At 44.1% G+C, this 144,179-nt stretch overlaps 3 protein-coding genes across 3 annotated transcripts in view; 1 reads left to right on the top strand and 2 right to left on the bottom strand.

Annotated features, from left to right (window-relative positions):
* Positions 1-6,483, top strand: part of LOC106606294 (polycomb group RING finger protein 6) — a 9,695-nt gene extending 3,212 nt beyond the window's left edge. The window contains exons 9-10 of the mRNA XM_014202475.3: positions 3,843-3,929; positions 4,054-6,483. Of these exons, the coding sequence (XP_014057950.2) occupies positions 3,843-3,929; positions 4,054-4,104 (138 nt within the window). The 3' untranslated portion in view covers positions 4,105-6,483. The remainder of the gene's footprint in view (positions 1-3,842; positions 3,930-4,053) is intronic.
* Positions 6,484-46,412: 39,929 nt separating this feature from the next.
* Positions 46,413-85,884, bottom strand: LOC106606289 (F-box/WD repeat-containing protein 4). Its single transcript, XM_014202440.3, has 7 exons — positions 85,516-85,884; positions 84,282-84,377; positions 83,349-83,481; positions 83,000-83,085; positions 53,087-53,227; positions 51,028-51,169; positions 46,413-50,960 (listed from the first exon to the last, which is right to left on the bottom strand). Exons 2-6 carry the CDS (start codon positions 84,299-84,301, stop codon positions 51,046-51,048), a joined length of 504 nt encoding a protein of 167 aa, XP_014057915.1. The 5' UTR covers positions 84,302-84,377; positions 85,516-85,884; the 3' UTR covers positions 46,413-50,960; positions 51,028-51,045.
* A 4,593-nt stretch (positions 85,885-90,477) lies between these two features.
* On the bottom strand, positions 90,478-97,196 carry LOC106606274 (fibroblast growth factor 8). The gene is made up of 5 exons (XM_014202422.3): positions 96,344-97,196; positions 96,209-96,245; positions 94,982-95,162; positions 92,946-93,052; positions 90,478-91,627 (listed from the first exon to the last, which is right to left on the bottom strand). The coding sequence occupies exons 1-5, from the start codon at positions 96,373-96,375 to the stop codon at positions 91,343-91,345; spliced, it is 642 nt and encodes a 213-aa protein (XP_014057897.1). The 5' UTR covers positions 96,376-97,196; the 3' UTR covers positions 90,478-91,342.
* Between the last annotated feature and the right edge of the window lie 46,983 nt (positions 97,197-144,179).

The following is a 144,179-nucleotide window of genomic DNA, read 5'->3' as shown; positions in this document are numbered from 1 at the left end:
TAGGGTGTTTAGCAGTAACAGGGATTAGAGGTTTAGGTTGATTTCTTATCGCACCTATTACCCACACCGGTGAGTGCCATCTCGCTTTATTAGCTGGGTGCTCTGCCATTTACAGTGCATTCGGAAAGTATTCAGACCCCTTGACTTTTTCCATGCTTTGTTGCATTACAACCTTATTCTGAAATGGATTACATCGTCCCCCCCAATCTACACACAATACTCCACGACAAAGCAAAAACTGTTTTTTAGAAAACGGGTATCACATTTACATAATTATTCAGACCCTTTAATCAGTACTTTGTTATAGCCTCGAGTCTTCTCGGGTATGACGCTACAAGCTCGGCACACCTGTATTTGGGGAGTTTCTCCCATTCTTCTCTGTAGATCCTCACTGCACAGCTATTTTCAGGTCTCTCCAGAGATGTTAGATCAGGTTCAAGTCCAGGCTCTGGCTGGGCCACAATGACATTCAGAGACTTGCCCCGAAGCCACTCCTGCGTTGTCATGGCTGTATGTTTAGGGTCGTTGTCCTGTTAGACTGGGGCGAAGGTTCACCTTCCGAGGTCCTGAGCACTCTGGAGCAGGTTTTCATCAAGGATCTCTCAGTACTTTGCTCCATTCATCTTTCCCTCGATCCTGACTAGTCTCCCAGTCCCTGCTGCTTAAAAACATCCCCACAATACCCCATGATTGACTGCATAGAACATTTTAGGGAGGTTGCCACCTCCTGATGGATAGAAGTGCTTGAATATTTTGATCCAGGAAGTTGATACTGTTGGTCACTTAACAGTGAACAGAAAGAAAGTCGTTGTGGTGTTCAGATAACGGACAAAGTCATCAGGATTTTGTTTAGATGAACCCCAAAATATAATTGTCCTCAATGTAGCGCTTCCTAAACTTAATATGGGGGTAGAAAAGGGTTGTCTTTATTTTGAGCATCAACTGCCTCCCACTCTCCAACGACAAGGTTTGTGTAAATTGTGGCTACTGCTGTGCATTTGGTTTGTTTTGAAGGTAGAATTTGCAAGTACCAATTTCAAGAGCTCCAACAAAGTCATTAGGGGGATTTACCAATTTGTTTTTGTGACTTTAGGAATTTGGCAATCGATTGTAGGCCTTCAGCATGGGGAATGCAGATGTACAGACTGGCCACATCCAGTGTAACGAGTAGTACATCTTAATCCATTCGACAGTCATTTAATCAGTTGAGTAGATGTTTTGTGTCTTTTAAAAGGATGGCAACCTAAATATGATTTTCGAAAGGGGCTCTGTGACTGTCTTATGCCACTAATAATAGGTCTGGGTGGAGGCTGAGTAGAGTTCATATGCACTTTCGGAAGGGGATAGATAACTGGGGTGACTCTTAGGAACTCGTGATTCAATTTTGGTCAGACACGTTGTAACAAGCTATCAATTTCAGATTTTATAGAGGCAAGGGTCGATAGGAACAAGACAATTTCATGTGTTTTTCAGAATTCATGCCCATAACTATTGCCACACCTTTTTTCTGTGGGTTTTATGACTATGTCCGTATTCTCCTGGAGTTCTTTTAGTACTCGTCTTTCAGCTGGAGGAAGATTATGATATTGGGGTCCCTTGTCATTTTTTTTATTTCGTTTCCAATTCTTTTTCAACCAGTCTGCCAAATGTGGTGACAACTGGACTTTTATGAGTAGGGGTGACAAATTAGGGTTTAGAGAAAGGGCGAGGGGGCAGGGAGGGACTGCGGTGTTATGGTTTCTCGTTCTTTGTAGGGTCTGTCGATATGAAGCTTGTACTGGATCTGCTCAGTATGAAAATGTGGATACCGCCCAACCCTAGTATATATATATATATAAAAAATTTATTTATTTTTTTTGCTCAAAAAAATAAAGGGAACACTTAAACAACACAATGTAACTCCAAGTCAATCACACTTCTGTGAAATCAAATTGCCCACTTAGGAAGCAACACTAATTGACAATAAATTTCACATGCTGTTGTGGAAATGGAATAGACAACAGGTGGAAATTATAGGCAATTAGCAAGACACCCCCAATAAAGGAGTGGTTCTGCAGGTGGTAACCACAGACCACTTCTCAGTTCCTATGCTTCCTGGCTGATGTTTTGGTCACTTTTGAATGCTGGCGGTGCTTTCACTCTAGTGGTAGCATGAGATGGAGTCTACAACCCACACCAGTGGCTAAGGTAGTGCAGCTCATCCAGGATGGCACATCAATGCGAGCTGTGGCAAGAAGGTTTGCTGTGTCTGTCAGCGTAGTGTCCAGAGCATGGAGGCGCTACCAGGAGACAGGACAGTACATCAGGAGACGTGGAGGAGGCCGTAGGAGGGCAACAACCCAGCAGCAGGACCGCTACCTCCGCCTTTGTGCAAGGAGGAGCACTGCCAGGGCCCTGCAAAATGACCTCCAGCAGGCCACAAATGTGCATGTGTCTGCTCAAATGGTCAGAAAAAGATTCCATGAGGGTGGTATGAGGGCCCGACATCCACAGGTGGGGGTTGTGCTTACAGCCCAACACCGTGCAGGACGTTTGGCATTTGCCAGAGAACACCAAGATTGGCAAATTCGCCACTGGCGCCCTGTGCTCTTCACAGATGAAAGCAGGTTCACACTGAGCACATGTGACAGACGTGACAGTCTGGAGACGCCGTGGAGAACGTTCTGCTGCCTGCAACATCCTCCAGCATGACCGGTTTGGCGGTGGGTCAGTCATGGTGTGGGGTGGCATTTCTTTGGGGGGCCGCACAGCCCTCCATGTGCTCGCCAGAGGTAGCCTGACTGCCATTAGGTACCGAGATGAGATCCTCAGACCCCTTGTGAGACCATATGCTGGTGCGGTTGGCCCTGCGTTCCTCCTAATGCAAGACAATGCTAGACCTCATGTGGCTGGAGTGTGTCAGCAGTTCCTGCAAGAGGAAGGCATTGATGCTATGGACTGGCCCGCCCGTTCCCCAGACCTGAATCCAATTGAGCACATCTGGGACATCATGTCTCACTCCATCCACCAACGCCACGTTGCACCACAGACTGTCCAGGAGTTGGCGGATGCTTTAGTCCAGGTCTGGGAGGAGATCCCTCAGGAGACCATCTGCCACCTCATCAGGAGCATGCCCAGGCGTTGTAGGGAGGTCATACAGGCACGTGGAGGCCACACACACCACTGAGCCTCATTTTGACTTGTTTTATGGACATTACATCAAAGTTGGATCAGCCTGTAGTGTGGTTTTCCACTTACATTTTTAGTGTGACTCCAAATCCAGACCTCCATGGGTTGATAAATTGGATTTCCATTGATTATTTTTGTGTGATTTTGTTGTCAGCACATTCAACTATGTAAAGAAAAAAGTATTTAATGAGATTATTTCATTCATTCAGATCTAGGATGTGTATTTTATTTTTTTGAGCAGTGTATATTTGATTAATTGTTGGTTGACGGTTTTGAATACCACTTTGCACCGCCCTGTGGGCAATTTTAATTATCACCTAGGCACAAACAATGGCTTTGCCATATCTCTTGATGCTCTGATGAACGCATAACTGGCCAAATGGATTGTCCTGCCCAGCCAAAAATAAAAGGTGAAATGAGGTGACGTCTTCATTTTTTTTTATTGAACTTGGGATTTAATTTCTAATCAGGAATACTATTTCTGTATCTTATTGAAATGGATCAGTAGCCTTTTATTTTGGTTTTCATTTTCACATCCCAAACTGCACCTACCAGTTTTCGCTCTCAGATATTCCCTCCCTCAGGTGCCTCCATGTATGTTGTAATTCAGTGTGTCACTCTCAATTGATTTCATGCAGTCTGTCGCAGTGGTATGATGTCACGTTGTGGTGCAGGTGGATGTTGTGTGTGGGGACCACCTCCTGGACTGTTACCAGTCGCTACGAGAGGTTCAGAGCTCCATGGGAGATAACGCTCTACAGGTGAGTCCAATCAAAGGCCCTATGTATTTGTAGTTACTCTCGAGTCTGGAAATAGCCCTGATATCGTTAGCTTCCATTTATACGTTTTGTGTGTGCTTATTTTCTTGTTTGTTTTTGTTCCCAGGATGGTCTTTTGATTCTCCACTTTGGACTGGTGCTGGCTGCTCACATGTGAGAAGGGGGAAGAAAGGAGGATGGATGTGATCCTGATATTAACCCTGACCCTCGGGGAACCACTGTCTTCATTCTGTTACTAATGCCTAACAGAATCAAGTCTTCTACTCTCTGCCACTTATACCTGACAGTGAATTGCTGAATCCAGGGCCCAGAAACCTTCTGGTTTGGATTAGGTTATAGTTTAGGTTATAGTTTCAGCCGTCTGAAATCACAGTCTCCAAGACTGTGATTTCAGAGGGCTGAAAGACTAAAAGGCCCTGTCATGCTACTGATAGCAAAAGCTTATGTTTTTGCTACACTTTGAGTTGAATGTACACCGTGTTGTTGTTTTTTGTGACCAACTTTTGTAGCAGTCCCCCTTCCATCCATCCCCCGAGTCTCTATTTAGACCAAAGTATAAATGCATATACAGTGCCTTCGGAGAGTATTCAGGCCCCTTGACTTTTTCCACATTTTGTTACGTTATAGCCTTATTCTAAAATGGATTAAATAAATACAAATCCTCAGCAGTCTACACACAATACCCCATAATGACAAAGCGAAGAATTCTTTTGCAAATGTATAAAACAATATATATCTTATTTACATTGGTATTCAGACCCTTTGCCATGAGACTTGAAATTGAGCTCCGGTGCATCCTTTTTCCATTGATCATCCTTGATGCTTCTACAATTTGATTGGAGTCTACCTGTGGGTAAATTGAATTGATTGGACATGATTTGGAAAGGCACACATCTGTCTATATAAGGTCCCACTGTTGACAATGCATGTCAGAGCAAAAACCAAGCCATGAGGTCGAAGGAAGTGTCCGTAGAGCTCCGATACAGCATTGTGTTAAGGCACAGATCTGGGAAGGGTACCAAAACATTTCTGCAGCATTGAAGGTCCCCAAGAACACAGTGGCCTCCATTCTTAAATGGAAGAGGTTTGGAACCACAAGACTCTTCCTAGAGCTGGCCGCATGGCCAAACTGAGCAATCGGGGGAGAAGGGCCTTGGTAAGGGAGGTGACCAAGAACCCTATGGTCACTCTGACAGAGCTCTGGCGTTCCTCTGTGGAGATAGGCAAACCTTCCAGAAGCACAACAATCTCTGCAGCACCAATCGAGCCTTCTCTGTGATCCACCAATCAGGCCTTTATGGTAGTGGCCAGACGGAAGCCACATGACAGCCCACTTCGAATTTGCCAAAAGGCACCAAAAGACTCTCAGACCATGAGAAACAAGATTCTCTGGTCTGATAATCGATTGAAGTCTTTGGCCTGAATGCCAAGCGTCACATCTGGAGGAAACCTGGCACCATCCCTATGGTGGTGGCAACATCAAAAGGACACCGACAGGACAATGACCCTAAGCACACAGCAAAGACAACGTGGCTTCGGGACAAGCCCCTGAATGTCCTTGAGTGGCCCAGCCAGAGCCTGGACTTGAACTCGATCAAACATCTCTGGAGAAACCTGAAAAATAGCTGTGCAGTAACGCTCCCCATCCAACCTGACAGAGTTTGAGAGGCTCTGCAGAGAGGAATGGGAGAAACTCCCTAAATACAGGTGTGCCAAGCTTGTAGTGTCATACCCAAGACTTGAGGCTATAATCGCCATCAAAGGTACTTCAACAAAGTACCGGGTAAAGGGTCTGAATACTTTAACCAGTTTTTGCTTTGTCATTATGGGGTATTGTGTGTAGATTGAGATTACCGTAATTTCCGGACTATTAAGCGCACCTGAATATAAGCCGCACCCACTGAATTTAAAAAATATTATTATTTTGAACATAAATAAGCCGCACATGTCTATAAGCCGCAGGTGCCTACCGGTACATTTGAAACAAATTAACTTTACACAGGCTTTAACAAAACACGGCTTGTAACAAAAATAAATAGGCTTTAATGAAACACGGCTTGTAACAAAAATAAATTGGCTTTAACGAAACACGGCTTGTAACAAAAAATAAATTTGCAGTAAACAGTAGCCTACCAAGAAAGTCATTGGTCACTATCTTCCTCCTCCTGTGCACTGAAACCACTGAAGTCATCTCCTTCGGTGTCGGAGTTGAATAGCCTCAGAATTGCTTCATCCGATATTGGATCGTTTTCATTGTCGCTCTCGTCACTTTCATCCGGAGGCAAATCCCCCGCTGAGCCCTCTTCAACACGCAGCAGTCCAGCCTTCGAAACCCGTTGATGATAGTGGATTTTTTTGACAATGCTCCACGCTGTCAGGACCCACAAATTTGAAAGCGGGAAAAATCCATATATTAGCCGCGTCATTATTTAAGCCGCGAAGTTCAAAGCCTGGGAAAAAAGTTGCGGTTTATAGTCCGGAATTTACGGTATGTATTTTTTTAATCAATTTTAGAATAAGGCTGTAACCTAACAAAATGTGGAAAAAGTATTTTGCGGTCTGAATACTTTCCGAGTGCACTGTATATAATTTGTTTTGTATGTGTGGGGCCTTTGTTCTTTACAGAGTCAAATATTTGAATTAATTCAGGTCTCAATTGTTGCTTGACTTTCACCATTCAATCTCGCTGTCGATTAATTTTAATGTTATAACATTTTAATAACTGTGAGAGAGGTGGTTGCCGTCTTTGTCCAAAAAAATGTGCAGCTGTGCTGCCTGCCAGCAGTAATCTTCTCTGAGAGCAGTGGTAGTCGATGCCTTTTTAAGATGCGGAAGGACGATTATTTTCTTTAAGCATGGTCTTATTTCTATTACAGCGTATTGGATGACTGTCATTCATATTCCATTTACCCAGCTCAATGTGACATCGACAGGTTTAGGCTACTACATGATACTCAAATTTTCCCTATACCCATCATGAGGTGGCTACAACCTAGCCTATAAATGAAAGTTTACAAAGTATGCTAGGTGCACAGGTCGAGAGAAATCAAGGTGACATTGACACGTTCAATACTGCCTTGCATACTCTTGCCTGCATCTAGCTGATCTAGGGTGTAATCATTTGTCCAACAGTTGCAAACAAGTTTCTATTGGACAAATTCAATTATGTTTATATCCATTCCTTTTGCTTCCATTTTAAGAAACGTTTTTCAACTGAATTGGTGGAATGAATACACCCCTGATCACACGCAAACACAGTTCACTTTCATAGCAGCCACATCCATACAATACAGCATGATCCCTTTGATTATTGTTTAATTTCGTCTCGCATCTATACACTCTCCTCTCACCTTTTCCTTTCGCTTGTGGACTTCAGTGCACAACACATCAGCTGTCTGTGACCAGGCAAAAAAACCTTTCCAAACCAAACCTTTATATATTAACCACTACACACAGCCTACATCGTTGTCACAATATTATAACATCATAGTCAACATAGCTACTAGAACTAACACGTTAGTAAACCCGCTACAATCGCGCAGTATAGTCAGCAAGGAGTTTAGCAGTTACACCAGCAGGCCCCAGTGGCAATAAATTAATAAAACCAAAAGCTTACCTTTACTTGGAAGAATTAGTGTTGAATAGCCAGCTAGCTAACATAGCATCTCCCTCAGTTTAAGCCAAGTGTTTGAGTAGGCTAAACTAGCTAGCTGCATTCGCTCAGTTAGTGAAAGTGGAAAAACAATACTAAAATATAGCTAGCTCTCTCTCGCTTCATCATTTTTGAAGAAATGTATTTGTTAAACTGTTCAACTATGATCTTTATTTCTCTTTGAGTGCACTACTCACATTTTATACACTGCAGTGCTAGCTAGCTGTAGCTTATATTTTCAGCACTAGATTCATTCTCTGATCCTTTGGGTGGACAGCATGTCAGTTCATGCTGCAAGTGCTCTGATTTATTTGGATGACGTCCTCTGGAAGTTGTCATATTTACTGTGTAAATCCATGGAAGGGGGTGAGAACCATGAGCCTCATAGGTTTTGTATTGAAGTCAATGTACCTAGAGGAGGATGGAAACTAGCTGTCCTCTGGCTCCACCATGGCGCTACCCTACAAAGTGCTGTTGAGGCAAACAGTGTGTTTTTAATTATTTGGTGACATGAATCGATTTAGTATAGTTTTATCTAAACAGGATAACTTAAAAAAAAAAAATGTTTCACTATTTAATTTTTTCTGAAATTCACTGAGGAGGATGGTCCTCCCCTGAGGAGCCTCCATTGAGAGAGTCAAGGGGCTATCGTGGTTAAGTAACATAATAGATGCAAAGCGTGTGTATGTATTTATTTAATCTTTTTTTTTTTTTACTTTGCTCCATAAGCATTTAACTGCAGGGTATAACCACATCATATGAAGGAATGTGCCGACGAGATTTAGGGGACAGTCGGGAGTTGGGACAATTCAATCGTAAAATATTTCCTTGGTGTTAAATAGTTTGAACAAACTTAAAGATGCACTATGTAGCAATTGCTCCGATATTTACTGGTTGCAGAAGTTTTAATAGTTCGCCTAATTTCAGTTTGAAAAAACAAGCAAGTATAGTGTTGAATCATTGTACCATCTAATCCGCTGTGGAATATGTTTTCCATAACCAAAAATATTGAAGCTGGTGTCCAAAAGTAAGACTCAAAAACGAAACTTAAGAACAGGAAGCATAGAAAAAGTGCACATAAAACAGATCTACCGCTTCTTAGACTTAGACCATAAATGAGTAACAGATTTATAACACACGTTTCTATGTGAATTTGGGTGGGTTGTCCAAAGTTAAATATTGCAGCTTTAAAATTGTATAAGTTGAAGACAAGAAGGACCCATCATGCTACTGATACCAAAAGCTACAATGAGTTAAGTCTATATCTGTGTTCAGTACTGTTTCAATGTTTTACATCATACATCATTTAAGAGCTTTGAACTTTTGTACAGACTGTGTAAACGCTTATTGTCACCTCATGTCATTGTCTTGAATATTGATGAACCGTTTGTTTTTCCTGACCAGTTTTTAGAGACACAGCTGATACTTGAAGATGATTCAAATGGGCCTTTTTGATACAACCAATACAACAAGTTGGGATTTGATACAACAAACATTTCTTACATGCAGTTTCTCAATATTAACACAAATAAAATACTTTGCACCAATTTTGTGTTTGATTGGGATACATTTTGCATTAGCAGGTTTGGATATGTTAATGATGAGAATTTGATTTCTGGTCACGTTTGGATATGCTAAGGAGGTTTAGGTTATGTTTTGACCTGCTATGAGGCTCTAAAGCAGGAACGTGACTCCTCAGGGTTAATCTCTCCAGTGCAATGTCATCCTCTTTGTCACTGAGCTAGGACTGACCCTGAGCTCAAGCAGTAGCCAGTGCCTTTCAGAGTGGGACCAAGAGGTAATGGGAAGTCTTGTCACTCTGCAGTAACTATACTGAAAAAAAACTATGTAAACACATTTTTATTTTTGTCTTAAACAGGTTGTCAGCGTTGAAAGAACGATTTTCAAGTTGATCAAAAACTTGCCAGTCATTTAGTGATGTGTTCACAAGGTTCAATAAATAGGGTCAAAATGGTTACAGTACATTTTCAATTGCTTCATCAACGTAGCCCCATATACTACTGTACATGCATGGCATGACAAGGAACCACAGTGGAGCTGGCTAAAGTGCAAACAAATCTGTCGACCAGGCTAAAAAATATACATTTCTTAATATTGTCTTTGTTTTATTGTCATTAAAAATATTGGTCAAAAATAAATGTTATAAAAGTATCACTCCTTTCAACTACCTACCTACTATCTATATATAATATTAACAAACAAAGACATATCGAATCCCACTTCAAAGTGAAACTGGACAGTCTGTAGCAGTGCTCAGCTGCACATGTAATAATTTAAGATATACACTGAGTGTACAAAACATTATGAACATCCGCACTTTCCAGACTGACCAGGTGAATCCATCTGAAAACTATGATCCCTTATTGATGTCACTTGTTAAATCCACTTCAATCAGTGTAGATGAAGGGGATGATTTTTAAGCCTTGAGACAATTGAGACATGGATTGTGTCTGTATGCCATTCAGAGGGTAAATGGGCTAGACAAAATATTTAAGTGCCTTTTGTGTCAAGAACTGCAACACTGCTGGGTTTTTCAAGCTCAACAGTTACCTGTGTGTATCAAGAAGGTCCACCACCCAAAGGACATCCAGCCAACTTGACAACAGTGGGAAGCATTGGAGTCAACATGGGCCAAGCAGCCCTGTAGAATGCTTTCGAGAGTCCATGCCCCGACGAATTGAGGCTGTTCTGAGGGTAAAGGGAGGGGGGGAAACTCAATATTAGGAATGACTTCTTTATGTTTTGTACACTCAGAGTACTGACATTTGCTCTGTGCCTGTACTTAACTGGCTTGCAATCTCTGAATATATGTTGAGTGTCTTTAGTTGATTGAATTGGCATCTGCTTCATCGCTCTTCTCCACTTTTTTCTCAGGGAGCTCCTGGAAGCCACCTTTCTGAGCAGCATCTTTCTCCTTCTTGGTACTCCATGCAGAGCCTGAGGCACGTGGCTGATATCCAGAATGACTGGTGCTATGGGCTGAAGTGAGTTTCCTCTCCTTCCAACAGTTTTCTGAGGGACAAACACAGGCCAAAAAGTATTTCTCAATACATTTATAGCTGAAAGTGATTAGTATAACATATACTGCTCCAAAAAATAAAGGGAACACTTAAACAACACATCCTAGATCTGAATGAAAGAAATCATCTTATTAAATACTTTTTTCTTTACATAGTTGAATGTGCTGACAACAAAATCACACAAAAATAATCAATGGATATCCAATTTATCAACCCATGGAGGTCTGGATTTGGAGTCACACTCAAAATTAAAGTGGAAAACCACACTACAGGCTGATCCAACTTTGATGTAATGTCCTTAAAACAAGTCAAAATGAGGCTCAGTAGTGTGTGTGGCCTCCACGTACCTGTATGACCTCCCTACAACGCCTGGGCATGCTCCTGATGAGGTGGCAGATGGTCTCCTGAGGGATCTCCTCCCAGACCTGGACTAAAGCATCCGCCAACTCCTGGACAGTCTGTGGTGCAACGTGGCGTTGGGGGATGGAGCGAGACATGATGTCCCAGATGTGCTCAATTGGATTCAGGTCTGGGGAACGGGCGGGCCAGTCCATAGCATCAATACCTTCCTCTTGCAGGAACTGCTGACACACTCCAGCCACATGAGGTCTAGCATTGTCTTGCATTAGGAGGAACCCAGGGCCAACCGCACCAGCATATGGTCTCACAAGGGGTCTGAGGATCTCATCTCGGTACCTAATGGCAGTCAGGCTACCTCTGGCGAGCACATGGAAATGCCACACCATGACTTACCCACCGCCAAACCGGTCATGCTGGAGGATGTTGCAGGCAGCAGAACGTTCTCCACGGCGTCTCCAGACTCTGTCACGTCTGTCACGTGCTCAGTGTGAACCTGCTTTCATCTGTGAAGAGCACAGGGCGCCAGTGGCGAATTTGCCAATCTTGGTGTTCTCTGGCAAATGCCAAACGTCCTGCACGGTGTTGGGCTGTAAGCACAACCCCCACCTGTGGACGTCGGGCCCTCATACCACCCTCATGGAGTCTGTTTCTGACCATTTGAGCAGACACATGCACATTTGTGGCCTGCTGGAGGTCATTTTGCAGGGCTCTGGCAGTGCTCCTCCTGTTCCTCCTTGCACAAAGGCGGAGGTAGCGGTCCTGCTGCTGGGTTGTTGCCCTCCTACGGCCTCCTCCACGTCTCCTGACGTACTGGCCTGTCTCCTGGTAGCGCCTCCATGCTCTAGACACTACGCTGACAGACACAGCAAACCTTCTTGCCACAGCTCGCATTGATGTGCCATCCTGGATGAGCTGCACTACCTGAGCCACTTGTGTGGGTTGTAGACTCCGTCTCATGCTACCACTAGAGTGAAAGCACCGCCAGCATTCAAAAGTGACCAAAACATCAGCCAGGAAGCATAGGAACTGAGAAGTGGTTTGTGGTCCCCACCTGCAGAACCACTCCTTTATTGGGGGTGTTTTGCTGATTGCCTATAATTTCCACCTGTTTTATATTCCATTTGCACAACAGCATGTGGAATTTATTGTCAATCAGTGTTGCTTCCTAAGTGGACAGTTTGATTTCACAGAAGTGTGATTGACTTGGAGTTACATTGTGTTGTTTAAGTGTTCCCTTTATTTTTTTGAGCAGTGTATTTTAACATATTGTAAGAGGATGGAGGGCTAGGGCATATTCCCATTCTGAGAGTCACTGTAAGCCTTTTTGCTAACAACCAGGTCACAGGTCCTGGTATAGAGAGAAGTATATTACCTGTAGGCAGCTATTTCAACATCGAGCCATTTTGACATTGAGCAGATCCTGGTAGTCTCGGAGATGCTGAGCAATGTCACTCTTGATGTTCTGCAGCTCATTGTCCAGATGGCCAATGGTATCCTATTTAAGTGAAAGGTAGAAACAAGTTTGACCTTAAAATGTTATTTGCAGAAAGTGTCTCAGTACTGAATGTTATTATATGGACCAAGGAAAAAAAACGTTTATGTCCAGGTAGGTCAATGCAACCACCCCTTTTGGGGATACTTAATCTAGGCCTATTATTATAACGTCTGTATATGGGCTGGTAATTTTATGTATTACATTTCTATCTGCCTATTCTGCACCAGACTTCAAGGCTTTGTACATGCTTTGTGAATCATTAGCACCCCACTCAATTTTGCGACGAGTTAGCTTGCCTTGTCCTCGATACTAGCATAAATAGTAGCATAATAATAAACATACACCATATTTAAACATATCATGGTTATTCTGTCCTAATGTTTAGCAAAATACAGTCTTTAGTGTGGACTAAGAGTCGTCTGCACTAAGCAGCAGCTGACCGGCTTGCTTTTAGCTTAGCTAGCTAGTTGTGATTGGGGGACAGAAAGTAATGTTCCGCTAGCTGTCAACATAGCTCTACCTAGCAAACGTTAGCTGACTTGCTATTGTTGCCTGTTAGCTAGCTAGCTCTAGAATGATTCACTGTGGGAATCTCCAGTTCTCATGTGACAAGGAGTTGTCATGACAGCACAAACAGATCTAGCACCAAGCTACATTGGTAGCTAACTCGCCTGTTAGCTTGCCCTAGAAAGCTTGTATGCAGATCCTCCATAGCCAGCTATTAAAATGTGATTTCTTTTGACAAGTGCTGTGTTCGAATACTCATACTGCATACTACATACTTAATGAGTATATACTACATGCTATATAGTATTAGTTCATTCGAGTATACTGTAAACGAACAGTAACCTTTCAGTTGTGTACTAGCGCTTTGCTTTTCTACCAGAAGTTGATGCTGTTGCTATGCAACTTCTTGCTAGCTTGTTAGCATAACAAATTACTAGCTAGACATCTTAAGACGTCATTAAAAATGTCCATTGAGAACACACAACGACTATAACACTTAGCTAAGCTAAGAATAGCGTGAATAATCAAGTCAATAAATGTTTTCCTCCATCTGTATTTGATTCATTATTTGTGTCCATTCCTATGTTAAACTATATACCACACACAACTTAACGTTACCTCTGGCGGCAACTCACCACAACTTGTAGTCAGCACTGTAGCCATGTATTTTGTTTCCATGCCAGCTGTATTTGTTGTGCTGGTGTTAATGATCAGCTACCATCAGTTGGCTGTTCAGAGGACCGATGCTGGAAGGAGGAGGAGAAGACAGGCTGCTGGTCAAAGGAGGTCGCTGTATTCTCCTCGACCAAAAGGAAAATGTAAGCAGGCCACATTAAGTCAATTATTACTGGTCTGTATGTAGCAAATTTCATTCACAATTTGATACATCCACTTGGACTATATTAGAACATGTATGCTTGTCATAGCAAGTGTCATTTAGTGTAGCCTAATGCCTGCATTGAATAATGTACATACGTCAGAATAGGCCTGCATATCAAATAATGTGAAAGCAATTTATTTTGTTTCAATTTGGTAAAGTTTCCTTTTCTCATCAGACTGGTGGCAGAGGACCCTACTGTGTGCTAAGTCCCAATGTGCCCATCCTGAGGGTGTATTTGGACGACCTGGACCTTGAGCCCCACTTCCGAATGACCTAACCAACTTTTGACAGCCTGGTAGAGGTCTTGCAGCAAGAAGACCAAGATCATGGCTGGGGCAAGACCTTGGAAAGCCTCATGTTTGTCTATTGGATGGCCAGTGCCACTTCGTATAGTGTCCGAGGCATTTGATGTCATCCCCAGGGTCAGTGGCGTGATCATGAAGAGGGTCATCCATTTTCCATCACAAGAGGAAATGCAGGAGGTTGGCGAGGGATTCGCCCAAAAAGCACAGTTCCCTGCATTTTAAAAGGTTGCTGGCGCTGTTGCTGGATGCCACATCAGGATTAAGCCTCTTGCAGTGGACCAGCAGGATAACCTGACCAGAAAATAGTTTTATTCATCAACTACAGGCCATCTGTGACCACAGGTGCGGGTTCATCGACATCTACATTGCCTTCCTCGGGTTTGCACGACAGCAGGGTCATGAAACACAGCCCTGTGTATGTTCAGAGCCTGTACCCACCACAACGTTGGTGTCTCTTAGGGGATGGAGGGTATCCCTGCCTGGCGGAGCCCATCTGTCTGACACCCTACAGGCAACCAGTGAGGGGTGCGGTGGAGGCCACCTACAATGCAAAGCATTCCAAGGTGAGGAATGTGGTGGAGCGGTCCTTCGGGATAATGAAGGTGGCACTCCATTTTCATGAAGGCCCTGGAGGTGAAGCCTAGCTTTATGCCTGAGGTGGTTGCACGCTGTGCTGCACAACGTCTGCCTCAGCAACGAGGACATTGTGGAGCCTGAGGCCACGGAGGACAATGAGGATGGAGACCTCGACCAACTGCCGCAGCAGAATGAGGATCAACTGCGGGACCAGCTCACAGCATCAGGAGTGGGCAATGTTGCAGCACCCGCTAACTTCATCCCAGGTGACCACAACTACTGGAACCTCCCCAGTAGAAAACCCTTACACGCACACGCCCTGTTTAAAACGTAATTGTTGATTCCTAAATCAATCTATCGCCCATGTTCACATATTACATTTTTGTAATATTACGTGTGATCAATATTCAAAATCTTAAATACTATTCTGCTGTTTGTGTGTACTGGAGCTCTTTTAAGAGCTTTGTGGCATAAAACATGATGCTTTTGTTAATACAATTCTCTTTAATATCAAGCTGTGTGTGGACCTTCCATTTCTATATAAAAAAAACATCCACTTAATGCCACTTTTTAACCGGAGGGGTTGGGAGACACTGTGGCCCCATCCTACGATACCACCAGACAGGGCCAAACAGGCAGGATATAACCCCACCCACTTTGCCAAAGCACAGCCCCCAACACCATTAACAGTCTATCCTCCCTGTCTATTCTCGTCTTCTCCAGGTCTATTCTCCTCATCAATTATTCTCCTGTAATCATCTCTTTCTTTTCTCCTTGTCTCTTCTCTTTTTATTGCCTCTTCCTCTCTCTTCTCATCAAGAGTGCTGGTCTGCCTTTCTCTCTCTTCATCTCTGTCCTGCATCTCTCTGAGTAGTGTGACCCACTCTGGCTCTCTCCTCCTTTTGGGAGTTTTCTCCTCTTTCACCCTCTCCCTCTTCTCCTGCACTTTTCCGGAAAACACCACTACCTCCTGGCTGGATGAGGCAACTACAACAGGTGGTGTAATTGTGGGCTTGCTGCCAATTGCTTCATCTATGGCATGGACCATTTCCAGGAGGCAGTGGTGCTCTCCACTCCCTCCGTATTCACCCCAGTTTGGGGGCACTTCAAATCCTTAAAGAAACAAGTTTGGGCACAAACAGCTAAGAAATATTGCACTCACCATACAACCTGGACATTATGTAGATATTGAGACATTTAGATGCCTTTGATGTTGTCCCATTTTTTTTCTTTATCCAGGCTGCAGCCACCTTCCCCTCCAGACAGTACTCCTGCACAGAACCAGTTCATAAAAGCTGCAGTAATTTAACTGTCTTGACATAACCATCAGTCTGTTTGCATGTGACTCTTAATGTTAGGTAACGTTCCCAGAAATTGAGCTACTTACGCAAGCCCCTTCACAGCCGCATGCCTCTTTCCTGTGAACCGGAATTCGTTATTTGAAAAGTCATACATTTTTTATTACATTGCTCAACATTTTCTTAACATTTGTTATAATTAGATTTTGTACTTACATTTGTATCTGCTCTCGTTGGACTTATTTTCTGCCATTTTCTTCAAATCTGAAAATGTTGTGAAGTCACGCCCATTTTCGGAAGAATTGCATTATGGGCCCTAGTAGCACGGAAATAGTGTCCACTGCGTGTATATTTCGTATTTTGGATAATTTAATATGACATCCGGGAACTTTGGCATAATAAATATATCCATACTGTCATGACTCTCCTGTGAGGATCCAAAGATCAGGTTACAATGGATCAGCGTCTACAGAGCCCTTTCACCCGCAGAGGGGAGGGGGGATAGGTGTGGGGGTTTTATGACACCTCACGTCAATCGTAAATTGTAGCAGCAGACGCCTCCTTTTGGTCTCTAGTATTGGTGAATGGAATCACTTTGTTACAGAACAGTGAACACTGGGACAATATATTTCAACATCCAAATGTGGGGAATGATGAGAGATGGAATATGGGAAATGAATTTTGCGATGTCATTAAAAATTGTATAAAGTGATATAATGAAAATATTGTAACTTGAAGACATTTCACACTGTGTATATCAGGTTTACATTCTTTACGCTGTGTAGGAAATATCAAGGATGAAGAGAATATTTTTGTTAAAATAGGAATGTGATTTTAGATTTCTAACGAGATCATCGTTTTTGATGATGTTTTGCCCCGTAACTAGCCACGACTGAGGGACCTCAGAGAGCATGTTAGTATGATGGAAACGTCCCTTTTTTACCTAAGTGTATAAAATACTTTTTTAAGTATTAACATACCAGACTAGAAGGACTACAAGCTGCAGCTACGTCTCCATTGGTCACGATCCTGAAAAACAACGAGTTGAAGACGACAAAGTAGCATCTAACAATCAATGTTACGGTTGAGTAGCTGTTCTAAGTACTGTATCTAAGAAAGTGAATTTAACTAGGACCATCCGGTTATTATGTTCAAATCATCATCGGCGACTACACTGCTCTCATCACAACTCTGGGGATCATCGACACGGCTGATAAGCTGTCCTCAGAAGACCACTCTTCCAGAACGATTGAAAGTAATGACAGACAACTAAGGAGAAGGGCATTGTCCACAAGAGGTCACAATCAGAGCCTTACGAACTATAGAATAGGCCCAATCAAACCCTTTTCACAAAGCGGAACCCTTTTTACGAAAACCTGGGTCCAACAGAGATACGCGACGAAGACCTTCAACATGTAAATACATGCATTACTTCTTACCCAAACAGGCGGCAGTTCGGGGCAAGGTATTAGGATTACTGTAAGCGTAGTTCCTAAATGTATCCAAGTGTTGTCTCTCTTTCTCTCTCTCTTTAACTCTCCATCTTTTGTAACAAGTGTCATATTGTGTTAGTCTGCTAGGGAGCTGTTTTTATCGTATTAGGTTTCTAATCAATAACCTATACCGTGTGTGTATCCTGTGTTATTTAATTAGTTGTACTTTTTCTTCCAATATTATCAATTGAGTGCAATTTTAGAACAATAGAGCACATGCAATTGATTTGCTGTACAGCACATCACAAATATATACATATACATGTGATGTAGCCTATTTTACGTGTGTAAGACCCATGTTAAGGGTTACCCCAGTAGTTGGTTGAGCGAAAATGTCCCTTCTGCTCCTTGACTGAATTCCTTCTAAATGTGTAGTCTGTTGTTGCCCTTCTTGTGAGGAAATCCAGGTGTGCATTGGTCAGTCTGTTACTCTGTTTTTGTTTCACAATGTTCACTGTTGAAAATGTTGCTTCCCATGAAAAAGTGCTGACAAAAAATGTCATCATTTGCACACACTGCTTCAGAAGTGGATACTCTGTGTCTGACAAGGCTCCAGAAATGGGTAACACCCAGTGGCAACCCGTCATTCAGGGTGTTACCCATTTTTTTGGGGGGGGGGGGGGGGTTTGCCTGTTATTTTGGCATTAATACATGTCACATATCAGTTTGCAAACAATGTAAAAAAACAAACAAACATATAATTGAGTTAATAAAGCCACCTACGAACATGGTCTCTATTTTGCTTTCTTGAGTAAGGCAGCTCCAAAATGCAGGCGTTTCAGCCTAGCTCAGTGCTTTCTGTGGTGGTGGGGCTAACCAGCAGAAAATACAGAGCGTTGCGCCTGATTGGCTCAATTTTCTGTCACTCATGGGACAGTATGTCATCCCCAATTCTAAGATTAGAGTGCGAAAATGTTTGCCCCTTGGGTTCTGCCATAGATATATATTAGATGTGCCCATCCAAAAAGGCTCAAGGTCACTGGCCACAGATAGAATGACATCACGTTATATCTACAGTAGTTTTGATTGGACTGATCGTGTCATCATACTTTCAAAATCTTAGCTAGCAGACAGGCTGTGGTGTTGATTGTAACCGCTGACCCTCACTGACTCTGAATGTCCCACATTTAGCCCACTAGATTGTGTATTTGTGTCATGGTTATTTTTTAGACATGTTTTACTTACTCATGCTAGTTGGTGACTTATGTATGATCACAGGTTTGTAGTATATATGTATATTACTTAATATTTCAATATGATATGAATGATGTAGTGCTCATTACTTTAGACACAAATTCATACACTTTAAAAGACACATTAGTATTTAGAATAGTTCAAATACTTACATATATTTCACACTTTTTATACAACAATTTACATACTGATGTTACAAAAAACATTTTCTCAGCTCTGGCATCCAACCAAAATGCAGCAGTTTTATATATTATGTTTATAAAATACAATCAAGTATCTGGCAATATCTGTTAGATTACAGATTGCAGCTGTTAACCTTCAACCAAATGAAGAAGCGGCATACGCACATATTTGTTTTTAAATGGCAAGACCACATACTTTAGAAGGCTTTCATCTACCTTGACACATTTCGGATTCAAAGGCATATCTGACAGAAGGATGACTCCCAACTGTGATGATTTAACTGGGTCGTCAAAAAAGTCTGTGACAGAAGTGAACTCATTATATACAACACATGGATAATCAAAATTATATTTCTAACTAAACCTATACTGTCTTTGCTTTTGATGCAATTGTCACCACTGACAACCTTGATGCAGAATTTGGCTAGATATATTTTCTTGTATTCACTGACTGGACAGGTAACATGTTGTGGAATAGGACCATCATTGTGACATTTTTTCACTTTAGGGTTAGAAATGTCACTACAACCATCAGAGGTCATATATTCCAACTCTAATATCGTTTTATAACTTGTGCCACAGGAAAGTGTGGACTTCTAACCATTTTTTCAATTTGACCTAAGTTTTCAAAAGGAAAACCCGTGATAGTATTAAGGTGACCATGCTGTTTCACATCATCAATTCTTATCCCCATAGAGCTGGCCAAAGTGCTCTACAAAAGACACCAGCAAAGTTTAAGTCACACATCCGAACACATAGGGAAGGATTACCAAGAATTGATATTGCAATTGAAAGGAGCATGCAATTATTGTACACCGGTGCACTCAAAACATTGTACAGCACAACTGGCCCAGTGTATAACAAAAATTCTGAATTCAGTAGCCTTCCACCTGTGTCTTTCAGCAACAGCCCTAGGCTTTCTTGCAAACTCAGAGGGAGTATAACTTTTGAGAACGTAGATTGAGACAACTGAGTAACCCTCTGAGATGATAAGCGGCATTGAAGTGACCTAGTGCTGACACTCCATAGCTCTAACAGTTTTCTTGTCACTCCAAGACATAAAAGGTGCATGTCGTAATGGGAAATGCTGTTACCATACCAAAACGAAGTTTTCTAAGTGGGGAGGTCTCCTTGTGATGTACCTCATCTGACTGCATTAAAGCTCCTATCAGTTCTTAGGACATATTTAGTCTCAGGAAAGGTAATCCTACCTTGAAAATGCAAACCATATGCTGTACATTTATCACACCCAGCATATCCCGTGTGTGACTTGATGCCTTTGATGAAAGCCCGTGCAGGGGCATCCACATTACTGAACTAATTGTAATGAAGAGTTGTTTCCCTTTAAACATGAAGCCAGAGTGTAATTGTTTTGCTTCTTCAACTAAACCTTTTAGATACGCTGCCAATGAATTTGGTTTCGATGTTCCACCAAAAAGTGAAATCAGAAAGGGTTTCTTAATGTTAAATCCTTGCATCAGTCCCAATATGGGCCATAGCTCCAACAAATACCTATTTGGGAGTTTTCTGCCAAAGTTTGTCAAGCGTGCCAGATAGAGAACTTAGAATATTAAAGTAAAAGAAAGTGCCACCAGCAACCCTGTCAACTCTGTAGTCTCAGTTGGTAATAAGGAGGGTCCTTGAATCTTTCGGCAAGGTTGGATGTTGATAACCTCAGAATCGAAAGCAGGACTGTTAACGCAACTTTGAAACGGTCCGTTGGACTTTCAGCCTCATCGTCAACCATCTCCTCGACATCATCACCCTCATCATCAACGTTCTCCTCAGCATCATCAACCTCACCCTGACCTCCACCTTCTCCTACACCTGCGGTGTCCATCAAAGCATCCACAAACAGTTCATCCTCAAAGTCCTGACCACTGAACAATATTTCCTCAGCGACCTCATTGGACATATATAATGTCTGAGGAACAGCAGCATTTTCTACATTAAGTGTAGACTGCTCTTGTTTGATGTCAGAAATCTTGACACATTTGCAGTACACCTTCGCCGGAAGTTTGAAGTCGCACTCTGAATACTTCTCAGTGATTTCTGGCTGACGTTGAGGGACGGAGCTCTAAAACACACATTGATGAACTGAATTACTAAAGGGCAGGGACTTAACAATAATTAGCTGGCTAGCTATTTTGTTTCCATCTTAGCAAAAGGGGTGTCTACCTACCATCTTGTTGGTTGAGCTCTAGTGACAGCAAGCCCCTCATTAACTCGTGCGCTGGTAGACAGGTTGAAGTAGATCTGCTCGAGCACAGGTGGTGGTCCACTGTGGATGTTTAATTAAACTCAACGAATAGCCATACTGAATACGGCCGCGCATATGGCTTTCAAAGCTGAAATCTAAATTTACTTTGTCTTCCGTATCAATTCTATTCGAACTACCATTTTATGGAAAAATACTGAAATGTTAATTATATAAAGCTGCCACCACCATGCTTCACTGTAGGGATGGTGCCAGGTTCCCTCCAGAAGTGACGCTTGGCATTCAGGCCAAGGAGTTTAATCTTGGTTTCATCAGACCAGATAATCTTGTTTCTCATGGTCTGAGAGTCTTTAGGTGCCTTTTGGCCAACTCAAAGTGGGCTGTCATGTGCCTTTTACTGAGGAGTGGCTTCTGTCTGGCTACTCTACCATGAAGGCCTGATTGGTGGAGTGCTGCAGAGATGGTTGTCCTTCTGGAAGGTTCTCCCATCTACACAGAGGAACTCTAGAGCTCTGTCAGAGTGACCATCGGGTTCTCGATCACCTCCCTGACCACGGCTCTTCTCCCCCGATTGCCAGCTCTGACATTGTACGCTGATGATTCATGTTTTCTTTTAAATCCACAATTTGGATCCCTTCACAGCCTCATAGATGATCAAGATACTTTTTCTAACCTCTCTGGATTACAATCAAATAATAATGAATAACCAAAGTGTACTATATTACGTATTGGATCACAAAAAAATACAACTTTTACATTACCGTGTAGTTTACCAATAAAATGGTCTGACGGTGAAGTGGACATACTCTGTATTCATATCCCAAAAGAAAGAAATGATCTCACTACAATACATTTTAATAGAAAGTTGTCAAAAATAGATAAGCTCTTGCTAACGTGGAAAAGAAAATACCTGTCTATTTGTGGAAAAATCACCCTTATTTACTCTTTCGTCATATCCCAGTTTACCTATTTGCTTATGGCCTTGCCTACACCTGGCGACTTAAAAAAAAAATGTATATGAACAAAAAATATTCAATTTTATTTGGAACGGCAAGCCAGACAAAATTCAACAGGCCTATTTATATAATGAATATGAATTCAGAGGGCAGAAATGATTAAATATTAAAGCATTACACGGAACCCAAACCGTCATCGTGCGCTATCGTGCATAAATGTATTTTGTCCCCCTACACCAAACGCGATCACGACACGCAGGTTAAAATATCAAAACAAACTCTGAACCAATGACATTAATTTGGGGAAAGGTCGAAAAGCATTTAGCTAGTTAGCTTGCACTTGCTAGATCATTTGTCCTATATAGCTAGCTTGCTGTTGCTAGCTAATTTGTCCTGGGATATAAACATTAAGTTGTTGTTTTATCTGAAATGCACAAGGTCCTCTACTCCTACAATTAATCCACACATAAAACGATAAACCGAATCGTTTCTAGTCATCTCTCCTCCTTCCAGGCTTTTTCATCTTTGAATTTATATGGTGATTGGCATCTTCACTTTCATAGTATTACCACGACAACCGGCAAAACAGTTCGTCTTTCAATCACCCACATGGGTATAACCAATGAGGAGATGGGAGAGGCAGCACTTGCAGCGCGATCTGCATCAGAAATAGGAATGACTTCTATTTTAGCCCTTGGCAACGCAGACGCTCGTTGGTGCGCGCGAGCATTGTGGGTGCAATAATTGAATAACATATATTTCAAAATGTATTTTGCAACGCTCGTGCACGCGACGCCAGTGGTGTAGTCAGGGTATGAGACCTCTCACTAAAGGCTTCAGTCATACAAAAGTTATACTTAAATTCGAACCGGTTCTCTAGCAGATTCATAAGAATGTCTCACCCCATGTTCAAGAATGGCCTTTTTCCATTTATTAAGATTACAATCTCTACCTTCCGGTTATTTGAAAATTAAATAATCTCCAAAATATCGCTATTTTTAAACAAGCCATAGAAAGTTGTTTGCAATTTCAGTTTTAATCCACCAGAAAAGATAACAAATATTACAACAAATATTGTGCAATCGTTGTAAATTATATCATACATAGGACTGGTGGAGTTATGTCACACATGCAGCTAACAAAAATATATGGACATGTCTACTCTACCCAAAATTACAACCAACAAATTGCAGCATTACCGCAAAAATGGAAGAGACAATTGGAATGGGGAGAAAGTAAGGAACTTGTCTCTCAGCCCTGCATTAAAGACCAAAATTGGTTAAAGAAAATTTTCATAAATAAAAAAGTATACGAATTTCATTTAAGGACCAAAGAATTGACAGCTGTGCCATGCAAAATAGTTGGGAAGAGATTTTCGATGACCGATTCCATGGCACATGATTTCTGAACTGAAACACAAAACAACAATGGATTCAAAACATAGTTTTTAAATTATTATAAAAAATTGTAACAGTCAGTATCTGGTGTGGCTACCAGCTGCATTAAGTACTGCAGTGCATCTCCTCCTCATGGACTGCACCAGATTTGCCAGTTCTTGCTGTGAGATGTTACCCCACTCTTCCACCAAGGCACCTGCAAGTTCCCGGACATTTCTGGGGGGAATGAACCCTAGCCCTCACCCTCCGATCCAACAGGTCCCAGACGTGCTCAATGGGATTGAGATCCGGGCTCTTCGCTGGCCATGGCAGAACACTGACATTCCTGTAATGCAGGAAATCACGCACAGAATGAGCAGTATGGCTGGTGGCATTGTCATGCTGGAGGGTCATGTCAGGATGAGCCTGCAGGAAGGGTACCACATGAGGGAGGAGGATGTCTTCCCTGTAACGCACAGTGTTGAGATTGCCTGCAATGACAACAAGCTCAGTCCGATGATGCTGTGACACACCGCCCCAGACCATGACGGACTCTACACCTCCAAATCGATCCCGCTCGAGTACAGGCCTCGGTGTAACACTCATTCCTTCGACGATAACCCGAATCCGACCATCACCCCGGGAGCAAAAGGTGTGATGTTCGGATGTACCGCTCCTATGCAGGTGTTGTTACACGTGGTCTGACACTGCGAGGATGATCAGCTGTCCGTCCTGTCTCCCTGTAGCGCTGTCTTAGGCGTCTCACAGTACGGACATTGCAATTTAATGGCCACATTTGCAGTCCTCGTGTCTCCTTGCAGCATGCCTAAGGCATGTTCACGCAGATGAGCAGGGACCCTGGGCATCTTTCTTTTGGTGTTTTTCAGAGTCAGTAGAAAGGCCTCTTTAGTGTCCTAAGTTTTCATAACTGTGACCTTAATTACCTACCGTCTGTAAGCTGTTAGTGTCTTAACTTGTTATGGATAGGGGGCAGTATTTTCACGGCCGGATAAAAAACGTACCCGATTTAATCTGGTTATTACTCCTGCCCAGAAACTAGAATATGCATATAATTAGTAGCTTTGGATAGAAAACACTCCAAAGTTTCTAAAACTGTTTGAATGGTGTCTGTGAGCATAACAGAACTCAAATGGCAGGCCAAAACCTGAGAAGATTCTGTACAGGAAGTACCCTGTCTGACCATTTCTTGGCCTTCATTGTCATCTCTATCCAAAACAAAGGATCTCTGCTGTAACGTGACATTTTCTAAGGCTCCCATAGGCTCTCAGAAGGCGCCAGAACGTTGAATGATGACTTTGCAGTCTGGCTGAAAAACAGTAGCGCATTTGGTAAGTGGTCGATCTGAGAACAATGAGACGGGCGCGCGCGTGCACGAGACGACTCCATTTTCAACTTTGAGTCTTTGAACGAAAACAGGGTTTCCCAGTCGGAATATTATCGCTTTTTTACAAGAAAAATCGCATAAAAATTGATTTTAAACAGTGTTTGACATGCTTCGAAGTACGGTAATGGAATATTTAGACATTTTTTGTCACGATACGCGTCCGCGCGTCACCCTTCGTTACCCTTCGGATAGTGTCTTGAACGCACAAACAAAACGTCGCTATTTGGATATAACTATGGATTATTTGGAACCAAACCAACATGGAGAGACATGACTAGAGCCAGGAACTAAAGGATTTTTGACATGCCAACCGCTACAGGTCATCTGCTTCCATGGCAACTATTGACAGTGCAGTCAAAGCACTTTCCAGGCCTGCTCTTAGTGTGTTTGTGTGTCGTGTGTGTACTTGCATGGGTATGTTATTCACTTAACATATCCATACCAGTTTAATTTCAACTGTCCACAGAGGACACGTATAAATCCTTCCCTATGTTCCAGTGTGTAGGCCCTATAACTTGATTTGTCACTCTCACCACATAAATCTGTCTCCCTCTCTATGAACACTGAGAGACTGCACTGTAGCTCTGTCCCAGTGAGTATATTACTCTGTACTACAGTAACTGAATCTCTAGCCCTGCTTACTGCAGTGCATAAATCACCTGAGTATGAGTTGCTGGGGTTTGACCTGACCGTGGAATGTCTTGTCCACGTCGGTTACCCACAGGAGATGCTCAACTTTGTCTATGACCCTGCCTTCCCCACCAGGTCTGCCTGGCTGACATCACACGTTTACATCAGTTAGTAATTAAGTTTATGTTGTTCCAACTGGCTCATTAATCCCCACCTCCTCTCCCTTGTAACAGTTCCCCAGGTTGTTGTTGTAAAATAAAATGTGTTCTCAGTCAACTTATCTGGTACCGTGAGGGAAAAAAGTGTTTGATCCCCTGCTGATTTTGTATGTTTGCCCACTGACAAAGAAATGATCAGTCTATAACTTTAATGGTAGGTTTATTTCAACAGTGAGAGACAGAATAACAACAAAATATCTAGAAAAACACATGTCAGAAATGTTAGAAATTGATTTGCATTTTAATGAGGGAAATAAGTATTTGACCCCCTCTCAATCAGAAAGATTTCTGGCTCCCAGGTGTCTTTTATACAGGTAATGAGCTGAGATTAGGAGCACACTCTTAAAGGGAGTGCTCCTAATCTCAGTTTACATTTTACATTTTAGTCATTTAGCAAAAACTCTTATCCAGAGCGACTTACAGTAGTGAATGCATACATGTCATACAATTTCATACATTTTTTTTCCTGTGCTGGCCCCCCGTGGGAATCGAACCCACAACCCTGGCATTGCAAACACCATGCTCTACCAACTGAGCTACAGAATAAAAAATCTTTAAAAACATGCATCCTGTTTGCAATAAGGCACAAAAGTAAAACTGAAAAAAAATGTGGCAAATAAATGAACTTCATGTCTTGAATACAAAGTGTAATGTTTCGGGCAAATCCAACACAACACATCACAGAGTCACACCATTTTCAAGCATGGTGGTGGCTGCATCATGTTATGGGCATGCTTGTCATCGGCTAGGACTAGGCCGTTTTTTGGGGATAAAAAGAAAAGGACTAGAGCTAAGCACAGGCAAAATCCTAGAGGAAACCCTGGTTCAGTCTGCTTTCCAACAGACACTGGGAGACAAATTCACTTTTCAGCAGGACAATAGCCTAAAACACAAGGCCAAATATACACTGGAGATTTTAGGATAAAATAAAAGGAATAGAGCTAAGCACAAAGTCCTAGAGGAAAACCTAGTTCAGACACTGAGACAAATCCACTTTTCAGCAGGACAATAACCTAAACGCAAGACCAAATATACACTTAAGTTACTTACCGAGCAGACATTGAATGTTCCTGAATGGCCTAGTTACAGTGTTGACTTAAATCGGCAGGAAAATCTATGGCAAGACTTGAAAATGTCTGTCTAGCAATGATCAACAACCAACTTGACAGAGCTTGAAGAATTGTAAAAATAATAATATTGTACAATCCAGGTTTGCAAAGCTTTTATAAACTTTGCAAACCTGGATTTACAGTTATAATCGCTGTCAAAGGTGATTCTAACATGTATTGACTCAGGGGGGTTGAATACTTATCTAAATCAAAATATATTAGTGTTTTAAATCACATTTGTCTTCCACTTTGACATCAAAGTATTTTGTGTAGATCGTTGTTAAAAGATGAAAATGAAATCTATTTTAATCCCACTTTGTTACACAAACAATGTGGAAAAAGTCAAGGGATTGGAAGAAATTCTGAAGGCACTATATGCCGATATCATAGCGAGTAAATAGCTGCATGTAATTCAGCAGCTAAGAAGAACATGAAATTGCTAGACTGCCTGTTTGTGTCATGCTTATGTTTGCAATACTGACAACAAAGTTTGTATGAACATGTTGATAATGTATTTTGTGTAAAACATGTAAATAGCTGCATGTAGCCTACTCCCCTCCTTTTTTTATGAAAAATAACATGAAATTGTGCTTATGCTTACTGAAGCATGGAATGCAATAGAACAGTTTTGTGTACAGCATGAAGTTTGTAGGACATTGTGCTTATGATTAATAGCCTATTGAGGGAATGCAATAGTTTATTAAACAGTTTTGTGTACAACATGAAGTTTGTAGGCTACACCAGTGACCAGACAAAGGCGATAAAGGAAGGGGGAGCGGCAGTGGACCACTCAGCACAGCAGCTACATAGGCAGCGGAGTCGACACTCAGCTAATTAAAAAGTAAAATCCTGCACATGCACAGAAATATCCATATTTTTTGCCTGAGCAAATTGATATACAAACACGCTGTATCTGAGGCCGCCATGTTTGTTACGCCAGCTTGTTACCTGTATTAAAGACACCTGTACACAGAAGCAATCAATCAATCAGATTCCAAACTCTCCACCATGGCCAAGACCAAAGAGCTCTCCAAGGATGTCAGGGACAAGATTGTAGACCTACACAAGGCTGGAATGGGCTACAAGACCATCGCCAAGCAGCTTGGTGAGAAGGTGACAACAGTTGGTGCGATTATTCGCAAATGGAAGAAACACAAAAGAACTGTCAATCTCCCTCGGCTTGGGGCTCCATGCAAGATCTCACCTCGTGGAGTTGCAATGATCATGAGAATGGTGAGGAATCAGCCCAGAACTACACGGGAAGATCTTGTCAATGATCTCAAGGCAGCTGGGACCATAGTCACCAAGAAAACAATTGGTAACACACTACGCCGTGAAGGACTGAAATCCTGCAGCGCCCGCAAGGTCCCCCTGCTCAAGAAAGCACATATACATGCCTGTCTTAAGTTTGCCAATGAACATCTGAATGATTCAGAGGACAACTGGGTGAAAGTGTTGTGGTCAGATGAGACCAAAATGGAGCTCTTTGGCATCAACTCAACTCGCCGTGTTTGGAGGAGGAGGAATGCTGCCTATGACCCCAAGAACACCATCCCCACCGTCAAACATGGAGGTGGAAACATTATGCTTTGGGGATGTTTTTCTGCTAAGGGGACAGGACAACTTCACCGCATTAAAGGGACGATGGACGGGGCCATGTACCGTCAAATCTTGGGTGAGAACTTCCTTCCCTCAGCCAGGGCATTGAAAATGGGTCGTGGATGGGTATTCCAGCATGTCAATGACCCAAAACACACGGCCAAGGCAACAAAGGAGTGGCTCAAGAAGAAGCACATTAAGGTCCTGGAGTGGCCTAGCCAGACTCCAGACCTTAATCCCATAGAAAATCTGTGGAGGGAGCTGAAGGTTCGAGTTGCCAAACGTCAGCCTCGAAACCTTAATGACTTGGAGAAGATCTGCAAAGAGGAGTGGGACAAAATCCCTCCTGAGATGTGTGCAAACCTGGTGGCCAACTACAAGAAACGTCTGACCTCTGTGATTGCCAACAAGGGTTTTGCCACCAAGTACTAAGTCATGTTTTGCAGAGGGGTCAAATACTTATTTCCCTCATTAAAATGCAAATCATTTTATAACATTTTTGACATGCGTTTTTCTGGATTTCTTTGTTGTTATTCTGTCTCTCACTGTTGAAATAAACCTACCATTACAATTATAGACTGATCATTTCTTTGTCAGTGGGCAAACGTACAAAATCAGCAGGGGATCAAATACTTTTTTCCCTCACTGTAAAATAAAATTCTCATTAATACCTTTATATATTTGTATGACTCTATTAAACTCTATTTCTTTATGTTATCGAACAGTATTTGGTTTGAGCTGAATTCATTTCACAGATATTATTTCAAAATAATAACTTAGGGTTTGAGAAAATACTCCCCCCGGTCTGGCCCAGGTTAAAAATTAAACATCTCAGTTAGTATGTCCTTTTAGAGATGATGGCTGTCCCTTCTATCTCACACACATATACACTGTTCTGTTAAGTTGTCCTGCCACCCTCTGGTTCCAGGGGCCTGGTGTTTGACACGATGCACAGGGATCTGCTCAAGGTTGACACATATGACAACATCCTGGTTCTGTGCTCACGGCTTCAACTTCATGAGGTGGTAAGTTCTGAAGCTCGTAATTATATCACACTCATATGCACCGTTTACCATGTACTCATACTAAATACCCTCATATTGCACGTACAGTACACTTACACAGTATAGTCGTATCATACTCATTCACTCACTCTCTGTTGTTCCTTTAGGCCTGAGATCATGGAGATGTACCCCAACAAGTTTATCCAGCATGGAAACACTGACCGCTTCTACATTCCTATCACACTGTTCAACCTCCATAGTGAGAGATCAGACTTCACTGTAGCCCTTAAAGGTTGACATTCACTGAACTGTGGTAACAGTCTCTCTGATACTGTCCACATTGTAGTACTTCTTAAATACTCCACTGTTTGTTAGTTTGTTTGTTTTCTTCAGAATGTACAGTACCAGTCAAAAGTTTGGACACACCCACCCACCCATTCAAGGATTTTTCTTAATTTTTTACTATTTTCGACATTGTAGAATAATAGTGAAGACATCAACACTATGAAATAACACATATGGAATCATGTAGTAACCCCAAAACATTTTTACAAATGAAAATATATATTAGATTCTTCAAAGTAGCCACCCTTTGCCTTGATGACAGCTTTGCACACTCTTGGCATTCTCTCTTGTTATTAAGGCACACGAAAGTTCACATTTTCAAGAAGGCATTTCTACAAAAATGCCTTCGTTCAAATGCCTCCTGTGAAGCGGTGACGAGCGACATACGGTCAGCTTTCTGTAACGGGTCACAAATGTGCTCTCTTATCTACCACAGTATGTTGAGACAAGTACAGATTAATATAGCTTGACTCAACCAAAGCCCAATCCAATAGAACTCTAAATGTCCACAGACATCTTGACAGCAGCAGCAACGAGAAACCTGATATCAATTCCCTCCAGTACAGAATCAAGGTACACACACCAGGGTTTCCGTTAGCTGGTAATAGCCTGCTTTTGGCCAACGCAAAAAATGTAAAGCAAATAAATAAAAATAGTGCTGGCCAATTGTCCGGGAGAAGAAAAAAAGATCAGTTTCTGCCTATTCATTGTTTGAAATACCAGTCGATAGCGCGAGAGCTGCTGCGATACTGTTCTAAATAACAGAGGTTCTAAATAACAGGGTAAAAACAGACGGACAACTATAAAACCTCAAACCAAGTTTATTCACCCAATGGGTCAGACAGCTGAACAGACAAAGACATGTTCCCACCAGCAGAAGTTTATATATACCCCAATTTGGGTGAAGTCTCCTCCTTCCCTCTAAACATTACATATTCATTGCTAGGCCCGAAGTTAAGTGATGCAGGTAATAAACTGTTCCTTCTCTCTTAATGTGACCTGACCTGACCTCGGCCCCCATTCCTCACTAATCCACAGCTCTCTACCCTTATTAGTGACCGCAACCATATACATTCCTCCTACAGATAACCTTAAACTTCTGGTGTAGAAACCAGACTGTGACCCTTCTCCTTTCCATAGGCTACCTGATGATTAACAATATTTCAAGTTTAGAAGTCAGAACCCATCACCACCAAGACTCTTCTTAGAGGTGGCTGCTCGGCCAAACTGAGCAATCAGGGGAGAAGGGCCTTAGTCAGGGCGGTGACCAAGAACCCGATGGTCACTCTGACAGAGCTCCAGAGTTCCTCTATGGAGATGGGAGAACCTTCCAGAAGGACAACAATCTCTGCAGCACCCTACCAATCAGGCCTTTATGGTAGAGTGGCCAGAGGGAAGCCCCTCCTCAGTAAAAGGCACATGACAGCCCTACGGTGAAGCTGTGGGGATGTTTTTCAGCGGCAGGAACTGGGAGACTAATCAGGATCAAGGGAAAGATGAACGGAGCAAAGTACAGAGAGATCCTTGTTGGAAACTTGCTCCAGAGTGCTCAGGACCTCAGACTGGGGCAAATGTTCACCTTCCAACAGGTACACAGCCAAGACAACGCAGGAGTGGCTTTGGGATAAGTCTCTGAATGTCCTTGAGTGGCCCAGCCAGAGCCCGGACTTGAACCTGATCGAACATCTCTGGAGAGACCTGGAAATATCTGTGCAGCGACGCTCACCATCCAACCTGACAGATCTTGAGAGGATCTGTAGAGAAGAATAGGAGAAACTCCCCAAATAAAGGTGTCTAGCCGCTCGAGAGCACCCTTACCTGCCGACCTATAAATGATGTCTCCGTAATATAGAAACCAAGTCTAGATTTAACTTTAGCCTGCAGATTTGATATGTGCTTAGAGAAGGACAGTGCACTGTCTAGCCATACTCCGAAGTACTTGTATTAGGTGACTACCTCAAGCTCTCAACCCTTAGAGGTAGTAATAACACCTGTAGGAAGAGGGGCATTCTTCTTACCAAACCACATTACCTTTGTTTTGGAGGTGTTCAGAACGAGGTTAAGGGTAGAGAAAGCTTGTTGGACATTTATTACAAAATCCGGGGAGGGGCCAGCTGAGTATAAGACTATCATCTGCATATAAATGGATGAGAGAGTTTCCTACTGCCTGAGCTATGTTGTTGATGTAAATTGAGAAGACCTTGGGGCCTAGGATTGAGCCTTGGGGTACTCCCTTGGTGACAGGCAGTGGCTGAGACAGCAGATTTTCTGACTTTACACACTGCGCTCTTTGAGAGAGGTAGTTAGCAAACCAGGCTAAAAGACCCCTGGAATGGTCTACCATATCAAAAGCTTTGGCCAAGTCAATAAAAATAGCAGCACAATATTGCTTAGAATCAACGGCAATGGTGACATCATTGAGGACCTTTAAGGTTGCAGTGACACATCCATAACCTGAATGGAAACCAGATTGCATACCCGAGAGGATACCATCAAGAAAGCCAGTCAGTTGATAATTGATAAGTTTTTCCAACACTTTTGATAAACAAGGCAAAATAGAAATAGGCCTATAACAGTTAGGATCAGCTTGATCTCCCCCTTTAAATAAAGGACAAACTGTGGCTGCCTTCCAAGCAATGGGAACCTCCCCAGAAAGGAGAGAGAGGTTAAAAAGGTTGTAGATAGGCTTGGCGATGATAGGGGCAGCAACATTAAAGAAGAAAGGGTCTAAACCATCTGACCCAGATGGGGTCAAGTTTAAGGAGCTCCTTTAGCACCATGGACTCTGTGACTGCCTGCAGGGAGAAACTTTGTAGCGGGGCAGGGGAAAAAGAGGGAGAAGCAACGGTGATAGTCGCATTTGAAGGGGTGGGAGATGAGGAAATGTTGGACGGGCAAGGAGGCATGGCTGAGTCAAATAGGAATCCTGACTTAATTAAGTGCTGATTAAAGAGCTCAGCCATGTGCTTTTTGTTTTTATTCTCCAGGTCTTTAACCGTTTTCCAGAACTTCTTGGGGTTAGACCCACAGAGAGAGAACAGCTCCTTAAAGTAACTAAGTTTGGCCTTCCGGATTGCCTGAGTGCACTTATTTCTCATTTGCCTGAACGATAGCCAGTCATCTTGAGTATGCGTGTGCCGATCCTTTCGCCAAATGCAATTCTTGAGGTGGAGTAACTCTGCAAGATCACGGTCGAACCAGGGGCTGAACCTGTTTTTAATTCTCATTTTCTTTATGGGGGCGTGTTTGTTAACAATACCCGAGGGTATCAAGCTGATTCTATACCATTTTACAGAGGCCACTTCATGAAGGAAGGCTTGCTCATTAAAGTTTTTTAGCAAGCATCTATGACAAATCAGGACAGGTCGTTTCACTGAGCAGCCATTACGAACACAGGCTGTAAAACAGTGATTACTAAAGTCATTACAGAAAACACCAGACTGATACCTATCAGGATTATTTGTGAGGATAACATCGAGGAGAGTAGCCTTTTCTGGGTGTTTGAGGCATGCCTTGTGGGATTAGTGATAATCTAAGAAAGATTTAGGGAGTCCCATTGCTTTAGGACTTGGTCAGGTGGTTTAAGCATGTCCCAGTTTAGGTCACATAGCAGGACATATTCGGACTTAGTGTAAGGGGCCAGGAGAGAGCTTAGGGCAGGTAGGGTACAGGCCGGTGCTGATGGAGGATGATGGCACCCAGCAACAGTCAACAAAGAGCTATTTGCTTAAAACCAGCAAATCAAATTGTTTGGGGACAGACTTGGTGGATACAACCGAGCACTGACGGTGATCCTTGGTAAAGATTGCCACTCCCCCACCTTTGGAAGATCTGTCTTGCCCAAAAAGGTTATAACCAGAAAGGTTAACATCAGCATTCAAAACACTCTTTCTTAACCACGTTTCAGTAATGAGCAACACATCTGGATTGGAGCTGTGAACCCACACTTTCAACTGATCCATTTTAGGTAATAAGCTTCTAGTATTAACGTGCAGAGAACCCAGGCTTTTACAAGAGTAGAAATCAGTGAAGCAGATATCAGAGCACAAGTCAGAATTAGGGCTAGCAACAGTAGATGGGCCAGGGTGTACATGCACAATTCCAGACATCATCAACAGTAATACAATCCAGGCACGGCACAGGACAGGGAGAGTTCTGCACTGCTGATTTATGACATCTGAATGTGCATTAGATGGCAACAAGATCATATTGTACAGCAATTTCATCAGATAACATGAATACAAAGCCGGTCGAGAGGTGGTTAGAATAGGATGGGAGGCCAACGGTCTGTGTAACCAATAGAGAGTCAGTCCCAAGTGTGGGAACAAACCATTCGAGGGAAAATGGGTTGGGGCAACATGAACCAGTTTCTGGGTCATGCTACGCATCATCATCAACCATAAACACTCGTACACAACTGTACGCCCAAAGAGAGACGCCGGATATACTCAGGTAGCCTATACTATTGCAGGAATAAGAAAACGATTCTTGCAGTGCAGAATTACCTCTTAGAAAAATATATTAATGCAGCTGAATACTTACAGTAGTTAAGCCAGTTTTGAGGAAGCGCAGATGCATTTCAATACCATGTTTTTCCAGCTCTCAACATAATGCCTCCAATTTGATGAGTTTTATAATAATAATAACAATAATAATAATTTGTTTTAAGCATATGCATGATATTGTCTCTGGATATACAGTAGGTACTCAGGCAGCATGCGATGAACTAATGCAACGTCATTGAACCACAGCCATTTGAAATGCGCATAAAATACAACATCAACATCCCTTCAGAACCCTTTTACAATAAATGACAAACAGCAGGACTGCTTTTACCTGGACTGTCTCCCTTTCAAACATTATTCAATAGTTACACACAAATATACTGATCTTGTATATACAATGCATTCGGAAAGTATTCAGACCCCTCGACTTTTTCCACATTTTGTTACGTTACAGCCTTATTATTATATATGTTTTACTTTATTTAACTAAGCAAGTCAGTTAAGAACAAATTCTTATTTACAATGACGGCCTACCCCAGCCAAACACTCCCCTAACAAGGACGACACTGAGCCAATTGTGCGCTGCCCTATGGGACTCCCGATCACGGCCGGTTGTGATACAGCCAGGGATCGAACCAGGGTCTGTAGTGACACCTCTAGCACTGAGATGCAGTGCCTTAGACCGCTGCGCCACTCGGGAGCCATTTTAAAATTGATTAAATAGTTTTTTTCCCTCATCAATCTACACACAATACTCCATAATGACAAATCAAAAATTTTTAGAAATGTTTGCTCATTTATTACAAATATAAAATGGAAATATAACATATTCAGACCCTTTACTCAGTACTTTGTTGAAGCAACTTTGGCAGTGTGTTCTTGGGTATGACGCTACAAGCTTGGCACACCTTTATTTGGGGAGTTTCTCCTATTCTTCTCTACAGATCCTCTCAAGATCTGTCAGGTTGGATGGTGAGCGTCGTTGCACAGATATTTCCAGGTCTCTCCAGATGTCACGCCCTGACCTGAGAGAGCCGTTTTTCTCTGTTTAGTTAGGTCAGGGTGTGATATGGGGTGGGCGTTCTATGTATTGTATTTCTTTGTTTTGAGCCGAGTATGGTTCCTAATCAGAGGCAGCTGTCTATCGTTGTCTCTGATTAGGAATCATACTTAGGCAGCCTTTTCCCACCTGTGTTTGTGGGTAGTTGTTTTCTGTTTTGTATTCGTTACCTGACAGAACTGTTGGCTTTTCGTTTTGTTTCTTTTGTTCTAGTGTTTCATTGTTTAATAAATAATCATGAACACGTACCACGCTGCGCTTTGGTCTACTCTTCCTACCACCAACGAGAGCCGTTACACCAGAGATGTTCGATCAGGTTCAAGTCCGTGCTCTATCTGGGCCACTCAAGGACATTCAGAGACTTGTCCCGAAGCCACTCCTACATTGTCTTGGCTGTGTGCTTAGGGTCATTGTATTGTGGGAAGGTGAACCTTTGCCTCAGTCTAAGGTTTTGAGTGCTCTGGAACAGGTTTTCATCAAGGATCTCTCTGTACTTTGCTCCGTTCATCTTTCCCTCGATCCTGACTAGTCTCCCAGTCCGTGCCGCTGAAAAACATCCCCACAGCATGATGCTGCCACCACCATGCTTCACCGTAGGGATAGTGCCAGGTCCCCTCCAGATGTGATGCTTGGAATCCAGAATCTTGTTTCTCATGGTCTGGAGTCTTATAGGTGCATTTTGGCAAACTCCAAGCGGGTTGTCATGTGCCTTTTACTGAGGAGTGGCTTCTGTCTGGCCACCCCACCAAAAATACCTGATTGGTGGACTGCTGTAGAGATGGTTGTCCTGCTGGAAGGTTCTTCCATCTCCACAGAGGAACTCTGGAGCTCTGTCAGAGTGACCATTGGGTTCTTGGTCACCTTGTTGACCAAGGCCCTTCTCCCCGATTGCTCAGTTTGGCCAGACGGCCAGCTCTAGGAAGTCTTGGTGGTTCTAAACTTCTTCCATTTAAGAATAATGGAGGCCCACGGTATAGGCACGGAACACACGGAGACCAGAAAGTCTGTTTCAAAAATTGTCAAAGACTAATTATTTTAACCTAAAGCATTTAATAAAGACATTTACAGTACAATATTATGGGGAATGGGAATGAGAGGGCTACTTACACAGTGTTGGAAAGGGAACACAGCAGTGACTAAATGAGGGTATGAGGCATGAGTTGAGGTGTTCAGAGGCTTGACCAGTGCAGGACAGAATTTTACTGGGAACACAAAAAACAATAACACAAGACACTACACAGTTAGACAAAAGAGCTAAGAATGAGTTAGTCCAAGCAAGAAGTAAAATCTTTGATGTGTAATAATGTGATTGTGTGCGTGTATATGTGATTGACGCTACATACAGTAATGAGAGAAAATTGACAGGGGTACTCACAGTGCTTGGATGTGAGTACCCCAACGTGCCAGTGGATGAGTGGGCACATGAAACGTCATGGCTTCAGTTCATATCAGGAGAAAGTTGACAACGGTAGTGGAGTGGAGTAGTCATCACCTCTTAATCAGGGAACATGAGGGCACTTAGCTAAATACAAATAGCAGATGTATTCCATTACAGCTGCGCCATCGTAGGATTTGACAACGAGCTTCTCTATGAAGTTAAACTCAGACATCTCAAAATTCATCAAGTCGAACGCAGACTGCGCATCTCGCCCACTTGACATATCAAAGTAGCTCAAGAAACGTTCCTGAATAAAGCCCTGATCATCCACATACCTGACCATAACTGACAACTGCAAGCAGACTGGTGGCACCATAGGTCCCAGAGCGGTGGGGCAATTTTTCCCTCCTGAGGCCTGGAGTTTTTCCATGTTAACCTAACTAGGAAAACTCTGGACCCTATAAGGTATGACAGTGATAAATCAGTTGTAAAATGGTTTCATATGGGCTATGATGGGACCAGTTTTTCCTAATCAAGTCACATGGTTTTAAAAAACTCCTGACACTGGGGGGATGAACCCTTTCAAACTGCAGCTACCTTATATTTGTTCATATAAATACAATTTAGACTAGATTAGGAGGCGGATTTCCTCTACCCAGACACATAGACAACAACTGATAGACAACAGAACTCACAGGGCTGAGCTTGCTTTATGAATGTTTGCATCATGCAGGCCTATGCAACTGTAGGCCTTGTAAGAAATGACTCAAATCTGCCATCACTATTATGGTGATTGGTTAATTCCAGGTAATAATATTGGATTAAAAACGTATAGGCAGCCTAGCCAGCTCAATTTTGAATATAATCTAAATTTGATCACATTCACATTTTTTCCTGACACACAAATGGACTATAAATACATAACGCTACCAATTAGTTACCCTGACCAGATGGACAGGGCACATAGGCTGTATGCCTGTATGCAGCCGCTCTTATTAGTAGCCTACAGTTGATCAAACAGAAAAATAGTCTAGTTTTCATCCCATACAGCATGTCAGATTTCTAATAGTGAAACATAACGAAGGATACGTATGTAACCACGGTTATGTGAGCTATATGGATCACTCCAATCCTCTACGGTGCTAGAGGCGCCTCAAAAATGATGTAGAGAAGGTGTATCCTTGCCATGGGGTCTATATATAGGGGCGAAACCCCGCTGTGACACAGGTGTACACAGGAGTAAATCTGTACATCCTCACCTCGGATGTATCCCTCCGCTGCGGAGTGATACCAATATATTGGAGTGATCCATATAGTTCACATAACCGTGGTTACATGCGTAACCTTCGTTATCATCTTTGCTAAATAAATACCGGAGGAAAGTGCAAAGCCTACTTGAGCACACGCAAAAAAAAGTGTGCTGCGTCAACCTCTCTCTTTAATGTAACTTTTAATGGATGATGTGATGGAAGTTATCAAATCATTCTGAATTGTTTTCGACATCCCAGAAAAGAGGTTCAGCATGTAAAGCATCGTAATGTGTAATTACAGGCGGCTTGTTGATAGGCTCCCTGTTAACCTGCAATACATTTGATACCAGTTGGTATTAAACGCCCTCACCTTTTCATCCTTCTTCATGAAACTGATCTCAGGCAGAGGTCGACCCTCACTTTTAATTCGCACCTTTTCCGTGTACCCCAGAGAATGAAAGGGATTCTTCAACATAGAACCCCCATAATGATCTGTGGCACAATCCCAATACAACTCACTAGGTTCATTCTCTGATCCTACATCTATGATTGGATGAACATGTCAGTTCATACCGCAAAAGCTTTGATTGGTTGGAGGATGTCCTCTGGAAGTGGTCATAATTACCATGTATGTCTATGGAAGGGGTGAGGCCTACCAGCCTCCTAGGTTTTGTATTGAAGTCAATGTAGCCAGAGGAGGATGGAAGCTAGCTGTCCTCCGGCCACACCATGGTGCTAGCCCAGACAGTGCTGTTGAAGTTACTATAGACCTTCATTGCAAAACAGTGTATTTTAACCAATTATTTTGTGACATATGAATACATTTAGTATAGTTTTATCTAAAAAGGATAACTTTTTTAATGTTTCACTATTTTTATTTTTATGAAATTTCACTGAGGAGGATGGTCCTCCCCTTCCTCCTCTGAGGAGCCTCCACTGGTGTGTGCCTTTCCAAATCATGTCCAATTAATTGCATTTACCACAGGTGGATTCCAATCAAGTTGTAGAAACATCTCAAGGATGATCAATGGAAACAGGATTTACCTGAGCTCAATTTTGAGTCTCATAGCAAAGGGTCTGAATACTTTTGTAAATGAATATTTTAATTTAAAAAATATATATTTATAAACTCAGCAAAAAAAGAAAGTCCCTTTTTCTGGACCCTGTCTTTGTCACGATTCTCGTAAGGAGAAGCGGACCAAAGTGCAGCGTGTGTCGTTCCACATTTTATTTTCACTGTGAAACTTTACAATACATACACAAATAAACTGAACGAACAAAAACAACAAATCGTGACGCAGAGTAGAAACATACCCTAACTCAGAAATAATCTCCCACAAACCCAGGTGGAAAAAAACCCTACTTAAGTATGATCTCCAATTAGACACAACGAGGACCAGCTGCCTCTAATTGGAGATCATCCCAAATAAAACCCAACATAGAAAAGAACAAAGAACTACAAATCTCAAATGCCCACCCAAATCACACCTTGACCTAACCAAAATAGAGAAACAAAACGTCTCTCTCAGGTCAGGGCGTGACAGTCTTTCAAAGATAATTAGTAGAAATCCAAATAACTTCACAGATCTTCATTGTAAAGGGTTTAAACACTGTTTCCCATGCTTGTTCAATGAAACATAAACAATTAATGAACCTGCATCTGTGGAACGGTCGTTAAGACACTAACCGCTTACAGACGGTAGGCAATTAAGGTCACAGTTATGAAAACTTAGGACACTAAAGAGGCCTTTCTACTGACTCTGAAAAACACCAAAAGAAAGATGCTCAGGGTCCCTGCTCATCTGCGTGAATGTGCCTTAGGAATGCTGCAAGGAGGCATGAGGACTGCAGATATGGCCAGGGCAATAAATTGCAATATCCGTACTGTGAGACGCCTAAGACAGTGCTACAGGGAGACAGGACGGACAGCTGATCGTCCTCGCAGTGGCAGACCATGTGTAACAACACCTGCACAGGATCAGTACATCCGAACATCACACCTGCGGGACAGGTACAGGATGGCAACAACAACTGCCCGAGTTACACCAGGAACGCACAATCCCTCCATCAGTGCTCAGACTGTCCGCAATAGGCTGAGAGAGGCTGGACCGAGGGCTCGTAGGCCTGTTGTAAGGCAGGTCCTCACCAGACATCACCGGCAACAACGTTGCCTATGGGCACAAACCCACCATCGCTGGACTAGACAGGACTGGCAAAAAATGCTCTTCACTGGCAAGTCATGGTTTTGTCTCACCTGGGGTGATGGTCGGATTCGCTTTTATCGTCGAAGGAATGAGTGTTACACCGAGGCCTGTACTCTGGAGCGGGATCGATTTGGAGGTTGAGGGTCCGTCATGGTCTGGTGCAGTGTGTCACAGCATCATCGGACTGAGCTTGTTGTCATTGCAGGCAACCTGCCATACTGCTCGTTCTGTGCGTGATTTCCTGCAAGACAGGAATGTCAGTGTTCTGCCATGGCCAGCGAAGAGCCCGGATCTCAATCCCATTGAGCACGTCTGGGACATGTTGGATCGGAGGGTGAGGGCTAGGGCCATTCCCCCTAGAAATGTTCAGGAACTTGCAGGTGCCTTGGTGGAAGAGTAGGGTAACATCTCACAGCAAGAACGGGCAAATCTGGTGCAGTCCATGAGGAGGAGATGCACTGCAGTACTTAATGCAGCTGGTGGCCACACCAGATACTGACTGTTACTTTTGATTTTGAACCCCCCTTTGTTCAGGGATACATTATTCCATTTCTGTTAGTCACATGTCTGTGGAACTTGTTCAGTTTATGTCTCAGTTGTTGAATCTTGTTATGTTCATACAAATATTTACACATGTTAAGTTTGCTGAAAATAAACACAGTTTAGAGGACGTTTATTTTTTTGCTGAGTTTAATATTTTGCTTTGTCATTATGGGGTATTGTGTGTAGATTGATGAGGGGGAAAAACTATTTCATCAATCAAATGTATTATAAAGCCCTTTTTACATCAGATGTCACAAAGTCCTACACAGAAACCCAGCTTAAAACCCCAGACAGTAAGCAATACAGATGTAGAAGCACGGTGGCTAGGAAAAACTCCCTAGAAAGGCAGAGACCTAGGAAGAAACCTAGAGAAGAACCAGGCTCTGAGGGGTGGCCAGTCCTCTTCTGGCTGTGCCGGGTGGAGATTGTACGAGTACATGTCAATTAAGGACAGATTGTTCTTCAAGATTTTCAAACGTTCATAGATGACCAGCAGGGTCAAATAATAATCACAGTGGTTGTAGAGGGTGCAACAGATCAGTACTGCAGGAGTAAATGTCAGTTGGCTTTTCATTGTCGAGGATTCAGAGGTCGAGACAGCGGGAGAGAGAGAAAGAGAGAGAGACAAAAACAGCAGGTCCAGGACAAGGTAGCACGTCCAGTGAATAGGTCAGGGTTCCATAGCCACAGGCAGAACAGTTGAAACTGGAGCAGCAGCACGACCAGGTGGACTGGGAAAGCCAGGAGTCATCAGGCCAGGTAGTCCTGAGGCATGATCCTAGGGCTCAGGTCCTCCGGGAGGGGAGGGAGAGAGGGAGAGAGAGAATTAGAGGGAGCATACACCAGATATATCAAACTGACCCTCGCCTCCCGGCACATAGACTATTGCAGCATAGATATCCATTTTAGAATAAGGCTGTCACGTAACAAAATGTGTAAAAACTCAAGGGGTCTGAATACTTTCCTAATGCACTGTATTTAGTTGGGCCAACTTTTTGAATGTATAATATTGTATGTTTCTGGTTGTGGTACACTATGGCTTTGTTTAGACAGGCAGCCCAATTCTGATATTTTTTCCACTAATTGGTATTTTGACCAATCACATCAGATCTTTCACATCAGATCTTTTCCAGATTTGATTGTTGAAAATACCAATTAGTGAGCTGTGTCAGACACGGGATGTGTCGGTCAGGGTGTGTGTGTGTGATCAATGAATTCAGCTAATTAAAAGCACATTTTCTCCATTACAAAGTGTACCTGTGTACCAAATGGTACCCAATTCCCTACATAGTGCACTGCTTTTGACCTGGCCCATAGGGAATAGGGTGCCCATTTAATAACACCATAGTGAATTCGAGGGGTAGCCCTGACTAGGACTCAAACGCGTGTCCAGCGACTGACATCCCAATACCTTAGCAGTTACACCGAGAGAATTGGAACCTCTTGATGAGGTTGCTAGGTGTTGGGTTAAGGTCACTACACTCCCTCCTTCCTTCTGAAGAGCACTACCTCCTTCCTTCTTAAGTGTACACGCCTCTCCGATGGCCTTATGGGCGCCCTCCCACCACTGACACGAATAGCGAATTCGGGGGGGGGGGGATTCTTAGCCGTTACGTCAAGGTGTTGGGTAAGTAGTGCTCATATTGTTATACCTTGTTATATTTGTTAATCACTGTTTACACTCTATTCATAAATTACAGTAAATCAATGGTCAATCAAGAGATTTGTTATGTGGATCACTTATTTTTGTGTTAGGTTAATTTTATTGTCACCATTTGTAAACAAATGAAATATTTTGTGGGTACATTTCTGTTTATGGCGGTCCAATAAAAGTTACTACGTTAGAATTTTTACGTCTCGCCCACAGGAGAAGCACCTTCTACCCATAGCTACGGGGAGTAGGGATGTTGTGGGCGCTGCAGCACCCCCTGAAAAAAATGTAGGAAAAAAATAGGCATTTATTACTCCTGTATTGGGTAGGGGGTGTATCAGCAGCCCCTACCCAAAACATCTTCCCTCTGCCATGCTTCCACCATATAGTGCTTTCAAACCCAAGGAGGAGCTGAGTGAAGGCATGAGGAAGTCCAGAAAGCACAGGAGAATGCAAACTACTGCAGTGAAGGGTAAAATGTCCCGTCCACAAACTGCACCTCAGCTTCCCTTGTGGTCCAGCCTTCTGTTTCGGATGCAGTCTCACCTTACTGAGCAAAGGGCCAGATTGATGTCTACGTAAGAGACCTTTTCTGATGTAATAAATTGGTCTCAATACTTGCCTATTTATTTTGTAGCTTATTTATTTTCCACCGATGAATGACTCAAAAACTGTGCGTAACAAAATACAGAAATCTGGCCAGTATGATGCATTTTGAATCATTTTATGTAAATTTGCATCATATTATGTAATTTTGCATCATATGATGTAATTTTCATCATATGGGCCACATTAAAGGTATTTTGAAAGATACATATCTTGAAAACGTGATTGCTGACAGGCAAAACATTTTGGGACTATATCAACAATGGACTAATGAAACAAATACTGTACCAAAAGATAGTTTTCGATGACCAAAAAAATATGTCTTTTTTTTGGTCATCGACTCTATGGACAAATTTCAACTGCACATACATTCTCAATGAAGTAAGCATTATATCACAATAATATAGTAAAAATTGGCATAGTGCAATTCTAGGAACATGATAAAGGCAATACATTAATGTAATATTGTACAAAAAACAAGAAAGCCCTACATGCTTGTTATAGAAATGAGATATGGATCTCTTCCTCTCTTTTCCTCTGTCCCCCCTCTCTTTTTCTTTCCCTCTCTCTTTCCCACCCTTACTCCTTTTCTTTCTCCCGCCCTAGTTCTCTCTCTTTCTCCCTTTCTTTCTCTCTCTCTACCTCCATCCATCTTTCCCTCCCTCTCCTTCTCTCTATCCCTCTCTCTGCGCTTGGTGGTTTCCTTTCCTCAGGGGAAGCCCTTTGAACCTTTCAGCCCAGTTAAAGGGAACAAAAGCAAACAAATCACATTGTTCTTTCAGGAATTTTTCTTGTTCACTGCCTTTCATTGCCTCTTTTTTAGGCACTTCTCTCATTCATATCCCAGAAGTCAATGGTTCCTTACATCCCAGCTTGACAAGTCAGGAGGATACAAGCTAATCCCCTTAATCTGGTTTTTCTCCCGCGCGCAGCCACAGGGAGAGAGGGACCACAGAGAGTAATCCTATAGAGGACACAATAGGATTAGGCTGTGACTCTCAGAGTGACAATCAGGTATCTACTGACTGATCTGCAAAGTAGGGCCGACTTTCTTAAATTTTACTTATTTTGGCGGGGGGGGGGGGGGTTCTTTCTTTGAGGGCTGCTGGAGGTCCCTCTGACAGGCCTGTGTTCCTCAGCCCAGGGACCCGTGGATGACTGACAGGTGATGAGGGTGGAGTTAGAGTTGGGGGTGTGTGGGGTGGATGGAGGGGTTGTATGTGAGTGGGGTGGGGGGGGGTAATGGTTGCCTTTCTTCATTCACATTCTGGTAGAAACAGCGGTAAACACACATGCATACATTCACAATTAACACAATTAGCTCAATCTTGCTGTGTTTCAGCTTTTTGGTCTTCAGCTGAGACAATTTCTCAATCACATAGTTAGACAAATAATACCGAAATGTTCTAAAAAATAAAATACATTTACAATCCCAGTAAGCTAAATTACGCTAAAAAGACGTCTTTAAGACGTCTTTTCCATACGTTGACATCAAGTGGATTTCAGGTGCTGAATGAAAGGTTATAAGACATCTTTTTCCGACGTCGAAAATATGTATTTTCAGAACATTGTAAATACGTATTTTCTGGACGTCGAAGCAATGTCTTATATGGACGTTGAAAATAAGTCTTATGCAGACGTTGAAAATATGTATTATTTTGGTCATCGACTCTATGGACAAATTTCAACTGCACATACATTCTCAATGAAGTAAGCATTATATCACAATAATATAGGAAAGAGGAGACAACTGAAGATTGCAACAGAATATGTATTATTGCTCCTATCTACATTCAAAAGCTTTATAACTGGCAGCGATGATGTTTAAAGTAGTCCAACCTACAGAATAAGCCAACAGACCACTTGAACAACAATAACATTTGCAGTAAAGGACGGTTACAGATTTGTTTATTATCTTGCTATGATTGTGATATGTTGTTGTTGATCTACCTTAGTTGAATGCACTGACTGTCAGTCGCTCTGGATAAGAGTGTCTGCTGAATGACCTAAATGTAAAAACAAACACTCGCAAAGCATGCTATGTATTATTCTAATGAGCTCTGCCCCCAAACAAGTACACATTTGGTCCGTGTGGACCAGGTCCAAATCTGAATGAATCATAGGCTATGTTTCACAAGTTTGAACATCACAAACAATTAGCACAGTAGAGTACTGTACAGTACGGTACAGGACAGTCGAGTTTTATTCAGTAGAATACAGTACGGTACAGTAGTGTTTAATTCAGTATAGTACAGTACATTACACTGTACTCTACTGTACTGTACTCTACTGTCCAAACTTGTGAAACATAGATGTCTATGATTGGTTCAGATTTGGTGCGGTCCAGACCGGACCAAATCTGAACTAATTATAGACATCTATGTTTGTGCCATATAGGCTGGTCCGGACCGGACGTCTGTGGATGTTGAAATCAAGGCTGGTCCAGACTGGAGCAGATCTGAACCAAATATAGACGTCTATGATTAGTTCAGATTTGGTCCGATCCGGACCAAAATTAAACTTCTGTAGACGTTGAAATCAAGGCTCATTTGGGCCCCACCCCCCAAAAACACTAAAAAAAGACAGCTGGTCTGGACAGGATAAAAAAAAGACAGCTGGTCTGGACAGGATAAAAAAAGACAGCTGGTCTGGACAGGATAAAAAAAGACAGCTGGTCTGGACAGGATAAAAAAAGACAGCTGGTCTGGACAGGATAAAAAAGACAGCTGGTCTGGACAGGATACAAAAAGACAGCCGGTCTGGACAGGATAAAAAAAGACAGCTGGTCTGGACGGATAAAAAAGACAGCTGGTCTGGACAGGATAAAAAAAGACAGCCGGTCTGGACAGGATAAAAAAAGACAGCTGGTCTGGACAGGATAAAAAAAGACAGCTGGTCTGGACAGGATAAAAAAAGACAGCTGGTCTGGACAGGATTAAAAAAAGACAGCGCTTGACGGTAATGCTTAGTGGGATATATTTTGATCCAGTTTTCCTCCATTACTTCAGTAAGTGTTTTAGGAAAACATGCATGTCCTTTTTTTCTTTTAAAAGGTGGAAGCTTGTGTGAAAATAAAATGAACTGAGAGATATTTAAGATATTTGCATTGTGCCAATATACAGGTAACTGCCCACCCAAAAAACCACTTGAGTAAATGAGAGATACAAAGTATATTGAAAGCAGGTGCTTCCACAGGTGTGGTTCTTGAGATTATTAAACAATTAACATCCCATAATGCTTAGGGTCATATATAAAAATGCCCAGTTGCCCATTATTTTTGCTACCATGGCTAGAAGAAAAGATTTCAGTGACTTTGAAAGAGGGGTCCCAAAGGAGCATAGTGGTTTAAAGTGGTGTGTGTGTGTGTGTGTGTGTGTCTCAGTCACCAGATCTCAATTGATTCTGGAGCGGAAGCTGAGACGGCGTTTTCCACCACAATCAACAAAACACAAAATGATGGAATTTATCAAAATGATGTAGTCCCAGACACGTGCCCTATTAAGATACTTTATGTTGGCGGTTCCTTTATTTTTGGCAGTTAACTGTATTTTGTCTGCAACCACTGTAAGAATAACACAAGTTAGAGTGAATTGTGGAAATGGTGGCAGATGTGAGTGGTAGTGGCAGTCTGGTAGTGGTGTCTTGCATGCATTTACTTTTATCATCTGTAGATGGCAGCATTGGTACAAGAATTCAAAGCTCCAGCACCTTTTGGCACATAACTGCACACTGGTAAATCAGTGTAAAAACCTGCCAGCTCATTTATAACACAGTTCAACCACCTCCCCAAAACCAATCTCAACCCTTGTATGATGCTCTGATGCTCAGCCCAGCATCGCTCTGATATCTGATCCTCTCCATAGTTGTACCACAGCCCACTGAGCCCACGGAAACAAGGCTCACCTCCACTGAAAGGGAAGCCCTTCCTTCCATTCAAGTCCAATGAACTTGGCCAAAGAAAACACTGTGATTCTTCACATGTTCTCATGTTACTCTGCTAGTCTTGCTAAGTGCTAAGGGTAAATTACAGGTTATCCATTGTGAGAGAAAACAAAGTCAAAGGATGGTGGATTGCTCTGAGACAGGTGCCAGTGGGTTACCCTGTTGATCTAGTGTGAACAGTAAAAGTAGTGGTACGGAAATTACAATTCTAATTGGCCAAATCATATTGTGTTGAAAACAGTTAACCATTATTCCTTCACACGCACACGGCCTGGTTTGTTCTATCAGCTGTCATCTGCTAACACGTTTTGGCATAAAGCTAATGCATTTTAGTGCAAGTCATGCTCCACTGCAAGGTAGTGGCAGTACCAGACACCTTTATTTCCTCATCCATCATCTGCATGATCCAAGTGTGTGTGATTTACGTCTTAAACCAGGTCGCCACTAACCCAGACGCACCCTGATGCTCTTCACGTGGTTCCCTCAGCTAAATATACCCTGTGTGTCTCAGCTGGCTGTGTTTCAGTTGAGGTCACGATGGTTTGCCCTCTTCACACTTGCTACATGCCAGATTTAGCCGCTGACTCTTCATTTAGAGATCCAGATAAACAAACAAAAAGCCACCAATGCCAGAACATTTGGCTAAATCTAATAGACCTGACATGACAAGAACAAGCCATTGATTTCATCATTTATGTCTGCATGTCTGACACGGGAATCATATTAATGATGTAACCGAGTTAATGTCACAAAAATGAAGGCATTGTGGCAGAGAGGGTGAGGTGAAATCCTTTGTCCCCCTGCTAAGCTCCCATCACCTGTGTGACAGAGAGGTTTGTACAGGTGCCCTCTGCACCCCCTCCTTCTTCCTCATCCGTTCCCTCCAAACTGACACTACTGAGGGAGAGGGGCAGGTACAGGCAAGGCCCACATCACTCACTCCTGGGTCTGTGAGACCATGGTGTGTGCAAGTGTTGCTAGGTGAGTGTGGTGTGTGTATGGGTGTGAGTGGGCTCTTTAGGTGTGACGAGGGGCACCACAAATACCCTTCTTGCAACCCTCAACCCAGCCCCCCCTCCACCACTTCTGTCCCAAATGGAAGTCTTAATTTCAGCCTTTTCCTGAGAGGGGGTTAGTTGGGTGGTGGGGTTGTGTGAGTCACTGTGTTGACCTTGTGACAGAACCTCAGACAACAGCACTGCATCGTTGGTACCAAGTAGTGTGGCCTGACGACACTTCAGTCTGTGGCATCCTCAGTGTGTGCGTGTGTGATTCCTCACACCTGCAAGGCCAGGCATTTCATACCAAGCCACACAGTAGGTGAAGGACGGCGTTCTACACAATCAAATCATCATCAGTGCACAACCTGTATTTCAGTCGACTGCGTTACAGATAACAAAATACTGGCCACACGACTGAACAGCTTCTGTGGGGCCCCTCCCTGGGTCCATATGATTAATTCAACTCTGCAGTCCTTGGGGGCCACATCTCCTGCATGGTTGTGCAATGTCTTTACGCAGCGTGGCCATTCCTCTTATCTGCTACCGTAATATTAGCTAATGGAATATAATCTAATATATGCCATTAATGGCAAGCAAGGAGGGTCTCCGGGAATTCACAATGGAACCAAATGCACACACACCACAACCCCCAAACCACCCTCCCTCACAACCCCAAGCACAACATAGAATAAACTCCCAACTATCTCTCCCCACTGACCAAATGAATCCGAAGAAAACGTCGAAATGAGACCCATTTATATCTACAATGTATGACGCACCGCCAGGTGTAAGTGGGGTTTGGATATGCGTCTAGAACTTTGAGATGCTAGACGTGAGTATATTTTATCTTTGTCCGTCAAATGATCCTCACATTATAACATGTGGATTTTCAAAGGTTAAACACTTCAATCCTGACTGACTGCAGGTGTTGAGGTCAAATGAATGGAAACCCAAACACTGTTTTCCTATGTTACTGTCAGTGGCTAATATGGTTTTATCCCCTCAAAGCATCCGACAGAGCCCATAGTCACTCAAAGTGTGAGGTGGAAACACCTCCCTGTGTGTTCTTCAATGGAAGCGTTATCTAGGCTTTATCGTGTGTGTGTGTGTGTGTGTGTGTGTGTGTGTGTGTGTGTGTGTGTGTGTGTGTGTGTGTGTGTGTGTGTGTGTGAGAGAGAGACAGAGAGAGAGCCTCCAGGCCACTGGATTAGTCCTGTAACAACATGTTCTTGCATGCCCTCTAGTCCAGGATCTGTTGCCCTGGCAGAGGTTTCCATGTTGGTTTCAGGGCGTAGTATCCGCATATACAGTACCAGTCAAAAGTTTGGACACACCTACTCATTCCAGGGTTTTTTCCTTATTTTTACATCGTAGAATAATAGTGAAGACATCAAAACTATGAAACAACACATATGGAATCATGTAATAACCAAAAAAGTGTTAAAACAAATCAAAATATATTTCATATTTGAGATTCTTCAAAGTAGCCACCCTTTGCCTTGATGACAGCTTTGCACACTCTTGGCATTCTCTCAACCAGCTTCATGAGGTAGTCACCTGGAATGCATTTCAATTAACAGGTGTGCCTTGTTAAAAGTTAACTTGTGGAATTTCTTTCATTCTTAATGTGTTTGAGCCAATCAGTTGTGTTGTGACTAGATAGGGCTATCTTCTGTATACCACCCCTATTTGGTAAAAGACCAAGTCCATATTATGGCAAGAACAGCTCAAATAGGAGGTGTGATGGTGTCGGGGCGGCAGGTAGCCTAGTGGTTAGAGCGTTGGGCCAGTAACTGAAAGGTTGCTAGATCGAATCCCCGAGCTGACAAAGTAAAAATCTGTCGTTCTACCCCTGAACAAGGCAGTTAACCCACTGTTCTTAGGCCGTCATTGAAAATAAGAATTTGTTCTTAACTGACTTGCCTAGTTAAATTAAATAAGTGAAGAAAAATGACAGCCCATCATTACTTTAAGACATGAAGGTCAGTTAATATGGAACATTTCAAGAACGTTGAATGTTTCTTCAAGTGCAGTCACAAAAACAATCAAGCGCTATGATGAAACTGGCTCTCATGAAGACCCAGAGTTACCTCTGCTGCAGAGGATAAGTTCATTAGTGTTACCAGCCTCAGAAATTTCAGCCCAAATAAATGCTTCACAGAGTTCAAATAACAGACACATCTCAACATCAACTGTTCAGAGGAGACTGTGTGAATCAGGCCTTCATGGTTGAACTGCTGCAAAGAAACCACTACTAAAGGACACCAATAATAAGAAGAGACTTGCGTGGGCCAAGAAACACGAGCAATGGACATTAGACTGGTGGAAATCTGTCCTTTGGTCTGATGAGTCCAAATTTGAGATTTTTGGTTCCAACCACCGTGTCTTTGTGAGATGCTGCAGAGGATAAGTTCATTAGTGTTACCAGCCTCAGAAATTTCAGCCCAAATAAATGCTTCACAGAGTTCAAATAACAGACACATCTCAACATCAACTGTTCAGAGGAGACTGTGTGAATCAGGCCTTCATGGTTGAACTGCTGCAAAGAAACCACTACTAAAGGACACCAATAATAAGAAGAGACTTGCGTGGGCCAAGAAACACGAGCAATGGACATTAGACTGGTGGAAATCTGTCCTTTGGTCTGATGAGTCCAAATTTGAGATTTTTGGTTCCAACCACCGTGTCTTTGTGAGATGCAGAGTAGGTGAACAGATGATCTCCGCATGTGTGGTTCCCACCGTAAAGCATGGAGGAGGTGGTGTGATGGTGTGGGGGTGCTTTGCTGGTGACACTGTCTGTGATTTTTTTTAAATTCAAGGCACACTTAACCAGCATGGCTACCGCAGCATTCTGCAACAACACAACATCCCAGCAGGTTAGTGGGACAATCATTTGTTTGTCAACAGGACAATGACCCCAAACACACCTCCAGGCTGTGTAAGGGCTATTTGACCAAGAAGAAGAGTGACGGAGTGCGGCATCTGATGACCACACTGGGCTGCTCACAGCAGAGGATGACTGCAACATCTGTGGCAAGGAAAACAACAGTCATAAATGGCCGTCACCCACACAAATGGATTTTACACACACATACCTCTACGCAGCGGGTCTGTCACTTATCCCACATCCGTAGGACGCCGTAGTAGGAGGAGCCACTGGCAATCATGTGATTCCCATCCGTCTGGATGCAGTAGAGGGCACTGTCGTGAGGCTCCTCCCACTCAATGACACACTTCCTGTTGGACGGGAGGATGATTGTGAAAAAGTAGACATCTGTTTCATTTGAAATACTATGAATTGCAGGAGGTGAAATAGTCCAGAATGACAGCGTTACAGCATTCATTCGTTCAACTTACTTTGATGACCTAGGCGAGGACCACTACTTCACAGTGCAGAATGTGACTGGATTTTGGAGAGTGCACTTTGAAGAATTTTAAGAATGCAAATGTGTGTGTGCATGTTTTGAGTAAGTTAGATTGTGTATGTTGGTGTGTTTTGAGTAGGGTGTATGTTGTGAGGTTTGTGTGTGAGTTTTCTGAGGATGCTGAAATTTCATCTGTTGTTTACGGAAAGGCGCTGGGGTGTTGGGAGTGCTGGCTGGGCTTGCGGTGGGGAAGGAGGTGGTGGTAGGGGAAATATTTTAGGAGTTCTGCCAATGGAGATCGATCATCCATTAGAGCCTCATCAATAAGTGATGCACAGGGACCGGGAGCAGACAGCAGGGCAACAGAGGCGTCTGGAGTCACTCTCACACACAAACACACACAGGCACACACTGTTTCTTCGTCCTAATTTTAGCAATCCAATGAGCGCGAGGTCAATTCACTGTCATTGGGTCCTAAAGTGTTGAGAGACACCAGATATATCCACATATAGCCCTGATTCGACGAGACTCAAAGGAGTGTCCCTATCACCAGACTACTTTACCTGGCTTGGCAACTGAGGTTAAAGTCAAGCAAGTAACTTACTATTGTGTGTCTCTGAGAGAGTTTGAGCTATGTAGGTTTCTTGGAGTGTGTTTTTCTGGGACAATGTGAGTCAAGAGTGCATGAGGTAGACAAGGCCAATTGGGCTGACTCCTCTTTCTCTCTCGTTTTCCCCCTCTCTGCCAAACCTATAGCCGACGTGGTGAGAATGCAGCAGAGTTTGTAGAGAGAATGCATACACACTCTGACCATCTCACCCAGAGAATGTCACAACCACGACACAAAAACAGACATCTCTACATAAAACTAAATAAAACAATACCACATCTAATGAGAAATATATTTGCCATGACCCAATTCCCCCCAAAAACATACTATAAATATACATTTAAAAAAAAACATACTATACAACACAACATTAACACATTACAAGAGACAGGTGCTTCACAACACCAAGACAACAATGTATATCAGACAGAGAATGAACTGTGTGTGTGTGTTGCTGTCCGCTGGTCAGATACCCTCCAGGCATCTGCAAAACTCAAAGTCCGGCTTTCAGCGGGAACCCAACGTCCAGACACCCCGCGCCTCCTCACTGTCCCAGGGAGCCTCCTGGGGGTGCTGTGTGTGTGAATTATTGATGTCTAAAGAGGGACCCCCAGCCCAACCCTCCACTCCAACTCCCCAGAGCTAGCTGACAATCAGCTTTTATTTGTGTTACTTGACTGGACCCCTCCCCACAAAACCACCTCACACACATACACGCACACCACCCAAATCAAATGGCCCCGTCTCCTTTGATAGCAGGACCTGGTTTGTTGTGGAAATCTGCAAAGCTCCGCATCAATACGGGCACCGCCCAGAGCGGACTGGTTAGGGACATACTGCGCTCTTTCTCTTTGGAAGATGGAGGGGAGGGAGAATGACTAGACTGTGTTGCTAGTGCTCTTATGTGTGCTGTGCTGACTCATAGCACGTGTATTGAAGTGTATGATGTAGCCGTGACGTTATTCTCGTTTTGGCACGGCTCAGAACGCTTCCTTGCCAATCATAATGCTTGGCCGGAATGAACAGTTTTCTAATGGATATTGCTGCATGTGCTATATTGGTGGCGGTACATTTTGCCATACAATATTTGCCATAGTACATTGACAATTTATACATACGTGAATACGAAGAGAAAAAAAAGTATTGATTGACAGCTTGCTTGATGGACGGACAGCATACCTGGGGCTGAGGCGGAGGTCCCAAGAGCGGATATAGGTGTCGTAGCCACAGGTGAGCTGCTGGAAGGGCGACTCATATACTATATCCAACACACCTGCATCCCGCTGGAACTCTGAACCTAGACAACACAGCAACTCACACCTGAGAGACAGCGAGAGGGAGGAGGGAGAAATAGAGAGAAAGTTGGAAAAAGAAGAAAGATGAAGACAGAGACAGTTCAGTTCTGCACCTAAGATCACAGACATGTTACATGTACACACTACCCTCTGTATCAATAAATGCCTGCTGGCTACTGGCTACTGGCTACTTTACGTTGAATACAGGAGGTCCTTAGTGCTTCAAATGAGGATGTACAGTGTTCACTTACACCCATAAGCAACCACGAATAATCAATGGAGTCCCTACTAGGTATAACTCATCTTATCTTAAAGTGAGAGGAAGACAACACACTTTTGTCACCGGTCTAAGTCTTTCTTGGAGTTGATCCTTGATTCACCCCTAAGCTCTCTGTGTATATCTTCATATTCCCACAGACAGCCCTCTCTCTCCATCTCTATATTCCCAATCCCACCGGCTCCAGACCACCCAGAGGACATCAAAGTCAACACCTCTCTATCTGGGAGAGGGCTCTGAGGCCGATTACAGGGATCCTCCCACGCTACGACACTGTGCGGGATGGAGGTGTGTGTGTGTGTGAGAGAGAGAGAGAGAGAGAGAGAGAGAGAGAGAGAGAGAGAGAGAGAGAGAGAGAGAGAGAGAGAGAGAGAGAGAGAGAGAGAGAGAGAGAGAGAGAAAAAATGGCGTGGTGTGTAAAAAATATATATTTGTGTGTATGGGTACACAAAGGATGTGTATGGGTGGGTGTGTGTATGAGCAGTACCATGCTCTTGTGATCACAGTCCTCTGTTGGCTGCCCCTTCAGCGGCTCTGATTATTGGAGAATAACTTGCCCTCCGCAGTGCGGATTATTGCAGAATAACTGTCTCTTTGTTGCTGTTTAATTCCTCCATGACCGTGACTGTGTGCGAATCGCAGACCTTTGATACCTGCTCCCTAGCAACCATTTAAAGGTGCCCGCTGGCCCTGGTGACCGCACTCCCTCCCCCTCCTCGCTCGTGCCCCCACTGCCCCAAACACCAGGGGCAGACTGGTAATCCGCCAGCCTCACCCCAGGGGGCCATCTTATTGGACGAGGGCTTTCCTCACGGGGCGTCTTATTGGATGAGAGCTTTCTCAGCCCTGGGGTCTAAGCCTGGCCAATGGGGAGTCTGTGATGAGGCTCTCTCTCTGGGCTATGTGTCTGTGTGGGGTACCGACCTCTCATTTTCTTTTTACTGCTAAAACCCAGGGCTTAATGCATGCCGGACAAAGAACACCTATACCACTCAAGCCACACGTGAATAATTGACTCATAACTCAAATGTGTCTTATAAAGAGCCCCCTACATCACTCAACCCACAAGGATATAGGCCATTCAATTCATAGCCTGAATACAACATCTCACAGACACAATTGAGCTGATTGCACTGAAGGTCTTCGTGGCCCTCTGAAACATCAAACACCAAGGTGAGATGATAAAAACCCAAATCCATGAAAGCGCTCTTCACATCTGCGTCAATATATTAAAGCCTGTAATAGCACTGTGCGATGGATGGCGAGCAAGCAAAACGGGATTCTCAAATTGTTAGGTCACCACTTTTATGAGCCTAGGAAAGATTACAGGACGGAGCATAGCCATATAATCTGTCAGAATGACTGTATCTGCAAGTGGGGCTGCCGCTTGCCTTTGAGCTGCGGCTTGATTGTGTGATCTGACCATCTCATGTCTGGGTCCACACCGTCACATACCTGAGTCTGGCCCAAAGCATGCCTGAGTGGAAAGTCACATGGTTGAGTCTATAAAATAATACTGACGAGACATTAACGTCACATAACAGAGTCAGTCCATGAAATGAGTGCCTTTTGTGTCCCTTTACATACAGTACCAGTCAAAGGTTTGGACACACCTTCTCATTCAAGGGTTTTTCTTTCTTTTTACTATTTTATACATTATAGAATAATAGTGAAGACATTAAAACTATGAAAAAACACATATGGAATCATGTACAGTAGTAACCAAAAAAGTATTTCTATTTTTGATTCTTCAAAGTAGCCACCCTTTGCCTTGGGACTCCCGAGTGGCGCAGCGGTCTAAGGCACTGCATCTCAGTGCAAGAGGTGTAACTACAGTCCCTGGTTTGAATCCAGGTTGTATCACATCTGGCCGTGATTGGGAGTCCCATAGAGCGGCGCACAATCGGTCCAGCGTCGTCAGGGTTTGGCTGGAGTAGGCCGTCATTGTAAATAAGAATTTTTCTTAACTGTTAAATAAAGGTAGTTAAATAAAGGTTAAAAAATATGTAATGAAAGCTTTGCACACTCTTCGCATTCTCTCAACCAGCTTCATGAGAAATGCTTTTCCAACAGTCTTGAAGGAGTTCCCACATATGCTGAGCATTTGTAGGCTGCTTTTCCTTCACTCTGCGGTCCAACTCATCCCAGACCATCTCAATTGGGTTGAGGTCGGATGATTGTGGATGCCAGGTCATCTGATGCAGCACTCCATCCCTCTCCTTGGTTAAATATCACTTACACAGCCTAGAGGTGTGTTTTTGGTCCTTGTCCTGTTGAAAAACAAATGATAATCCCACTAAGCGCAAAACATATGGGATTGCGTATTGCTGCAGAATGCTGTGGTAGCCATGCTGGTTAAGTGTGCCTTGAATTCTAAATAAATCACCAACAGTGTCACCAGCAAAGCACCCCTACCACATCACACCTCCTCCATGCTTCATGGTGGAAACCACACATGCAGAGATCATCCGTTCACCTACTCTGCATCTCACAAAGACACGGCGGTTGGAACCAAAAATCTCAAATTTGGACTCATCAGACGAAAAGACAGATTTCCACCAGTCTAATGTCCATTGCTCACGTTTATTGACCAAGGCAAGTCTCTTTTTCTTATTGGTGTCCTTTAGTAGTGGTTTCTTTGCAGCAATTTCAACACAGAGGCCTTTGCAGCAGGCAACTGTGTTCTTGGCGACCTTCAATGCTTCAGTAACTTTTTGGTACCCTTCCCCAGATCTGTGCCTCGACACAATCCTGTCTCGGAGTTCTACGGACAATTCCTTTGACCTCATGGCTTGGCTGTTGCTCTGACATGCACTGTCAACTATGGGACCTTATATAGACAGGTGTGTGCCTTTCCAAATCATGTCCAATCAATTTAATTTACCACAGGTGGACTGAAATCAAGTTGTTGAAACATCTCAAGGATGATCAATGGAAACAGGATGCACCTGAGCTCAATTTCGAGTCTAATAGCAAAGGGTCTGAATACTTATGTAAATAAGGTATTTCTGTTTTTTATTTTGAATAAATTTGCACCCCAAAAAAATTTCATCGCTTTGTCATTATGGGCTATTGTGTGTAGATGAGGGACACTTTTTTTAAAATCAATTTTAGAATAAGGCTGTAACGCAACAAAATGTGGAAAAGAGGAAGGGGTCTGATTATATGTAATTACACTCCGGCCCCCCAACCATCCCCCGACCATCTGCTCATCTGGTTGATGATCCCTGCCCTAGACCCACTACAATTTGCATACCAGCCCAATAGATCCACGGACGATAGTCATTGCACTGCACACTGCTCTATCACACCTGGAAAAGAGTAACACTAATGTGAGAATGCTGTTCATCGACTACACTCAGCCTTCAACCCCATAGTTCCCTCCAGGCTCATCACTAAGCTCAGGGCCCTTGGTCTGAACCCCTCCATGTGCAACTGGGTCCTAGACTTCCTGACGGGCTGACCCCAGGTGTTGAAGGTAGGCACAGTGATCCTCAACAGGGGGGACCCAGAGGGGTGCATGCTCAGATCAGCCCCTCATGTACTCCCTTTTCACCCATGACTGCGTGGCTACGTAAGACTCCAACTCAATCATCGAGTTTGCTGACGACACAACAACAACGAGACAGCCTACAGGGAGGAGGGGAGAGCCCTGGCGGAGTGGAGCAAGGAAAATAACTTCTCCCTCAATGACAACAAAACAAAGGAGCTGATCTTGGACTACAGGAGACAGTAGAGAAAGCACGCCCCCATCCACATCAATGGGGCCTAAGTGGAGAAGGTTAAAAGCTTCAAGTTCCTCTGCGTGCACATCACTGAGGACTTGAAATGGTCCCTCCACAACGACACTGTGGTGAAGAAGGCGCAACAGCATCTCTTCAACCTCAGGTTCTCTTGGCCCCTAAGACCCCCCCGAACTTCTACAGATGCACCACTGAGAGCATTCTGTCAGGCTGTATCACCCCCTGCTACAGCAACTGCACCGCTTGCAACCGCAGGGCTCTCCAGAGGGTGGTGCGGTCAGCCCAATACATCACCGGGGGCACACTACCTGCCCTCCAGGACATCTACAGCACCCGATGTCACAGGAAGCCAAGAAGATCATCAAGGACATCAGCCACCCGAGCCACAGCCTGTTCACCCTTCTATCATCTAGCAGGCAAAGACAGTACAGGTGCATCAAAGCCGGGACAGAGAGAATTAAAAATGTCTTCTATCTCCAGGCCATCAGACTGTTAACCAGTCATCACTAGCCGGCCTCCGCCCGGAACCCTTTCCTGCACCTTAGATACTGTCACTAGCCAGCTACCACCTGGTACTCTACCCTGCACCTTAGAGACTGATGTCCTAGGTACAGTGCCTTCAGAAAGTATTCACACCCCTTGACTTTTGCCACATTTTGTTGTGTTACAGCCTGAAATTACAATTGATTAAATTGAACATAAATTGTCACTGGACTAGACGCAATACCCCATAATGTCAAAGTGGAATTATGTTTTACTTTTCTTTTTTTTTTTACAAATTCATAAACAAATTCATAAAAAGTTAAAACTTGAAATGTCTTGAGTCAATAAGTATTCAACCCCTTTGTTATGGTAAGCCTAAATAAAGATTTGAGAGTAGGGAGTAAAAATTTGGTTAACAAATGTATAAGTTGCATGGACTCGTGTTCAATAATAGTTAAATAATAGTGTTTAACATTATTTTTGAATGACTACCTCATCTCTGTACCCCACACATACAATTATCTGGAATGTCCCTCAGCTGAAAAGTGAATTTCAAACACAGATTCAGCCACAAAGACCAGGGAGGTTTTCCAATGCCTCGAAAAGAAGGGCACCTATTGGTAGATGGTTAAAAAAAAAGCAGACATTGAATGTCCCTTTGAGCATGGTGATTTTTTATATATTTTTTCGGACCTTTATTTAACTAGGTAAGTCAATTAAGAACACATTCTTACAATGATGGCCTACCAAGAGGCAAAAGGCCTCCTGCGGGGTTGGGGGCTGGCATTAGAAATAAAAATGTAGAACAAAACACACATAATGAAAAGAGAGACACCACAACACTACATAAAGAGAGATCTAAGACAACAACACAGCATGGTAGCAACACGACATGACAACAACATGGTAGCAACACATGGTAGCAGCACAAACATGGTACAGACAACAGCACAAAGGGAAAAAAGGTAGAGACAACAATACATCACGCGAAGCAGCCACAAGTGTCAGTAAGTGTCCATGATTTAGTCTTTGAATGTAAAGACGGAGATAAAACTGTCCAGTGTGAGCGTTTTTTGCAACTCGTTCCAGTCGTTGGCTGCAGCGAACTGAAAAGAGGAGTGACCCAGAGAAGTGTGTGCTTTGGGGACCTTTAACAGAATGTGACTGGCAGAACGGGTGTTGTATGTGGAGGATGAGGGTTGCAGTAGGTATCTCAGATAGGGGTCTTGCGCTGGGTATACAGAGATGACTTGTTTACAGAGAAGTATAGAGTGCAGTGATGTGTCCTATAAGGAGCATTGGTGGCAAATCTGATGGCCGAATCGTAAAGTACATCTAGCCACTCAAGAGCACCCTTACCTGCCGATCTATAAATGAAGTCTCCGTAATCGAGCATGTGTAGGATGGTCATCTGAATCAGGGTTAGTTTGGCAGTTGGGGTGATAGAGGACCGAATACGATAGAGGAAACCAAGTCTTTATTTAACCTTAGCCTGCAGCATGGATATGTGCTGAGAAAAGGACAGTGTACCGTCGAGCAATACTCCCAAGTACTTGTATGAGGTGACTACCTCAAGCTCTAAACCCTCAGAGGTAATCACACCAGTGGGGTGAGGGAGGAACCACATGACCTTTGTTTTGGAGATGTTCAGAACAAGGTTAGAGAAAGCTTGTTGGGCACTAAGAAAACTTTGTTGTAGAGCGTTTAACACAAAATCTGTTGAGGGGCTGTAAGACTGTATCATCTGTATATAAATGGATGAGAGTGCTTCCTACTGCCTGAGCTATGTTGTTGATGTAAATTGAGAAGAGCATGGGGCCTAGGATCGAGCCTTGGGGTACTCCCTTGGTGACAGGCAGTGGCTGAGACAGTACATTTGCTGACTATACACATTGCACTCTTTGAGAGCGGTAGTTAGCAAACCAGGCCAAAGACCCCTCAGAGACACCAATACTCCTTAGCTGACCCACAAGAATTGAATCGTCTACCTCAACAAGTTATTAATTACACTTTGGATGATGTATCAATACACCAAGTCACTACAAAGACACAGGCATCCTTCCTAACTCAGTTGCCAGAGAGGAAGGAAACCACTCAGGGATTTCACCATGAGGCCAATGGTGACTTTAAATCAGTTACAGAGTTTAATGGCTGTGATAGGAGAAAACTGAGGATGGATCAACAATATTGTAGTTACCCCACAATACTAACCTAATTGACAGAGTGCAAAAAAAGGAAGCCTGTATAGAATAAAAATATTCCAAAACATGCATCATGTTTGCAACAAGGCAGAAAATGGTCAAAGCAATTCACTTTTTGTCCTGATTACAAAGTATTACGTTTGGGGCAAATCTAATACAACACAGTACAGAGTACCACTCTACATATTTTCAAGCATAGTGGTGGCTGCATCATATTATGGGTTGGCTTGTAAACATTAAGGACTGGAGAGTTTTTCAGGATTAAAAATAAAAGGTAATGGAGCTAAGCACAGGCAAAATCCTAGAGGAAAACCTGGTTCAGTCTGCTTTCCACCAGACACTGGGATATGAATTCACCTTCACGCATCGCACCGACAGAAACAAACATCTCTGGTAAGAAGAATAGGGGGTGTATGCCTTATGATTAACGAGTCGTGGTGTGATCATAACAACATACACGAACTCGAGCCCTTTTGTTCACCTCACCTAGAATTCCTTACAATCAAATGCCGACCGCATTACCTACCAAGAGAATTCTCTTCGATTATAATCACAGCCATGTATATCCCCCCCGCCCAAGCAGACACTTCGACAGCCCTGAAAGAACTTCATTGGACTCTATGTAAACTGGAAACCACATGTCCTGAGGCTGCATTTATTGTAGCTGGGGATTTTAACAAGGCTAATCTGAAAACAAGGCTCCCTAAATGTTATCAGTATATCGAATGCGCGACCCGGGCTGGCAAAATTCTGGATCATTGCTACTCTAACTTCTGCGACGCATACAAAGCCCTCCCTCGCCCTCCTTTCGGAAAATCTGACCACGACTCCATTTTGTTACTCCCAGCCTTTAGACAGAAAATAAAACAGGAAACACCTGTGCTCAGGTCTGTTCATGTAACAGCTGTCTTCAGAAATGGACCAAGGCGCAGCGGGAATGTGGATACTCATATTTTAATTCAAAAGAGTAAAGCATCCACCAGAAAAAACAATAAACATGACAACAGGAACAGTCTTGCAGGCACACAAAACGCAATGCAAGAACAACTACCCACAACCCCAAAGAAAAACACACACTCCTATATAGGACTCCCAATCAAAGGCAACTTAACACACCTGACTTCAATTGGGAGTCCCAATCACCAACACAACCATTCACACACACAAAACCCCTGCCACATCCTGACCAAAACTAACACCATTACGCCCTCTGCTGGTCAGGACGTGACAGTACCCCCCCCCCCCCCCTCAAGGTGCAGTCCCCGGAATGCACCTAAAAGAAAAAAGAAACCCCAAACAACAAAAAATATCCCCCTAAACAATAAGGGAGGGAAGGGAGGGTGGCTGCCGTCAACGACGACACTGTGCTACACCCTCCCTCCCCAACCCACCACTCCAGGAGGTGGCTCAGGTGCAGGACGTGGACCTCGCTCCACCTTCGGCGTCGCCCACTTCGGTGGCGCCGATAGCTGCGCCGGGGAAACGGGCCACTCGGGCTGACCCTGGAAGACGGACCACTCTGGCTGGACCGGAGGACAGGCGGCCACTCGGGCTGGCACGGAGGACAGGCGGGCCACTCGGGCTGGGCCGGAGGACAGGCGGGCCACTCGGGCTGGGCCGGAGGGCAGTCGCGCCACTCGGGCTGGGCCGGAGGGCAGTCGGGCCACTCGGGCTGGGCCGGAGGGCAGTCGGGCCACTCTGGCAGCTCCGGGCAGTCGGGCCACTCTGGCAGCTCCGGGCAGTCGGGCCATTCTGGCGGCTCCTGACTAACGGGCGGTTCTGGCGGCTCCTGACTGGCGGGCAGCTCTGGCGACTCTTGACTGGCGGGCAGCTCTGGCGACTCTTGACTGGCGGGCAGCTCTGGCGACTCTTGACAGGCGGGCAGCTCTGGCGACTCTTGACTGGCGGGCAGCTCTGGCGACTCTTGACTGGCTGGCAGCTCTGGCGACTCTTGATTGGCGGGCAGCTCTGGCGACTCCTGACTGGCGAGGCTGGGCTGACGCACTAGACGCCTGATGCGTGGGGCTGGTACTGGACGTGCCAGCCTGGAGACACGCACCTCCCTGCTAGTGCGTATAGCAGGAAACACCGGACCGTAGAGGCGCACTGGCGGTCTTGAGCGCAGGGTTGGCATCACCCCTTCCGGCTCGATGCTCACCTCGCCCTGGCACATGCGGGGCGCTGGTACAGGGCGGACTGGGTTGTGCGTACGTATAGTGCACACCTCAGCGAAACATGGCGCCCTCCACCTCATACGCTCCTCCATGTAATCACGGGTAGCTGGCTTACGGCTCCTCCTTGGCCTAGCCAAACTACCCGTGTGCCCCCCCAAAACATTTTCTTGGGGGTGCCTCTCCGGCTTCCTCGTCAGCCGTGTTCCAGCATAACGTTCGCTCCCTTTACCTGCTGCCTCCGCTCTCCTGGCTGCCTCCACCTGTTCGTTGCGCTCTCTCTCCTCATAGAATCGCCTCTCCGCTCTCGCCGCTTCAATCTCCCACTGCGGGAGGCGATAATCCCCAGCCTGAGTCCATGGTCCCTCTCCGTCCAGGATTTGTTCCCACTTCCATTGGTCCATCACGTTGTACTCCTGTGGCTCCTTCCTCTTCCGCTGCTTGGTCCTTTTGTGGTGGGTAGTTCTGTAACAGCTGTCTTCAGAAATGGACCAAGGCGCAGTGGGAATGTGGATACTCATATTTTAATTCAAAAGAGTAAAGCATCCACCGGAAAAAACAATAAACATGACAACAGGAACAGTCTTGCAGGCACACAAAACACAATGCAAGAACAACTACCCACAACCCCAAAGAAAAACACACACTCCTATATAGGACTCCCAATCAAAGGCAACTCAACACACCTGACTTCAATTGGGAGTCCCAATCATCAACACAACCATTCACACACACAAAACCCCTGCCACATCCTGACCACAACGAACACCATTACGCCCTCTTGCTGGTCAGGACGTGACAGTTCAACGCTGGTCCGACCAATCTGATTCCACGCTTCAAGATTGCTTCGATCACGTGGACTGGGATATGTTCCGGATTGCATCGGACAACAATATTGACGTATATGCTGATTCAGTGAGCGAGTTTATTAGCAAGTGCATCGGTGATGTACCCACGGTGACAATTAAAACCTTCCCCAACCAGAAACCATGGATTGATGGCAGCATTCGCGCAAAACTGAAAGCGCGAACCACTGCTTTTAATCATGGCAAGGCGACCGGAAACATGACCGAATACAAACAGTGTAGTTATTCCCTCCACAAGGCAATCAAACAAGCTAAGCGTCAGTATAGAGACAAAGTAGTCACAATTCAACGGCTCAGACATGAGACGTATGTGGCAGGGTCTACAGACAATCACGGATTCCAAAAAGAAAACCAGCCCCGTCGTGGACACCGATGTCTTGCTCCCAGACAAACTAAACAACTTCTTTGCTCGCTTTGAGGACAAATGGCTGTGATACAGTGCCACTGACACGGCCCGCTACCAAAACCTGCGGGCTCTCCTTCACCGCAGCCAACGTGAGTAAAACATTTAAATGTGTTAACCCTCGTTAGGCTGCCGGCCCAGACGGCATCCCTAGCCGCGTTCTCAGAGCATGCACAGACCAGCTGGCTGGTGTGTTTATAAACATATTCAATCAATCCCAATCCCAGTCTGCTGTTCCCACATGCTTCAAGAGGGCCACCATTGTTAATGTTCCCAAGAAAGCTAAGGTAACTGAGCTAAACGACTATCGCCCTGTAGCACTCACTTCTGTCATCATGAAGTGCTTTGAGAGACTAGTCAAGAATCATATCACCTCCACCCTACCTGACACCCTAGACCCACTCCAATTTGCTTACCGCCCCAAAAGGTCCACAGACGACGCAATCGCAATCACACTGCACACTGCCCTAACCCATCTGGACAAGAGGAATACCTATGTAAGAATACTGTTTATTGATTACAGCTCAGCATTTAACACAACAGTACCCTTCAAACTCGTCATTAAGCTCAAGACCCTGGGTCTCGACCCCGCCCTGTGCAACTGGGTCCTGGACTTTCTGACGGGCCGCCCCCAGGTGGTGAGGGTAGGAAACAACATCTCCACCCTGCTGATCCTCAACACTGGGGCCCCACAAGGGTGCATTCTCCTGTACTCCCTGTTCACCCATGACTGCGTGGCCATGCACGCCTCCAACTCAATCATCAAGTTTGCAGATGACACTACAGTGGTAGGCATGATTACCAACAACGACGAGACGGCCTACAGGGAGAGGTGAGGACCCTCAGAGTGTGGTGTCAGGAAAATTACCTCACACTCAACGTCAACAAAACAAAGGAGATGATCGCGGACTTCAGGAAACAGCAGAGGGAGCAGCCCCCTATCTACATCGACGGGACAGTAGTGGAGAAGGTGGAAAGTTTTAAGTTCCTCGGCATACACATCACGGACAAACTGAAATGGTCCACCCACACAGACAGCGTGGTGAAGAAGGCACAACAGCGCCTTTTCAACCTCAGGAGGCTGAAGAAATTTGGCTTGTCACCAAAAACACTCACAACTTTTACAGATGCACAATCGAGAGCATCCTGTCGGGCTGTATCACCGCCTGGTACGGCAACTGCTCCACCCACAACCGTAAGGCTCTCCAGAGGGTAGTGAGGTCTGCACAACGCATCACCGGGGGCAAACTACCTGCCCTCCAGGACACCTACACCACCCGATGTCACAGGAAGGCAAAAAAGATCATCAAGGACAACAACCACCCGAGCCACTGCCTGTTCACGCCGCTATCATCCAGAAGGCGAGGTCAGTACAGGTGCATCAAAGCTGGGACCGAGAGACTGAAAAGCAGCTTCTATCTCAAGGCCATCAGACTGTTAAACAGCCATCACTAACATTGAGTTGCTGCTGCCAACATACTGACTCAAATCTCTAGCCACTTTAATAATAAAAAATTGGATGTAATAAATGTATCACTGGTCACTTTAAACAATGCCACTTTATATAATGTTTACATACCCTACATTACTCATCTCATATGTATATGCTGTACTCTATACCATCTACTGCATCTTGCCTATGCCGTTCGGCCATCGCTCATCCATCCATCTTATTCATTCCTTTACACTTGTGTGTATAAGGTAGATGTTGTGAAATTGTTAGATTACTTAAATATTAAATATTACTGCACGGTCGGAACTAGAAGCACAAGCATTTCGCTACACTCGCATTAACATCGGCTAACCATGTGTATGTGACCAATAAAATTTGATTTGACCTTTCAGCAGGACAATAACCTAAAACACAAGGTCAAATCTACACTGGAGTTGCTTACCAAGAAGACAGTGAATGTTCCTGAGTGGCGAGTTACAGTTTTGACTTAAATCTATGGCAAAATCGGAAAATGGTTGTTTAGCAATGATCAACAACATATTTTGACAGAGCTTGAAGAATGTTGAAAAGAATAATGGCGAAATGTTGCACAATCCAGGTGTGGAAAGTTCTGAGACTTACCCAGAAAGACTCACAGCTGCCAAAGGTGCTTCTACAAGTATTGACTCAGGGGTGTGAATACTTATGTAAATTGGATATTTCTGTATTTAAATTTCAACACATTTGCTAAAATTGTGTCATTATGGGGTATTGTATGTAGATGGATGACATTTGCATTTAGGCTGTAACACAACTAAATTTGGAATAAGTCAAGGGGTATGAATACTTTCTGAAGTCACTGAGCACTGGTAACTTTAATGTTTACATAATGTTTATTGTTGTGAAATCGTTTCTTTAGTTAGAAACAGATAAGATTAGCATTCCTGCAACATTATTCTGCTGAAACGTAGTTCGATTTAACTACACTGAACAAAAATATAAAAGCAACATGCAATAATTTCTACGATATTACTGAGTTAAAGTTCATATAAGGAAATCAGTCAATGGAAAAAAATGTATTAGGCCCTAATCTATGGATTTCACATGACTGGGAATACAGATATGCATATGTTGGTCACAGATACCTTAAAAAAAAGGAGGCGTGGCTCAGAAAACCATCTGGTGTGACCAGCATTTGCCTCATGCAGCGCGACATATCTCCTTCACATAGAGTTGATCAGGCTGTTGATCAAGCTGTCTTCAATGGCTGTGCGAAGTTGCTGGATATTGGCGGGAACTGGAACACGCTGTTGTACACATCGATCCAAAGCATCCCAAACGTGCTCAATGAGTGAAATGTCTGGTGAGTATGTAGGCCATGGAAGAACTGGGACATTATCAGCTTCCAGGAATTGTGTACAGATCATGCTGAAACATGAGGTGATGGCAACGGATGAATGGCACAACAATGGGCCTCAGGATCTCGTCACGGTATCTCTGTGCATTCAAATTGCCATCGATAAAATGCAATTGTGTTCGTTGTCTGTAGCTTATACCTGCCCATACCATAACCTCACCGCCACCATGGGGAACAACGCGATACACGCTGTCTGCCATCTGCCCGGTACAATTGAAACCAGGATTCATCCGTGAAGTGCACAGTTCTCCAGCATGCCAGTGGCCATTGAAGGTGAGCATTTGCCCACTGAAGTCGATTATATATTCATTTAAGGAGATGCGTCGTGCTGCATGATGCAAATGGTGATCACACCAGATACTGACTGGTTTTCTGATCCATGCCCCAACCTTTTTTTTAAGGTATCTGTGACCAACGGATGCATAGCTGTATTCCCAGTCATGTGAAATTCATAGAATAGGGCCTAATGACTTATTTCAATTTCCTTATTTCCTTATATGAACTATAACGCAGTAAAATCTTTTAAATTGTTGCATGTTGACTTTATATTTTTGTTTGGTGTAACTACTGCTGTACATACCTTTTTTCTACTTATATTCTGCCCATACTATCTATACACTTCACATATTTATATCCCTGACATTGCTGGTTCTGATATTTCTTAATCTCTTGTTTTTTCTTATTTTTTTCTTTTATTTTTTGTTGGGATTATTTGTGTATTATTATTACACTGTTAGCCATTTACTGCACTGCTGGAGGTAGGAACAAAAGCAGTTCACTGCACCTGCTTTAAAATCTGCTAATCTCTGTGTATTGCGACAATTAAACTTTGATTTGATACCTATTGGATAGACAGGTTACAAATGTTTTAACAATTTGCATTCAATTGCCCTTCCCTGTTACACACAACAAGCTTCCATTTCCTCTGTCACAAAGAGATTTAGGGCTGATTTAAGATGAAATTGTCAACCATGTTACAGTCAACCTGTTACTTTATTTGGCACTTAATAGGCACTTAGTAAAGTTTTACAAAATGATTGAACCTCTTGAGATGGGAAAACATGTTTTTTATTATGTTTGAATTTTTTCATGACAGAATGTTTAAATTAGGTGAAATCCTAAAAGGCATCGAATTGGTGTAACAACCCATCTGAGTCTGTCTGAATGTAGCCTGTCACATTACTGAGTCTGTGAAATCACAAGGTGAGTCATTATAGCATGCTGCCAAGGGTGATGTCTAACATTTGGACTGGGTTTGGACACATGGGAGTTCAGAGATCAGTAAGGGACACTTGGGAGGCGTGCAACCTGCAAAAGAGATCACATGGGCAGTATACCCCAGAAAGTGGATAGAGGGACCTGCTGCTCTCACACCAATGTTCTGTAACTGTGACCCTACTCAAAAACTACAGAGCAACTTGTGCTACTGACCTTGGTTTTTGGGTCAATACGTTTGAGAAAAAATGAAGCACAACAGTGCAGTTATTATAGGGGGGTGAGTTGACTGTAGGGGGACTGACTGAATGTAATGAGAACGGTAGTGACTGTCTGTAGTAGAGGGTCTCACACTTACTAGACTTTTCACATAAATACCCTCGGCTACACATATTACTGCAATGTAAACTTGTGAACTTGTCACGTCTTGAGTAGCGCATAGGCCGACAGTTGCCCCCCTCTAAGCAGGGCAGAGTAAACAGACCTGTCTCGTTGAGACAACACTTACAGTTAATACCAGAGCAATGTTTTTGAAACAGCTGAAATGTACAGACATTTTTCTTTATTTTTTAGACTTGTTTTATTTTTATTTTTTTAACCTGAAATTGTAGTAAACGCCTGTTACATTCTGAAACTGTCGGCGTAGCTTTAAATCTCCCCAGGGAATTACCATGGTTTACAGTCACAGTTTGCTTTTACCTAATATAATGACTTCCATGATATTGATAAATTGAAGCCTGGTTTGTTCTAAGGTAACTTTAATACGCTAGTATAAGCCTAAGAGCTCCTATTTAGCTAGCTATGGTTTAGCTAAACATCAGCATTCAGCTAACAGCCAGCACGTTGATGTGAGGATGCAGAAATTATGTTTAGCTAGTTAGCTAGTTTGCTAGTTAACGTTACCTAGCCGTGTAGCTGATATTATAATATGAATGACACTGTATGATAACGTTTTTACTGTACTTTTATATTCGTATTGGAGGGGTAAACGTTCATTATTTCTACTCTAACGTTACTTGATCCTGAAGCATGTTGTTAGTTAGCTAGCGGGAGTTATCTGTGTATTGTCAGCTAATTTAATGTGTATGGCCAAGAAAATAAACCCTTTTATTGTCTGCACATGCTTGTGAATTCTTGCATTATTCAAGAGTGTAATATGGTTTGGTTGCAGTATTCAATAGTGTAATATGTTTTAGAAGAAAAGTTGGTTGGATTGTTAAATAGTTTGTGCTTAATGGCTTGTGCCTACTGTGAAATTTACGGGCAATTTGAGCTACGGACCAAGAATGTAGCATTGCCAGCCACAACGAAAGGTAAGGCAAAGATGTAATATGAATTGAAAAGTAGAAATCTCTTTTGCCACTCCTCAGACTCTCCTTAATTTTCCGTAGTAGGAATAGGGCCTGTATGGTCTCACTGCAGGAGTCAGGTTGGCTTTAGGGCCACACACACTCACACACATACACACACCCAGTGTGTGAAAGGAACCATTAATGAATTGACAGACTTTTAAAAGGGAGAAGCTAAGGGCATTCTCTCTTGGTGTCGGGGGACTATTGAAAAGCAGTATGGGTGGGGGGGGGGGCTCTTGTAAGGTTAAGTCTGGAGTCTAAACTGGGCCTGGGGACGTCCGCGCTGGGAAACAGCCACTCCTCTGAAAGAACGTCAGACAGGTAGAGAAAGAGTCCTGCTGGGGTTTTCAAGCCCTAAAACAAACAGAGGGGACTCAGGGAGCCACGCAACCCGCTGCACGTCCACCTAATTTAGCCCCAGAGCTGGGAGAACCGTGGGGCACAGAACTGGGCAGGAATGTACGGGTGGAACAATGGCCACCTTTAAATGTCACACGCGTTCTCTCCAAAAACAATGCCCGTGCAATTTGTATGACAGACCGACCTCCCAACGCAGACATTTAACCCCCTCTTTTCAGAGCGGAATGCCAGGAATCAGCCAGGCGATTGTGGGGCTCCTTTGACGGGAATCTCGGAGGGATGGTTGGGATCCTTTGATGCTTTTTCCCTGTTTATCCATGAGAGAAGGCACCATGAAAAGTTGGGGTGTGCTCGAAAGCGCCACTTGTGTGGGATCCATCTGTATGGCTGATCATAGGCTTTGTGCCATTGAGATGAAAAAGACAGAATTAATTGCAATGGGTGATAAAAGAAATGTGTTAAATTAAATTAAAATCAAAGCCACAATGGGTGACTGGTCAAGGTTCCTTTGCCCCAGGTTCCTTTGTTCCATTGCCCCACTTCTAGTGGCAACACAAGAAGTGTCAAGAAAGAGGAACTGATTCAAGAAAGAGGAACTGATTTTAATGAGACTGTTATAGAATAAAGGCATGTATCTGTCATAAAAAAGTCCTGATTTCTTGAAAAACAAAGAGTACAATTCTTGATTTGTGAAACTAGAATAAATCAGACCTACCATTGTAATAGACAGAACAAATTGCTCCCTCTCTTCCTCCTCCGGTCTCACTCCTCTGTCCCCTTTCCTCTCACCTTTTTTCTCCCTCCTATCTCTCACCCTTTCCCCTCTTCTATATTTCTTCACCTCTTTCCCTCTCTTAAAAAACTGTGGCAGCTCATAACTTGAGCATCAGCATATTTGATCTCAGTCACATCCTGTGCCACTATTTTCCACCATCGGGAGACAAGTCATTCCTGGAATCAGCAATATATTTTGGTTCCTTTCTTGTTCAGATCCTGATGCACCAGCTGCTTTACTGGCTATGTTTGGTGCAGCAGGTGTAACATTGTCTTAGTTATGATGCTTTCTCTCTGATGTGTCTACTGTCAAAGGGAGTGTGGTCGCACTAATGCACAGGGTTGGGGTGGGCTGATGCTGGTAGTCTTAGTTTGGGGAGGAGGAGGGGGGTGGATAGTTATGGTTGTGTGTCTGGAGAGGTTGAAGGTGTTTCTGTATGTGTGGGAGGGGATTATCACGGTCTGGGGGGGGGGGGGGGGGGGTTGCTGTGTGTGTGTGTGTGTGTGTGTGTGTGTGTGTGTGTGTGTGTGTGTGTGTGTGTGTGTGTGTGTGTGTGTGTGTGAAAGCATCTGAGATATGGGAAATAAAAGACAGTTGCAGATACACAGAGTGCCACCATAACCCTCACCCTGCCCTCATCTCTGTATAGTATGTGCCCTGCCCTCTCCCAGACTGCTTTGTGTACCTCAGCTGATTACCAGACAGGAAGTAACAATGGGGGACACAGATCAGCCAGGCCACTGGTGCCAATCATCACACTACAGTAAAAACATCATATTTTTCAGGACTGGGATCTTTACTCCTCCACTGAGAAAAACACAAACCACAAAACAAAATAAATGAATACTATACTATACACAAGGGCATGTTGTTCATGTTGTCTAGCAAGTACGAGCTCAGGTACACCTTGTAACCGTGTCAATATACAGTACCAGTCAAAAGTTTGGACACACCTACTCATTTCTATATTTTTACTATTTTCTACATTGTAGAATAATAGTGAATACATCAAAACCACAAAATAACACATATGGAATCATGTAGTAACCAAAAAAGTGTTAAACAAATCCAAATATATTTGAGATTCTTCAAAGTAGCCACCCTTTACCTTGATGACAGCTTTGCATACTCTTGGCATTCTCTCAACCAGCTTCATGAGTTAGTCACCTGGAATGCTTTTCCATTTTTTATTTTATTTAACCTTTATTTAACTTGGCAAGTCAGTTAAGAACAAATTCTTATTTACAATGACGGCCTACAACGACCAAAGGGACTGCAGTGACGCCTCTTGCACTGAGATACAGTGCCTAAGACCGCTGCGCCACTCGGGAGCCCGCAATTAACAGGTGTGCCTTGTTAAAAGTTAATTTGTGGAATTAATTTCCTTCTTAATGCATTTGAGCCAATCAGTTGTGCTGTACAAGGGAGGGTTGGTATACAGAAGATAGCCCTATTTGGTAAAAGACCAAGTCCATATTCTGGCAAGACCAACTCAAATAAGCAAAAAGAAACGACAGTCCATCATTACTTAGAAAATGTCTTCAAGTACAGTTGCAAAAACCATCAAGCACTATGATGAAACTGGCTCTTCAGGAAAGGAAGACCCAGAGTTACCTCTGCTGCAGAAGATACGTTCATTAAAGTTAACTGCACCTCAGATTGCAGCCCAAATAAATGCTTCACAGAGTTCAAGTAACAGACATATCTCAACATCAATCGTTCAGAGGAGACTACGTGAATCACGCCTTCATGGTGGAATTGCTGCAAAGAAACCACTACCAAAGGACACCAATAAGAAGAAGAGACTTGCTTGGGCCAAGAAACACAAGCAATGGACATTAGACTGGTGAAAATCTGTCCTTTGGTCTGATGAGTCCAAATTTGAGATTTTTGGTTCTAACTGCCGTGTCTTTGTGAGACGCCGAGTAGGTGAACGGATGATCTCCGCATGTGTGGTTCCCACCATGAAGCATGGAGGAGGAGGTCTGATGGTTTATTGTTTCAGTGGGGAAGAAAAAAATAGGAAAAACTCAAATACATGTGGTCCTTTGATTGGATTGACAGGTCGGAATTAGTGGCCTAGGTATGCATGGTGATGCATGGGAGGGACAGGGGTGAAAAGAGAGGAGAGGGGAGGTGGAGGGGTGTAGTAGGGTCTGTGTAGAGGGTGGGGTGGACCCAAGGGGAGAGGGCCGGTAGGGGGGCTTCTGTTGGGCTCTGCCCAGGTCTCAGGCTTAGGGCCTCCTGCAGATTTGACTGACAGGGGGAGGTCCAACACCCTGGGGCACAACTACCATTTGATTATCTTTTTTCTTTCTTTTGTACCACTAATTAATTTACTATTTTTCCATTTTACTTCACAGTTTCAGAATCAACTGCTTTGGCATACAATGTCAAACTAAACGCGGCAGATCTCAAATGAAAAACAATGAGACAGAATAGCCAGAGAGAAGGAGAGATGGACAGAGAAGTCGACAGATAACTGTGCTGATGCAATGTTAGGTGGTTTGGTTGGCGTTTCTTCCTCTTGACGGCTGGGTGGGTTGGCAACAAGCCCCCAGTGTCCGGTCTGGGGCGTGAAGTCACTAGCTCTGCTGGTCAGCTACTGCGTAGCAACCTAGTGGTGCCAAAAGCCCTTGTCTGCCCTAGAAAGCCTATGTAAATTACAATTGCCAGAAAGGCCTCCCCCCTAAAAAAATGTAGACGACCGTTTTGGGCTCAAAATGTTGTTTTTTATAATCCCTACTGTGAATTATTTTAAAGTTCGCTACAAATCGAGATATTTAATTAAATAGTGATCCATTTTCGACTACTACATTTGTCGTCACACAGGACCACGTGATGACACAGACCAATCATGGGCTGGCAGGCTACGAGGAGGTTCGCGCCCTCATGCACAGATCTTTGCACGTGCACTTAAGGGGGTGTGGTGTGCTATCCAGATGACAGCGCAGAGTCAACGAGCCTGTCAAGTGGAGATGGAGAGGCTGACCAATGTCTACGGGGTTGACAGAGGATGACAGAGGATGACAGAGCAGAGAACAGAAGATGGACATGGAGATGGAGGATTGTCCTAACACTATGTTTGAAATATCAATTTGGTATGCAATTATACTTGAATAAGTAAATTATATATCAATTCCAAAACTACATCATATGTCCAAGTTTTCTTTTTATGATGACAAAATGATGCAGTTGCACAAATGATAAAGATAGTCTATAATCATATAAAAATAAAGATAAAATAATATAGTCCACTTTTTTCTCATGGGGTAATCCAATCTAGCCTAACTGAGTTGTGATCAGTTGTTGTGATGGTAGCCCATTAACTTTTTGTTTTCAGGTGGAACGATCATGTCATATGATATCCAGACTAGATAAGGTACTCGCACGCACTTAACTTTAGTTAATTTGAGTCTGATTTTACAAAGAGAGAGACCATGCCGACATGTTCTGTATTTAACTGTACTAATCGTCACTCGAAAGAGTGTAATCTTCATTGACTCTCTCAGGCAGGATGAAAATGACTACATCGACCATGATCCTTCGCTAGTTACGGCCACTTTCATCATGAACCTTAGCAATTTTTTGGTGCCGCTTAGCTCCATTCAGCAATATGGCGCGCTTCAAACTCAAATACTTCCGGCTTCATATGCCATCGGAAGTTTTCTTTAGGATGACGCTCTATCACTATCTGCTGGTTTTTAATGTCTAATGGTTTGGCTGTGAGATAGGGGCGTAGCATGGGGGGGTACTGAGGCACAGGGGCAGCTGTCAGGCCCGTTAAGCGGAGAGGCCCGTTAGCGAAGCCCATGTTAATTAGTGTTGGGTAAACTAATTTGGTCCAATCAGGGTGGCAAGCCCTCAGCGAGTATGACCTCTGACCCCTGGTGACACAGGATACAATAGGGTAAGGTCACACTCGCTGCCTGGCCCTTATTACTCTCCATTACTCACATTACTCACCACTCACTGGGCTCTGCTCTGCTGGGGCAGGAAGGGGGGGACAAACAGCACAGACATACAATGAACCGGTTCTGTCCCTCCGAGCACTGCCCTGATGTAGGGTCAGACCACTCACTGATATTATAGCTGCTAAGGTCAAAGCCTCTCTCACCTGATGTGGGACAGGAGCCCCCTCCCTAAAACCCCTCACCCCCCAATCACCTCCCTGAGCTGCTACTACCACTCCATCCTGAAATCATCACATAGCCCGCCCCCATCTCTGTGGCCCCCAACCCTTCTCCCTTTCCTTCCCAGTCCGCTCCTCATCATTAGGACATGCTGGGTCTCTGCTGCCGTTTGGGTAGACTCATCAGCTGGCTGCATTATCTAAGGACCTGTGTGGCGGGGTCACACAAACTAACTCAGCTCCTGCTGGGAACTCAGCCAAACTAATATACACACACACAATCACACGGTCAAGCATACACGCACATAATTACATACAGAAAGAAATACACAGAGACACGCATATGTGCACATTGCCACAAACATGCAGTGTTCTCCTGCTGGGAGACGATCCCAAAAGTAACAACAATGTTAGGTCCAAATCAACAAGCTGACTGCACAGGGCGCTCCACACCTTCCTAAGACCACCGCAAAAGCTCCACTTGTGGTAACCCATCCCCATTCTTAGCCACAACATCACTTTCAGTTTCCTAACAAAGAACTGGACAAAATCCTGGTCTAGGAATCTATTCAAACAAATGAAATGTTATGAGAATTATTTCTCAGTTAATATGGGATTCTCCGATTATTTTCCCCCTTGGAAATAAAAAAGTAACCTATTTGAACCTGCTCGGAGTCAAAATACAGGAAATCTAAATGAAGTCTAAAAGTCAAACACATCAAAATGTAAACTTTGTGTCAAACATCATAAAGTCAATGTATGGACTTAGTGAGCAGCATTTCACCTATTCACCCTCTGGTCTCTGGCTCAGTGACTCAGTGTTTTAATGACATGTCCATTCTACATCGTTGTGGGTTAGTGGTGTTCTTTGGTGTCAGGCTGCACATTCTAAGCCACCAGCGTGGCTTTAGCATTTGGCTTGCATCACAAGTCACTACAAAAGTATACCATTTCCATGTGTATGACTTTCAGCTTACTACCTAAACCTTCTGAGAGATGGGCTACAAGGGAAACAGATGGACACAATTTATCTTCGCAGTGTTGTAGCTTATGGCAAAATAGAAAAGTGAAGCTTCATGCAAAATAAATTAAGTTAAACGTATAGTTTAAAATGGTATGTGGCTATCTGACAGCAAAATAAAACGTTACATTTGACCTGACTCCAATCCTATCGTTATTGCCAAAGATGTAAAGGACTGGCACCACTTCTGTGAAATTCTAAGAATCCCACACAAACCCATGAAAAGGAATACTCCAAACAAAACAAGTAAGTCACCATTTATTTAAACTAAGCCCTAGCCAATTACAGAAGAATAGGCTAAATAGTAGAGACGAACACAGACCCATGCAGGCGCTGGGAATGTAGAGGCATGGCGATGGACTCCAGGGGCAATTTAGCTATGCCCCCTGCCCCCCTCCTCCTCCCTCCTCTAGCCAAAAGAGGTTGTTAATTTGTTGCGCTTGACCCCCGGCATTGTGCCCACTGTGTATCTAGTTTGTAAAAAAGTGCTTTTATCTGCTCTCTAAATATGTCTGAGCTCAAAGGGTTATGATGCTTTTATATCACCCGGGAGGGGGACAATGGCAGGGGCTCGCCCTGACCCACCCCACACCCCCCTCTGCTCTCACACACACACACACACACACACACACACACACCACACACACACACACACACACACACACACACACACACGCACACACACACACACACACATACACACACACACACACATACACACACAGACACACACACAGACACACAGACACACAGACACACACACACTGTCCCCAAGCCCCACCCCACCCCCCAATACCCCCTCTTGGCCCTTTTGGCTTCTGTTTGTGTCCCCTCTGTCTGAGGTCACCAGGACAGCACCAGGACATTCCACACACAGCCCCTCTGCTCTGCTCTGCTCAGCCAGCTGGAACGGAACAGAACGGCCCGCCACCATGTATTGAAAACACAAAACACCATCCAGTCTCGCTATAGTAACGGCTATCCTCTAACTAACAACAGCTCAACATTACATTTCAGATTATGCCGATTATGAGAAAAGTGGATTTCTATAATGGATTACAACAATAGACTATGCCATTTAGCAGACTCTTTTATCCAAAGCGACTTACAGTCATCATGCATATATTTTCCATATGGGTGGTCCCGGTAATAGAACCCACTATCAAATAGAACAACACCTCACTGCAAAACTCCCCTATCTGACCTAAATAACTCGTATGCATATGTATCTGTACTGATGTATGTATGTTTACAACTGATAGATGCTACTGAATGTAACTTAAATATATGAACATGGAAATGTAATATATGAATGTATTTGGATGGAGGCCTAAAGTAATGGGTCTCTCTGTTTTTCTCAGTGTTGTGTCAGTAGGACCTGTTTTGGTTCTGTTGTTCTTATTAAACATTTGTGGAGTTCAGTCCTTGAGCTATTCTTGTCTATTGACATTCTGCTTTATGTCATGCTGCATGTTTTGTGTGGACCCCAGGAAGAGTAGCTGCTGCTTCGGGAACAGCCAATGGGGATCCTAATAAAATACGAAATACTATCCGGGCGCTGCAAGTGCCAAGCTCTACCAACTGAGCTTTTTCCACATTTTGTTAGGTTACAGCCTTATTCTAAAATTGATTAAATTGTTGTTGTTTTCCTCATCAATCCACGCACAATACCCCATAATGACAAAGCAAAAAAAGGTTTTTAGAAACGTTTGCACATTTATAAAAAAAAAAATGAAAAACAGAAATATACATTTACATAAGTATTCAGACCCTTTACTCAGTACTTTGTTGAAGCACCTTTTGCAGCAATTACAGCCTTGAGTATTCTTTGGTATGACGCTACAAGCTTGGCACACCTGTATTTGGGGAGTTTATCTCATTCTTCTCTGCAGATCCTCTGAAGCTCTGTCAGGTTGGGAAGCGTTGCTGCACAGCTATTTTCAGGTCTCTCCAGAGATGTTCGATCGGGCTCTGGCTGGGCCACTCAAGGACATTCAGAGACTTGTCTTAAAGCCACTCCTGCGTTGTTTTGGCTGTGTGCTTAGGGTCGTTGTCCTGTTGGAAGGTGAACCTTCGCCCCAGTCTGAGGTCCTGTGTGCTCTAGAGCAGGTTTTCATCAAGGATCTCTCTATAGTTTGCTTCATTTATCTTTCCCTCGATCCTGACTAGTCTCCCAGTCCCTGCCGCTGAAAAACACCATGCTTCACCTTAGGGATGGTGCCAGGTTCCCTCCAGAAGTGACGCTTTGCATTCAGGCCAAAGAGCTCAATCTTGGTTTCATCAGACCAGAGAATCTTGTTTCTCATGGTCTGAGAGTCCTTTAGATGCCTTTTGGCAAACTCCAAGTGGGCTGTCATGTTCCTTTTATTGAGTAGTGGCTTCCGTCTAGCCACTCTACCATAAAGGCCTGATTGGTGGAGTACTGCAGAGATGGTTGTCCTTCTGGAAGGTTCTCCCATCTCCACAGAGGAACTCTGGAGCTCTGTCAGAGTGGCCATCGGGTCCATGGTCACCTCCCTGACCAAGGCCCTTCTCCCCCCGATTGCTCATTCGGCCAGGTGGCCAGCTCTAGGAAGAGTCTTGGTGGTTCCAAACCATTTAGTGTTCTTGGGGACCTTCAATGCTGCAAAAATGTACCCTTCCCCAGATCTGTGCCTCGACACAATCCTGTCTCGGAGCTCTACGGACAATTCCTTTGACCTCAAGGCTTGGTTTTTGCTCTGACAAACCATTTCTGTGCACGGGGCATTATCATGCTGAAACAGGAAAGGTCCTTCCCTAAACTGTTGCCACCAAGTTGGAAGCACAGAACCATCTAGAATGTCACTATATGCTGTAGCATTAAGATTTCCCTTCACTGGAACTAAGGGGCCTAAGGGGCCCGAACCATAAAAAACAGCCCCAGACCATTATTCCTCCTCCACCAAACTTTACAGTTGGCACTATGCATTAGGACAAGTAGCGTTCTTCTGGCATCAGCCAAACCCAGATTCGTCTGTTAGACTGCCAGATGGTGAAGCGTGATTCATCACTCCAGAGAACGCGATTCCACTGCTCCAGAGTCCAAGTTACTTTTTCATGATGCTCCCGAAGAACCGTTCTTGTGCTGACTTTGCTTCCCGAGGCTGTTTGGAACTCGGTAGGGAGTGTTGCAACCGAGGACAGACAATTTTTACACGCTTCAGCCCTCGGCGATCTGTTCTGTGAGCATGTTTGGCCTACCACTTCGTGGCTGAACTATTGTTGCTCCTAGACGTTTCAACTTCACAATAACAGCACTTGACCTGGGAAGCTGTATCAGGGCAGAAATTTGACGAACTGACTTGTTGGAAAGGTGGCATCCTATGACGGTGCCACAATGAAAGCCACTGAGCTCTTCAGTAAGGCCATTCTAGTGCCAATGTATGTCTATGGAGATTGCTTGGCTGTGTACTCGATTTTATACACCTGTCAGCAGCGGGTATGGCTGAAATAGCCAAATACACTAATTTGAAAGGGTGTCCACATACTTTTGTATATATGGTGTACCATCCTATGTTCACTGGGTAGTTGTATCATTGACCCAATGTATGCTATGATGTAGACCACAAGTAGTGTTGTTTCCATTCTGTACATTGAACAGCAGGCCTTGTCTCTCAGGAAGAGCAAGTGAATGCCAGGAACACCTGTATGAGGTGTTGTGTAATGAGAGGCCTGTGAGATGTGTGTTTGTGAGGTACCTATGAGTTGTGCGCATGGGTGTGTGTTTGAAGTAGCTTAGGCGTGTATAAATTTGAGGTACCATATGTCTGTGCGTGTCAGGTGTGAATGTGAGATGTGAGTATGTGAGTTATGTACGTAAATGTGTGTATGTGTGTGTGTGTGTGTGTGTGTGTGTGTGTGTGTGTGTGTGTGTGTGTGTGTGTGTGTGTGTGTGTGTGTGTGTGTGTGTGTGTGTGTGTGTGTGTGTGTGTGTAATGAGTGGTTCAGAGGAGCTGTGATTATTCTCGCCTCCTGCAGTGCGGGTCCTCCGGCTCTGTGGGCCCTAGAGAAAGCGCCCTGTATTTAGCGTGTGGGAACGCACATTCTGCCCCTTATCGCTGCATTGTTGCAGTCTCTCTCTTTTCTTCTCTTTTTTTAACTAATTGAATTCTTGACTCCTGAGCCACAGGCCCAGCCTGAGAGAGACGAAAGAGAAAGACATGAATTTCAGGCTTTTTCTTGCGGTTGAGTGGGGCAGAGCAGTGGGGGTGAAATTGGAGTGGGGGGGCTGGAGGGGGCGTCTCCCTGTACTTTGATACTAGAGGTCAGAGGTCAGCCTCCCTCCGTGGTGAGAAAGTGGCGAATCGGGGCGGTTTATCCAACAATCATTTTCTTTGGAAACTTTCAAAGGCATTGCCCCTGCAACATCTTTGTAGTTGTGCTTGAGGAATTCTAGACAAAACAAACCCCGAAAAAGCGCCCCTTTCTCACCTCTCCTCAGGGTAGCTTCTCCCTCCAGTGGCTTCCAGCCCCCTCTCCTTTACGAGTGGTCAGTGTAAACCCCCCTCCCTCCCCCACCCCCTAGTCTTCCCGATATACATTGTGTGCCTGCATTTTGGCGCTGAGAAATGGATTGATCTCATTGGCTCTTTGACACTGAGCATCAAACCCTAATTGGTTCTTTGGAGTAGTCTGTTATTGGCTATCCATTGCTGCTCACCCTGTAACACATGCACACAGGTGATTCTCTGGGTGTGTGAGTGACAGCTTTTGTGGTGACTCTCTCGTGGACACACAGTTATCTGATTAACTGATTAACACCAGAGTTCCAATCAATCAATTTATCAAATTGTATTTGTATGGCTGTTTTTGAAATAAGCCTATATTTGTGACAAAGTGTCAGACTTAAACCCACAATGAAAAAGCCAAGGTGACAATGGCAAGAATTCCATAGGAGGGATAAACTTTGCTTTCATTACATTGGTCCTAGACCATTTCCTTACTCTTCCTACAGAGCAATACAGCAGCAGTAAACAGCACCATAACTCAATGCAACAACATATGGTATGAAATTTAATCAGCTGTGACGCCATGCTCTCTCCCGTTGAATAGTGACCTGCCTCGGCAGCTCCAGCGCCCAAGACTCAACCTGTTCGTTCTTGTTGGCCCAAGCCTGTCTGCAGGAAACACCTCAGTCGACTATTAACCACCTGCCCGCCTCCTTATAATTCAAAAGCACATCATCAAGAGTGGAAAGAGAGGGTGAGAAAGGGAAATAGAGAGGAAAAGAGAAAGACAGAGACAGAGAGCGAAAAGACCAGTAACTGAACCCATTTTCACCCTCATCCTCTGTCACTAACACAGCAAGTCCTCATATCTAACGTGTAGTCTTAGTACGGTATTGGGGAGTAGGCCTGTCCCTGATCATGTCAGAGTCAAGTCCAAAACCCAATTTGACCCCTTTTACTCAATTGCTGATCGATGACAGAAAACCTCTTGGACATGGACCCAACAAAGCCCAAGCCTATTCCAGTAACCATTTGCCATATGAGGTGGGCCTCTGGACACATACAGTATCCCACAGCGTGGTGTGGAGAGATACACTTGATTGAGTAATGCAATCTGAGAGAAAAGGCCAGGGCCAGATTTACTGCTGGGATCAATCTCGTCCAGCGCAGGCAGGGACAACACGGGGCCGCATCAGCCTTGGCATTTCACTGCGGCCACAATACACCTCTCTGTAATCCTCTAACAGACCTTGAGGTGATATTCACTGTAAAACGAGAGAGAGGGAGATGGATAACGAGGGACACCGAGAGAGGAAGATTACACAGAGAAAGGGGGAGCAGGGAGGATGAAGAGAGGGAGAGGGAAACATTTCAAAGCCCCCAGCCTGAACACTAAGGTCAATATAAAAAGAGCAGTGGCAGTGTAGCGGAGCGGAGGGATGACCATTGGGTAATAGCAGTATAGTAGTGGTACTATTGACCACAGAAGTGGATATGACCATTGTTGGTTAGCATACACTCAATAGCATGACAGCATAACAGATACTGTGGGAAAGCAGCTCTAGAGGAGTAGTGAAGCTACAGTACGGTAGCATGGCTACAGCAAGGCATAGCCACGTTAGCAATAGTATGGCAACCCCCGTCTCCTGCTGCCCCCTCTCTCTCTACTCTTTAGATTCCTTATTTTTTATTTAACCTTTATTTAACTAGGCAAGTCAGTTAAGAACAAATTGTTATTTACAATGACGGCCTACCCTGGGAAACCCTAACCCAGACGATGCTGGGCCAATTGTGCGCCACCCTATGGGACTCCCAATCACGGCCGGTTGTGATACAGCCTGAAATCAAACCATGGTCTGTAGTGAGGTCTCTAGCACTGAGATGCAGTGCCTTAGACCGCTGCGCCACTCGGGAGCAGGGACAATTACATTTACAACACAAGGGGCTCCCTCTCTCTCCCTTTCCCTACAACACCAAATCAAAAACATGGCGCAACCACCCTGTCGCTTCCGACTGTCCTTTAAAACAACATTAAACAAACTTTAAATTCCATGGTTAAACGATGTCATGCAACACAGTTGGAAGAGTGGAAAGCTGTACAATAAACAGTTGGTTATCAGATTTTTTTTAAGCCATTTCCTTATTGACAAGACCTGTGTCATGCAATCATTTAAAATGTATTGGCTGTACCATCACATCACTGACTGGCTATGACATCTCTCTCCTTGTATCCCCCTAGCTCCAGAAGTGATCAGTTTGAAGGGGTAGGTGAGTTTATAGGTTTATCAGTGAGTTGACACCTTGATTCCAAGGGGCCTTTTAATTAACCAGGTCATTGGCCAGTGTGTGGAAGGAGCAGATCCATTATCAGGGGGCAGCAGGCTGAGGCACGGCTGCTATTTCGACCAGCAAATTGGAGAATTAATGAAGTGGATAATCGCCCCGTACTCTCAGAGCTGACGTCCCGGCTGAGCAGACAAGGCCACCGGGGCTCAGCGTGAGTGTGTGTCAGTGTGAGAGTAATATATACTGAAGGAGTGTGTATGACAGAGAGAGCGAGTGAGTTCATATTGTCCGTGACCCTGTCTGTGTGTTTCTAAAATAAAAGTGTGTTTGTGAAGTTGAGTTTCTATACTGAATGAATGTATGGCTGAGGGGGCAGGGGTCAATGAGCAGACACAGCCAGTCTCACTACAGTATCACAGTCTTCCAGGTCTACCCCATTTCTATTCCAGTCAATGAATGGAAATGGAATGCATGAATCTGAACAATCCACCCAGAAGATGATGGGTGTCTCTGATCGCCTAAATTGAACAGAGTTGACCCAGGGCCTGTTAGCCGAGGGGAGCTGCCCCCTGTGATCGTGACTCATGGTGTTTCCACTCTGCTGCGGCTTTAAGGCCAGTTTGACGGATCAGCTGCCTGCCGGTCTGGGGCAAGTGGTGAAGCAGGGATACTGTTACAACCTTGTGCGTCTGTGTGTCATTAAGGGTGTCTGTTTCTGTGTGTGTGTGTGTGTGTGTGTGTGTGTGTGTGTGTGTGTGTGTGTGTGTGTGTGTGTGTGTGTGTGTGTGTGTGTGTGTGTGTGTGTGTGTGTGTGTGAGCAACATTAAGTGTGTGGGTGTGTACATGGCTGAGCAATCAAAGGGCCTATGAAGGCAACCCCGCTTTGCCTTGATATCCTGTTTTTTCACCTCTCTCGATCCCTCTTTCACTGTTCCCCAGACCACCTGAGGGAAATAAATATTGTCCTATGCAGTAAAAGAGGACAATGAACCCACTGCTAGGGTTCATCTAGCCCAAACCTCAACCATCACCTAAACCCAAATTGGTGGATGACAATTGTTTACATAACAATGGCATTACCAAAGCCAGGGTGTTGTACTGGACCATGGGGGTTGTCCTGAGGGGGCAGGACACTCATATATGATGTTAGTGTAGCTGTCCGACTATTTTGGAACATTCTAGGCATGTACGTACCTCTGTGTGGGACTAATAGCCACAGACCACACCTTGTCATTCATGGGGACAGTGCCTCCGGGGCAGTTGGAAGACAAAGTCCAAATCTAAAAGAAAACATTAGGAAAATACTAACATTAAAACCATTGCACATGCGATAAAACCATAGTTGTCTGTGGTTGACAGTTAATATGCTAATATGCCACAGGGTGGAACACACAGAGTTTCTGATGGCAATTTATTCGCCCAGCTTGCATTTGACACATACTCTCGGGTTGCCACCCAATGGGACACTACAGTAGAGCTCTGTCAGCCAGTAGCATTTTAAAGAAACTGACACATTATTTGCTAGCATACTAGTGTGTCTTACCCGGGCTGTTCTGTCTCTGGAGCCGCAGACCATCAGTCCTCCTATGCAGCCCAGGCAGTTCACCTTCTGCTTGTGACCTGAGTACTCTACAGAGAACCCATTCCTCCTGTGGTGCGCCAGGATCTTACCATCACTGAAAGAGACAGATAATAGTTCCTCATAACAGACATGAGTGTGCTTCTATGGCCGTGGGTCTGCAGTAGTGATGATGCTTCTATTTCCTTTAGTCTAAATATGTTCACAGCAGGAACGGCATATGAGTACTGAAGCAAAACGCTGGACTGAACTTCAACCACTGATAATATTCCTTCCAGGGGTTTGGGTCAAGGTGATTACTGCTCGTTACCTTCCTCCACTAACGAGGTGTACACTCCGATGTCTGCAGCCTGAGACAGATACAGCACCTCCCCATCGAGGCTGTATCCATGGCAACAAGCCGTGGGGGGAACACACACAATCGAAACATTTGTTTTTCTACACCTCGCTTCAGACTTCACGGATTGAGGTGACACGATGACTAAAAGGAGATAATGATCCTCCCTTTTGTTGAAACCTTGTCAATTGCACAACCAGAAGGGAACACTTTTTAAAGTCATCTAAGGATGGACAGTAAGCCAACCATTGACTCTCTGGATAGGGCATAGCAGTACTCATAATGAGCTTCTCAGCCCCAACATCGAGAACTAGAAGCTATTCAGCAACCATTTTCCAAAGACATTAACACCTAAATATCTAATACCATTTACTTGTATACAGCTTTATGAAAACAAACTAACAATAACTCTATAGGAACTCATTGTCAATTATTTCTCCCTAACCCTTCACCTGCCAATCCCTGTCGTGTGTTCAGTTGGGCTAGAGATGAGATGGATTGGGATAACTTCTGAATCTACACTATGTCACCATGAGGCCAAAACTCACAAACACACTCACTTAATCCTCCATTTGAGCATGACTTCCTTTCTGCAGAATCCATGGCTCCAGTTCTGAGATACCTTCACTCTGTCCTCCAGCGGGATGTGGAGATACCTGTAACACGGACAGTGATGTGATGACACAATTATAACCCCCGAAGAATAAAGAATAAATATAACCTCCGAACAGACGACGCTCACAAACAATTCCCCAAAAGGCATTGAATTTACAGCATTGCATGATATGAATATCACATGGCATAGTGGGACACCTCAAACAGAGCCATATTGTTTATACGCATGTTGCAATTAGGATCTAGAGGGGATAAAAGCAGCTAGAAAGATACAAGACTGGTCGGACTTCAACTCAACAATGTCATCCAGGTCTGGGTTCCCAAAAGCATCGTAGCAATAAGATCATCTTAATTCCATTTAAACTAAATGGACGAAAGATTATTTTAGTGCTACAACGTTTTGGGGAAAACCCAGTCCAGAATAGTAGCATATGTATTCACATGTGTTCAGGAGGCTGTGCCAGAGGGGGTGGATACGGGCTGGAGGAAACAGCCTGCTCCTCTCACAGAGCTGAGGGATGTGGTATCCTGTAGCTCTCAGCAGGAATGCCAAGTTCATTTACACTGGCGTTAGGCTGCATCTCAAAGGAGACCCATGGTTTGATTAGAGTGGCTGTCACTGTGGCACATGGAGCTGTGCTGGGGGGAAGAGGCAGTGATGCCAGAATGGCTCAGGTCCAATTCACAATGTTAGGTTCTCTAGACCAGTCAGTTAGACTCCACAGCAGCAAGTGGGAAGAAATAGCCTATTTCTTACAATGAATGTATCATGAAATACAGTGTCGCCATGTCAACGTAACTACAATCACTGACCGAGTATTTTATTCTCATCATTATGTAGCAGCATGACTGTGCAAAATAAGGAATGTGTTATTATGCAGCTATAACTGATTTATAAACGCTGTTAGTTATATCTATAGCGTGTAACCACGAGGCTATCTGCATACACTTTTACAAAGAAACAGAAACGTATTCCTGGGGCACCATACTGAAGCATTGTAGCCCATGCACTACATGCTACATACAGTGTTGCATAATTTTGCATCAAGGACAGCGGTGTGACTGACAACTGACTGTAGCAAGCCGGGAAAAGATGTAAACACTTGGGAAGTCATGATGCTTATTTATCATGAAACGACCACTGTAGCCTACTGTACGAATAACAAATGTATTTCTTACACATCTGCTTCTTGTCATGACATTCCAGTGTTTATGAACTCTTTCTCTATCTTCCTCCATACTGCGTCCCGATTAGCAAAATGGTAAATAGTTTTGCAAACTTGAGAAAGGCGACTCAAAGACTTGTATTCCAAACATGACATGATGTGGTAGAGCACATCATCTGGTAACTGGAATAAGAACATTTTAAGTTCTTATTGAAGAAGGTTTCTCTTTTCCGTTTATGTGTTGCCCTGTATATTTCTCTAGGAGGTGTATTGCCTCTTCTGTGGTAGTAAAAAAAAAAGTTTTAAATAACAGCGGTAAACAGTATTCCATGTTTTCAGAGCGCGTGAATAGAAAAGACACAAGAAGCCGTTCCAAAACAGTAACAGCAGATCACGCGATGACGTCGTGCAACGTAATGACGTCATACACCTAGAACCTGTTGCTCTGTCAGGGGTATATGTATAACGTAACAGGCGTGAAAAGAAACGCATGGAACTAGATCACCTACGTACTGGTTTTGACGAGAAGGGGGAAAAAAATGTCGGGAGAAGTTCTGTTCCGCATGTTCAACCAATCCAGTAAATGTTAATGAGTAGTTAGGGGTGGAGTGTTGCCTTTGTTAACATCCAAAGGAAGTCCTGTCAAAGGCTCTTTCCATTTCCCCCGAAAACCGGAACATCCGGCTGTTGGGGACATAGCAAAGGCTAGGGTATATGAAATTACATGTCTCACTCTCCAATTACTATATTGCTTGTATTTGCAACAGTATAAGCAACAGTGACATGTATTGCTTTGCTATACTGTGGCATTTTGAGGTGTTGAAAACCTACACAAACATTCCACAGTGCTCTATAGCTAATTTCAACAACTGCTGTAATTTTTTGTTTTATTCTGCAGCTTTATTTACTAACTCTGAGTTTAAGCTCGTCATTGCTTGGCCAGGTGGTCTCTTTGGCTGTTTCTCCTTGTCTTTACTGTTTTCTATTGGCTATTCTGGCATGGGCATGAGTTCCCCGGCAGCAGACATGCTCCGTGGCTTGTGGAATGCCCCTCGGCCCCTCAGTCCTTCTGAGGGGCAGAGGCATATTGACTGACCCAGTCTCTCTGATGTTTTTGTTGTGGGTTTTTTTGTATGGCGAGCTTCTTGTCATTGCTGGCGGACCCCCATCTTGTCAGTATTTAAAGCTGTCATTGTCTGACATGTTTTTCTATTACAGCCACAATGGGCCCGTTTGATCAAGGGTTATGGTATGTGATAGGCTGTTTGATCAGAGGTCATGGTGTGTGATTGGCAGAAATGCAGCTTCTTGGTGGCGGTTTCTATTTAGACCAAAGTGGCAGCGTAACCTTATCTCATTCCGCGTTGTGACTGTGTTGCTCATAGAGAGGTGACGGAACTGAGACCAAGTTCCTTGCAGCAACTGGATGGCGACCAGGTCAAACACAGGTGACCAGGTCAAACCACTTTAGGACCATAGGGACCACATCCTACATCAACATTATGATTTAGAAAACATTGTGATCTAAAAAACAATATCATTTACTCTCTGTATGTATCTGACGAATACAGTTTCTAAGCAGAAAGCACCTGCGGTTCTTGGGATGATGCCAACTGTGAAATACTAGAATACTGTGAAAAAGAGTACTGTGGAAAAGGCGTTATAATGCAAGGAACAATGGTTTCAAAAATGTTTCAAAGTGTTTTATTTTCTCTGGACAAGTTTGTATGCATTGTAAATCATGTGAGAACCACATATGTTAAATCTATCTGCATGCAAAATATTGCTCCTTTTCATCTGCAGTTCTAAGGAATCTATGTCCAGAATTTAAGGTTATTCACCAAAAGCAATAAAGTACCAAAAGTTGTACAGTGGTGAAATTACTACTAATATTGACTATTCAACTGTCGTAAAGCTTAACAGTTTAGTGTCACTAGCATCAATTTGTGCACATTCACATCATGAGGGTGCTCTAGCCTTCAGTTACAACAGGCAGCCCCAAAAGTCTTTGATCAGCTGTGCATAACGGCACATCATTGAAATATGTAGATCGTTTCTTAGATACGTGTCCTCTGTTGAAAGCTGCACACACTGAAAGGCCATGTCCCAAACACTGGGACGTCTAAAAAAAATCATTTATGGTTGGGTTTCCAGCTGAACTGACATGGCTAAAAGGAAATGAAGAGGTTGGGAGGAGAGAGCTGGGGAGCAGAGGAGCAGAGGGGTACGTGGGGGGGGGGGGGGGGTGGTCCCTTTTGATCTTTTTAAGGCAGAGTGGGGGGACTCTCCCTGAGCAGGCAAACACATTTAACTGGTAATTGTTCAGATCATTCTGACAATCAGTCTTGGAAATGCATGGACAAACAAAAGTTTACAGCTCCAATTGGAAAAGTCAACAGGTCTCCCGTAAGGCCCGTATAAACAATGAAACGTATGAGTTGGAGCTCCACTTTGATCAGTGTTTGCGTTTCAATTATCCAGCTTGGTTTGGCTGCTGGCTCTTCCCTAACATTGAAGGAAGAATAAGGACATGGATTTAAGGGGATCTCTGTCACTTGGAAGGAAAATCAATACAACTAGTATTCTAGGCTCTAGGAATGAAATTAAGAAAATGGGAGTTAACTGTGCACTATTTCTGGACAGTGTCAAACACACAGAAACCTCAAACCCGACTTGGTCATTGATTGCTGCTTATTGTGGTTTTCCTGTTGTTTTTTGTTATATTCTTTATACTGAGAAAAGTAGATGGTAAACACACCTGAGACCTCAGTACGAGTCTCCTGATCAGGAAGATAATAAAGGAAAGTTTGTGGTATTTGATCTCACAGAAAAGTCAGTTTAACTAAGGCAGTTTGTCCAGGATAGTATTTTACTTTTTTTTAAATTAAGATATGTTTAGATGTTATGAGGTTTTTTTGATCAGGGCAGTTTGCATCAGTTTGCAGCAGTTCTGCTTAGGGAGGCAGGGTCGTGCTCCCTGCTCACCCCTGCTATTCTACTGTCTCGGGGAGGCTAAATTGCTCCCTAAGCAAATTAAGAAGGTAGTTCTTGTTTATCTGGGGTTAAGGACGATGGTTGTGGCTCAATAAAAAACGAAAAAAGCAATTTTACCCCCTGTTTCTGCAGCAGAATTGCTCTGCATTTGCAAGGCATCACAGGCTACACAGAAGGTGCGACTTTTCCCACAACTTGCTCCTTCCCCAGTGTCCATTGGGGCTTTAGAGTCATAGGACCAACACAGAGCTGTAACGGAGTGGGCAGACTAGGAAGTCACTACAGAGAGCCCAGGGGGACAGAAACCCTGTTAATCCATCATGGAAGGACTCAATCAGATTAATGTCAAGTTTTGTGAATAGACCTTTTAATTCAGTCTTCAAGTATGGAAGAGCATTTCAACTCCTAAGCACTGACTTAACAATTAAGATGTGAGGTTAGATACGTTAATAGATACGGTAAGATATAGTAAGGAGTAAGAAAGGGGGGGTGGGGGGGGGGGGGGGGGTAAGATCATGACCATAAAATAAAAAAGGCATTTGGGATAATGATCCTCCCCAAGACAACAGAATTCAGTCAACATCGAAATATAGTTGTATGTACAGAATGATATACAGTAAATCTTAGACATAAATGCTCTGGACTTTCATATAAGGGACATTACCAATTCGAATCTACAATGAACAGACGCCTTGAAGTATAAGTTGCCAGTGAAGCCTGCCATGCTGCTCTTCACTGAGTTCCATAATTAGATTTTGCTCTGCCATACAGAGCTCAACCAGAAGGCCTTACTATGCTTTAAGTAGAACACACACCAGAACTATGGACGGCCGAGTGCAACCGAGTGCCTCCAGAATATCGGACGTCATTTTCTGTTCATTTTTCAAAGATTCTACACCCTCGGCAGGTGGTCCCTGTAACACACAGTGGCCATATCAAGAGGCTGATAGAGCCTGCTGCGCTTGGCTGCCCCTCATTCTGATATGTGTGGGGTTTTACAGAGATGCATCACCGGGTCTTGTTCTGCCATGCAGAGCTGCATCAAGAGACCCTTCTGTAGCAAGATAGTTCTGCTTAGTCTGATATGGGGGAGCAAGAGAAGCAGAAGGGTTCAGAAGACATCTTGGAAAGAAATGAATCCCTGGAGACACTGTGGCAAAGGAGTTGTCAGAACCCAACCTTCCTCACTCAGCACAGCTCTCCACTCATGAGGACACTGTCCACAAACAAACACACACACACACACCGGGGCTGTCCAATCAGATTATAAACACACACAACGGGGCTGTCCAATCAGATTAAGCCCTGAGGTGTTAAAGGAGTGAGATGAAAGAAAAACAGCCGTCTGCACACAAAGAGACACAGACAGTTACTGAACCTGGAGAAACCAAAGCCTTAAACAAACACATTGCTATCATCTCTGAGACAGTTACTGAACCTGGAGAAACCAAAGCCTTAAACAAACAGATTGATATCATCTCTGGAGGACCAAGCAGAAGAAGACCAACACACTTCTATATGCTAAAGGGCTCCAACATCAGTGACCTGCTGTAGTCTTACACTGCTTGCTATAGACTGCTGCTTGGCCTTCTAAGGGGATAAGAGTAGCATTTCAAACAGAGCAAAGCAGGAGGGAATCTCTTCCCAACTCTTTATCAAACTTTACAGAGAGATATTTTTCTACTGCATGGTTGGAGGACAAAAACATTTCCCACTTTAAAGTTGACATTTCTAAGATCAACTCAGAGAAACAACCAATAGAAAGAGATCTCTATTAACAACAGAGTTCAAGGGTTTTAGATGTATGCATAAAGGGTTTGAAAGCTGGGAAGGAATGACCTTCTGTGTTATGTACCATCAGAATGCTTATGTGATCCAAGTGACCTGTGTGTGTGCGCGTGGAGTGACTTAAGCCATCTCCAGTGTGTGCTTAATGACACGTCCACTTTCCAAGGCGGTTCAATGAGTGTACAACAACCACTTAACAAACAAGAGTTTAATATCAGTATTCTAATGTACATTTATTACACATTTTAAATAAATATCCCATCATTAAAATTATTTGCACACATCCTCAAATAAAAATAGATTTATATATGTATAAAAACAGACAAACAAAAGGGCAACAAAATCAAAGGGAGTTTCCTACATGTCGATGCATTTTTACACCTCTAATTTAGTTAGAACTATAGCAAGAAACCTGCGATTATCAATGTAGCTGCCACATTTTCCATTGTGTGTACTTAAAGCTCTATTTGCTTTAACTGTGTTTGTCTGTATAGAATTCCAGAAGTATCAAGGGCAAACCACAGTGTTCAAAACAGAGGTGCCGTGGCTGTAAGACTGAATGCGACATTACTCAATACTGAGCTCCTGAACGCAGCATTTATGCTTTGTGTGTGTGTGTGTGGGTGTACTGCATGTGTCTCTGAACGCAGCATATTCTGGCAGTGCGGTCGATCAGGGCCCTTCAAGTCTCTTGGAGCAGCAAGTGTGAGTCCAAACAACTCTGAACCGTCAAACAAAAGTAAAAACACAACCTAAAATACAGAGATGATAAAAAGTCCACGCTCTACGAAAAAGTCAGCACCCCAAATGTCCGATGAGTTATGTGCATCTAAAAACAACTTAACACAGGTCAGTACTAAAAGTCTCAAGTACAAAAATAGACTTCTTATTTGTTTCTGTTTTCTTTACTTTCTGATTTATTTATTTGTTAAACTACATGTTAGGTATAGTAATGTTCAGTACAAAAAAAATGTCTCTAGAGGTTTTGGACAGAGGAGTTCATTTCAGCTTCAGTCAGTGTTTTTTCCTCCTCTTTCTCTCCCTCTCTGCCCCCCCCCTCAGCGTTCGGCTGAGAAGCGTGTGCGTTTAGTCCTGGGGCTGAAGGGGTAGTGGACGAAGTCAAAGGGCTTGTGCTGGGCCGGATGGGTGGGATGGGATCCCAGAGGCAATCGTTTCATAAAATGGACCTCGCGTTGGTGCTGCCGCGTTCGCGAGCCTTTCCGGGGGCGTCCACGTCTGGTGAAACCCATGTACCAGCCTTCGTAGCGTGCGTTCCTCAGCGCCGTGTAGTTATTCTCCAGGACAATCTCTGAGAAGATGCAGTCGTGGCCTTGCCCATTTCTCTGTGAAAGACAAACACACACACACACCAGGTCAGTCTGAGGTTCTGAAGGAGCTTTCGATGAAGATTTACAGATGGAAAATATCAGACGTATGAAGGCTACCCCGAACAGTATGTCCCTGCACACACACACACACAAATACACATGCATGCAACCCTCCCCACACACATGAAGCATATGCTACAGCCATTACAGGCCCAGATCAGAGAGAGGGGATGACAGTAAGCGATGAGTCTCCCCCCTCAGTAAACACAGAGACGCAGGCAGTGCACCAAGGACCACTCACGGGTCAGCAGCCTAAGACACCATCATAGGAGAAATACCTCAGGAGTTCAAATTCTTTATCAGCTTCATGTGTGGATAAACTAGACTAGTCTCCCTTCGGTACAATCAAATACATGGTTGACTAGCATCCATTCTATCTATATCTACGTTTTGAGAAATGGTCCGACAGGGTGGATTTTTTATTTTCCTGCTGGCTTCTACAGTGAGAGCGAAGGGAGTTTGTGCTCTTGTATTGTGAGCAGTAGCTAGGCCCTGCGTCCTCCCACAGCCCCTCCAGCCCAAACTCCACTGGTCTGTGACACGTCACACACCGGCAACACTAACTTAGCTCAACGAGGTCAACCTAGATGGACAAAATGGGTTGTTAAAAATAAATCTAGCATTCATGCAGCCAGCAAGCAAGTGCAACACACACAAATATACACATACAGTCATTTAAACACACACACACACACACACACACACACACACACACACACACACACACACACACACACACACACACACACACACACACACACACACACACACACACACACACACACACACACACACACACACACACACACACACACACACAGGCTGTTGCTGGGCCGGTATGGCAGAGAGAGGCAGCTCAGGGCAGATGGTGCACCTGGCAGGGTTCTGTAGGGGGGGCGGAGATGGCAGCCCTGTTTATTAGCCAGCACAGCGAGAGAGGAGCAGAGACACCCTCGGACCCACAACACGTTACACAGAGGAGGAGACTTCCAACAACATACAACGACTCTAACCCCTCTCACATGCAGAACCTACCAGAGGTGGACAGTTCTGGAGCCTAGCTATAGAGAACCAACAAACAGAACCACAGCCACACTGAACTATGGTAAGAACTGTTGCAGAGTGGCCATACAAATCCACTGGTCTTAGAACCCCCAAACAGAACTACAATACAATCAAACAGCGGAACCACAGCCGAAGAACCTCGAAAAGCGAGCCAATGGAAAATGATCATAACCCTCACTGCAGTGCTCAGAGGAACTGTTCTCTCTACCTTTCCGATCAGCTTCCCCCTCTTGTTCATGCAGATGTAGAGTCCTGTCTCTGCTCCTTTGATCCGCACGCGACTTCCAAACGTGTCTGTCTCTACGACCAGTTTGGCTGAGGAAACAAAGGAGTTTTATTATCAACCAGGCGTTGCCAATATTAGTAATGTCACGTTGCTCAAAGACGTAGTTTGGTTGATTCAGTTTATATTTTTATACGAGCAAATTCTATATATCATCAGACACACACACACACACACACACACACACACAAAACCTGTGGGGACCATTCCTGAGGATTTACGCAAACTTAAATTCTTGCAGAATGACAAAAACATGTGTACCTCAATTCTTTGAAAACTGAAGAGGCCATCCTGGAAGGACTATCAACTTTTTTTTTCTTCTTTTTTTTGACATTTCTACTCACTTCACACATAAGCACCACATTCATAGATCACGCTTGTAATCAGAAGAAAGAAAATACATAAATAGAAGTGTGTTCAATGGTTTATCTATGTGTCTATGTGTACTGTAAGTCTCACAATTTCTTCTATGGTTGTAAAATAAGGAGGTGTGGGTTTAACAAACTAAAATGTGCTTATCTATTTTGTTGTTGCCTTCCACGGAGGCACACAATGCCTACCTAGCCATTATAAATCCATTTTTTCACAGGCTTACAAACAGTTATTATTCCCAACCCCCTACCTACATGACGATGACACACACATTCATAGACCAACATTGGGAGAAATAAATAATCCATTGTGCATCTGATAGTTCTACTGCTCAGCCTCTATTCTTGTTAAACAGATGCAAATTCAACAAATAGGACTACTGACATTACAAAAATGTTAGCCACTTGTGTGTCCCTTATTAGAGATTCTAACCCCTCTTTGATTCATGCACACTGTGGTCATTGAGTTACAGTTATAATCAGATGGTTGGACTAAACAATAAACGCCTCATGCAAGCCACAGCTGCAGACCCACACATACAAGCTGCTACCAGGGTAAAGGTGGCACTGGCACAGGTGACCGGAGCACCTCCACACCCCCTGGTGCAAACCACAAACACACACACACTCAATAAACCACATTAGACAGGGCCTACAGCAGGATACACACAAAGCCAAAGGTCCAGTTTGCTGCCAAATTATATTTCATTCTAAAAGCATTCCATGGCAATTAAAAAAATTAAATGTTTTATTTTAAAATAGAAATTCCAAGTTTGAACAAAATATCCATCTTTGTGAATATTTAAAGATAATAGATAAATGTAGCCTGGCTGTCCAGGGGAACTGTGCGTAAAATGCAAGCGGGCTAGTTGGAAATTCAGCGCGGTCTATTTTTCTTATAAAGCTGGTCAGAGTAAAGAGAGAGAGGGCTATGCAGGAAATGTTCAGAATGTTAAGGTAAAATTATTTCTAATGGCTCTTCCAGACATGCGTGTCTCTGGAGAATCACCTACAGCACAATATTCAATCCAATTTAAATTTGAGGTCCGCGGCCTCTTCTCAACAATACCTGATAGATACAGTGGCGTGTTATTTACCGTAAATAAAAGAGAGAAAAACAACTTCTGTTTAATTTAGTCGCTGTATTAGGTTACTAACCTCACACTGGGCATAGATGTCTAGTTTGTATTTAGGCCTACATTTGGTTGAGTTGTCAAAGTGAAATCGACTAAAATGCCACCATGTCATTGGATTTATGTTAAAAGTTGGGTGAAAAATATATGAAATGCCCTTACATTGATTCGTTTTTCACGTTGATTCAACGTCATCACATAGATTTGGGGGGTTGAAATGATGATCCAACCAGTCTTTGCCCAGTGGGTTCTTGCACATGATTGTAATACAAAGAAAATTGGCCTTTAGACCCTATATGCCTATAGGCATAGCCCAACACTGTTATAGCCATAGGGCCTACGTTCATTTTAGTAAGTTAGTTTAGAGTTTTAAACTTAATGCATTTTGGCTAGTTAAAACTGAGAAAAAGTGGGAGGAACTTGACACAAGTCCACAAAGTTTGTATATTGGGCTTACCGTATACGTCTCCATCGTCTGCCATGGCGTTGATCTTCTTGTTGGGCAGAACCTGCACGTGCTTCCCGCTGGTTCGGCTGTAAAGCTGGTAGGTCCGAATTAACCTGCGGCTCACACGGTCCGTCACCTTGCTCTGTTCGCTTACATGCTGCGTGAAATTAGGCGAGGACTGATTGGTTACCTGTCAGAAATTAAATGTCATCACAATCAGTATTTGGAAAAAAAAATGGCTTCAAAGTAGGCTAATTACAGTTGCCAATGTTTTAAGCAATAATATCCTAATTTTGCTCTAAAACCAAAAGAAGCCAATTTCTAAATATGTTTCCAATTTTCTTTAGGTCTACTTGCCATTATAGAATATAGGCCTAATAACGCATCACTTGATAAAATACAATAGACCATAATGATTTAATCCTAATGCAAAGGCCAACAGTTTCTTAAATTATGTATGCATAATTTTTAACGTAGGAAAACCTTGAAATGAAAAAGTGGGCGCAAGGTGCAACAACTTGTGCGTAAAAGTGAGTGTGGGCATATAGCGTGGTGTTAGATAGATACTAAACATGTCTAAAATATCAAATAGACTAAACATAAATGTGTAATATTTCACTCACAATAAAATGGAGCAAGTGGGCATATTAATGACTATCTTAAACGTTTCCCTATTTGACACTTAGCCATACGCCCACGTGTCTGTTTCAAGGGACGACAGCTAAAGGAACAATGACGGAAACTTTTGGCCCTAATATTTGAACCCCAAGAGATTTTTCAGACTTGCCTTTCCCCACGCGATGCCCCTTCTGTGCCCACGCATCCTGCGCGAGGCAAGTATGTTCGCAAGATACCTGCCAAGCTGTGACGCGGGCGGCTTGCAGCGCGCCCGCTGCCCCTTGCGCCTTGGGACCCAGCTGATATGTTATATCACAAATGATATGACGATCCATCACCTCTCTCTCCCTCACTGCTCGCTATTATTACCCAGTGCTTTCAGTCCCAGAAACCATATGTTTTAACAATTTACATTTGATGTTCTACGATTTTTCAAGATGCTAAAATAACGACATGTCGTCCAAGTAGATTTACAGTTTTATCCAATAATGAATAAATCCACTGAGAATGAACAGTTTGTAAACTATTTGTAAATGAATCGAAAACGCGTGAGATATTTAAAATCATAATCAAACATAAAAATAAATGTTATATTTCAAATCATGCATATGGACATACCTGAGCATAGTAGCAGAATGCAAAGAAGTGTAGGAACCTGAAAAAGAGAAACAGAAATGAGTTATTATACATTAGGGCACGTAAATCACACATTAATCAACAGAAGGAGAATTGGGAGTTGCAGGAAATACTCACAGATAACTCAACTGGGATGGGAGGCGTCGCATGTTGATTGTGTTGATTGTTCCTTCGATAAATGCAGCTGACAGGGCTTGCGGTGTTCCAAAATCGAGGTTATTTGGTAAAGATAAGCTTTGTGAAACACTGGTTTCGGTTGCAATCCTCGCTCTTCAAAGACTTCATTAAAATCCCAAACGACCAAGGCTGGAGGACGTGTTATTTTTTTTGTCGTTGCAAAAAAAATGGGCTACATTTCACGTCAAATAAATGTCCATAGACTGTTTTGAAGACTGACGCTCACGAATTATCGTCAACCTTGACAGTAAAATGCGAAACTGAAAATGATCATTGATAACAATGATGAATGATTATTGATAAGTGTCTGTCTGTCGGTCAGGCGGCCCTCTACTTTACCAACGTTTAAGTGCACTTAGAAAAGGTGCATTCAAGTTTTGGCAAAAGCGCTGGTGAGTTTTCTAATAATAAGGATACAAATGCAAAAGAAAACAAGGTCATCCTATGCCAATGAAGATGACAGTTCATTCGCTGTAATATTTATCTCTTTGTAATTCCTTCAGAGAATCCTCAGTAGCTATCTTCCAGTTTAGCCGGTTGTAGAGAGTTTATATATCGAGCTTCTCGGTGGTGGATAACGTGCGCGTCCCTTGCGTTCAGAGCGGGTGATGTTGCCTCATTGATCGGTAGTGCAGGACTGGCGACTCTCCAGTCTCCCCTCCTCTCCTCCCATCGCAGGCTCCAATGTCAACCCCTTGTACGCACTCACACCCCTGGTTAAAATGGAAGGACGATCTGCGAGGAACAAGCCCCCTTTTTCTGCAGAACAAAAGCCACCCCCTCCCCCTGCATTTAAAACATATATTCACCTGAGGAAAAGTCAACACTTGCGGGGAGAAGCAGGAGGAGTCTTACATACCCAGTGCGCAATGACGCTTCTGCGCCGAATTACCGAAGGAATTAATGAAATTAAAAAAATAGTTAACGGAACGTTCCTGGTAATTTGTCCTATATTAAAATCTATTCCAAATTGAAAGAGAAAAATTCAAACACAAATTTGCAATCCAGTTTAGGACAATGGCCGCATATCATCAATGCAAATGATTTTGCTCTAGTTTACAGCTACATTATTATGCCTATAGATTTGGCCGGTTTTTCGTTTTAAGGATGAAACAGATGTGTCACTGGGATGAGTGCAGACTTGTAAAATGCGTATCTTGTGTATTGCCTGAGAAAAGTGAGAGACTGACATAATAACAGGATTACAGGCGATTAGCGTTTTTAAAACACCCCCTCCCTGCATCTGATAAAGGGAGATGCATTAATCTCCAGTAGCCTACTTCAAGATATAATCCATAATTGAAACAATAACAAAGCGTACTCCCCACCCCTGTTTCACCAAAAAGCTAAGGGATTGGGGCTGGAGAAATCGAACTACTCTCACATTCATAGTCAGAGCTATGGATGCAAGGACTGTATAATTTTGTATAAATGTATAATTCTAACCAAGTTTTGAGGCTATACAGTGTTTGTTTACATGTACGTTGTTTACACAAATTGGAGTAAAACAAGTTTATATTTTGGGTTCTGATGGGGTACGACATTTGAACAAAGCTCATGGGACATTTATAAGTTATATTCTTTAAGAAGCAATGGGTATATATCATTAATAGAAACACAAATATCTCCCCGCCATGCTAAACCCCCCTGGTATTGTGATGGTGAGCGGTAAGCATGCCCTGGGGGTATGGTATTTGTTCTTCTGTAACTTTCTCACTCATCATTATTCACGACTCATTCAGGACTCTCCGTAAACACTGTAGCATCCACATTAATGTAGAAGTGTTTATAACACATTCAATACTTATTTACAATAAAAGTGACTCCAAAATGTCACAAGGCATTATTTACCATTCATTTATACTGGGCACAATATAATCTGAAACACAACCAAAACAAACAGCAAATGCATCCAACACGTTTGTAGAGTCACAAGCTTGATGTGATCATTGCTTGCTAGGAAAATGGGACCAAATACTAAACTTTTGACTACTTTAATACACCCCTAAAATGGTGGGACTATGTACAAGAAGTGCCTTCATTTCTAAATGGTTCACCCGATATGGATATGATACCCTTAAATGAAAGCTATCAGTCTGCACTTTAACCTCATAGTCACTGTATCATTTCGGATCCCAAGTGCTGGAGTACAGAGCTAAAACAAAAACAAATGTGCCACTACTGTATATAGCCTACAGTATAAGTCCAAAAATGGATGCAGCAACTAAGGATTCTAGCTTTAAACGGCCTCTCTCACCCAATGTTTCTCATGGGCTCTTGGACATTGAGGCTTTCAATGAAGAGAACTAGGGTAGATAAACAAACATAAGGGTACGTGTATATCTTTGCAAAATGGGACCTTACATTAAACAGAAACAATAGCCTATTGATTAGCCTATCCAAATGATCATTCACTGTCCCGAATACAACAGACTTCTTAAACGAAAACTCACTTAATTATGAGAGAGACCAGACAGAACTATTTATTAATGAGTTGTGTAAGAGGACATTCTCACCTCGAATGGGTGAATGGGCCATTAGAGGGGACATGTCTTCAAATGAATCAGTCAATTATTTTATTTTGGTTAAGAGACTTATCAAAGCCCCCTTAAATGCAGACTCCACCCCACTCTTTATTATATGGGACCTAGAACATGCTCATCACCAAGAAGACCATCTGGTTTATTGATTGCCTGCAATTAATTAGGCTGTGGTCCAGCAAGCACAGACTTTCTGGTGGTCGGATCCAGAGTTTAGTTTCAGCCACGCGATGGTCAGACAGACACGCAAAGGCATGCCACTCATTTTAATATTTGATTGACATCATTTGAAGTTTATCTTTTCAATTAATGTGTAGGACCTACCCTAACTTTACTGACTGGCTTACCACACACCCCCGCAGTGCGGGTTGTGGGCCCCCTGGAGGTCGCCCCCCTCCCCAGATATCATATGAAAACGTCACAAGCCATGACACACACAACAAAAAAATAGAATTACAGGAAATTAGCTTTAAAACTGCAAATGCAAACTGGCTATACCCCCGGCTATAGTCCCATTTTTGTAATTTATATTATGAAAAAAAACTTTAGAGCCCATCGTAAAATCATTCATTGAAACATGCCTTTATGCATTCGATATTTAATTTTACTGGTGTCTAATATTGTTATTTAGCCTATGCGTTGTCTGTTCTGATTAGTTATTTGTCAAACCAATAAACAGACTGAATAGGCCAGAAATGATTTGGACTACATAGATACTACAAATGCATCAATCCATCTCTCAATCATGCGTCTCATCTCATGCAAGTGAGTGCTTACTAACCTTTTTAAGCACACTATAATGGATGGACGCAGTTCTCTGTCACTGACAAATCACACGATCAATTGTCCTTGTCACCCTGCCCGCAGTTACTCATCTGAACCACTAGAGGGCACCATGTCTGTCAAATACTCTATTACATTGGAACAAGAAAGAACGATTATGTTAGTAAACGCCAGACATTTACACTATATTGAACTAAAGCAATCTTTAGTTACTAAAATCTCCCTAACAAATGGTCAGCAAGATTATACAGAGATGTAATGACTATTAAAATGAAAGGGTGTATGTATTTGATGATCTCTCATTGATGGCAATTTCACAATGCTGAACTTTATTCATCTGTGAGTAGTAGGCCTAGGTCTTGAACTGTCAAGCTTCTCGTTGCTAGTTGGTTTGTATTTATGTTTCCTTCCCACTCTCCCATTAGCATTGTCTACTTGTTCTCTCTATCTGTGTGTGTGATGAGCGGCAGGTAGCTGCCACTCTGCAGCCCGGCACAAGGCCTGCCTGCCCTCCCCTTAACCCCAGGAGCCCCACATCTATCAGCAGCTCTGTGGGGGTCCTTCACCACCCTCCTTCCCCCACCACCCCTCTCTCTCTCCCTCTTCCCATCCCTCTCCCCGTTCATTCTCTCTCCCACTACACCTCTTTATTCCTCCATTGCTATCCGTATTCACTCTCCTCCCACTACCTCACCTTCGCCCTCACTCTCCCCACAGCCTATTTTTCCCTCCCTCCCTCCCTCTCTCTCCTCCCTCCCTGTCTCTGCTCCCTCAAGCACTCTCCTCCCTCCTTCTCCCACTACCTCTACTTTCCTTTCCATATCTTCCCTCACTTAAAGTTGATGTGTTACGGGGCCTATAAGATCAGAAATATGTCAAACACACCTTCTCTCAGGTTTTCTTACAAAGATAAACACCACTTTCACCCAAGAGAAACTAGACACTTGCTAATTATCATGTCAGCTCTCATATCGTAAGAAATTGAGACAAAACATAAACTCCATTAAAACTTAAATATTGATTAAAATGACAGAGGATAAAGATATTCCGGGCTGGTAGACTGGGGTAACAGATAATAAATCAATGTTTAATCATTGTGGCCAATCAGGGGTACTAAATGTTCCTCTGAGTCATCCTGTAACGGTTGTCCAAAGGACTAGACCAAGGTGCAGCGTGGTAAGTGTTCATCTTGATATTTATTTTTACTCAGAACACTTAAACAAAATAATAAACAATGGTAAACGACCGTCACGTCTTGCAGGCTTACTGAGCAGTACAAAAATAAGATCCCACAACTCAAGGAGGGAAAAAGGGCTGCCTAAGTATGGTTCCCAATCAGAGACAACGAATGGCAGCTGCCTCTGATTGGAAACCATACCTGGCCAAAACATAGAAATATAAAACATAGAATGCCCACCCCACACCCTGACCTAACAAAATAGAGAAATAAACTGTCTCTCTCAGGTCAGGGCGTGACAGTAACCCCCCCCCCCCCCCCAAAGGTGCGGACTCCTGGCTGCAAACCTGAACCTATAGGGGAGGGTCCGGGTGGGCATCTATACTTGGCGGCGGCTCTGGTTCGGGGCGTAGCCCCCACACCGCCCGCTGATCCCCCCGCTTCTGTGTCGCCGGAGGAACCAGACCGTGGATTATCGCTGGAGGCTCTGAACTGCCGACCGCTGCTGAAGACTCTGGGCTGCAGGCCGCCGCTGAAGACTCTGGGCTGCAGGCCGCCGCTGAAGACTCTGGGCTGCAGGCCGCCGCTGAAGACTCTGGGCTGCAGGCCGCCGCTGAAGACTCTGGGCTGCAGGCCGCCGCTGAAGACTCTGGGCTGCAGGCCGTCGCTGAAGACTCTGGGCTGCAGGCCGTCTCCGGAGGTTCTGGGCTGCAGGCCGTCTCAGGAGGCTCCGGACTGGGGAGCGTCGCTGGAGGCTCCGGACTGGGGAGCATCGCTGGAGGCTCCGGACTGGGGAGCGTCGCTGGAGGCTCCGGACTGGGGAGCATCGCTGGAGGCTCCGGACTGGGGAGCGTCGCTGGAGGCTCCGGACTGGGGTGCGTCGCTGAAGGCTCCGGACTGGAGAGCGTCGCTGTAGGTTCCGGACTGAAGACCGTCGCTGCAGGCTCCGTGCCATGGATCATCACTGGAGGCTCCGGGCCATGGATTATCACTGGAGGCTTTGTGCCATGGATCATCTCTACAGGCTCCGGGCCATGGATCATCCCTGCAGGCTTCTTGCCATGGATTATCCCTACAGGCTCCGGGCCATGGATCATCACTGGAGGCTTCGTGGCATGGATCATCCCTACAGGCTCCGGGCCATGGATCATCACTGGAGGCTTCGTGGCATGGATCATCCCTACAGGCTCCGGGACATGGATCATCACTGGAGGCTTCGTGCCATGGATCAACACTGGAGGCTTCCTACGTGGAGCTGGAACCGGTCTCACCAGACTGGGAAGACGCACAGGAGACTGGGTGCGCAGAGTAGGCACAGGGTATACTGGGCCGTGGAGGCGCACTGGAGGTCTGGAGCTTAGGGCTGGCACACCCTGTCCTGGCTGGATGTTTATTTTAGCCCAGCAAGGGCGAAGCGCTGGCACAGGACGAACTGGTTTGTGCTGGTGAACGGGGGGTACCGTGCGTATAGCTGGCGCAGGATAACCTGGGCTGAAGAGACGCACTGGAGACCAGGAACGCTGAGCCGGCACACTTCTTCCTGGCTGACGGCCAACTCTAGCATGTCAACTGTGAGGAGCTTGCACCGAGCGCACCGGGCTGTGAGTGCGCACTGGCGACGTGTGCCCCCCACCCCCAATTTTTTTTTTGCCGCTGCCTCTCGGGCTTCCGTTGTTGCCTTGCTTGTTCCTCCCAGTATCGCCGTTCCGCTTTCGCTGCCTCTATCTCCTCTTGCGGACGACGATACTCCCCGGGCCTTGTCCAGGGTCCTGCCCCATCCAGGATTTCCTCCCAGGTCCAGTCATCCTGCCCACGCTGCTTGGTCCTTTGGTGGTGGGATCTTCTGTAATGGTTGTCCAAAGGAGTAGACCAAGGTGCAGCGTGGTAAGTGTTCATCTTGATATTTATTTTTACTCAGAACACTTAAACAAAATAATAAACAATGGTAAACGACCGTCACGTCTTGCAGGCTTACTGAGCAGTACAAAAATAAGATCCCACAACTCAAGGAGGGAAAAAGGGCTGCCTAAGTATGGTTCCCAATCAGAGACAACGAATGGCAGCTGCCTCTGATTAGAAACCATACCTGGCCAAAACATAGAAATATAAAACATAGAATGCCCACCCCACACCCTGACCTAACAAAATAGAGAAATAAACTGTCTCTCTCAGGTCAGGGCGTGACACATCCAAAGTCATAATATGCATTCCAGCCTTTTGTCAGTCATACCTGCCTTCTGGCATTCTGCAGTGTCCCAAACCTTAGTATCATAGATAAAACCTAATACTGCCTTCTGGCATTGTGCAGTGTCCCAAACCATAGTATCACAGATAAAACCTAAAACACTATAGTAATATAGAATCAGGTGTAAGATAACAGTGCCACAGAACAGGTCTAAAACACACAAAGCTAAATCAGAAATGTGAAAAAGAGTTCAATATCAACATTAAAGTAACTGTTTCACAACATCTACTCTGAAGTTGCCTAAATACCTGCAGTCACCCAGCCCCAGTGACTTTCTCAGGCATCTTGCTCCTTAGGTGTGCTTTTCAACTGTTTATCCATCTGGAGAGAGAGGAGAGCGAGAGGTCTCTCCCTGGCATGTACTTATTGAGGGCCCCCGACAGCAGCTCCATTCCCAGTCTCAAAGCCAGGGGTGCTTTCATAGCCCCGTTGGGTTCACCCAGATATGTGTTTTCATGAACACATGCTAGTAATACCTATTCCATATGAGCGCCCAGCGACACCATGGTTTTAGCATCTAGCCTGCCCTTTGTTTCAAGACTCCCTTGTCATGCCAATAGAAATGGGGTACGAACCAGGCAAACAGACCATAATAATACAAGAGGTGCTCCGTCTCAGCTCCGTCTCATCAATTATGCACAAGCAAACACACTCGCTCGCACACACACAAACCACACACAAGATATAGAGAATAAAGTGATGACACTTCAGAAGTCCCAAGCATACATGTGAGAATCTTACACAAGGCTACAATCTCAAACCACTGTGAATGATATATTCAACAAGCCACATAGAATGCAGTATAGCGATATCCTCTGATAATAATGCAATTTAATATTCATATTTTCAAATGGAACAAGAATTGATGGTAACCCTGTCTGCACTGTCGATGAATGATGTGTGTCAAATTCAATTAAGCCAGATGAACAAAGTGTCCGGTAGAGAGAGCAACACCCCGTCAGCTCACTTTTCTGTTAATAGGTAATGTCAGTTATCCTCCGAAGGAGATTATTTCGATAAAGAGACTCATTCATTACTCAATGTGTTATCTGAGCGATATATTCTCTCTCTCATGTATTTATAAAGCCCTTCTTACATCAGCCGATGTCACAAAGTGCTGTACAGAAACCCAGCCTAAAACCCCAAACAGCAAGCAATGCAGATGTAGAAGCACGGTGGTTAGGAAAAACTCCATAGAAAGGCAGGAACCTACGAAGAAACCTAGAGAGGAACCAGGCTCTGAGGGGTGGCCAGTCCTCTTCTGGCTGTGCCGGGTGGAGATTATAACAGTACATAGCCATTAAGGCCAGATTGTTCTTCAAAATGCTCAAAAGTTCTTAGATGACCAGCAGGGTCAAATAATAATCACAGTGGTTGTAGAGGGTGCAACAGGTCAGTACCTCAGGAGTAAATGTCAGTTGGCTTTTCATAGCAGAGCATTCAGAGGTTGAGACAGCAGATGTGGTAGAGAGAGAGAGAGACGAAAACAGCAGGTCCGGGACAAGGTAGCACGTCCGGTGAACAGGTCAGGGTTCCATAGCCGCAGGCAGAACAGTTGAAACTGGAGCAGCAGCATGACCAGGTGGACTGGGAACAGCCAGGAGTCATCAGGCCAGGTAGTCCTGAGGCATGATCCTAGGGCTCAGGTCCTCCGGGAGGGGAGGGAGACAGAAAGAATTAGAGGGAGCACACTTAAAATCTCTCTCTCATAACGTGATCTCATAAAAATCCCCAAAGTAACATTGTTAACTGTTTAACAAAGCCAATAAACATGAAGGGATGAAAGAGAGGAGGACGGGAGTAGAGGGGATGCCACGTCTTTTAGGGACTCTGACTGTTGTCTGTTGTCTCAGCCTACTCCTATCCAATCCCCCTACTCCACCCAATATCATATCACATCATATCCTCTCCTCCCCATCCCTCCTTGTCCTCTTATCGCTTCTCCTTTCCTCTCTTATTGTCATGCTCTGACCTGAGAGAGCCGTTTTTCTCTGTTTGGTTAGGTCAGGGTGTGACATGGGGTGGGCATTCTATGTGTTGTATGTCTATGTTGTCTTTTTCTTTGATTGGCCGAGTATGGTTTCCAATCAGAGGCAGCTGTCATTCGTTGTCTCTGATTGGGAATCATACTTAGGCAGCCCTTTTTCCCACAGTCAGTTGTGGGATCTTGTCTTGGTGTTGCATGTGTTTGCACGCCTAGCTTTTCGTTCGTTGTATTGTTTATTGTTTTGCTGGTTCACCTTTAAAGAAATAAATATGATGAACCCAAACCACGCTGTACCTTGGTCTACCTTTAACGACGAACGTCACACTTATATGTTGTTTGGTAATGCCTGTGTAACCGATGTGAAATGGCCAGTTAGTTAGCGGTGGTGCACGCTAATAGCGTTTCAATCGGTGACGTCACTCGCTCTGAGACTTGAAGTAGGGTTTCCCCTTGCGTTGCAAGGGCCGCGGCTTTTGTGGCGCGATGGGTAATGATGCTTCGTGGGGTGTCAGTTGTTGATGTGTGCAAGGGTCCCTGGTTCGAGCCCGGGTTGGGGCGAAGAGAGGGACGGAACCTACACTGTTACATTGGTGCTGTGACCCGGATCATTGGTTGCTGTGGGAAAAGGAGGAGGTCAAAAGGGGGGTGAGTGTAACCGATGTGAAATGCCTAGTAGGTTAGCGGTGGTGCGCGCTAATAGTGTTTCAATCGGTGACGTCACTCGCTCTGAGACTTGAAATAGGGTTTCCCCTTGCGTTGCAAGGGCCGTGGCTTTTGTGGCGCGATGGGTAACGATGCTTCGTGGGGTGTCAGTTGTTGATGTGTGCAAGGGTCCCTGGTTCGAGCCCGGGTTGGGGCGAAGAGAGGGACGGAACCTACACTGTTACACCTGGCACTTCTCAAATGTATCTAATTGAGATGGAATTGACCCCAACCCCGAACTCTGGAATAGAGCCACAGTTAACACCCTAGATTCCCTCCCCCAGAGATGAATTAACAGTCCCACCATGACAATGACATTATAGGTTTCTCTAACTGGTCTGAGGTCAGTGCAGTGTCAGTGTTCACGTTCCTGGAGAGGCCGGGGCAGCACCATATGGCCGGAGGGGAGCTGAGTGGAGGAGCATGTGTGACGTCTCTGACAGATGCCGGACACGCTGCATTCCTCTACGGAAGGGGACACGTACCCAAAATGTCACAGAGGGACAATGTGGGCAGTCATTGATGTACAACTAATAGAATATATAGATCACAGGAGGTTGGTGCCCCCTTAATTGGGGAGGATGGGCTTGTGGTAACGGCTGGAGCGGAATAGTATCGAATACGTCAAACACATGGTTTGATGCCATTCCATTTGCGCAGTTCCACCGCTTATTATGATCCGTCCTCCCCTCAGCAACCTCCAATGATAAAGATAGTTATTTTCACTCTCTCTGCTACAGAGAGACCGCCATTTATATCAGCCCGGGACAGCACGCAATGTCACACGCAAGAGTTAATATGAGTGGCAATCATGGAAATAAAGACTGAAATTGGTCGTGTCTAGTCATAAAGTAGGCTCTAATTGGTCAACGACCAATGCTTCATATGCTTTACCAATATTCTCTCCCTATGCTTAACAGTGTCACTACTTCCAGACTACTGCATGACACCTATCACTACATTTTCTAGGAGCACTCAGAGAATACTGTACCTCATGACCTGTCTGTGCACTCACAGAAACAGCCAGAGAAGGAGTGAAAGAAGGAGTGTGAGGGCGGGAGAGCAATAAGTAAAGCGAGGAAGGGAGGGGGGTTAAGTAGAGTGAGTGAGTGACAGAGCAGGGAAGGAGGTAGAAAGGGAGGGAAAGAGGGATCTGCGAGCAAGCGAGGGAATAAATGGAAAAAGCAGAGGGGAGCAGGGTCTTGCAGGAATTTGGAGGGATAGGGTTAGTTGAAAAGAGAGACACAGCGTGTTGAGAGCTGTTGTGTTTCAGTGGTCCCCTTCAAAGGGAAAGGACTGATGTCTTTACCATGCGCTGCAGGACTGCAGGTTAGGGCCAGTGGGGCTGGGGCTTAGGCAGTCTGAAACCCCACACAGCCTGCAGCCTACACAGTCACACTCTACATGAACCTGCACAGAGCAGGCATAAGGTATGCATTGGGGCTCAATAAGGATGAAATAATTTTTCGTGGAGATTGCTGCGGTGCTACGCTGAACTGAGCTGCGCTACTCTACACCTTAGGGAGGTCTGCATGGGGGACACGCATGCACTCTCACAAACAAATACATGCACGCAGGCACGCACACTCCGACACGCACCCACAAACTGCTGTCCCTTGGAGGTCTACTGTCAGGCCCGTCTCCACCCACTTCCTGTAAAAGCCAGTAATATAGTGTCGTCATGGCAACGTAATGTTACCTCCACAGACAAGCTGGGGAACGAATCATGGATTCCACCCGGCAGGCTGCACGCCTGTATGCCCACAGGGGCTGACCTATGACTTAAGAGGGCTGTAGTGACCCTGTGGGCAGGGGGCCAAAGGGGTGGAGGGTTCAAGGTCCTAAAAGTGGTTGGGTTGTGGGTCGGGTATATAACTGTAACCACTGCATTAGATCAGACTTGATTTACCCAATAGGCTACTAGAGAAATAACAGATATGCACACTGCACACGTCGCTGATATTCTATTGGATCTGGGGTTAAATTGAAAATTAATTTTGAAACTGAAAAACGTAGTTTCTGATTTGCACAATGCCTTCAGAAAGTATTCATACCCCTTGACTTATTCCACATTTTGTTGTGTTACAGCCTGAATGGATTCAATTAATATTTGTTTGTCACCCATCTACACACAATACCCCATAATGACAAAGTGAAAACATGTTTATTGAAAATTAAATACAGAAATATTGCATTTACATAAGTATTCACACCACTGAGTCAATTATAGCTTTGAATTGTCTTGGTTATGTCTGTATCAGCTTTGCACATCTGGATTTGGGGATTTTCGCGCATTCTTCCTTTCAGATTTTCTCAAGCTCTGTCAAGGTAGATGGGGAGCAGCGGTGAACAACAATCTTCAAGTCTTTCCACAGACTTTCAATGGGATTCAAGTCTGGGCTTTGGCTGGGCCACTCAAGGACTTTCACATTCCTGTTCTGAAGCCTTTCCAACGTTGCTTTGGCTGTAGGTTTGGAGTCATTGTCCTGTTGGAATATAAATCTTCACCCCAGTCTAAAGTTGTTTTACATTTACATTTACATTTAAGTCATTTAGCAGACGCTCTTATCCAGAGCGACTTACAAATTGGTGCATTCACCTTATGAAACTCTGAAGATGTTTCTAATCAAGGATTTGCCTGTTTTTGTCTCCATTCATTGTTCCCCTCTATCCTTACCAGTCTCCCAGTCCCAGCCGCTGAAAAGCATCCCCATAGTATGATGCTGCCACCAACATGCTTCATGGTAGAGATGGTGTTAGACGGGTGATGAGCTATGCCTGGTTTGTAGCACTTTGCATTCAGGCCAAAGAGTTACATTTTTGTCACATCAGATCACAGAATCTTTTGCCTTATGATCTCAGAGTCTTTCTGCAAACTCTAGGTGTGCTGTCAAGCATCTTTTACTCAGGAGTGGCTTCTGTCTGGCCACTCTCCCAAAAAGCCCAGATTGGTGAAGTGCTGTAGAGACTGTTGTCCTTCTGGCAGGTTCTCCCATCTCTGTAGTTCTGTCAGAGTGGTCATTGGGTTCTTGGTTACCTCCCTGACCAAGGTCCCTCTTGCCCGGTTGCTCAGTTTGGTTGGACTGCCTGCTCTAGGCATTCTGGGTAGTTCCATATTTGTTCCATTTCCCAATGATGGAGACCACTGTGCTCTTTGAAACTTTCAACACTCTAGAAATTGTTTTATTCCCTTCCCCAGATATATGACTCATTTGAGTCATCACAATTCTCTCTCGGAGATACGGACAGTTCCTTGGACTTCATGGTATAGTTTCTGCTCTGACATGTACTGTCTACAGTATATAGACTAGTATGTTTTTTTCTAAATCAATTAAGTTGTAGTGACATCTCAATGATGATCAAAGGAAATTGGATTAACCTGAGCTCAATTTGGAGTGTCATGGCAAAGAGGTGTGAACAGTTATGTAAATTAGATGTCTGTATTTCATTTTCAATACATTTGCAAACATTTCAAAAAACGTGTTTTCACTTTGTCGTTATGGGGTGTTGTATGTATATTTGTATATTTCATCCATTTTGAGTTGAGGCTGTAACACAACAAAATGTGGATTAAGTCAAGGGGTATGAATACTTTCTGAAGGGACTGTATATCATGAATAGAATTTCAGGTCATTTGAAATAGAACTGAGCACAACCCTTCTAACTGTTGCTAACACACAAAGCTATGGAACTCTTACCAGATCATTTACTCTGGGCCAACTGTCATGTCATCAGTGTCATCCTTAACCAAGCTCTTTGATCTTTCAATTGATACTGCTATTTTTAGCAGACACCAATTCTGATCACCCTTTACAGTATGTGATGTTCATGATCTGAGAGATATTGTGAATGATTTGAATTGAATTTCCTACCCATCTCTGTTGTGTATACCTAATTAGGTAAACAGTCTGTATTTAGAGCTGTGGTGGAACCTTGAGGAATGCTCTACGGCTGGGGTGGGGATGGAGGGTGAAAGAGAGACGACAGAGCGTACATTCCGCCAGCAGCGTTCTCCGTTTTCTCCCTCAGGCGTCAATCAGGTGTGTTATCTCTGTGCTCCCGCGGGGCCTGTCGGTGTGGCTGTCACCCCTCTGCGCTGACAGAGGGACCCTCATATCTGGGGCCCTGATAACCTCCGGACCCACAGAGCAAGATCCTCACTGTCCAGCGAGACACACTGACCGATCTCCCCTCATCTCCCCAACACACAAGCAATCAGGCCCCTTCCCATACACCCCCCCCCCCCCCTCCCCCCCAACTCCAATACAGCCTCGGACTAAGTCCACACACACACACTGTTCAAATTCAGCCACAAACTCCAACCCCCAAAAATCTATAGTAACCAAATACAGTATCTGTCATTGTTTCTGAATGGTTAGTTCCCCATGGAGTAAAAAATATTTTTGGTGGTTCAAAGCAAAAAGGTTTGGGAAGCAATGGCCCACCCTACTTACTCTGCCACCAGTTCCCCTCCCTCTTCCCCAGACCTCAGACCTCATTCCCCCCCAAAAACTATATGTCCTGTTATCAGAGAACTGAAATAGCCACCAGGGTCAATGAGAAGCTTTGTCTGACACTTGCCCTGCTGCAACCTCACATGAAATCCAGCACTTCATGCCAATAAGGTCATAATGGACAATAAAACATATTGTAAACTGTGACACTGCTGTATTTTCAGGACATTTTGTGTACTGTCACATATTTGTCTCTCGCCATGGGCTAGAAAGGTTCCTACGAATCCATGCAGTATAAAGACTTACTTTCAATGTAAATCCATTACAGTCTACTCAAAAACAGTAAAGTTATCAGGAAAATGTATATTTTTGTATCCCTCTCTAAGTCATCAGAAACATGTCTGTGAGTTGTGACTCTAGGAGTCTCTGTGATGGAGTAGGGGTGGGGGTCTGGGAGTAGGGGTGGGGGTCTGGGAGTAGGGGTGGGGGTCTGGGAGTAGGGTGGGGGATGTTGACGGGACCAGTTGATACATTTCATGTGGGGTGTGCTGACTCTCTGACAGGAGCTGTCGCTGGAATAGCAGGGGGGTCCTTATCAATCAACCCCCCCATCTGCCAATCAAACAGCTTCACCGTGACAACCACGGCCCTGCTATCTGTCCAGCTGTCTCTCCCTCTCTCTCCCAGCCTGAGATGGGCTTGTTAGGAGGGAACAAGCCATAGAGCCACAACCATAATGGTTTGCCCTAGACAGCCATTTTAGAAGGGACAAGATAGGGTCGGAGCGGAGTTATGGGGAGAACAGAGGAGCTACTTGGTTAGGGTTAGGGCAAGAGTTAAGGATGTACACATCCACATGCTCCCCAGTACACTCTCTATGGCTTTCTGAGTGCTTCAGAGGGGAGAAGGCGACCTGTGGCCTTTATTTAACAGTAGCAGAATGAATATGTAAAGCAGAGCTCATAAATAGAGGGCTGAAAAGCCCCCCTGTCGGGAGCAAAGCCCTGCTCTGAGGCTGCATCTAACCAGGCCACGGCAGGGACCACACTCACACACTGTCCTGTCCACACACACAAAGACAGCCTGCGACTCTGTCACTGTCCACACACACACAAGCACAGGCATCACTCAATCAGGGAGAGATTGAGGGGCCCTAAGGGAAATCGTTTGAAAGAAACACAGCACAGTGTGAGAGAGTGTCATGATTTCCCCAACATAACTGAGTGATTGAGGTCTTTCGTGGTAGGGTGCTTGGGGCTGCTGGTAGGCCTATTGGTGGGCATATGGTCATCAGGGGTCAGGTATTACATATGTGTGTGTGTGTGTGTGTGTGTAGAAGAATGATTATGATGTTTGTGTGTTGCATGTGTTGCATGTTTTGCTTGCGTGCGTATGTGTCGAGGTAAAGCTCTGTTCGTCTCAGGGTTGAGGAGCAAAGCCAGCCCCTGTGGGTGCCTTTATTCTGGGGTTAGCTCTGCTGTCTGTCCTCTCCCGTCCATCCATCCCTCCTGCCAAGGCTCAGTAACCATTACGGTTATGTGATAGTCACTGTCACTCCTGTAATCATCATAGTTTGGGTTGTTTTCATGCGATAGAAAACAACAGGTTGTCCTACAGGGCGATTTGGACAAATTGTAACGGGATGTCTTCGCCTCTCCGCGAGTGAAAAACATTGGTTAGGACACAGAGTTGAACGACAATACTACTTGAAGTGGAGGGAAGAGAAACTCAAATCTTTGTCCTCTATAGTGTGTCTTTCTGTTCTTCTATCTCGTAGAGCTTCTGTCACGAAATTAAAGAAACTAGAAGTGGTGCGCAATGGATGAATATCTAGCATAGTTTGATACCAGAAGTTTGTTGATTGAAAGAGAGAAAATAACCCCTTCTTCTGAAAGTTACAGACAGACATTAAAAGAAGAAAAACAAGTTTGAAAACATTTCAAAACAAGGCTGTGGTCACCATTTGCAACAGTTTGAAGTCGCGCCTGCTGCATTCAGTGTCTGCATACAGTGTATTCTGTGTTGTATTCCATGATGGGGAAAGAAAGGTGATTTATTCGGGCCTATCAGCAACAGGAACTGAGAATACCATACAGACTTACAAAGAGCATGCTTACTCTGACGGTTAGCTGTGGCTCATAACCTGACCATACAAGCGAAAGTGTTGAACACACCTCATCAAACGCATGGTCAATCCTGCATGGTCTAAACTCTGACCACCACACCATACTCCCATAGCTCAACCCATGACTGTCAAACCCCTGATAACACAGGACACCCGCATAGGTTAACCCAGTTAAACATACGTGATCGAAATGCTGACCGCACTTAACTCTCACCGCCCTACACAGTAAACTCCGCGCAGTCAAAACGCCGACCGTGTTTTATCATGATAGGTGAAACCCTACAGTACATGGTTAACCCTGCACAGTTAAACATCTGACCACACTTTATCCTGATAGGTTCTAGGTTCACCCTACACAGTTAACTCGGGATGGTCGAACCCGTCCACGGTTTACACCCCGCTCCAGTCACAGGTTAACCCAGCTAGACCGCAGCCTCTTTTGTGTCTCTTTCTTTAGAGCCGTAAAAGAGCCTTCCAGAGGGCAGCTCCCACTGCGGGATCACACTGTCACAATGCAAACTGGGAAACGGCGTGTATTGTTATTCGTAGGGGCAGACACTCAGGTCCCTTTGACTGGGGGACTCCGCCATTACAGGTAGTTGTGAACTGTCACCACTTGTTGAGATTAGGCTCAGTACACAAAGAGAAAACGGAGGCACAATGACTTCAAATAGGTTTCAAGGTTAACTCCCTTTTCGAGTGGAAGAAAAGGCAAGTCACAGACATGGGCACCTTGCGTATTGCGACTGGCTGTGTATTGGCGCATTGTTTTTTTCCCCTCATAAATGAACAAAGTAAGATGTCCCCCTGCATTTGTGATTGAATGACAGAGTGCTGAGCTGGTTTTGTCATGGCCCCACAGAGTAATAATGTTGTGATCACACGACGTGAAGCAGCAAAGCAGGGCTGGGGTAATGATACATGATATGCATGCTGAAAACCTTTGTCTTATACATCAATGGTATTCTCTCAATGAAAAAAAAAACTGTAGTCATCGGCTATGAAAAGCCAACTGACATTTACTCCTAAGGTGCTGACCTGTTGCCCCTTTACAACCACTGTGGTTATTATTTGACCCTGCTGGTCATCTATGAACATTTGAACATCTTGGCCATGTTCTGTTATAATCTCCACCCAGCACAGACAGAAGAGGACTGGCCACCCCTCATAGCCTGGTTCCTCTCTAGGTTTCTTCCTAGGTTCTGGCCTCTTCCATGGAGTTTTTCCTAGCCACCGTGCTTCTACATCTGCATTGCTTGCTGTTTGGGGTTTTAGGCTGGGTTTCTGTACAGCACTTTGTGACATCAGCTGATGTAAGAAGGGCTTTATAAATACATTTGATTGGTTTATTCAAGGAGAGCGATTGACAAGGAGAGTGGGCTGACCAAAGTATTACATTTGATCTTGGTCGTTTCCAGAAGCTGTCATATTTGACCTTAGACTGGAAAGCATACATGAGTGTGTCTGTGGCGCCCTCTAGTGCCCGGCTGTGCCTGGTGCTTCTGTGGCAGGGAGGCAGACTGACTTACTAAAGGAGCACTTGGGCTACGTTAAAGACAGCAGACAGCACTGAATTTGAATAGCGAGGTCAATAAACCATCAAATAAACCCACAAAAGCATTGGTAGATTAACCAACATTTAAGAAAAGAAAGCAGGGATTGAGATTGCTACATTTACCCAACCACTAGGCTTGTGCGGACTTCATAGCTACATCACAACTCCAGGAAAATAAACTCAACTGATATGTGAAGTTGTGTGAAGTCCAAGCTCATAGCATAAGCAATATTTACTAATAAGTACTATTCATTTCATTCTCTACAATACTCTCTATAATAGCATTATTTCAGGCTGTAGCAACCTACATAAAGCAGGACCTCTAACCTTCACTACAGGCTCACTTTACAACCAGCAGTCATGAGATGGGGCAGACAACAGACACTTAACAATAGAGCTCACTGACATCAAAGCCAACAGGTGGAAACGCCCTGACTAATACACATCCGAAAATGAAAGGGGCCAATCAACATCTTAGGGCTTTAATGATCTCTAGGAATAAACATGTCAGAATGTCAGAACACCAGAGAAACCCACTCTGCTCCCTAAAAGCCTGAAACCAGCGCTGGATGCTTATTGGGGCCCACATTAGCATCAGCAGTGCTGTCTGTGGCCCTCGGGCAGGGCTAGATGATTAGCAAGTAAAATAATCTCACTGTGGCCCCGGAGAACACACCTCTGACTCTGGCCCCAGCCCTAGTATGTGTGTCTGTGCATGTATGTGCATGTCTGTGTGAGTGTGTGATGTATGAGAGAGTGTATGCATGTATGTGTGTCACAAGATCGTGGTAAACAGGAGACTCAGGTTGTAACACAGTCTAAGTAGCAAATAAGTGCCACATTCAGCAGCTATCCGCTACCATGTTTACAAAAGGGACAGTAACAGCTCTGACACAATGAGAAGAGAGAAAGAGGGAGAGACAGAAATAAAAAAAGGGGGAGAGAGAGAGAGAGAGAGAGAGAGAGAGAGAGAGAGAGAGAGAGAGAGAGAGAGAGAGAGAGAGAGAGAGAGAGAGAGAGAGAGAGATGCTGTGTATGCCATCACAGCAGCAAGATTTGTGACCTGTTGGCACAAGAAAAGGGCAACCAGTGAAGGACAAACACCATTGTAAATACAACCCATACTTATGTTTATTTATTTTGCCTTTTGTACTTGAACTATTTGCATATAATGTGACATTTGAAATGTCTTTATTCTTTTGGAACTTTTGTGAGTGTAATGTTTACTGTTCATTTTTATTGTTTATTTCACTTTTGTTTATTATCTACTTCACTTTGCTTTGGCAATGTTAACATATGTTTCCCATGCCAATAAAGTCCTTAAATTGAAATTGAATTGAGAGCGCTCGAGAGAGAAAGTGAGAGAGAGAGAGAGAGAGAGAGAGAGAGAGAGGCAGCAGACAGAGAGAGAGAAACCCTGGGTTCCTATTTTGTATTTATATATACTGCTCAAAAAAATAAAGGGAACACTTAAACAACACATCCTACATCTGAATGAAAGAAATAATCTTATTAAATACTTTTTTCTTTACATAGTTGAATGTGCTGACAACAAAATCACACAAAAATAATCAATGAAAATCCAATTTATCAACCCATGGAGGTCTGGATTTGGAGTCACACTCAAAATTAAAGTGGAAAACCACACTACAGGCTGATCCAACTTAATGTAATGTCCTTAAAACAAGTCAAAATGAGGCTCAGTAGTGTGTGTGGCCTCCACGTGCCTGTATGACCTCCCTACAACGCCTGGGCATGCTCTTGATGAGGTGGCGGATGGTCTCCTGAGGGATCTCTTCCCAGACCTGGACTAAAGCGAGACATGATGTCCCAGATGTGCTCAATTGAATTCAGGTCTGGGGAACGGGCGGGCCAGTCCATAGCATCAATGCCTTCCTCTTGCAGGAACTGCTGACACACTCCAGCCACATGAGGTCTAGCATTGTCTTGCATTAGGAGGAACCCAGGGCCAACCGCACCAGCATATGGTCTCACAAGGGGTCTGAGGATCTCATCTCGGTACCTAATGGCAGTCAGGCTACCTCTGGCGAGCACATGAAGGGCTGTGCGGCCCCCCAAAGAAATGCCACCCCACACCATGACTGACCCACCGCCAAACCGGTCATGCTGGAGGATGTTGCAGGCAGCAGAACGTTCTCCACGGTGTCTACAGACTCTGTCACGTCTTTCTCGTGCTCAGTGTGAACCTGCTTTCATCTGTGAAGAGCACAGGGTGCCGGTGGCGAATTTGCCAATCTTGGTGTTCTCTGGCAAATGCCAAACGTCCTGCACGGTGTTGGGCTGTAAGCACAAACCCCACCTGTGGACGTCGGGCCCTCATACCACCCTCATGGAGTCTGTTTCTGACCGTTTGAGCAGACACATGCACATTTGTGGCCTGCTGGAGGTCATTTTGCAGGGCTCTGGCAGTGCTCCTCCTGCTCCTCCTTGCACAAAGGCGGAGGTAGCGGTCCTGCTGCTGGGTTGTTGCCCTCCTACGGCCTCCTCCACGTCTCCTGATGTACTGGCCTGTCTCCTGGTAGCGCCACCATGCTCTGGACACTACGCTGACAGACACAGCAAACCTTCTTGCCACAGCTCGCATTGATGTGCCATCCTGGATGAGCTGCACTACCTGAGCCACTTGTGTGGGTTGTAGACTCCGTCTCATGCTACCACTAGAGTGAAAGCACCGCCAGCATTCAAAAGTGACCACAACATCAGCCAGGAAGCATAGGAACTGAGAAGTGGTCTGTGGTCCCCACCTGCAGAACCACTCCTTTATTGGGGGTGTCTTGCTAATTGCCTATAATTTCCACCTGTTGTCTATTCCATTTGCACAACAGCATGTGAAATGTATTGTCAATCAGTGTTGCTTCCTAAGTGGACAGTTTGATTTCACAGAAGTGTGATTGACTTGGAGTTACATTGTGTTGTTTAAGTGTTCCCTTTATTTTTTTGAGCAGTGTGTATTATGCCAAGGCAGCAGCTACTCTTCCTGGGGTCCAGCAAAATTAAGGCAGTTTATACAATTTTAAAAACATTACAATACATTCACAGATTTCACAACATACTGTGTGCCCTCAGGCCCCTACTTCACCACTACCACATATCTACAGTACAAAATCCATATGTACGTGTGTGTATAGTGCCTATGTTATCATGTGTGTGTATGCATGTGTCTGTGCCCATGTTTGTGTTGCTTCACATTCCACGCTGTTCCATAAGGTGTTTTTTTATCTGCTTTTTAAATCAAATTTTACTGCTTGCATCAGTTACTTGATGTGGAATAGAGTTCCATGTAGTCGTGACTCTATGTAGTACTGTGCGCCTCCCATAGTCTGTTCTGGACTTGGGGATTGTGACGAGACCACTGGTGGCATGTCTTGTGGGGTATGCATTGGTATCCGAGCTGTGTGCCAGTAGTTCAAACAGACAGCTCGGTGCATTCAATATGTCAATACCTCTCATAAATACAAGTAGTGATGAAGTGAATTGACATGCATATTATTAGTATTAGCTCTCTGTGTACATCCAAGGGCCAGCCGTGCTGCCCTGTACTAAGCCAACTGCAATTTTCCTAAGTCCTTTTTTGTGGCACCTGACCACACGACTGAACAGTAGTCAAGGTGCGACAAAACTAGTGTAGGACCTGCCTTGTTGTTAGTATTTGACATACTACTCCGCATCTTAGCTACTAATATGTTTTGACCATGACAGTTTACAACCAGGGTTACTCCAAGCAGTTTAGTCATCTCAACTTCCTCAATTTCCACATTATTTATTACAAGATTTAGTTGAGGTTCAGGGTTTAGTGAATGATGTTTTCCCAAATACAATGGTTTTAGTTTTAGAAATATTTAGGGCTAACTTATTCCTTGCCACCCACTTTGAAACTAACTGCAACTATTTGTTAAGTGTTGCAGTCATTTCAGTTGCTGTAGTAGCTGATGTGTATAGTGTTGAGTCATCCGCATACATACACACTTTGGCTTTACTCAAAGTCAGTGGCATGTCATTAGTAAAAATTTTAAAAAGCAAGAGGCCTAAACAGCTACCCTGGGGAATTCCTGATTCTACCTGGATTATGTTTGAGAGGCTTCCAAGAATACCCTCTGTGTTCTGTTAAAGCAGAGGGTGTAAAGCCATGACACATCCATTTTTCCAGCAGCAGACTATGATCGATAATGTCAAAAGCTGCACTGAAGTCTAATAGGACAGCCCCCACAATCTTTTTATCACCAATTACTCTCAGCCAATCATCAGTCATTTGTGTAAGTGCAGTGCTTGTTGAGTGTCCTTCCATATAAGCGTGCTGAAAGTCTGTTTTCAAATTGTTTACTGTGAAATAGCACTGTATCTGGTCAAACAACATTTTTTCCAGAAGTTTAATAAGGGTTGATAACAGGCTGATTGACCGGCTATTTCAGCCAGTAAAGGGGGCTTTACTATTCTTGGGCAGCGGAATGACTTTTGCTTCGCTCCAGGCCTGAGGGCACACACTTTCTAGTAGGCTTAAATTGAAGAAGTGGCAAATGCCTTTTCTACAGAGAGTGAGGCTGTCCAAAGTGGGTGTTGTGGACAGAGCTAATGGGGGACTGATTGGACACAGAACAGACAACATTAGGTGTAAGGTGTTGGAGTTAATGGGACAAACTGTTACATTGGGGATGGGGTGTAAATGGGCTAGATAGATAGTGATGAGAGAGTGAGAATAGTGAATAGTATTACTTATAACTACCCTGTAAGCTACACCTACTGGTACAGCACGGAGCTTGTTTAGCAAACAAAAAATGTGTCCAAAATGATCTGTCAAATTTTTCTTAGAAGTGCCTTACGTCTACAGCCGCGGGAAGCAGTTTTGGGGGTGGGGGTGCTGCGATTTTTTTTCCAGCGGGGGGAAGCAGACCGCGCTGAAGACATCTATATCCGTCCGCTAATAAAGGACTAGTAAAGGCCCAGTGCACTACTTTAGTGACAAAAATGTAAACTAAATGTATTTCAGTGTTTACCAGCATACCATAAACTGAAATATTACATTTACATAAGTATTCAGACCCTTAGCTTAGTACTTTGTTGAAGCACCGTTGGCAGTGATTTCAACCTCGAGTCTTCTTGGGTATGACGCTACAGGCTTGGCACACCTGTATTTGGGGAGTTTCTCCAACTCTGCAGATCCTCCCAAGCTCTGTCAGGTTGGATGGGGTGCGTCGCTGCACAGCTATTTTCAGGTCTCTCCAGAGATGTTTGATCGGGTTCAAGTCCGGTCTTGTCTGTGTGCTATGGGTCGTTGTCCTGTTGGAAGGTGAACCTTCGCTTCTGGAGCAGGTTTTCATCAAGGATCACTCTGTACTTTGCTCCATTCATCTTTCCCTCGATCCTGACTAGTCTCCCAGTCCCTGCCACTGAAAACCTTTCCCACAGCATGATGCTGCCACCACCATGCTTCACCTTAGGGATAGTGCTAGGTTTCCTCCAGCCGTGATGCTTGGCATTCAGGCCAAAGAGTTCAATATTGGTTTCATCAGACCAGATAATCTTGTTTCTCATGGTCTGAGAGTCCTTTAGGTGCCTTTTGGCAAACTCCAAACTCGTGCCTTTTACTGAGGAGTGGCTTCCATCTGGCCACTCTACCATAAAGGCCTGATTGGTAGAGTGCTGCATAGATGGTTGACCTTCTGGAAGATTCTCCCATCTCCACAGAGGCACTCTGGAGCTCTGTCAGAGTGACCATTGGGTTATTGGTCACCTCCCTGACCAAGGCCCTTCTCCCCCGATTGCTCAGTTTGGCCGGGCAGCCAGCTCTAGGAAGAGTCTTGGTGGTTCCAAAATTCTTCCATTTAAGAATGATGGAGGCCACTGTGTTCTTGGGGACCTTCAATGCTGCAGTAATTTTTTGGTACCCTTCCCCAGATCTGTGCCTCGATACAATCCTGTCTCGGAGGTCTATGGACAATTCCTTCGATCTCATGGCTTGGTTTGTGTTCTGACATGCACTGTCAACTGTGGGACCTTATATAGACAGGTGTGTGCATTTCCAAATCATGTCCAATCAATTGAATTTACCACAGGTGGACTCCAATCAAGTTGTAGAAACATCAAGGATGAACAATGGAAACAGGATGCACCTGAGCTTAATTTCAAGTCTCAAGGGTCTGAATAATTGTAATTTCTGTTTTTAATACATTTGCAAAATAATCAAAAAAACGTTTTTTGCTTTGTCATTATGGGGTATTGTGTGTAGATTGATGAGGGGAAAACAATATTTAATCAATTGTAGAATAAGGCTGTAACGTAACAAAATGTTGAAAAAGTGGATGTTCCGTGTCTTTGCCCATAACTTTGCACCTTTTGATGTAAATGTTTGAGCACATGGTTTTGTTCTTTCTGGATTACATTAGACTTGCAGAGAAAGGGACAGGGCAACAACTCTTACAATTCCAACTATTGAATCCTACAAGATACTGTTCTTAATTATACAACTACCTTAATTGCCAAAGCAGAAACTGCTCCATTTCCACCTCTCCTTCTTTAACCTATCAATTCAATTCAATTCAATCCAATTCAATTCAATCCAATTCAATTCAATTCAATTCCAGGGGCTCCATTGGCATGGAAAACATATGTTTACATTGCCAAAGCAAGTGAAATGGATATATAAAAGTGAAATAAACAATAAAAAGTGAACAGTAAATACTACAGTCACACAAGTTCCAAAATAATAGAGACATTTCGAATGTCATATTATGTCTATATATAGCATTGTAACAATTTGCAAATAGTTAAAATAAATAGACATAAATATGGTTTGTATTTAAAATTGTGTTTGTTCTTCACTGGTTGCCCTTTTCTAGTGGAAATAGATCACACATCTTGCTGCTGTGATTGCAGACTGTGGTATTTCACCCAATAGACATGTGAGTTTATCAAAATTGGATTTGATTTAGAATTCTTTGTTGGTCTGTTAAATCTGAGGGAAATATGTGTCTCTAATATGGTCATACATTTGGCAAGAGGTTAGGAAGTGCAGCTCAGTTTCCATATCATTTTGTGGGCAGTGTGCACATAGCCTGTCTTCTCTGGAGAACCAGGTCTGCCTACTGCGACCTTTCTCAATAGGAAGGCTATGCCCACTGAGTCTATACATAGTCAAAGCTTTCCTTCATTTTGGGTCAGTCACAGTTGTCAGGTATTCTGCCGCTGAGTACTCTCTGTTTAGGGCCAAATAGCATTCTAGTTTTCTGTTTTTTGTTAATTCTTTCTAATGTGTCGAGTAATTATCTTTTTGTTTTCAAATGATTTGGTTGGGTCTAATTGTGTTGCTGTCCTGGGGCTCTGTTTGTGAACAGAGCCCCAGGACCAGCTTGCTTAGGGGACTCTTCTCCAGGTTCATCTCTCTGTAGGTGATGGCTTTGTTATGGAAGGTTTGGGAATCACTTCCTTTCAAGTGGTTGTAGAATTTAACGTCTTTTTTCTGGATTTTGATCATTAGTGGGCATCGGCCTAATTCTGCTCAGCATGCATTTTTTAAAATGTTTTACGTTGTACACAAAGGATATTTGGTGTTTGCCCCATTTTTTGAGATTGATGAGCTGACCCCAGACCTCACAATCCATAAAAGGGCAATGGGTTCTATAACAGATTTTTAGCCAGATCCTAATTGGTATGTCCAATTTTATGTTCCTTTTGATGGCATAGAAGGCCCTTCTTGCCTTGGCTCTCAGATCGTTCACAGCTTTGCGGAAGTTACCTGTGGCGGTGATGTTTAGGCCGAGGTATGTATAGTTTTTGTGTACTCTAGGGAAACGGTGTGTAGATGGAATTTGTATGTGTGGTTTTTGGAACACCATTATTTTTGTCTCACTGAGATTTACTGTCAGGGCCCAGGTCTGACAGAATCTGTGCAGAAGATCTAGGTGCTGCTGTCTCTCTCTATCCACGTAGTTACCTCTCCTCCTTCCACCTCTCTCTCTTTCCCTCCACCTAGCTACCGCTCCTCCTTCCTCTCTTAATTGGAGCCGGCGAGAGCGGCCTAAATCGAATTAGCAGAGCTGTGTGGGGGACTCATCAATCTTTTTTTATTACGCCATGACAGGGCTGGCCATGGAGCGCCCCTTCCATTTGTCACCGGCCTCATTCACTGATAACGGGCATTTGTCACTGTGTTGCCTGCACGTTAATGCCATCAGCGGCCGTGACAGTAGCGCGTCAAGGGAGTCATGGCGACACACACATCCGTCAGCGGCAGGCTTCCACGGCCACAGGGACGCTCTGCAATAAGGCTTCCCACAGAGCCTGTGATGACAGTGCTGCTGCTATTAATTACACTGCTGCAGAGAGAGAGAGAGAGAGAGAGAGAGAGAGAGCGAGAGAGCTGTGTTTGTGTGTGTACTGTAGCGTGTTTGTACCCAAGACATATGCGCTTGTGTTTGAGTGAGCTTTTGCAGTAGAAGTGATAAAGTACATATGAACATGTAGTGATGTCGGCAAGAGTATAGTACTGTTGTGTATTAGTTTTAAGGTAGACTACAGCCCTACCACAGCCACAGTGTACTGTAGACGACAGCCCTACAGAACTATAACGTCGCTTCTCTTTCTGGCCACTGGGTGTCAGAGTTGGGAGTCTGCCCTGTCAGCTGAGACACAGTAGATTCCTCTACTGCTAATTAGACAGAGGTTGTTGCCTCTGAACATCCTGTGGGGAGACAGGAACTCCATCATGTGTTGTATCACAGTGAAATAGTTCACCCTGTCTGGAGGATTCACTTTGTAAATGAAAAGGCACAAGTCCACAGGTTACAGAGCCAAGCATGAGTCAGTCAGTGGGGGCTACCCTCTGTCTCTTTTTGCCTTGCTAGAGAGCTGTCTGGGAGGCAGAGACATGTGCAGTACATCTGCAGAGCTTGCCAGGGAAGTTTAGTATGATGCACAAGAGCACTAGAAACAATACTTGTGGTAACACATCCCAAACAACCCCAAACCCCAAAAGTACATTTCCAAAACCCATACATCATGTTCTGTGTTTCATTCCAGTGACTAAAACAAATGTTAACGTCTCTCCTGGATTTCACTGACCAAAGTATTTTATTTATAATTTACATCAGGGATGGGCAACTTTGATGTGGGTGGGGGCCACAAAAACTCATCGTGAGGGGCCGCAGTAGCTCGTGGGTATGCATACCCACATCCATACACACACATGCATTCAGAGCCGGCCATAGCCTTTTGGTGGCTCTAAGCAACATTTTGTTGGGGGCAATTTTTTTTATGCAGTTCTACACATTTTGCTATTGGGTGGAGAGAAAAATGAGCAGTTTTACAGCTAATTTCCTGTACTTGTCTACATTTTGCCATGACTTATGATGTCTGAGAGTGATTTACAAAATCAATTGGTCTGTAATTCGACCATGATTACTACAAGTTTAGATAGCTGACTAGACTAACTTACCAATCAAATGTATTTTAGCTTACATGGGTTTATTGAGTGACTGTCAGTGACTGACATAAGAAGAGAAAAATTGCTGATGCACAAATTTCGAACTTGCACCTTGTCTATTCTACTATTCTAACTCTCAACAGTAAGTTGAGACCCTGACTGACTTCCGTAAAACATTTTCGGGAGGGAAACAGACCCGCGGGCCTACAAAAGTTGCCCATCCCTGATTTACGTCATAAAGCTTAGCATATTATTAATTTTATAGAATATTTGATTCAAATACAGTAATGTATTAGAAAATAACACTGGCTTTCGATAAAACCGTACTGTATGTATTAAACACATCTAGCTACACCCTGTTTAGATACAGATCTGTCAGTCCAGATATCCACTACTCACTTACTGCTGCAGCCTTTGCAATGACTCCAAAATAATAGGCACTGGTTTGAAATAGTAATGTAAAATACAAAAATAAAGCATGCCTGTGTGGCTGAATAATTGCAATCACAATTTAATCTGAAAGTAAGACTTCAAAATAGTTAGCCCATACATTATGTTGTTATGCATGATCAGCACAAATTCTCTTGAAAGATTTGACATACAGTATCTTTATGAAATAATTAAAAGGGTCATTTTGTAAACTGAGGCCGCCTAATGGAAACTAGGCGAATTGCAACAACACTGAATTCAAACAACTCTCCTCCCTGTAGTCTGTAGTGACACAAGGTAGCAGTAGGACCCAGCGGACATCTGACACCAGGGAGGGACGGGCTAGATTAGAATGTTCATAGCGCTTTCGCCCTGATTTGTGTTTTTTGAGAGTAAGCAATTTAGGACAACCAAAACGAACCTACCGTCCCGATGAGCAAAGGCATTGGCCATACTGGGTGAGGGTAGACACCATGCTAGATAAGACGCCATGTTGAGTCTGGACCGAGGACGTGCTGGGTGGGGGTAGACACCATGCTAGATAAGACGCCATGTTGAGTCTGGACCGAGGACGTGCTGGGTGGGGGTAGACACCATGCTAGATAAGACGCCATGTTGAGTCTGGACCGAGGACGTGCTGGGTGGGGGTAGACACCATGCTAGATAAGACGCCATGTTGAGTCTGGACCGAGGACGTGCTGGGTGGGGGTAGACACCATGCTAGATAAGACGCCATGTTGAGTCTGGACCGAGGACGTGCTGGGTGGGGGTAGACACCATGCTAGATAAGACGCCATGTTGAGTCTGGACCGAGGACGTGCTGGGTGGGGGTAGACACCATGCTAGATAAGACGCCATGTTGAGTCTGGACCGAGGACATGCTGGGTGAGGGGCCAAAGCCATGTCAAGTAAAGCCATGTAAGGAAGAAGCAGTGCCATGCTGAGGCCCTGCAGAGTAGCATAGCACCCCCGGACAACACACATACACCCACTAGAGGCTGGAGTAACACAGTATCAGCTGCACTACAGAGGCACTGGAGCAGGTTAGGGTTTAGGTGCCATGCTCAAGAGCACAACGGCAGGTGGTGGCACCTGAAGTTTTTACGCCAGCGACCCTGATGCTGCCACGTTAAGTAGGGGCGCGGCCAGGTCAAGTTAAGTGAGGACAGAGGTCGTATGAAGTGACGGCAGAGGCTGTTGGTTCTCTGTAGGAAGGGGAAGACGAAGCCCACTGTGAAGGCCGCGGGTGAGAGTGTTTAAACAGCTCCGCCTTGATCAGCAAAGGAATGCCCGCTACAATACATACACTAGCCGTTAGTACACTGCACACACACACACATTCAACCAATAATTACAGTCTACATACAAACACACATTATGTAAACAAACTGACAGGTGATTCCCTCTGGAGAGTGCGAGGGTAAAGTGGCTTTAAGAAGAGCTTATGGGGTAACGCTTTATGTATGGGGTACACATAACACCAGTCATAACACCTTTATGAGGGATGCAGTATCATTCATAATCTTCATAACACATTTATTCAACATCATTCATAAGGAGTTTTCAAAATAAAAGTCCGCTTGAATAAAAATGTTTTCATCCCATTGTAAAATGGAAATTTGTATATTTACTGTCACAGTACCAAACCCCTGAACACTATTCACGCAACAGGCTGGGAGCAGCACAGGGTCAGCCTTAAAGCATTACCCTTGTAGCAGTTTAGGGGTTAAATGTTTTGCTCAAGGTCACAATGGCAGTAGGAAATGGCACCAGCTCTGAGTGTAGGCATCTTTCAAATAGATAAGCTGGCTGTGCTTCATTGAGCTTGCCTGGTGCCATAGAATCAATGGAATAGTCTCAAAAGTGCAAACCCTACCTGCCCATCTGGCATTCCAGGCAGGCTCAAGCAAAATATTTAAACCCAGGTCTGGATGGCATCGGAGCAATTGTTTGACATTGTAATGGCAGTAATAAGCAACCTTAGCTGAGACCTGAAGACTTGTATTAGCTCCACAAACTAATGCCTTGCCTTTATCTCAGCAGGCTAACACAATCTTGATTTTCTTTACACAAAAAACGTTTTGCGCTATAACGTAAAGGGACTTGTATTTAGAAAGACCCTTTATGAATTCTGTCAAATAAATGTGTTATGAATGTTGTATGAATGATACTGCAACATTCATGAAGGGTGCAATGACTGGTTTCATAAAGGTGCTATGAATGCTTTATGTATACCCCCTTCATATAAAGTGTTACCGGAAGTGGACTGTCTAATAATGTTTGGTCACAAGTGATGACTATGCAACGCCTTGTGTCACTACACCGCTAATGACCCTATGAATGAACATGAGTCAAGGCATGATTATTTGTGCATGATTATTGTGGGTGGAGGAGGAATAACACTGTTCGACTGATGAGGAGTTAGGCAAACGATTCATTATTCATCTTTATTTGCTCTTGAGCGGCAGCATACATCATGTTTCTGACCAATGAGGCGCGAGGAGGCTTAATTATTGACAGGATCCCAAACAGAATGAGCCAATCCACTAAGGACCAAAGGGGGGTGTAGGCGAGACTGTACATCACAGGCTGCATACATCTCTCTACAGAATACTCACTCATTTGTCTCTTTTACAGGGGATGTAAACATTATCATCACACAGGCAGATAATTGGGAGATTAGAGCAAGGCCATTGGCTGCATTTACAACCGCTCAACTTTGACCTCCAGAGGGCGCCATTTCCTTACACGGCAGCAAAGTGCACCAGGGGTCGGACACCAGGAAATCGGGTAAGCCACCCGCCCCGGTGTCTCCCTGTATGAAGCCTGGATGTGTGTGTGTGTGTGTGTGTGTGTGTGTGTGTGTGTGTGTGTGTGTGTGTGTGTGTGGTGTGTGTGTGTGTGTGTGTGTGTGTGTGTGTGTGTGTGTGTGTGTGTGTGTTCTCGGCTCAAATTAATGGAAACTTAAAGTAAGATAAAGTATGTAGAAGAACGCAGCTCACCTTGCCTAATGCAGAAACCAGCGATGACACTGATCACACATCCAACACTGACATAACGCATGAACGGCAGGTGAACCTGTTAGCATAGTGAAGTAGATGAAATAAGTTGCCATGACCTCACTTAGTCTGTATATTCCATGAGATTTCCATCATAGTTGGCCACTCTTTAATCTCTATCCAGTACAGCCAGATAAAGACTGGCCACCCCTCGGAGCCTGGTTCCTCTCTAGGTTTCTTCCTAGGTTCCGGCCTTCCAGGAAGGTTCCCCTAGACACTGTGCTTCTGCCTCTGCATTGTTTGCTCTTTGGGGTTTTTGGCTGGGTTTCTGTAAAGCACTTTGTTAAAACTTCTGATGTAAAAATGGCTTTATGAAATAAATGCGATTGATTAATCAAATATTATAAAGTACTCTGTCATATCACAAGGAGGAAATTAATATAGTAAATACATGAATGCAGTGCACCCCCCCCCCCCCCCCCATACACACGTAAAAATGAGGGAGAGAGTGATCCAAGCACAGCAGAATTCCATTACTAGAAATGCCCAGATGAGGATAGCCCTTCTGTCCAGATTCTCTATGGTAAAACACGAGAGAGAGAGAGAGAGAGAGAGAGAGAGAGAGAGAGAGAGAGAGAGAGAGAGAGAGAGAGAGAGAGAAACACGAGATACAGTACAAAGAGACGGAAAGCAACAAAACGTTAATAACAGAACCATTAAGAGAGAAAACTACGACAGGGCAAACTAACAACCGATAGGTTGACTCGGGACACGGTGGGTAATCGGCAGGAGGAACAGACGGAGATAGTGAGAAACCAACACACACAGGTATACACGCCCATTAAACAAACAAATACACTCCTCTATCCTGTTGCGCTCACAGAACAGTGACAAGGCCTGCCACTTGTCACCTCCACTTAACTTACAGCTCACCTCTGGTATCTGCCTGATACCATCATATCACCACCACCATCTTCATCCGCACTCCCTGCGTTTCAAATACATTGCCGAAGCTAATTAGCTGCTAAAAATACATTGCAGAGATGAGGCTTCTAATGAGTTCAGCTCTGATGGGTAAAATGTGCACTTGTTGGCCCCAGTCCCCTGATAATGATTTGAATAATGAATGCATCTCAGTAGCATAATTCAGGAAGGGATTTTGCTAATCAAATCGCTGTTAAATGATGACTCGTAGTTTTGGGCTCTTACCACACGATCACGAGGCTTCTAAAAGATGAGGCAATATTTGGTCTGCCTTTCAACTGAGCCTCTTGGTGTAGTGGGCCCGACTGTGGTGGGTGAGGAGTATGGGTGAGGAGTATGGGTGAAAGAGGGAAGAAGGTACAAGTGGGAGGAGCTCGGGAGAAAAGGAGAAGAGGGTGAGACAGGGATAAGAGGAAGAGAGGGGGAGTGTAGGAGAGAGAGGGTGAGAGAGCGAGGGAAGGACATGCAAATGAGAGAGCGTGAGGAGGGTGTAAATGATGGGTGAAAGTGGTTGAGGTAGAGGAAGGGTAAGGAGTGCTAACAAAGAGGACGAAGAGTAACAGAAAGGGCTACAGGGGTGAGGGAAGGAGAGGAGCACTATAGCAAACAGCTGAGTAGTCTTACCGCGTCGATGCCGGAGAGCTGCATGCCGATGTTGAGGAACACCACAATGAGCAAATGCGATCGCACAGACGGATCCAGTATCAGGCACCATACGACACAGTCTCCACCGACAATGGAGCGCTCCTCCTCCTGCATCTCCTCGATCTCCATCTAGATGTTTCATTTGGCCCGGTACCATTTCAACGCTGATGTAGGAAATAAAACAGGAAGTTACAACACTGACCCAAGAAACATGAAAATGAATATTACTTGAACGTTGTTACTCACGGTTGACTAAAGAGTTTGGCACATGACTAGAACAACAAGATTGACACAGGAAATAAACACAGCCATGAGGTCACACTATTCAGACACTAAGTATGTGACCTTGTCCCAATGGAGTCAAGCATGCTGACCTGTAACGGTGGCGTAGACATTGTGCTTCTCAAACAGCAGGTATCGGGGCTCTCCGGAAACCATGGCAACAGCATCAGCTGGATGAAGGTGGGTACCACCACCAGCGAGAGGAACAGGGTCCAGTGCTCCTCCTGTAACCATGACAACAGTTGTCACTAACATAACCTCCATCGTCCACATGTAACCCAAAATATGCGATACGTAAACCATTCAAACAATTTCACCATTCAACGTCAATGACACTGCAGATGAACACATATACATGACTAAAAATATGGTTCTCTAAGCATATGAATGCCACGTTTAAAGTTGAACGTTTTTCCTGGAAATGGTCTTTGGCGTGCCTTTCCCAGAAGTTCGTGTACTCAGGATCTGGGCCGAGAAGACCCCAGCACAGATGAAGATGCTGGGCACAAGCCACAGGAAACCACGCAAGTTCTTAGCAGCTATCTCCCCCCAGGTACATGGGCACCACACTCAGAGAGATACCTACACAATACAACACAACAATGACAAAGGGAATGTTTTTTCACAGTCTGAAATCAAGAAAACAGACAGCAGTGAGCAAACACACCTTCCTTTCATTGCAACATCCGTAACTATATCCAGATACTGTGCAACATTTATATGTATAGATTTCTGACTGATTGAACCTTGACCACTCCTGAACCTTGACCCTTATCCTAATCTTAACTCAAACGCTCACCCCTGAACATTACCCCTCTCATTGAGTGGACACACTGGTTTGTTTGTAACGGAGTGGATCCCCGTGACGAAGCGGCCAAAGACGACCATCTCTGGAGAGCTACAGATCCTTCTGAAGCCCATGAGTGATCCAGTGATGAACACCAACACCGTCGAGTTCACCACCGTGCCTTTCCTACATACACATGCACACACGCACAAACACAAACTCACACACAAGCTATGGTTGGCCGTCCACCATTAAAACGCTTTGATTATCAGAGCCAGCTAATTAATGTACCAAACCCAAAACTGTTGTATTTATGCATTTGCACAAGCAGTTCATAAAAGCACATGGACCAGATGCAATAGCAGGCGTACCTATATTCGTTTTATGACAGAGTAGTAAAGTCTCCCCCTAATATACAGTCAAGAATGACATTGAGAGTTCCGATCACCCATAAAACTCTGCTGGGTGATGAACTTGATCAGCTCATACCTGTGCTCGTAAATTGTTCTCTTTCATTAGCATATAAATGTCCAGTGAGATCGTTTGAATGCTTCAGATAAATGAGATCTAAGCCAGCACTGAATACAAAAAAAATATTTAAAGAGCTGGGCAGAGGGGACAGAGAGCGCAATGACTGCACTCCAAAGGGTATAGGGGACAGGTAGTGTGCAGTGCAGAGGGGACAGAGCGAGTGTACCGCATAGGGTAGCTTGCAATCTCACAGCCGCGCATGTGTGTAGGCGCGCAGCTACACCTGGACTGCTGCGCAGAAGAAATATCAGCCCCTGCGAAGTTCACTCAACTTTCTAGACTTTCCCCTGTTAGTTAAAACCTCTACAGGATCGGTGTCGCCCCAACGGGATGGTTAAGCTAAGGTAGGCTAATGTGATTAACACGAGGTTGTACGTAACATGAATATATTCCCAGGACATAGACATATCTGATATGGGCAGAAAGCTTAAATTCTTGTTAATCTAACTGCACTGTCCATTTTACAGTAGCTATTACAGTGAAAGAATACCCTGCTATTGTTTGAGGAGAGTGCACAGTTATGAACTTGAAACTGTATTAATAAACCATTTAGGCACATTTGGCCAGTCGACATTTGAACAGATATGAAATGGTTCATTGGATCAGTCTAAAACTTTGCACATACACTCCTGCCATCTAGTGGCCAAAATCTAAATTGCGCCGGGGCTGGAATAATACATTATGGCCTTTCTCTTGCTTTTCAAATGCATGTTTTTTATGATATATTCTCCTACATTAATTTCACATTTCCACAAATTTCAAAGGTGTTTCCTTTCAAATGGTAACAAGAATATGCATATCCTTGCTTCAGGTCCTGAGCTACAGGCAGTTAGATTTGGGTATGTCATTTTAGGTGAAAATTTAAGAAATGGGTTGGATCCTTAATTAACACTATCAACATTTCCCTTTACTGTGGGAATTGTGATCGAATCAACGCAATACTAACCACTTTCAATGCAACATAACAAAACAAGCTATGCAAACTTAGTATGCAAAACTAACTATGCAAGAGATTTTGTTGTAGGCAGAGCGCATCGGAGTAGGATTCTATTGGATTGACAGGCAATACTCTACACAGACCGTACTCTACACAGACCGGTGTGCCATAACTGATCAGAGCTGCAGTAGGCCTATATGCAAATGGACAATTGCCACATTGCCACAACACAACAACATTTTAAGTAACCTCCTTGTCTGAAGAACAAGTGGATAAACAGGTTAATGTCAAGCCCTGCATGTTTTTTTTAAGTCTCATGGAATGTCGGCCTATATTGAACACCACACATTGGCTGCTACTGTAGGCTGAATGATAGAACAGCTATTTCCATGTTAAAATGTTATGGGATGCATTTTCTCCATAGTTTTTTTTATGGTAGGCCACTCTGGTTGGACTACATGATGATCAAATAGCCATAGTAGCCTACTTGGTCACTTAAAACTGTAACTTAAAGCCTCCAGAGTGGCGCAGCGGACTATGGCACTGCATCGCTAGAGGCGTCACTACAGAGCCGGGTTCGATCCCAGGCTGTGTCACAGCCGGACGCGACCGGGAGACCCATGAAGTGGCGCACAATTGGCCCAGCATCGTCCAGGTTAAGGGAGGGTTTGGCCGGCCGGGATGTCCTTGTCCCATCGCGCTCTAGCGACTCCTTGTGGTGGCCGGGCACATGTACGCTGACTTTGGTCGCCAGCTGTACGGTGTTTCCTCCGACACATTGGTTAAGTGAGCTGTGTGTCAATAAGCAGTGCGGCTTGGCGGGAGTCATGTTTCGGAGGAAGCATGGCTCTCGACCTTCGCCTCTCGAGAGTTGCAGCGATGGGACAAGACTGTAACTACCAATTAGATATCACGAAAAAGGGGTAAAAAGTACACACACAAAAAACAATAAAAAACAAAACAATGTAACTTAAAGCGGGTACAGGCTGTGTTCACAGTAAACACGCGAGCCGGAAGGGGAACATTGGTAGCTTGTACAAAGAGTTACAACTCTAAAGGGCACAGGGTAAGTAAACACTATGCACTCTGAAAGGCAGACAGGACGGACATTGTGTACTCTGAAGGGCAGAGGAGACCAAGGGAGCCAGGGCACAGTCATCTCTAGGGTCAGAGGGCAGAAGGTCACTCAGGGGTGATAGATGGAGGCACAATCTAATGCCCTCAGTGGTGTGTGTATATGTGAGTAGCTCAGAGTGCCAGGCAGGGTGCCATTGCCCAGAGCTCCAGATGCTGCAGTGTGTCTCTGAGGCTATTCATGTCAACTGGCCAACAGCCACCCTGCAGCCGCAGAGTCTGGAGGGCTCAGCCATTGACCAAAACCAAATCAAAGGTCTTCAAAGGACAGGACATCTAGTCATGCCTTCCCTTTCATTGGGTCCATTCTAACAGCATGCATTACACATACAAAGATGTAAATACAGATGTACACCGTCTCGAATGGGGAGCAGAGAATAGTTGACTTATAAAACCCAATACATTATGGTGGAATCATCCTGTGTAAACCCTATATAGGATTGTGTGTCACTGGGAGTGTGTGTATGGGGAGTGTGTGAGGGTCTCACCTGGTGACCAGCATGCCCACCATGAGGGATCCCAGTAGACCCGCAATGGCAAAGATAGACACGGTGAGAGAGAACATGAGGGTCAGAGCCTCCCCATCCAGCCTTGTGCCATGACGACTCACTGACATCCTATTGTAGAAGTCTAATGTGCTGAGGGATAGAGAGAAACAGAGAGAGAAACAGAGAGAAAGACAGAGAGAAAGAAAGAAAGAAAGAAAGAAAGAAAGAAAGAAAGAAAGAAAGAAAGAAAGAAAGAAAGAAAGAAAGAAAGAAAGAAAGAAAGAAAGAAAGAAAGAAAGAAAGAAAGAAAGAAAGAAAGAAAGAAAGAAAGAAAGAAGAAAGGGGGGATGGAAAGACTATTACTATAACAGTATTACTACTGTTAATCACTATGTTGTTTTTTCATTGATTTCATTTGTTCTTGTGCTCTTGCTTTGGCAGTGTCAGTAAGATACCGATCATGCCAATATAGCTCATTGAGTAGAATTAAATTGAGAGGAGAAAAGAAATGTTATCACATGACCATCATTTGACACCATTCAAATTACTGTATGACATATTTTGTGTCATACAGCATACAATGGGTTAGAAAATGTCACTACGACTTCAATTTGTCACCAGCATCAAAACATACAACACACTCCCTTATTGCCATTCTTACATTCCTAAAAGGACTTCCAAAATGCCAATGCCAATGAGAAAGCCCCACTCACATTCAATCCATCTCTATCTGGCCAATCCGAGCCTATGGAGGGGAATGCAGAATCACAGCCAAACTGGAAGTCCTTGTCATGGGGCCCGTGTTGCTCCTCTCTCCTTGGCATTTTCGGGTCACAGACCAGGACTAATTCAATTCCACTTGCATTGTTCACTCGCACTGTCAGCTAGCTCCAATGTGTCTGTGGAGTGTGTGTGTGTCTGTGTGTGTGTGTGTGTGTGTGTGTGTGTGTGTGTGTGTGTGTGTGTGTGTGGTGTGTGTGTGTGTGTGTGTGTGTGTGTGTGTGTGTGTGTGTGTGTGTGTGTGTGTGTGTGCGCGTGTGCGTGTGCGTGTGACGTTTGTTCTGACAGTAATTTGACCTTAGTGTGTTTCAACCATAGAAACAGAAAAATGTTGGTAATGCTCTACACATACATAAAACATGTTTGGTCATATTCTATTTTATAGTTCACTATTAACCTGGTATTGAAGCAATATATCTGATGACAGTGTTCTAAGTTCCAACCATAGCACTACAGTTCCAGATATAGAATTGGAATGTATAACGGTTGGCTATGCTTTATTTTACAGTCCACCTGCCTATTTACATGAAAAAACGAATGGTGACATTTTTATTACTCGGTCTACTTCCTTCCTTCAATCAATCAATATTATTTATAAAGACCTTTTTACATCAGTAGATGTCAAAGTGCTTACACAGAACCCCAGCCTAAAACTCCCAACAGCAAGCAATGAAGATGTAGAAGCACAGTTTCTAGGAAAAACTCCCTAGAAAGGCAGGAACCCAGGAAGAAACCCAGAGAGGAACCAGGCTCGGAGGGGTGTCCAGTCCTCTTCTGGCTTTGCTGGTTGGAGATTTTAAGAGTATATTGCTATTAAGGCCAGATCATTCTTCAAGATGTTCAAACGTTCGTAGATGACCATCAGGGTCAAATAATAATCACAATGGTTCCATAGCTGCAGCCAGAACAGCAGAAACTGGATCAGCACCACGACCAGGTGGACTGGGGACGGGGACATCCAGGAGTCATCAGGCCAGGTAGTCCTGAGGCATGGTCCTTGGGCTCAAGTCCTCCGGGAGGGGAGAGAGAGCGAAAGAGCGAGATGGGAGAATTAGGGAGCGCATACCTAAGTTCACACAGGACACTAGATAAGACAGACTGGGGGGGGACACTGTCGCCCCGTCTGATGATACCCCTACCCATATCCAACCAGGCAGGATATAACCCCACCCACTTTGCCAAAGCACAGCTCTCACACCACTAAAGGGATATTAACAGACTTACTACCCTGAGACGAGGCTGAGTATAGCCCACGAAGATCCACCTCACGAGCCCGAGGGGGTGCAAACCGGACAGGAAGATCACGTCAGTGACTCAACCCACTCATGTTGAGAATAGCGAGAATAAAAAGCCTGGCACAACGTTAAGCACCCCTCCTAGGGACGGCATGGAAGAGCACTAGTAAGCCTCAGCCCCCGTAATAGGGTCAGAGGCAGAGAATCCCAGTGGAGAGAGAGGAGCCGACAAGGCAGAGACAGCTGGGGTGGTTCGTCGCTCCAGTAGTTGCAGTTCACATTCGCACCCCTGGGCCAGACTACACTCAGTCATAGGAACTACTAAAGAGATGAGTCGTCAGTAAAGACTTAAAGGTCGAGGCCGAGTCTGCATCTCTCACACGGATAGGCAGACCATTCCATAAAAATGTAGCTCTATATGAGAAAGCCCTGCCTCCAGCTGTTTGCTTAGAAATTCTAGGGACAATCAGGAGACCTGCGTCTTGTGATTGTAGCATACGTTTAGGTATGTACGGCAGGACCAAATCGGAAAGAGAGGTAGGAGCAAGTGCATGTAATGCTTTGTAGCTTAGCAGTAAAACCTTGAAATCAGCCCTAGTCCTAGTCAAAATTCTAGTAGCCATATTTAGCACTAACTGAAGTTTATTTAGTGCTTTATCCATGTAGCTGGAGAGTAGAGCATTGCAGTACTCTAATCGAGAAGTGATAAAAGCATGGATTAGCTTTTCTGCATAATTTTTGGACAAAAAGTTTCAGAATTTTGCAATGTTACAAAAATTGAAAAAAGCTGCCCTTTAAATATTCTTGATATGTTCATCAAAAGAGAGATCAATGTCCTGAGTAATGCTGAGGTCCTTTACAGTTTTATTTGAGATGACTGTACAACCAAGATTGTCATATCAAACAGTAGATCTCTGTTTCTTGGGACCTAGAATTAGCATCTCTGTTTTGTCCGAGTTTAAAAAGTAAAATATTTGGCGCCATCCACTTCCTTATGTCTGAAACATAGGCTTCCAGGGTAGGGAATTTTGGGGCTTCACCATTTTTCATTGAAATGTACAGCTGTGTCCGCATAGCAGTGAAAGCTGACATTGTGTTTCCGAATGACATCTGCGTCATTTGACCATTTCTTTATTGACCGAGTCACTGGTGCCTCCTGCTTTAGTTTTTGCTTGTAAGCAGGAATAAGGGGGATAGAATTATGGTCAGATTTGCCAAATGGAAGGTGAGGGAGAGCTTTGTACACGTCTCTGTGTGTGGAGTAAAGGTGGTCTAGAGTTTATTTTCCTCTGGTTGCACATTTAACATGCTGGTAGAAATTAGAAATTTCCCTGCATTAAAGTCCCCGGCCACTAGGAGCGCTGCCTCTGGATGAGCATTTCCTGTTTGGTTATGGACTTATACAGCTCATTGAGTGCGGACTTAGTGTCAGCATCAGTTTGTGGTGGTATATAGACAGCTACGAAAAATATAGATGAAAACTCTCTTGGTAAATAGTGTTGTCCACAGCTTATCATGAGAACCTCTACCTCAGGTGAGCAAAACCTTGAGATATTCCTTAATATTACATTTTGTGCACCAGCTGTTATTTTCAAATATACACAGACCGCCACCCCTTGTCTAACCGGAGGCAGTTGTTCTATCTTGCCGATGCAACGTAAAGCCCGCCAGCTGTATTTAATCCATATTGTTCAGCTACGACTCGGTGCAGCATAAGATATTACAGTTTTTAATGTCCCATTGGTAGGATATTCATGATCATAGCTCGTCTATTTTGTTATCCAATGATTGTACGTTGGCTAATAGGACTGATGGTAGAGGCAGATTCCCCACTCGCCGTTGGATCCTTACCAGGCACCCCGACCTACGTCCCCGATATCTCTTTCTCCTGCGAATGACAGGGATGAGCGCCTTATCGGGTGTTTGAGTTGTTAAAGAAAAAATCTTCGTCCAGTACGAGGTGAGTAATCGCTGTCCTGATATCCAGAAGCTCTTTTCAGTCATAAGAGACAGTGGCAGAAACAGTATGTACAAAATAAGTTACAAATAACGCAAAGAATTCACATACAATAGCACAGTTGGTTAAGAGACTGTATAACAGCAGCCATCTCCCTTGGCATTTGCCCTTAGCCATGGTATATTGGTATACCAGGAACCCCCAAGGTGCCTTATTGCTTAAATAGACAATACCCAATAACCCCAACAGTGACCCTATAGCTGTAGGATACCTTTAGCATTAGCATTGGTCTATAGGATACAGTTAACATTAGCTTTGGGCTGTACTAGGGCGCAACTTTCACTGGGGACGGGGGTCATGTCCCCCCCCCCCCCCGTCCCCCCCCCCCCCTCACATTCTGAAATTGCATTTTTGTCCCCCACAGTTTTATCATTACAATGTGATAGCAAAAGCAGCAACGGTGTGCTTTAGGAGCAAACGGACGCCCAGCTGGGTTTAGGACCATGCGGACCCCACAGAGCGGGCTGACAGGCTGTGTGAAGGCAAAGCGAGCAGAGTTAGAGAGACTTGAACTTTCTCTTGAGCTATTTTTATAGCCTACCTTTCAGGAGTGGGAAGATTTTCAGATGGATTAATATGGGTGATCAATATTTAGGCCTTTCTAGGCAATTTAGTAAACTATAGCCTAATCATGGGCCTATTTAGGAAGTACATTTCCTTGGAAAGATTACTGCCCCCCTGTGCTTCTCCGCCCATGCATAAGCTATAGCTTACTCTATTTAATTGAGACCACACGCGCACCGGGTGTGGCTACTGAACTTGAAACAGCAAGAATGATGATATCAACACTTGCTACATTTTGCATAGGCCTAGGATATAGCCAACCTTTTAGGAGGACAATTTGCAGGCAGAGACAAATACATTGGTAATCAATACTTATTGTAAATGAAAAGGTGCAACGCTCGCTCACCATAGTAGCTTAACCTATGTGCACTTTGTGCCTTTTCAATTATTATATATATATTTTTTTATTGCACTTCAACTTACCTTGGTTGAGCACCCTCCACTTCTTTCCATTATCAATATATATTTACAGCCAATACAGTCTAAGTCATATCTAAGTTAATTTCATATTTAGGTTAACTGCCACGTGATTCTCTGCCCATGTAGGCAGCCTACTCTATTTCAAATGAGACCACACATACTGGGCGCACTTGAACGCTCATGCCCAACTAGGAGAGATAGGCTACTGAAGTTGAAGCAGCGAATTCTGAGTGTGTTAATAATGCAAAAAACATGTGTTTTTAATACAGTAGGTAGGTTAAAGCATGCAAAGTAGAAAGAGGACCGTTGTCAAATGATCTGTGGTACAAAAAAATAAAATATTTCAATTATTGAACCATTGATTCTATTCGTGGATAAAATAATGTATAAATGTACACCAAGGTCATTCTTTGTCATGCCTCATCTTAGGAGGATTAGATGTGACAGGGGTCTCAGCAGCGTCAAACAGCCAGGGAAGACCAGTCTGTGACAGAGCGGAGGTGAATTTTTGCAGTTACAACACTTTATTCTCTCTGTGAAACTAACACTGGACAAGCCAGATGCTATTTTAAGGCAGTTTGACAAACCTCCGAAGTTGATTTAAAAAGGGGCTTTTTCCAATGACAGAAAAAAATGTATAACAAAAATGTGAGGAAGACCTGGTAGAAGCTATTGATGATGAATGGATACAGATATATATATATATATTTTAGCTTTATTTTAGTAGGCAAGTCAGTTAAGAACAAATTCTTATTTATAATGACGGCCTACCCCGTCCAAGCCCTAATCCAGACGATGCTGGGCCAATTGTGCGCTGACCTATGGGACTCCCAATCACGGCCAGTTGTGATACAGCCTGGAATCGAACCAGGTCTGTAGTGACGCCGCTAGCACTGAGATGCAGTGCCTTAGACCGCTGCGCCACTCAGAGATATGTTTGAACGCCCAGTCACGTTCATATCATCTCAGACATAAATTACTGCAGTTTAAGGCCATCCATAGAACGTACTATATGCCAGTGAAACTGAAGAACATGCACTCAGAAATGCCATTCCTCTCCTGGAGGTGTAAAACACAAAAGGTGACATATTTGGCAAAGAGTATGCTCTTTTATCTCAGCACGTCTACAGATTCTCCTTTCTCCCTGTTTTTGTTTGCTTGGAAATGTTGATACTGGAGACTGTTATCTGATGAAACTGTGTAACCTAGTATTTATAGCAGCTAAGAAATGCATTGCCATTAATTGGAAGGTTGGTATCACTAGCTTTGATTTATTACCAGAATAAGGGAATACTGGGAAGCCTTCATAAGGTCTGGTTGCCTTATATGTATTACAGTACGACTAAAAGAGTCTGTATTGAAAACATTCCCACGTCAGGGGAGATACCTATTTAGGCAATCCCTAGTTGCTGGACTGTTCAGTTCTGGCCCTGGGGGTCTGCCGTCCTGTGGGTTGTCACTCTGGCCTTGGTCTAACACACCCGAAACCAATAATGAATGTTTCACTAAGATCCTAAAGCTGAGAGGGGTGTGCTTGGTTGGGGCGCTGCAGGGTGGTGGACCCCTAGAGACAGGACGGGGCGACCCAGCTATATTGTGTGCAATTAAAAAGAGCTCTACAGTACTATTAGGCTTATGAGATGAATTATATGTCAGATTTGCTGTTTCTCTGTGTTAATGTAAATTTTAGATATTTTTGTGTGTTTTTTTTCTTTCTAAACCTTTCCCTTCGGAACAAAAAAAAAAGTAAAGTGGGAACTGCGAAGGAACTTGTGTTGGGAGAGAGTTGAGTTATTGACTAGACTGGTGGGGGTTGGGCATGCAGGCGGCTCGGGCTGGCTGGTTGGTCTGGCTGTGATTTGATATAGCCGATGTCTTAATAAAAATATAGTCTTTGTATTTTTTCAAGAGTTGTTCCTTTGTTAGGCTATTGGTTAAAGGTGCAACACTATGTATTTTTGAATTATCTTTCATATAGTTCAGTCTTATTTATCACTTAAACATACAGTTGAAGTCGGAAGTTTACATACACCTGAGCCAAATACATTTCAACTCAGTTTTTCACAATTCCTGACATTTAATCCAAGTAAAAATTCCCAATCTTAGGTCAGTTAGGATTAGCACTTTATTTTAAAAATGTGAAATATCAGAATAATAGTAGAGAGAATGATTTATTTCAGCTTTCATTTCTTTCATCACATTCGCAGTGGTTCAGTTAAGTTGGGTGAATTTTGGCCCATTCCTCCTGACAGAGCTGGTGTAACTGAGTCAGGTTTGTAGGCCTCCTTGCTCGCAGACGCTTTTTCAGTTCTGCCCACAAATTTTCTATGGGTTTGAGGTCAGGGCTTTGTGATGGCCACTCCAGTACCTTGACTTTGTTGTCCTTAAGCCATTTTGCCACAACTTTGGAAGTATGCTTGGGGTCAATTGTCCATTTGGAAGACCCATTTGTGACCAAGCTTTAACTTCCTGACTGATGTCTTGAGATGTTGCTTCAAAATATCCACATCATTTTCTTTCCTTATGATGCCATCTATTTTGTGAAGTGCACCAGTCCCTTCTGCAGCAAAGCACCCCCACAACATGATGCTGCCAGCCCCGTGCTTCACGGTTGGGATGGTGTTCTTCAGCTTGCAAGCGTCCCCCTTTTTCCTCCAAACATAACGATGGTCATTATGGCCAAACAGTTCTATTTTTGTTTCATCAGATCAGAGGACATTTCTCCAAAAAGTACGATCTTTGTCACCATGTGCAGTTGCAAACCGTAATCTGTCTTTTTTTATGGCGGTTTTGGAGCAGTGGCTTCTTCCTTGCTGAGCGGCCTTTCAGATTATGTTGATATAGGACTCGTTTTACTGTGGATATAGATACTTTTGTACCTGTTTCCTCCAGCATCTCACAAGGTCCTTTGCTGTTGTTCTGGGATTGATTTGCACTTTTCGTACCAAAGTACGTTAATCTATAGGAGACAGAACGTGTCTCCTTCCTGAGCAATATGACGGCTGCGTGGTCCCATGGTGTTTATACCGGCATACTATTGTTTGTACAGATGAACGTCGTACCTTCAGGCATTTGGAAATTGCTCCCAAGGATGAACCAGACTTGTGGAGGTCTACAATTTTTTTTCTGAGGTCTTGGCTCATTTCTTTTGATTTTCCCATGATGTCAAGCAAAGAGGCACTGAGTTAGAAGGTAGGCCTTGAAATACATCCACAGGTACACCTCCAATTGACTCAAATTATGTCAATTAGCCTATCAGAAGCTTCTAAAGCCATGACATCGATTTCTTTATTTTTCCAAGCTGTTTAAAGGCACAGTCAACTTAGTGTATGTAAACTTCTGACCCACTGGAAATGTGATACAGTGAGTTATAAGTGAAATAATCTGTCTGTAAACAATTGTTGGAAAAATGACTTGTGTCATGCAGAAAGTAGATGTCCTAACTGTCTTGCCAAAACTATAGTTTGTTAACAAGAAATCTTTGTAGTGGTTGAAAAACGGGTTTTACTGACTCCAACCTAAGTGTATGTAAACTTCCGACTTCAACTGTAAATTAAAAAATATATGTAACACAATAAAATAACAATAATGAGGCTATATACAGGGGTTACCGGTACCAAGTCAATGTGCACAGGTACAGGTTAGTTGAGGTAATTTGTACATGTAGGTAGGAGTAACATGGTTTACATGTTTTTTACATGGTTTTTAGAGTGAAGTACATCGGAAAAAAGCTAAAGAAAACTGCAAGACTGAATAGGAGAAAAAACAAGCAACAAACAAAGAAGATAGGCTTTTGAAAAATAATTTTTTTTCATAAAATTGTAGTTATCTTAGCTAGCTGAATTGTTTACCAGTTGCTAAGCAGTTGCTAGGGACTCTTTTGGAAGAAGCTAGCTAGCTAACGAAGAACAACAAAGAATATCTAGTTAACAGAAGAAAAGAAAGAGAAAATCAGGACAGAAGAAAAAGGATATCAAAGTGAAACAGTTCTCTAAAGACACAGGAGACAATAATACAAGAAACAACACTTCTGTAGCTTGTCAACTATGTGTCTGTCTATCCCTGTTCTCTCCTCTCTGCACAGGCCATACAAACGCTTCACACCGCGTGGCCGCTGCCACTCCAACCTGGTGGTCCCAGCGCGCACGACCCACGTGGAGTTCCAGGTCTCCGGCAGCCTCTGGAACTGCCGTTCTGCAGCCAACAAGGCTGAGTTCATCTCAGCCTATGCTACCCTCCAGTCCCTAGACTTCCTGGCGCTGACGGAAACATGGATTACCACAGATAACACTGCTACTCCTACTGCTCTCTCTTCGTCTGCCCACGTGTTCTCGCATACCCCTAGAGCATCGAGCCAGCGGAGTGGTGGCACTGGAATCCTCATCTCTCCCAAGTGGACATTCTCTCTTTCTCCCCTGACCCATCTTTCTATCTCCTCATTTGAATTCCATGCTGTCACAGTTACCAGCCCTTTCAAGCTTAACATCCTTATCATTTATCGCCCTCCAGGTTCCCTTGGAGAGTTCATCAATGAGCTTGACGCCTTGATAAGTTCCTTTCCTGAGGATGGCTCACCTCTCACAGTTCTGGGTGACTTTAACCTCCCCACGTCTACCTTTGACTCATTCCTCTCTGCCTCCTTCTTTCCACTCCTCTCCTCTTTTGACCTCACCCTCTCACCTTCCCCCCCTACTCACAAGGCAGGCAATACGCTTGACCTCATCTTTACTAGATGCTGTTCTTCCACTAATCTCATTGCAACTCCCCTCCAAATCTCCGACCACTACCTTGTATCCTTCTCCCTCTTGCTCTCATCCAACACTTCTCACTCTGCCCCTACTCGGATGGTATTGCGCCGTCCCAACCTTCGCTCTCTCTCTCCCGCTACTCTCTCCTCTTCCATCCTATCATCTCTTCCCTCTGCTCAAACCTTCTCCAACCTATCTCCTGATTCTGCCTCCTCAACCCTCTCCCTCCCTTTCTGCATCCTTTGATTTTCTCTGTCCCCTATCCTCCAGGCCGGCTCGGTCCTCCCCTCCTGCTCCGTGGCTCGACGACTCACTACGAGTTCACAGAACAGGGCTCCGGGCAGCCGAGCGGAAATGGAGGAAAACTCGCCTCCCTGCGGACCTGGCATCCTTTCACTCACTCCTCTCTACATTCTCCTCTTCTGTCTCTGCTGCTAAAGCCACTTTCTACCACTCTAAATTCCAAGCATCTGCCTCTAACCCTAGGAAGCTCTTTGCTACCTTCTCCTCCCTCCTGAATCCTCCTCCCCCTCCCCCCCCCCCTCCTCCCTCTCTGCGGATGACTTCGTCAACCATTTTGAAAAGAAGGTTGACGATATCCGATCCTCGTTTGCTAAGTCAAACGACACCGCTGGTCCTGCTCACACTGCCCTACCCTGTGCTTTGACCTCTTTCTCCCCTCTCTCTCCAGATGAAATCTCGCGTCTTGTGACGGCCGGCCGCCCAACAACCTGCCCACTTGACCCTATCCCCTCCTCTCTTCTCCAGACCATTTCCCTTCCTCACCTCGCTCATCAACTCATCCTTGACCACTGGCTACGTCCCTTCCGTCTTCAAGAGAGCGAGAGTTGCACCCCTTCTGAAAAAACCTACACTCGATCCCTCCGATGTCAACAACTACAGACCAGTATCCCTTCTTTCTTTTCTCTCCAAAACTCTTGAATGTGCCGTCCTTGGCCAGCTCTCCTGCTATCTCTCTCAGAATGACCTTCTTGATCCTAATCAGTCAGGTTTCAAGACTGGGCATTCAACTGAGACTGCTCTTCTCTGTGTCACGGAGGCTCTCCGCACTGCTAAAGCTAACTCTCTCTCCTCTGCTCTCATCCATCTAGACCTATCTGCTGCCTTTGATACTGTGAACCATCAGATCCTCCTCTCCACCCTCTCCGAGTTGGGCATCTCCGGCGCGGCCCACGCTTGGATTGCATCCTACCTGACAGGTCGCTCCTACCAGGTGGCGTGGCGAGAATCTGTCTCCGCACCATGCGCTCTCACCACTGGTGTCCCCCAGGGCTCTGTTCTAGGCCCTCTCCTATTCTCGCTATACACCAAGTCACTTGGCTCTGTCATATCATCACATTGTCTCTCCTATCATTGCTATGCAGACGACACACAATTAATCTTCTCCTTTCCCCCTTCTGATAACCAGGCGGCGAATCGCATCTCTGCATGTCTGTCAGACATATCAGTGTGGATGACGGATCACCAGCTCAAGCTGAACCTCGGCAAGACGGAGCTGCTCTTCCTCCCGGGGAAGGACTGCCCGTTCCATGATCTCGCCATCACGGTTGACAACTCCCTTGGGTCCTCCTCCCAGAGTGCTAAGAACCTTGGCGTGATCCTGGACAACACCCTGTCGTTCTCCACTAACATCAAGGCGGTGACCCGATCCTGTAGGTTCATGCTCTACAACATTCGCAGAGTACGACCCTGCCTCACACAGGAAGCGGCGCAGGTCCTAATCCAGGCACTTGTCATCTCCCGTCTGGATTACTGCAACTCGCTGTTGGCT

Source organism: Salmo salar, chromosome 01, assembly GCF_965601325.2.
Source record: "Salmo salar chromosome 01, fSalSal1, whole genome shotgun sequence".
Lineage (NCBI taxonomy): Eukaryota > Metazoa > Chordata > Actinopteri > Salmoniformes > Salmonidae > Salmo > Salmo salar.
Note: the sequence above shows the minus strand (reverse complement) of the source record. Positions and strands in the feature narration are given on the sequence as shown.

What these genes read in the sequence shown, in the direction of transcription:
- LOC106606274 (XM_014202422.3), bottom strand. Translation starts at nt 96,375, where the DNA reads ATGCGACGCCTCCCATCCCAGTTGAGTTATCT. An exon ending in CCATCCCAGTTGAGTTATCT is followed by an intron (nt 96,246 to 96,343) that starts GTGAGTATTTCC and finishes TCTCTTTTTCAG; the next exon opens with GTTCCTACACTTCTTTGCAT. An exon ending in GGGGGAAGCTGATCGGAAAG is followed by an intron (nt 91,628 to 92,945) that starts GTAGAGAGAACA and finishes TGTCTTTCACAG; the next exon opens with AGAAATGGGCAAGGCCACGA.
- LOC106606289 (XM_014202440.3), bottom strand. Translation starts at nt 84,301, where the DNA reads ATGCTCAAATGGAGGATTAA. An exon ending in CCAGAGACAGAACAGCCCGG is followed by an intron (nt 83,086 to 83,348) that starts GTAAGACACACT and finishes GTTTTCTTTTAG; the next exon opens with ATTTGGACTTTGTCTTCCAA. An exon ending in GACCTCCGCCTCAGCCCCAG is followed by an intron (nt 51,170 to 53,086) that starts GTATGCTGTCCG and finishes CCCGTCCAACAG; the next exon opens with GAAGTGTGTCATTGAGTGGG.